The following is a 144179-nucleotide window of genomic DNA, read 5'->3' on the forward strand; positions in this document are numbered from 1 at the left end:
CTTTATGATAACACCGTAACTTTTTTTTTTTTTTTGACCACTAACTCCCTGACTTCATGTGATAAGATTCAGACTCCATATCTACTGTCTTGTGTTTTTTTTTTTGTTTTTTTTTGTTTGTTTGTTTGTTTTATTTATTTAGTTATGGCTGTGTTGGGTCTTCGTTTCCGCGCGAGGGCTTTCTCCAGTTGCGGCAAGTGGGGGCCACTCCTCATGGCGGTGCTCGGGCCTCTCATTATCGCGGCCTCTCTTGTTGCAGAGCACAGGCTCCAGACGCGCAGGCTCAGTAACTGTGGCTCACGGGCCCAGCCGCTCCACGGCATGTGGGATCTTCCCAGACCAGGGCTCGAACCCATGTCCCCTGCATTGGCAGGCAGACTCTCAACCACTGCGCCACCAGGGAAGCCCCAACACCGTAACTTTTAGCTACCATCTAAACAAAGAAGACATTTACAGAATCATAGGAGAAATTTTGAATAAAAAGTGATAAACTATTTATATAGAGGATGCAATATATCATGATAATGATGTTAATTCTTCCCAAATTGTTCTACAAATTCAAAGGAAACGATAAAAAATTTCAGCTACTGTTTTTAGAAAGTTGATAAAATGCCTTTTAATGTTAATATATAATAATAATGATCTATATGTAATTATGTCAGTTTTGAAAAAAGAGAACCAAGGCTGGATTAGGTTGAATTACTTCACCACTTATTAAGATATGTTACATGATTATAATAAGACAAACAGTATTGTGCAGGAACAAAAATGTAAATGAAACAGAATGTATAGCTTATAAATAGACCTATTTATACAAAGAAATTTATGTCATGCAAAGAAATGTGTGATAAAGATGGTGCTTCAAAGCAAAGGGGACAAGATAAATTGTTTAATACATGGTGTTGGGAAAATAGTCACCTTCTATAGAGAAAAACTAGATATAGTTCTTTACCTTATGCAAAACTCAAGATCATACTCCATAAAGATTATAAAAACAATTGAGGTAGTACCATTAAGTTATCAGAAGAAAATGTTCATGAATATCTTTGGAAATATTTCTCAACTTAGTAAAGATGAGAAAAACATCTTAAGAATTTTTCTAGTAAGAGACAATGTAAACAAAGTTAACAGACATATAAAGAGACTGGAGAAAGGTATGCGAAATATCTAAAATAAACACACCATTACTATCTTTAATATACAAAGAACTCCTCCTTTTAATGAAAGACAGAAATACAAATGTTTTAAAGGTAAAAAATATTAAAATAGGCAATTCACAAAAGAGGAAGTTCAAATACTAATTATGAAAAGAGAGAACCAAACTCATTAGGAAGTTATCAGATAAATTCATATTATAATGAATAATCATGTTACTTTATAGTCATTCAAATTGCAAAACTTAGTAAGTGTTGGTAAGGGGTGTAGAGACACACTGTCAGGTGCAGAAACCAGAACAGCCAATCTGGAAAGCAGTCTGTGAATACTTAACGAAGTAAACTGAGCACATACCCTTTGACCTGCAGCCCCCCCTATTCCTTCCCAGAGGTCTGTAGAAGTTCAGCTATATAGATATTCCTTATGGCATCATTTGAGGTCATGAATTGGGAGACACAGCTAGGGAAGTGAACATCAAACTGTCAAGGAAGCATGCTACGGGATACTACGTATTGGAAGCAATAAACAGACATCTTTGTCAATTATTTTGCCATTATTTTGTGTTTAGGTTAAAATTACATCTGTATATCTGCTGGGGCAAAATCAAATGAAATGGTAAGTGTCTTATTATCAAATCTCACAGATTGTCAAATGTCAGCCTGAGTCTGGAGGGTCAAGTTGTAGGAGTAGAAAATATTTTTAAGCCTTTATCTTTTACACTTGATTTTCATGTTTTTTTTTTTTTTAAAGTGCAAACTACTTAATGCCTCTTGACCAGGATTTCCCCATTTGTGGATTGCAGACTCTCAAATGGATCTTAAATTAAGATTCTTTCTGGGGCCAAAATATGTCATGCTAAACAAAGCCAAGTGACAAGGTGTCTGTTGTCACTTTAACTAAATACCAGCAGCCCACATACAGAAGTTCCTTGCATGTGCCAGTTTCCCCTGAATTAGCTAGTTTTCTTAAAAGCAGGACGTCTAGTGAGAGAGGTTGCTCTCTAATTTCTAGCACAATATTTGAGATTCAAGATTCAGGAAGCCCAGATAAAGCCCTTATCTTTCAGATAAGGTTCAGATAAAGATCCAAACATTTGGATGCATTTGAACCTCTTAAATTCATCCCCTTCATCTAAAGTAGGAGTTGGGTATTTGTGAATAAATACAGAAATTGCCAGTGCAGATGGAGTATACAGATAAACATCAAGTTTAATGGCAAGTGATGTCTTTTAGCAATTTTTTTTTAGCAATTTTTATAAATAAAAATACAAATAACATCATCATTATTTTGCTTGGGGACAGCTAGAAAATTATAAACAAACTTGTTATGTGGCCAGGAAAATTAAAGGCAGAGAATGCCAAAAGTAGCTTATACTGACTAACGAATCATCTCAGATGGTAAGTAACTTGAAAAAATGTAGTACAAATGCAGAAAGACACACGCGTGCCAGGCTCAAATGCTTACACATGACAGACAGTTCAATGCAGACAACCAAATGTAATTATTACTTTGATGAGTCTTCATGTCACAAAACAACTCTGTAAGAAATAAAATATGAGATTTTTTTTCCTAAAGGATAAAAAAAAAAAATCCCTGGAGACAAATCACTATGTATCATTAATGAAAGAGAAACAGAAAGAAAAAGATAAATCAATGTAGTTAACAACTCTTAATGGCTCAATTGTATATTCGCTTCACCAAATCTGAACACTTGAGAGAACAGAAAACAAAAGACAACTTTTGCATAACAAAATCCTAGATAATGAGAAAGGTCTGGGTAACCTTTGAATGGGGAGAATCCATTCTGCATCCACTCAGGTTTGACTGATAAATCTAAAACTAGAAAATAATGATGCTCACAAGATTTCCCAAATGACAGAATGTTTAGAACGTCTTATTTCCTTCTTTTTTTTTTTTTTTTTAACATTTTTCCTTTTTTTTTTTTCCCCTTGTCAACTACAATCAAACCCTCAAGGGACAAACAAGAACAATTCAATTAAGTTGAATTCAGTGGCTATTTGGTGGGCATGAGACAAAGACTAGTAAATGCAAAAGTTTGATCTAGAACAGTGGTTCCTAACCTTAGGTAATTTTGCCACCCAGGAGACATTTTTGATGGCCAAGGCTTCGGGGAGGGTATGGGTACTATTGGCATCTTGTGGGTAGAGGCCAAGATGGTGATAAACATCATACAATGCACATGACAAAGAGTCATCCAGTCCAAAATGTCAATAGCACCAAGGCTGAGAAACTCTGGACTAATACTTTATAGAAGTTTCTGTCTACGTACAAGGAGCAAAACAGGTGGAAAAGGATATTCTGAGTACAGTGGGAACATATCTGAGGGAATTTTCTTTAGGATATGGAGAAGGTAAAAGAGGTATTTCCCACCAATAGTGATCTCTGAGCTATACTTTAAATAAGAATTTGGGATGACAGAGATAAAGAAAAAGGCTACTCCAGGCTGAGGGAATGAATTAATCCAAAGCAGAGAGACATAAACATGAATGAGAATATCAGGGATTGCTGAATGACAATCAGGAAGACTGGGGATTGAGGAGAGGCAGATTCATTCAAAAGGTGCCTTCTGGGCTTCCCTGGTGGCGCAGTGGTTGAGAATCTGCCTGCCAATGCAGGGGACACGGGTTCGAGCCCTGGTCTGGGAAGATCCCACATGCCGCGGAGCAACTAAGCCCATGAGTCACAACTACTGAGCCTGCGCGTCTGGAGCCTGTGCTCCGCAACAAGAGAGGCCACGATAGTGAGAGGCCCGTGCACCGCAATGAAGAGTGGCCCCCACTTGCCGCAACTAGAGAAAACCTTCACACAGAAACGAAGACCCAACACAGCCATAAATAAATAAATAATTTTAAAAAAAAGATTGTTTAAAAAAAAAAAAAAGGTGCCTTCTATGTGCAAAGAAATACTCTCTGTCTTGCCACTAAAACTGATAAAGATAAATTGCAAAGGAAGCCTCAGGCTTTGAACACAGTAGTCAAGAGCTTGGATTTATTTTATAGCTAAAGTGAAACCATTTAGGGTTTTTGAAATCAGGGATGATATGATTAAACACATAATTTTAGAAAGATAATTTCAGTGGCAGAAAATAAGATAGCTTGAAGGTAGAAGTTTTAGTGAAGAAGTTGACCAAGTAATTGGAGCATTTGCAAAAACGTGTTCCCGGACTTGTTAAAAAGTGTCATTGGATAAAAGTTGTCCATGGCCAGATAAGTTTGGGAAATGCTTGTTTAAACTACATCAGACAGGGTTCTCTACTATAGCACTTAGAATCTTAGTGATTACACAACATTGCTCTTCACAAGGGCTATTGTATGTAGCATTTTCCAGGTATATTTGCCTAAGGAATATTTTTCATGGCACATGCAACAGGTATCATATTCCAAAGAACACTTCATAAGAAATGTAAGGTACTATTCAGAAAAAAAAAATTAATGACAATAGATTCATCTAAATATTATCTATATTTCAATAATAGAACTAAGTTTTAGACTTCCAGCTTAAGACACTGAGCAGAGAATGATACCTTAACTCTTAGGAATCAAGACGTTCTTACACAAATCAAGAAAGGCCTGGAGCTAGGAAGTAAAGAACTCTAAGAAAGGGCTAGATCAGGGGTGATGGTGCTTTGGTTTAAACTAATGTGCCAACACTGACCAACTATTGTAGCTGTCTGAAATGCTAGGTTGAGAAAGATTCTGAGGCTCCTCAGGAATCAATGAGGATGACATGAATTTAGTGATAACTTCCATGGAAGGAAGCGACATAATAAGCAGTCCTTGTGTCATGTTTGTCACACATGAATCGGAAAGTAGCTGACTCAATGTGATTTGTGTGATGGTTTTAAAAATTTTTTAGCTTGTGAAAATCTTCTTCAAAAGAAACCTCACCTAGAAATGTAAATAAACAGAATAGGTAAAATCAAAACTGTCTAAGGAATGCCTAGAAACTCCACCCACTCTATTCTCCCTCTTGACCTTCCTCTCCATTGAGATCACTACCCACGATAGTTTCTAGAGCTAATTAACCTAGAATAAGAGAAGACCAGCAGATGCTAAAGGAAGCTAGCTACAGTAGACACAAATACTTCTCTCTTATCAAGGGAAATACTTCTCTTTTTCTTTTATTCTCTACATTTAGCTCCTATGTGTTCTCTATTAATATTCAGTAAAGATTTGAGAACTTCCAGAGTAATTCAGTTTTACCAATAGATGATCAAAAGGAGGGACTTTTGGTTTACTTGGGGACATTATGGTAAAAGGTTAGAGTTCACAGCTGAGGGACCCAGTGGGAGTTAGGGAGTAAATTGGTAGCAGTAATTGAAAGTAGGAAAACCCAAGAGATAGCTATATCTCTGGTAGGCACCGTTGGCTCCTCTCTCCCTGACAATTACCCTTGTTGAAACTTAGATGTTTTCAGACTTACTAAATTACTAGGGAATGATTTCTTTGTAGCTTCAACTGTTAACTTAATGGTTTGTCTTATAAACTCACAGTGAAGTACAAAGCACAAGAACAACAAATTTTAAAAGCATATTTTGTTTTGGGATCAACAGAAAAGTGCTACGAGAATAATGTGTCACTTTGACAAGCTTTAGATAGCTAATGAAATTAAGAGATACCTGTTTTAAAAAAGGTTAGATCTAGAACAAAAGCCAACTGATAATTTGGAGTTGGACATTCATTGATGGGCTTTATCTGATATTTAACATACGATTCTTGTCAACTAAAGCAACTTAATGTTCTCTCTTCCAGTTTCAACCAAACTCTGAAGCATCACAGCTAGGAGAGCTTCCTATTCAGCTTTGCATCTCCAGCACCAATCGTAGATGTCTGGCACATGCATAGTAAATTCTCAGCTATTATTTGCTGAGGTAAAGTTACTGCTTTATGAGTATCTAGATCATGTGCAATAGCAATAGGTATGTTACATCTGAGAGACTTGAACAGGAAGGAGACTGAAAAGCTCTGCTCTTCTTTTTGGAGACATTGTAGATATCTCTAAGGGCACAAGATCTATGTTCAAGTAGATGCAAAGTCTGGGACGCACGCAGACTATGCTTTCTGATGGCTTTTGAGCGATGGGGCTAGAGATTGCTAGGAGTGCTTTCCATTTATAGATTGATATAATTAGCAAAGTTGACATGGTTGGGGTGATTTTTGCTACATTAAAATTTTCAACTACTGTAATATCGATTAATACGCATATTTTAAGGAGTGAATCTCTGAACATTGTCCAATGACTTGGGTAGTATCTTCCTGAGACATAACTTTAAAAAAAAACTTTTTAAGCATTGATTTTGCATATTGAATTGTCTAAAATGTATTCCATGCACTGTGGCTACGAACTTTTGAAGAGTTACAATCTTGATCACCTATTGTGGATTTGTTTCAGCCAAAGGTAATAAGTTTTTACAACTAATTGTAAATATCACCTTTCAGTGGCTTTAATGAACCTAATAAAGAAATATGGTAATTTGCCTGCTCTCTGCAGACACTTAGCTGTGAGAAAATTAAATTAGGATTAAGCCACATTAACTCTCATTACTTAGAGCAATGGATATTTTAGTATAACTTAAGACAATAAAACAATGTTATATATGAATCTTCAGAAATTTTCAACTCAACATATATGATATTCTTTATAGCTATATTTTAGATATGATAGAATGGAAATATTCTTTACACTTTGAATGCAATGAACAATCTTCGGGGAACTTGGAGTTAAAACTGGATAGAATCAGCCTCATTCTAACAATATACTTGGTAGAAAGCTGGCACTTTTCTTCCTTTAAAAAAAAAACAAACTATTCTCTATTTTATTAAAACGAATCATATCATTAAAGAGAAGCAAGGATGTGTTGTGAGACCTGTGTACTTGTTTCCACATGACAGTATAGCTGGGAAGATCTTTTGACGTTGATGAAAATTTTTTAAAAAGTAAGCATTAGGATCTGCTTTTTGGAACATAGAGAATCCATGCATTTTTCTTTATTTTTTGGACAATGGATTTTTCCCTCTGGAGATGTAAACTATATATATATACACACACACACACATATACCTATACACATGTATATGTCTATATATACATATACATACATATAGGCTCTAAATAAACAGCCTTCAGTTGTAATCCTCCAAGTTCTTTTTCCGGGCAAGTTAAACGAAACTTTATCCGCAGACATCTGGACATACTCAGGGCTTGTCATGTTGGAATTAAGAACTTGGGATGGCATCAACCCTGCTGTCACTGGTTTTTGACATTTGTATCAATGCCCTCCTTTAAAATTGTGGCGTTTAGACAGTTCTGGGAGGGGTTCTCAAGATCTAAAGCACATTGACGTGCCTCAGTGTACATGAAAAGGAAATGTTTCATTGCTTGGTGGTGGTTTCCACGCCAAAAGTTTCCAGACGCTGAAGACACTGACACCAAGTTTCCAGAGAATGGGGATTGGTGAACTGGCAAGGAGGAGGGGTACAGGCAGGATATCTGGATTTGGGATGCTAAAACCAATGAAAGGTTGAAGTACCAAGTTATATTTGCCAAGAATTTAAAAGCTACATCTTCTCCCATTGATGGTCTAACTGTGATTGCCCAAGAGAAGCATGCCAAAAAGGAGGGGTGAAAGGATTTCCTTTACCCATAATATATAATATTTCCCAAATGTCTTGCAGAAACCAGCAATTAGGAGTTGCCAAAATATTTTAACGTCATATTATGGTGCAACCTCACCGACTTCATGTTCATCTGAAGAACACGAAGGATGCAAGCAAAAATGGAGATGGAGAGGGTAAGAAAAAAAAATGGCGTGAGAATCCTAGGTCTTTAAAGTGACAGCAGTGACATTATATGGGATATTGGTAAAATTCCAATCTTGAAGATAAATTACAGATGAAACCACTCCCAAGAGGAAATAAATGGAATACAAAATAACTTTTTAAGGAGAAAAGGCAGATTCTTCACTCGTCTTATCTCTTAAGAATGAGATATTGCACCATCTGTTCCCCAAACACTTATTTCAGCTGACTCTGGATTTCTCCTTGGTCTCCTCGCTACGTTTCTTCGAATTTTCAGATTGGCTCTCTTCCTGTGAGCCACGTCGTTTCTTTAACTGTTTCCATATTTATTCCCCTCTCTGCAGCTTATGTGTGACTCTTTGTTAAGCTTTTCAAAATATTACGTTACTGCGTCATAATACTTTGCCTGTATCTAGCACCTTTTATTCTTAGAACTCACTGGCATTCAAATACTGTCTTCCTAACTCCTATGTTTAAAAAATGATTATTCATTTTACAGGTATAAACTTGTATCACAATTTTTTAAAAAGATAGAATTACTAGCTTACACTCTGATTCTACAGTGCTTAATCTAACTCATGATTTTATGGCCATTTAAAGATACCCTCCAAATTGTAATCACTTCTCTTACTGTGTCCTTGCTTTCTTCTACAATATTCTACGTGATATATAATTACATTTGCTTGTAATGAGTTTTAGGGTCATCCATTGGTAGTTTTCTCTCACACATTGACTGAGCCAAAAACTTGGCATCTCCTTTTCCCTTATTTCTAGCCAGTGACCAAACCCTTGCAATTTTACATCAGCAGCAGCTCTCTAATTTTGCAGACTGTGGCCTGTGGGTCAATTCCTGCCAGCTGCCTTGTTTTGTAAATAAAGCTTTATAGAAACACACACGTTCATTTGTTTGCATATTGTCTACAGCAGAGTTGAGTAGCAAAACCACAAATTGGATCTTATGACATTTAAAAACCTTCAACGACTCCCTGCTTCCTTCAGTATAAAGCTCAACTTTTTAAACATGAGTTGCGACATTACATGAAATTTCTAAAAATCTTATATGTTCTGGTATAATGTTATAAGTCATAATCCTAGTTATTACTTTAAAATGTATATCTCAGAAATAACTAATTTTCTTGAAAAAAACATAAAATAAAATAAACATGAGTTGCAAGCCCTGCTACTAATTCTGTCTCTTCTCTTTTTCCTCTCCTAGACAATAGATATTCCAAGCAAAGTGAACAACTTTACATTTCTGTCATATTTCATATCCTACCAGAAAGGACACTTGACTCCCAAAGACTGAGTTAGGTGTCTCTCCTATGCTCTTCCACAGAACTTTGTTTCCCCAATCTAGCACTCACCACAATTGCACTATAATTTCACTTACTTGTCTGAATCCTCTGCAATAATTTACTTCTTGCTGCCAACTTTGCCAGCATCAAATACAGTGCCTGGCACACAATAGGGTTTCAGAAGTATTTAATAACGTAAGCAATAAAACAAGGATACCATGCACATGCTTCGTATGAAGTTTGTAAAAGTACAAACAGAACAACCAAATTTAGAGAGATGTAGACAAGGCCCAAGAATGGTGGAAAGAATATAAATTTTTTTTCTTTGGAAATTAGCTAAATTTGCATAGGTAGGATGCTATAACGATGAGAAATTATGATGGAACAACTAGACATATTTACTGGATTATAATATGCAAGGACCAGAAGAAAATTCCATAGCTGTAATTCACAATGCTCAGTTCATTATTCTAAGCATGTTAACATTATCACATCCATTTATCTTGTTATTAATGATTCTAACTTACCCACTGCAATTTTTCAGTATACATTTTGATTAATTATTATTATTCTTAGTAATTATTTAGTTTGAGTCTCACTACTTGGAAATAATGCAGAGTATTAGTATGAAAGGAAAAAACATTTAGAAGATAGAGAATGAGAGATAGTAGGATCACTGACGAATTTGAAGAAAATCACTGTTATGGGTATAGGAAATACATGATTCTTTTTTTTTTTTATTTCTGAGATATACATTTTAAAGTAATAACTAGAATTTTGACTTATAACATTATACCAGAACATATAAGATTTTTAGAAATTTCATGTAATGTCTGAAACATTTATATTAACATATTTCCATACAAATAACCCAATGAAAGTTTAGTATTAGTTGTTTTGTTTGTTTGTTTTTTTATACTCATGATTCATTTTTCATAAACATTATATTAATTATGACCTATTGTAGAAATGTCTTCTATCTTGAGCTGTGGTTATGGATTATCTTAGATCAAGCAAAGAGCTCTTTTCTTGTGAAAAATGTCATCCTACTGTGAGACTCATATAAAGTTTTCCATGTTATCTATAAAGAGGGATGATAGCTTGCTTATTATATAAACTCCAACATTTACCTTATTAGACCAATGTCTAACCACCATAGCCTGGCTTTTCCTGGGGTGTAAAAGAATGGAGGGGGTCAAAAGCAAGAAAATAAGCCAAGAAGTGAATGTTTTTACTCAATTTACTGTATCTGGGCCTCCCAAAACAACTTGGAAACTGGGACTTAACATACCCCTCTTCAACTAAGTTGTAAATTTAATAGTATTAAAGTATGCATTGACATGTTTCTGTACCAATTTCACACACTGAGCTATTTAAATGGCCTTGTTTGCATTAATTCTGTTGGGATCTGTAGCTAAAAAGAACTACATTCCAATTGATAGATGTGCCTGAAAACATTTCCATGAAGGAAATTATTAATAAAATATTAATGTATAAATAAATAATAAAATCTTGTAAAAACAAACAAGAGGATTTTAGAGACTTTGGAACCTAAGTGTAACCAAAATATAACAAGGAACTTTGAGCAGATGAGTCCTAGTACATACCCAGTGTTCTCTGATTCATAGTCCCAAAGGTGGCCTGACTTTCTATATTGTTTCATAGTAGCTCATTCATTTGAGAAAAGACTTTGCCAATAGACTTTATAAATCTGTAAGAAATAACACTTGCCTTTTAATCTTACCCAAAATATCCATGAGAAGGATTGTCAGCATTCTTTTTCTAACTATAACTTTATGGCATGAGTTTCCAAAGACAAAAATAATGTGGAATATTATGGGATTCATATAAATGATTCGACTTATCCTGAGAAAGGAAACCCTCCTACTGTTCTTAATGACGATGTGACTAGGACAAGCCATGTTTGTACTGTTTGAATACATATCCCCTTACTCCTGCCTGGTGGGATTCATAGTCACCCACTAGGCAGGGTTAACTAATGACTGAAACGAAATCCAGTCATTTGAGGAAATCTCAAAGGCTTCCTGGAGTTAGGTTGGAAAGATGTCACTAATGACGGGCTGTGCTTTATACTTTTGCAATGTTTACAGAACCTATAACACAATGGAGCGTGATTAATGAGGCTCTCCAAACTCTAGGCCAAGCATAGGACTTTGTACTTGTCACTTCTAAAGATCAGCCCTTTATCCCCTTTATAACATAAGAAACGTAAACCAGAAACTGACCATTTCCTAGAGGATTTACCCTGGCTTTCATCCTCAAGCAAACTAAGAGGGTAAAGAGGAAACATTCTCATTTTTAATAAGAATGACACCTTTGCTTAGGGAAATGCTTTTCTCTTAGATACTCTTACATTTATCATTTTATTCTATGCTTACAAAATGATGTAAAGCAAGTTTGCCAGAAATTATTATCACCTCTGAGATGAGACATCTGGGGCCTATGAAAACTGAGTGGCTTTCCTAAATACTCAGCTAGTTGGGAACATATTTGATACCAGAACTCAGCCTGATTCTATTCCAAATAGACTGCAACCTGCTCTTATACTTAAACACCTCCTATAATGCATTGGCAAAGAACTTAGCCAATTAAGAAATTTTCTCAGTACCTTCAAAACCTAGTCTTTTTCTAAAGCCTGAGAGTACATGATGTGAAAAATGAAAAATAAATGTGGTTTATATCTATGATAAAATCTTTTAAATATTTTTCATTGCATCAATTCAAGAAGTTGATCTCAAAGCCTTCAGACTTGTGTTTTTCTGTCCCTTCAGAGCTCACACCTCATTAAATGTACTCATCCTCATCTCTCTTCCATCTGGGATACTGTTGTGAATAGGTGATGGATGACCTACAGGTCCTGCAAATCTAGTCACAGTTGTAACCTCCTTCACTCTATCAACAGTTACCCAAGGCCTGAAAAACAAGGTCTTCCTGGCTGTAAAAAGGCCATTAGAGAGCACACAAACTCGATTTCACCACATCTAGTGGGCAAACTCCTGTTTGAGAAAAATGAATGCAGAATACCAATCAGGGCCCATTTTCAAGTGAGAGCAACTATGTCAGTTGTCCTGAAGCTCCTCATGTGAAGATTACAAATCTGTCCTTTAGATCCTTTTATATTATTGAGGATAGATTATTCTTCCTGAACACGTTCATCAACAGTACCCAGAAAAGCATGATGACAGTTTATCCCAGTGTAATAGACGTGCCGTGCCCCTATTCAATTTTCTTCTTTTTTTCTTTGTGTGCTACAGCTAATTTTTTTTTTCAGGTAATCCTCCTAGTAAAATGACATGTTCATCTATTCCAGACATTTCAGTGGAAATCATGGAGAAACACCTTCAGTGGTTTTGCTTATTTATTTTCTGGTTGCTCACAGGTCTGGAGCTGTTATCGTTTGAGAAAAGAAAGACTCTTGATCTGAGCTACTTGATGGACAAGATGCTGTCTTTATTTTTTTTTTCCTTTGGCAACTGATACTGTGTCTGACTTTCTTCTTAACCCATCTGTCTTATGCTTTCTTGTTTTGCCAGAAAAAAGAAAAAATTGACATCCTCACAAAATGTTATTTATATTGCCATAACTGGACAGAGAGAAAGAAGGTTCCTGATTGATGAATATCTGAAGGAAGAAAACTGTTAAAGGGATATGTTATAATAATTGGTAATTCTACTATGAAAGATAGATTTTTATTAATAAAGCATCCTGTTTCCTTGAGCCATAGTAAACAAATGTACTATGGGTTGTAAAACCAGAAGAACTTTTTTTTTTTTTTTCAGAAGAACCTTTTGACAGAGGAGTCAGGTAAGCAGAGAACTTAACACAAAAGTCGAAAATTTGTTTTCCCTTAGTGATTCATAGACATTTTTTTTTTAGTTTATTTATTTATTTTTGGCTGCGTTGGGTCTTCGTTGCTGTGTACGGGCTTTCTCTAGTTGTGGCGAGCAGGGGCTACTCTGTTGCGGTGTGCAGGCTTCTCATTGTTGTGGCTTCTCTTGTTGTGGAGCACGGGCTCTAGGCATGCAGGCTTCAGTAGTTGCAGCACACGGGCTCAGTAGTTGTGGCTCGCGGCCTCTAGAGCACAAGCTCAGTAGTTGTGGCGCACGGGCTTAGTTGCTCCATGGAATGTGGGATCTTCCTGAACCAGGGATGGAACCCATGTGCCCTGCGTTGGCAGGCGGATTCTTAAACACTGTGCCACCAGGGAAGTCCCACAGACATTTTTAAAATGTTACTTTTTTTTTCAGAGGAGGGAGTGGAAAGGATATATCACTCTGTATTTTGTTTATTTTACTTCTGAATTTTATGGATCACATTGGGTGGATTTACTCAGATTGTAAATGACTTGCTGTTTTGAAGAAGTAGGGAGAAAGACCTGTTGAAACTTGTATATTTGTTTACTATTTCTAATACTCTCATGTTCTTTATTTATCACTCTTGAGATAATTCAAGTCCTATTTATTGGTGATGTACGAGGATCTAACAAGAATATTTATAAGATTAAATATTCATTGATGTTGACATCAACCCTCTTAGCTTTTAAAAAATAATTTTATTGAGACATATTTGCATACCACATAATTCACTCTTTTCAAGTGTATGATTCAATGATTATTTTTAGTAAATTTACCAAGTTATGCATCCTTTCACCATGAATCAGTTTTAGAATATTTTCATCACTGCATTATGATCTCTCATGTACATTCACTGTCAATCCCCATTTCTTCTTCTTTTTTAAAAAAATCTTAATTTAATTTAATTTATTTATTGGCCACGCTGTGTGGCATGTGGGGTCTTAGTTCCCCAACCAGGGATTGAAACAATGCCCCCTGCAGTGGAAGTACAGAGTCTTAACCACTGGACCACCAGGGAAGTCCCTCATTTCTTCTTCCCTCCTCCAGTTCCTTGTCATCCTGGCAGCCACTAATCTGCTCTCTGTCTTCATAAACGTTTCCTTTTCTTTAATTTCTATAAATTAAATCATAGAATAGGAGGTATCTTGAGTCTGACTTATTTCACTGAGCAAAATGTTTTTGAGGTTCATCCAAGCCTTAGCAGGTATCCCTACTTTGTTCCTTTTTATTGCCAAATCGTGTTCCATTGCATGAATATGCCACAATTTTCCTAACCATTCACCAGTTGATGGACATTTAGGTTGTTTCAAATTTGGAGTTATTACAAATAATGCTGCTAAGGTCATTCATGTGAAAGTATTTCGTGAATATATGTTTATATTTCTCTTGGGTAGATATAACTAAGAGTAGAATTTCTGGGTCATATGGTAAATTTATATTTAGCTTTTTAAGAAAACTTCACACCAAACTGTTCTCCAAAGTGGTTGTTCTATTTTACATTCCCATCAGCAATGCATGAAGCTTCCAAATTATCTACTTTCTCACCAATGCTGGTAATTGTGGGGCTTTGAGGGGGGGGGGTTTGCTTTTTTTTGCCATTTTAGTGGGAGTGAAGAGGTATCTCACTGTGGTTTTGATTTGCATTTCCCTAATGATCTTGAGGCTCCTTTAGCTTTTATAAGCTTACTTCTGCAATTTTTAAGCCTGTCTGCTTCAGACAGACATGTGAGGAATACACTGTGTCTTTTAAGGAATCTTTAATTTTTTTAAAAAATTGTTTTTAATTCATAGGCATTTAGGAAAAAAATTAAGTAAACTTTGGTTTTATCCAAAGTGACAAGAAAAAAATTCCCTGCTGATGAGAGAATAAAATGTACAGCAGGGCTGTGGGCTAAACTCTGTACAGTCTTCTCAAGACCTGGCATGCAGTACTAGCTGCTTCACTGGTTCTGTGACCTGGGACGTGTGTGTGAAGGCAGCAGCTCTCAGATAAAATAATTAATTTAGAAATGCTGTGAGGGATAAAGGCTCAAGAAATGAAGGTATTCTTTATGTTGACTGCTTGACTTTCTACCAACGCTGATCTATAATCCATATTCTTGTATCTGCTGCACTTAGGAATCTAACACTATACCATTTATAAAGCATTAAAGTGAAAAGGAGAGGAAACCCCACTATATAAACATGAAAATATAGCAGAATCCTTAAAAATAAAAATTAATACATAATCCAATAACAGAACAATTTACTTCTTTCTGTTGTTTGACATTGTGTTTGGGATTCACTAGACATCTCTTCAAAATGCCAAGGAATGGGAAGACCTTTCAAACTCAAGGTCTTAATGACTTCTTTAGAGAAATGAGCCCCATTGCCATTGTTAATCTACAAAACAGACTGGTGAGCCACAATGGCTCTTCAGTTTTTCGGAAGCAGAATTTAACTTCTGCCCCTGTACTACTGGTAAAGAGTGAAAACCAAATGCTAATTTCATGACATATGATTTTTTTTAGCTTTATCTGTGAGGTAAAATTGTTAATTTTACCTTTCAAAAGTGTTTCAAGTGGAAAAGGGGAAACATGAAATCCAAGTTGTTCCAACTGAGTAAGCAAATGAGATGACTAAATCCAGAAAACTCAAGCACTGAAATAACCCAACCATAAGATGAATGAACAAAACAAAACAAAACAAAAAACAAACAAAAAAACTAAACAAATAAAAGAATCACTTGAAAAACTTTAGTTCACCTCTATTAGCTAAGTGGAGGAACTTTGGAAGAAAATTGGCCAACAGAATTTTATAGAAATTTTTTTAATGATACAGTGAGAAGATAAACTAAGAACTCCCTAGGCTGAGATTGTTCATTTTTTGAGTAGTTCAAAGCTTAGTAGCAAACAGTGGTACCAGAAAATATTGTTCAGAGACACTTTGCAGAAACTTAGCAGCTCTGTACGTTGAAGCTCTGAGATAAGGTTACCAGAAAAGCAAAACCTACAACACAAGTAAAACCCATGGCTTAATGTTATACAGAGCAAAATATATTTCACATTAAATTAAACTATGTCCTGGAAAACACTATAATTCTATAAATAATGAGAATTTATTCTTACTGTGGAGCTTTGAAATAACTCACCTCATTTATTCTTTATATATCTACTCTGGAAGATAGTTTTGGTTATACTTATTTGATAGAAGAGAAACTGAGTTTTCATGCAGTTAAGTGATTTCCCTAATAACGTGGCAGCAGCTTAAAGTATAATACGATCTTCCAAATCCAAGTTCACGGCTGTTGAAACTACACACAACTTAACTGACAGTATATTTGTTCTCATAAAGAGAGTCAGTCTAGAAAACTGTCTCTGACCTTTTAAAGAATGCAATTTTATTTTTCTAATATATTAATAGACAGTGGGAAGTATACAAATATGTGTGCATATATATATATATATAGTGCATTGAGAAGTTATATACATATATATACATATAAATGTAAATGTATACAAATATATATTCCAATTCAGAATCTCATAAACTCATTCAATTGACTTTGTTTCCTCAGATTAAAATAGCACCTCTGTCTTCATCAGTACTACAGTCAGATATGGAAGGCTCAGTAACATTTTCTACAATAGTTTTGACCAGGTTTGAATAAATCCCTGGGTAGATCTTTCATCTCTTCTTAAAAAGGCTTAGATCTTTACATCACTCCTATACCCTTGTTAAAAAAGCATTTCCCTGACTTATTCTTTCCCAGTGCTGTTGGAGAGTGTTTGCTTCAGGTTTTTTACCAGCTTCCTTTTGGAACAGAGAGCAACTGCTTAACAAATGGCAGGTTTATGTAAGGGGAAATCTCCATGGTTTAACATGCTTTTGTTTCCTGTCAGTATGTACCTTCTGTTTTTGTTCACGCATAATCATCTTGTAACTTTCATGGAAAGTCAAAGAAACCAAGGCTTGGAGAAATGGATATTCAAGAAATTACTTCCACACTGATTTCCCATTTCTGGGCCCAAAGAGCTTCCCAGGAGACGAGGGACTCTAGCTGGTACCTGGGGTTGCCGCATGCACAAGGCTGGATATAAAATAAAGCTGCAAAGTCCCCTCTAAAATCAATACCTTGTCAAAAGAGCCTCCTCATCCCTTGGATGAGGTCTTCCCTCTAGAGAGAATCTGTTTCAGGGCACTGAAGTATTTTGCATACACCTAAATTGTTATATTTACCTAATGAGTATATAATTATTTGTCTATGTGTCTCCACCAGACTGAGCGTTTTGACAGGATTGGAACTGAGTCTATTCAGTATATGCCTGCTACTTGTTTTGTGTTTTCTACAAATGTCTGTTGGATGAATGGATGAACCACATACTGTAAAATGGTGTTTCAAAATCAGAAGGGTGTTCATTTCAGTGTCACCGAATCACATGAACCAAGCTGCACTCACAAAAAGGGTGTCACACATTAGGAGTATTTTATACTCATGAGAAAAATGAAAAGCCACTTCTCCCCAGTATGTTAATCATGGATTTCCTTATGATGGTTCTCATCGTAGGAGAAAGAATGCATTTCTCTCTACCTGCTGGAGGAGCTAACTCATGAAGTCAACACATGTATTTTGAGTATTTACCAGGAAAACAGAAAAGTAAGACCAACTCAATTCTTTGAGACACTTAGATCTAGTCCAGAGACAAATATGAAGATAGCTACTGTGGCTTTGAGGGAGAATGAAATGAACACCATACTATCAGAAAACCATGAAAAAAAGAGAGGAGTAAGAAGTCATGAATGTCGTCTTTCCATATGGAAGCTGGAATTCTGAACCAACCACATGTGGCATTGGTTTGGATTGGAAAGGAAAGGGACGTTAGAAAAGAACAGGATTTGGAGAATGACTAGGTTTGGGGACTGTAAAGTATGGAGTAAAGATGGGTTAAAAATACATACCCAAGAGGAGACCGTTGGACTTTTCTAAGGACATATAATACAGGAGGAATTTCCTGGGAGATTATTCCTGGATGAATTTGATATTTCGGGTGTTTATGAGCTGCCCTAAACACTTACCTTGCTCCTTTAAAAATTCTAAATTCATGAGTGTGGGCAGGAACTAGTAACTCATTTCCAAACAATAGAGTATGGAAATGGGCAAATACTTCTACCGTGGAGAAACCTTGCACACAATACCTTAAGGAGTGATGACTTTTTCATAAGTGATGTCATGCTGATATCTTGTACCACCTGATATGATGTGATGAGAATGACATTCCACCTCCATGGCATTCTTTCCCAAACCCATAATTAAGAGTCTAATCTGGGGTCTAGTCATGAGAAAACATCAAACAAACCCAAACCGAGAGACAAAATACCTGACCATTACTCATTCAAAACTCTCAGGGTCATGAAAAACAGTGAAAGACTCAGAAACTGTCACAGAGCACAGGAGATACGATGGCTAAGGGCAATGTGGTACCCTAGATGAGATCCTGAAACAGAAAAAGGACATTAGTGGAAAAACTAACGAAATAGGAATGAAGTCTGGAGTTTAGTTAGTAGCAATATAACAGTGTTGGTTTCTTCCTTTTGATAAACGTGCCAAGGTAATGTAAGATGATGTTAGGGGAAACTATGTTTAGACTGATGTCATTTTCCTATGTTTTGAAGGCTGGGACTGTGTGATGTAATGATAATACTGTTAGCAATAACAACAACTAAAATTTCTAAAGCACTTTCACACACACTGACTCACGACCTGACGGTATATAAAGCTGGTAGAACGAGTATTTTTATGTCCATTTCATATACAAGTAAACAGTGGCTTGAAGCTGACTTACCCGGGATCAAAATTTTTAGTTCCTTGGGCTTAAACCATGATCTTGTGAATCCAAATCTTATGTTATTTTTACTTTCACCAAGTCAATGTTCATGTGCAAATGGGGAAGGGTACAAGAAACATGGAGAGGGGGGCTAAAGGATTTGAGATGACAATCAAAGTTCAATTGAAAACTCCACTGAAGATTGAAGTCCTAAGCGTAACTAAGCTGACTTTCTGGTTTTTGAAGCTCACAGATTTGCTTTTTGTTTCTCTCCTTCTCTACCCTTCTACATTAGTGATAGTTTCCCTATAAAAATAAAGTAACCTAATTATCACAGTTTTGTGAGTCTGCAAAATTATTATACCCTGGAGACCCTGAACCACATTCTTCTGCTTCCTCTGGCCCCGCCATCATGCATTTCTAGAGCTGACTCATGGGTCATATGCCTAAGAAATTTGTAACAGTGATTCTGTTCATACATTTGGTGTGATATTTTCCATACTTCATTTTCCTTGTCCTGATTAAATAACTGCACCAATCGTCTTTAATAGGGAGTATTCTCATATGACATTCTCTTCTTATACTTCAGAAACAGCAATAATCTAACATACAAATTCTGTAGATCTGCACCACCCCCTCTCCCTTTCTCAGTCTTATTCATTTCCCCGAAGCATAAAACAGAAAGCACAACCTCAACAGGGTTCCGTTTGCCTTTAAACAAAAATGTATTCTTAAAGATGAAATAGTAATACCGTTATCTCACATCAAGGTTTCAAAGGAAGAACCTCGTGTAGATACTTATGTACACTTACACACACTAAGTTGGATGTTTAAAAAGCAGGTAGATGAATATTTGTTCTAAAATGTGGTCACCCGTGTTGATTCTGCGGCTTGAGGAGCTATCCCTATGTTTTGCTGCCACCTTGGCAAACTAGAAGGATTTACAACGGAATTCTGCACCCGGCTGGCTGGAAACAGCGTCCCCATTGACTCGGCGGGCTGGCCTGGCTCAGAGAGGCATTTGAAATGGCTATTATGTAGCAGAGAGAAATTAGAACATTTATCCCGTGGATTTTCTCTATTTAAACATTTTCCCTATTTAAAATACCTCAGGTTCTGCAAGATTCAAGTGTTACTCTCTGAATGATTTTTAAAGGCTCGTTCTTTCTTTAGTTCGAAACGCAGATGGAGAAAGAAGGAATCGGTTGAAGACGTCTGAGTTTGCGCTCTGGGCGACGTTCTGGCTCTTTGGGATATGACGGTGGCAGCAGAGGCGTTCTGCCCTCAGTTTTCTCTTGTCTAAGCTTCCATTCTGCGTCCATGAGATGACTCGCCTCCAACTCCAGTTAACTTCTTGGGAGTCCAGAGCAAGTAGTCGAAGATGTTTACAAAATGCAAAGCATCTGGGTGGCCAAGGCGGAGGAGGCTCATATTCATATTTTCTCCCTCTCTCTCTCTCTCTCTCTCTCTCTCTCTCTCTCTCTCTCTCGCTCTTTCTCTCTCTCTCAGGAACTGGGGAAATAATGTTTATTAAAATCCAGGCTCTTAAAGTTAACCTGCTGCTTTCAAAGTTGGGACTCAGATATATTTTCTGCATCGTCATTCTTGTTTGTGTTTCCCGTTTTTTCCATTCTGAGGATTTCTCTCTCTCCCCCTCCCCCCAGCCCGCACCTATTTCCCCATTCACATCTCAAAAATCCCTCACCTCCCCGCCCCCCCGCCCCCCATCTTCTGGTCTCTTAATCTTATTTGAATATAAGATTATTATATTTGGCTTCTGCAGACACTGGGTGGTGGGCGACTGGGAGGCAACTTTCCTTGCGGTTTCATTTAAATTTGGCGTGAGTGGCTGGGTGCCTTCAACAATTCGTCTCGCACTCGCAAAACAGTTAAAAGCTAGAGCTAGAAGGAGCAGAGAGTCCCACAACTTCAAAAGCATCGTCTAGGAAAGGAAGTAATCCGGGGGTCCGGAGGGTGGGGGCGGGGAATAAAGGAATAAAACCCAACTTCGCTGGCAACTCTAATAAATCTGGTAACTGTAGGCAAAAAATAGATTCCGAGGGCTGGGTCTGGTCCGGATGAAACGCTAGGGCTCCTTCCCATGCCGAAGTCTGGCGCTGGAAACCGGCCACTGGTGTCTTGCTACGCGAGTGTCCCCAGACAGCAACACACCCACTGGAATCGCACATGAACAAAGCTCTCTCCCCGGGAACCGCCGCCTGCGGTTTCCTGGTCGATTACAGCTTCTCCGGGGAGTGTAGGGCGCACACAGGGTTAAGTCAGTTCCCTCCCTGGTAGGAGGGAGAGGCGGGGGAGGGGAAAAACAGCTTACAGTCTCAGGCTGGGTACCTTGTAGTTAGTTGTACGTTCGAAACCTGTGGCCGTCACTTGCGAGTTTGGCATCTTCCACTGTCACCGAAGAGGAGGGGGCTCGGAGATGATACCAGTGGCCGCAGTCTGCGAGCCAGGCGCTGCGCGGCTCCCGCCCCGGGGGCGTCTCTGACCCTCGGTCCCGTGCGTCAGGGAGCTGCGAGGCTGCAGCTCCGCGCCCGCCGCCGTGTCCACCCAGCCCGGGGAGCAGGTTGGCAGTTCTCAACGATGGGCAGGAGGGACCTTGGCGGCGACCCCTAAAATAATACCATGCCCCGGGAGCCCCGCTGCTGCCGAGCCAGCTTCTTGCCTTTCCACCTCCCCGACCCTGTCGGATTCGGATGAGCCCACTGAGAGAAGCCGCGGCCTCCAGGTAAAGGGACTGAGGCGCCAGGTGGACTTTCCAGTAACCGACCTGGCTGCTGCTCAGCGAGCACCACGAGGTTTCTTAAGGGGGATTAGAAATCAGCTGGGGGTGGTCATCGGGGTGGGATGTTTTAGGCTTTATCTTTCATCCATAGAAAGAACAGACTGCTTAACTCGCCCCTGATTTTAGGGAAGAGAAGTCTAATTGCAGGTCGAATCTACCTCCTCTAAGGAGTTTCCTAACTGAGCTCTGGGTCAAAACACAAATTAGCTAGCCAGCTGGAGCATCGATCCTAAATTGGGATTTCTAGATCCACTAAGCTTGCCTGAATCCAACCTCTCATTTCCCCTGAATGAATGCTAACTTCCAAGAGTATCAATCCCCTAGTCCCCCACCCCTGCGCCCACTCCATCTGCTGTTAATGTCACCAGCGTTATTATCCAGCGGTTGCGTCTAAAACCACCAGCCCGCCCCCTGCCCGCAATCGGGGATCCATTAGTGGCTAAGAAGATGCGGAGGGTGCTGGTTCGTTTTCCTTCGAGTTGGGGAAGGGGTTACTTTTCCCCAAACAAAGTCTTTCTCCAGCCCTACTGGTCTTCAGTAGCCTGGCACTGAGCTCCGGCCTGCGTGTCTTGTAGGCGCGCCAGTGGTGACGGTGAAGGCGGGAGGAGCCCACCAGGCTGAACTGGGATTGCGTTCCCGGCTCCGCGTGCGTGGGGCGCGGGGAGGGGGTGGATAACGCCTCCCAACGCTGGGTTTAGGGGCGAGGCGACAGCAAGGAGCGCGGGAGTGGAGCCTTGCCAGCTGCCACGGAGTCCCAGGGAGGGGTGGGAGCCGCCTGGAAAGATCCCTCCGCCACGCAGACCAGTCCCGGGCTCGTCCTCGCGCTTTCAGCGCTGTCTCGGTCGGTTCTCATTTGTAATCAGGCCCAAGATCAAGGCTGCTAGTTGAGGTGCGGGCACTAACCAGGGAAAGGAAGTATCCGGAAAGAGGGTGACTGGGGCGGGCTGGACCCACACGTGATGCCCGGTAAACTCCTGGAGCGCTTGGGGCTCCGGAAGGCGGCAGCTGCTGGTGGAGGCAGAGGCCACCGTTGCTGTCGTCCCTGGAGCTTTACTCCTGGAACCTCCCAGCAAGATGGCACTCACTCTCAGTCCTGGTTCAATTAACTCCCTCAGCCTCTCCCCCCACCCGATATTTATTAGTCACATAATGAGTTTGGGGAGAAGAGCGGCTTTGCATCTGTAAGTCAAAGCATTTTCCTAGACACCTTCTCAGGATGCAACAGGAGGAGCGACCCGCGGGCACGACCCCGGGTCGTGTGTGCGTGTGTGTGCGCGCGTGTGCCAGCGTGCGTCTCGGGCGTGCGTCTGGGTGGATCCGTGCGTGGTTTGTGTTTGAGAGGCAAATCAAGCGTTTCTCCAAGGCCGCTTAACGCGATTTAGGCGCTCAAAAAACGTGAAGGCGGTAGACACAACGGGGATGCGAAGGAAATAAAAACAATTAGGAAAGTGGTGCCAAGTGACTCAGACTTTGAACTGAGGACGGAGAACTCATCCCGAGCTGGTTGTGGCCACCGCCCCTGCCTAACACTTCTGCCGCGATAACCGAGAGGATCCCTAGGGAGCTGGTCCTAAGCCAGTTTCAAGCTCGCTGGTTGCTTCTCGCCTGGCCCCACCGACGGCGCGTCTCAGCGCAGTGCAGCGCTTGGCGCGAACTCGCTCTCCCTCTTCTGTTCAGATTTAGCCTCTCTCCAGACTTGTTAAAACATGACAGCAACTTACTGGAGGCAGGATGAGCGGCAATGAAATGAGAGGAGAAAACCAGAAGCTTTTTTTTTTTTTTTAACCTTTTTCAAGAGAGACGTGCACCTAGTTCTCCTTACATTACTCTTTAACCTTTGCAAAAGATTGCGAAGTGGAGACATAGCCTGTATGCAAATCAGGCTTTTTTTTTTTTTTTTCCGCTGTCAAACCTGTTTTCTAAATCTCTGAGGCTGAATTTGGTTGTTCGTTGTAATCTATGGGGCAAGTGAACAACGCTCTTTCCACCGGCCAGGGTGAAGGAAGAAAATGGGTGGCTTAAAATAATTATATGAAACTTCGAATTATTTTCCCTATTGAGTTATTTAAGAAGATCCGGGATCAGGGAACTAGTGATGGGGCGGGGGGCAAATCACCAAGGTTGCCTGCATTTTAAATTACGCCATCTTGGTTGAGAGACTTGTGATATATTTCTACCCTCTAATGTGACGTTTCGATCGTTTCTCAGTGTCTAAGTAATAGATCCTCTGGCTTAGATGTACAACCCCGGGCGGGCAGGGGGAAATCAACTTTTGGCGCTCAGATGGTGGCACTATCCTTCAGAGCTGGGGGTGGGAGGGTGCAGGGTAGAGAGAGAGAGGGGAAGGCGTGCACGGTCTGGGTAGCATCCGCGTTGTTAGCCTTGGCGCTCGCGCTGCAACTCTCTTCAGGGAGGACAGGGTTAAAAGCCGAGGCTGACTTTGCCTCTTGGAAAGCTTTGAGTTGCAGCCGCGCCTCCCAAGCATTCTTTAAACCAGAAATGTGGGAGGGGCTCCGAGAGGGAGGGAGTAGGGGAGGGAGGGAGAGAAAGAAGACTCGACGAGGGGAGCGCGCCAGAGCGCGAGGGACCGAGGCAGAGGAGGAGTGCGGGAGCGGCGGAGGCGATCCCGCGCCTTCATTACTGTAAACACCTCCCGGGGGTGTCAGACGGGGTGGGGGTGGGGGTCGCGGCGCCTACATTAGCCGGGCCGGGTTGGGTCGAGGCGGCAGTAAGGTCGGAGCAGCCTCCGCACCCACGCCGAGCTGCGCAGCCCTCGGAGTGAGCCCCGCGGCCGCCCCCGCGCACCCCGCGCAGCGCCCCACGCCGGGCTCCGCGCGGTCTGCGCACAGGCGTCTGTGGCGCGCGCGCCCGCCCGGCTCTCCGGCTGCCCCCCGGGGTCCTCCGTGTCCGAGGAGCCTCGGGGCTGCGGGGCAGCTTTCCGCCGCCTTGCCGGCTCCCCCGCCTTCTTTCGGGACTCGTGGGCTCTGCCGAGGCAGAGAGGGGGGAGGCAGAGGAGAAGAGGAGGCGGGGGCCGCGGCGGCCGGAGCCGAGAGAAAGTGGCATGGTCGAGCCCTGGAGGCGGAGGTGTTGGAGGACGGGGGAAGACGATGCCGCGGCTCCGTAGGGGAGGAAGGCGAGAGCGAGCGAGGCGAGCGGGGCGCCCGGGCGCCGGCCGGCTGCGGGGAGGCGCGCGCCGCTCTGAGGTTCCGGCCTTCGCATCCCGGCGCCCCGACGCTGCGGGCGACAGGGCCGGGCTCCGGCAGCCGCCTCCGTCGCCGCCGCCACCACCCGGAGGACCGAGCAAAAGTTTGGATCTGGGGGAGGACGCGACGCTGAGCGGGATTACTACCAGGGCTGGAAGGAGACCTCAAGAAGCTTCGCAGGTAACGCACACCCCCAACCCTCTCCTTCCCTGCCTGCCCGCTGGGCTCCTGCTCCCTCCTAGCGCCTTTCCAGATCTGGCTGAAAGTAAGAGGGAGGCGAAGTTGAAGATCCCAGGAATGGGCAGCTAGCACGGGGAGATCTACTGGAACGTTATAGCGGGATCGAGGCGCTTCTCTGCGCAGAGTGGGCAGCTGTGCAGGGAGGCGAATCTCGCCTGGGAATGGATGGGAGCCCTCGGCCCCAGCTGGTGCCTCATCGTGTAGCTCGGAGGAAATTTAGAATGTTTAGTCAGTGGCTTTTAGTATTCTTCAATCCAGAGAGATGATGCGTAGATTTCACTCACTCCACCTTCACCCTCCCACTCTCTCACCCTTATTTAGTATCTTTTAAAAAATGATACGAACCCACTCTCGTTCGCCTGCCCGGTTTAGCTGGTGCAGGAAAGAAAATGGGGGGGGGGTGAGTGGGAAAATTTCAAGCAAAGGGGAAAATTTATCCTTCCCCTTTTTAACATCCTAAGAGCCCTCCCTCCCTCCTTGCATTCATCTCTGGCTTCATAAAATAGGAACTTTCGAAGTCACATTTTGATTGAAGGGTGAGATGAAACACGTTAACCATTGGTGGTGTGAATCTGCAGTGATCGTCAGCCTGTGTAAGTGTGTTTAGGGGGTTAGTGGTGTTGCTGAGAGGCCGGTTTTCCTCGGTGGCCTGATGCACCGGGGCTTGGGGGGAGTGAGTGGTCGCGTTTGTGCACTAAGGCGGGGGCAGCGGAGAGAAAACAGTCACGTTTCCTGGGCAGCAGCCTTCCTTAACGCTAATAAAATAGCTCCTGCGTTTCACTCTGAGAGCAAAAAGGTTTCAGCCTCAACTCCCCGACGTCCCCTTTCCCCCAGTCGAGTTTGAGTTTCGAAGCAGCTAAATGTTTGCTGCTCTGTCTTCTTTATTATGATCATTATTTATTCACCTGGAAACTCATCGTGGCGTCTCTCGTAAATGGAAATCAGTCTCCAAGAGCTTCTGATTAATTTTAGTGGAGGAAATCTTTTGTAAAGCTTACAGTAAGCTAATCAAGTGCAAGGCACAAATCTGTGTAAATGCTCGCGCAGGAGTGCAAGGTGCTGATTAGATTTCTTTACATGCTGCATTTGCTGTGCAAAGCCTCTTCTAAATGGGAGCTATTGCTCCCCGCTCAGCTGGGAGACTCTTTAATCACCCAGGGTCAGGGAGCTTTGGGGCATGTCCACTCGCTCACAGGCTTATTGCTAAATTTATTATGTCTAACTTCTCCCAGGCAAAAGGTAATATGAAGGCTACCTTCCATATCGGGACCGATATTGTCTGTGGACTTAGCGGTGTGACTTTATTACATCTCCAAAGAAAGGATCCCCCAGATATTTTGAGGTAAATAGAATGCAGGTTGGCATTTGTCCAGGCATGTATTTGGTTTTTGCAGTATAAATCAGTGTGAATGTAAAATTTTAGATCAGTATCTGAAGTGTTAGAACTGGACTTTTTTTTTTTTTTTTAAATCACTGAGCAACATGCGCCAGATACATAAGATCGACAGGCCACCATGTTAGATGAGAATCAATCTTTGGGTAATCAATCTTTCATGCATAGCATGAAAAGTTGCTTATTTTCCCACAGTGTCACTAGTCCGCGAAATACAACTTTTCTTCCTCGCCTCATCAGAAACCTCAAAACCATTTATGGATTTTTAATAATCACAGGTGACAGTGCAACACCATACTGTCATGTTGAGCTGCAAATATCTGTGACTGGAGGAGGCTGGAAGATGAAATTTCAAACATTAGTCCATACCTCTGGCAGCAGGTACAAGAAATTGTAAAAAGACTTGAGCTAGCTGTACTGTAGCAGACCTATTACAAACCTAGCATGGAAGGAATGCTGGTTTTTTAAAAAATGCCTGTGTCTTAACACTTCAGTAGTTTCATTGCAGTTTTAGAAATTCCAGGGGATGCTTTTTACAGAAGAAGTAGATTCCCAAATGACACCATGCTGGGCTGCCTTGGGTTTCCCAAAGCAGGCATGGTTTTTCCTGTATGCTAGGTTTCAGATGATGTGCTCTTATCCGAGTTTGAGTTTGACTTTGACCGCCTGGATCTAATTTGAACCTCCTCTGATACCCGTTACGTTTATATTCTGGCCTGCTGGAGAGTTTGATTTAGGATTTAGACATATCTCCCCAAAGCAATCCTATATCTTCCCAGTTTGAAGCTGTGGTTTCAAGAAAGGCTCAAGTATGTACAAGTGCAGAAGCCTTATTCTGTAGAGAACCAGTGTGAGCATCTGATCTGTCTGACTCTTCAGCTTTGTACTCACTCTACAAGGAAGAACTGCCACTTCTGCGGTCCCTAGTGTCTGAAGGTAAAAACCAGCAAGGGTGCCGGGTGGCTCTCGGTTTTGCTCTACTTAGAAGATTCGAAAAAGGTCAAGGTGATGTAATCTTATTTCCATTCCAGTTAGACCTTTCTGGATAACCATCTTTTGGTATCTTTCATTTCAATTCAAGTTCATTTTTCACTAGATTACTAACTTTGTGGTTTCTGCCACAGTGATTCAAATTCAGGCCATTAGTGACCTCTGTCTGTGAGAAGTGAGCACTCATTGTTTTTCTTCTCATCAGACTCGACAGATTATGTGTGTGTGTGCGGGGGAGAACCCAACAGCTCTGTAGTTCTCTCTGAGTATTTAGATTTTCGGACTTGATATTTCTAATACAGAGTTCAGAATGGGTAATGATATTTAACAACGGTAATAAAAATGTTACAGGCTAATAGGCTACTAAATGGTTATTCCATACAGCATTGACAATGTGATCAACATAAATAAAACACCAGTGCTGTCCACTGCCAATAAAAGGATAGTACAGTCAGGTAGACTAATGTTTCGAGACTCACAATACTGCTGGATGTAAGTGAAATTTTATTGCCCTGAAGTGCTTATGTAACAAGGGAAACTTGAGACAAGCCCAGAGCATACATGTGGGATCTAGACTTCACAGTAGCAGTGCATGTATGTCTTTTTAAGTTCAGCTGTGCTTCTACTGTGAATTTATGGTCCAGATCAAGGGCGAGGTGCGGTGTGAGACGGGTGTCTATAAACAGATGATCTTTTAAGGAGACTTTTTAAAATCTGATTCCTAATCCAGCTTTGTCTTCTGAGCGTTTTCAAATTAAAATTTCCATTTGAGTTGATTATCCTAAATGGTAATTGAAGACAAAGTTTGCTGGCTTTCTTAGGTGGGCGGATACCATTATCTGGCATTTTCCAGATGGTTTTTGATTGCGTGGTATTTGGGAATATAGAATTTTTAGGAGGCTTTCTCTTCCCTTGGGCAGGTTTTATGACAGAGACATTTAAAAAGACCAATTATTATTATTATTATTATTACTAAACTTAAACAACTATTATAACACCCCAACTTTCTTACTTTTCCCTACCCTCCACAAATTGCTTTGCTTTTTTTTAAGTTACATTTTTCTTCTAAAACATGTTGGGGCTAGGAGTAAGGCTATCAGTATCTTTTTACTCCTTTCAGCAATATGACCTCCAACTAAATACTTGTTTATAGTAAAACATACACAGGTAAACATCAAGGACCATTTTAAGACAGAGATTCTTTTCAAGGTTTGAAATATGTTTCTTTTTAAAGGACTATGACACAAATATTGTAATAAAAATATCCTGTGTTCCAATGAATACAGAGACTTATTTCAGTCGCATGGAACAGTAAAACACTGTATTGGCAAAATAATCATCAGTATTTTCAGTACATGGTCAAAATCTGTTAGAACCTTCATGGGTTTTTTTTTTTTTTTTCCCCTTGGTGAATTTCGCATCTACTGGTCTTTTTGGTTTTCTTTGATTCTTTCTAATGTGGCTCTTTGAAGTGATTCAAAATTAAACAGTAGCTACTTTTCTCGGGAAATTCATCATGTTATGTTCAGGATTCCAGAGGAGTTAATGATGCAGAAAAAGTCCTGTAAAACGTCTTTCTAAAAGAAGTCCTTCTCTTGCAGGCTTCCCACTTACTGGCCTCCTGTACCATTTGCAGTGAATTGGAACTCTGTTATTTATTTATTTTTCAAATACCACCTCTAACTTAATTTAATGTGGGATGTGTTTCTGCAGAAGCGTACAGCACCATGTGCTGTCCGAACAAAGCAGTGTCATTTACGGATCTGTCATAGGAAAGGTCAAAGAAAATATCCTTGTATAATTTGGGAGGTCAAAAGGCCACATTCATGATTCTTAAATACCGATCAATTGTTCTGCGGATACTCAATAAGGGCACACATTTTTCTGGCAGTTTAGTTGTTGAAGACCTCAGCCGTTTTTTTGAGGCATTCACAAAATAAATCTCAGATGCTCTTACCCATTCAGCGCTCATTAGAACTGGGCAGTTTTTCTCATTTTCTTCCCAGGTTGCTTTTAAGGGAATGTGCGAGAAACTTGGCAAAAAGTCCTCTGTTCCCCTCAGTTCACAGGTCGTGTGCTGTATTTCAGTTCTCTTTATTAGAGCTTTCAACACACAGATAAAAGAATCTTCCAGCTGAACCTTTTAAGAACCTGAGGGCTTTTGGATTTAAACCCATCGAAAAATATCAGGTCTCCAAGTTCATCGATACTATTAGGCCTCAGAACACTGAAAGCTCCTTCCACAGGGGGTGAAAGAACAGTGGCTTCTAAAATTGGTTCACAAATATATGGTCCATTGAAGTCAACAGAGGTCACAGGGCTGAATGGAAAACATTAGAGTTATATCAGTCTCGAAATAGGCCCACGTGCTGGTGTCACTCTTAGCCCCAGCTGCCCGTGGGTGTCACTTTCATGAAAATCCAGTGTCAGAATAACCTCTATGGTAGTTTTCTCTCCCACTTTTCTCCAGAGCTTCGACTCGAATATTTTGAAGAAGGAAATCATGCAGGAACTTGTAATGTTCCTCATAGATATTAGATAAAGAAACGCTGAAGGTTAAGGGAGTAGATTGGATAAACATTTGACATAGTGGTTCCAGAAAGTTCTGTGTAGGCCCTGAGGGATGACATTGACTTTAAATCATATTCCTCTTGATCATTTACGCCCCCCTCCTCTGTTATGTTTTTCAGTTCTCACATACAGTATTTCATTTATTCCTCACAACTGCCTCTTCTGTGAGTTGGTCTGAGAAAGCCCCACTCGCCTGGCTTCTTATTGGGTAACAGGAGCCGGGAGGAAGTTGAAGGCTACCTAAGGCTGCACAGAGCCCTCCTTTAAACCATTTGACTTTGTACAAAATCATGAACGTTACATTTAATAACATAGATGCTGAATTATCTGATACAGTTTAGAAGTTTCCTTCTTTACGAACTCACCTAAAATGATCGGAGTTGGATTTCTTAAATTAAAACTGTAAAGAATCTTGCGCTTGTGTAAATATTTTCATTTTAAAATAACACTTCACTGTCTCTCCCCCATTATCCTAGAGGCATGTTGGCCTGTTAGGATGGGGGTAATTTTATGAGGTCGGCTTTGTGATTTGGGACTTTTACTGCGATGGGGAATGAGAAATAGGGAGGCTGTTTTGGAGGAAAGAGAAGATGTATTTATAGAAAGAAAACCTGCATTCTTATGTCAGCACACTCCTTTCTACACTGATGACCTTGGACAAATTACTTCATCTTCTGGAGACTTAATTTCCTCTCTACAGAGTTCAACAGCATTGTTATGGGGTCAGATAAGATTAATGTGTGTGAAAATACCTTGATAATAATTCAGTGTTATATTCTCATAAAGAGGCATTATTCAAATTGATAACATTTATCACTGCAGGACTGTCAGGTGCTAGGATAGTTCTAGGTTTTATGTAAATAGAAGGGTAACCAAGACAGAGTGCCCTGCCCTCCAGGAGCTTTTGTTTTTGTGAGTGTTCTGGATACCACCCAACCAGTAAAGAGTCTGGTGGTCCTCTACATCACTCCCTCCTTTCATTTAATGGTGCATGATCTTCTTCCGTGGTGAGTTGGGCACAAGGGCCAAACTTTCCTTCCTTGACAGCTTGGCTTGACATTGGAAACTGAATTTATCACATGATGGATTCCACTGGGGATCTTTTGGGAAGGAACCGTCAACATTCCCTGAAGTAAGGTTGCTTCTTTTTGGATGGCTTTATACTTTAGCCATCCAAATGAACCTTTTGCGAAAACACAGCCATTACTAGAATATATGATGATTTTTCAGACTTTTGTTTTGCAAAATAAGGCAGGCCAGTGCAAAAGACTGTCAGTAGTTTGGAAGCCTCCTGAGCCCATTACCAATAAATGGCCTCATTTATTAAGAAACAACACAGTCTCCAAAACTGGGCCTTATTTTGACTTGTGAGTGTCACAAAGCCCTTGTGGGACAGTTCTTCACAACTTATTTCTTCATATTTTGTTCAGTTGTATTTTTATAATTGTCAAACCGGAGACACTTTTAATTTTAAATGTTCCAAGAGTTGAGCATGTTTATATTACTTCCCTGATTTGTATACATGTAGGCCTCTGTAAAGGTTAAGGTTTAATTGTTTTAAAGTTACTTAACTGAAGCCTGCAGAAAACACACATATGCGAAGTGTGTATTTATAGAACGTATGATTAGGTCATGATTCTTGATCAGAAGAGAATATTCCTATCAGTGATTTGAATGTGTGACAGTCTGGATCTAACAGTGTTCCTTTTAGTTCTGGATTTTCTATTTGCCAGAGTTCTGATGCTTGCTTTTTTCTTTTTTAAGTTGATTAACATTTTAGTAGTACCTTGTAAAGGACCTGGCCACAGAACTATATTTGTACATGACAAATTATTTTCATAGTTTGAAAAAATTAGTCTGAATACCTTTTGTTCTGGCAGTGCCAAATGATATAATATTTGAAGAAAGAATGTTTGCTGCTACTCTGAAGAGTTCTGCTAACAACATGAGAAGAACCTGTGGGTACATATGGGGGAGGTAGTATATGTTTGTGTGCGTCTTTGAAATGCACAGACAAATCTAAGGCTTAGATACTGTGGGATGGGAGCACTACTTTACACTTATGCTAGGTGGTGCTAATTTAGCCCAGATGCCCCTAATATAATAGAGCAATGAGATAACCCAACTTATTTTTGGTTGGAGGTTTTCACTTCCAAATAGGTCCTAGGGAAACTCTAAATAGATAAACACACACGTTGTAACGAGGGACTATACTTTTGTGTGAATGGCGTGGTACTTATGAGGAGATATTATTCTTGTAGAGGCAGAAGGTATACATCCGACGATGAAGAAAGCTTTTTCATACATTCAGGAGATAATTTTTGCCACTTACCATGTACCAGGCATGGAGTAAGACTGGAGAGGCAAACATTGGTAATGCAGGATCCCTCCACGGAGGCAACCCAGGCTGGTGAGGAGAGAGGAAGACATAAAACCTATCTGCATGGCAGTTTCATCCATGATTGAAGACAGTGCCAGGAGCACAGAGTATTCATGAAAAGAGCTTTACATTTGGAGAGAGAGAGTCTCGGGTTCTAATGCTGCCTCTGTCCTTTGTTAATTATGTAAACTTGGGCACACCTTAAAAATATCTTTGAGTCTTTGTCTCCTCAAGTGGAAAAATGGAAGGAAATTCTTTCTAGTCGCAGAGCTGTTCTTCTGAGGATTGAGATAATTATGTAAAATGTCTGCCTGTCTGGCACACAGTAGAGGCTTAATAAATGCTGACTGCAGATCCTTCTTTCTCTGAAATGATAATGATTCCATTATGTTACTCTCCCCCTCTACACATACCTCTGCATTTCCCTGGAATCCCGAAGAAGGCTTTTGACGCTTTGAACCTGTTCATTAACAGGATACAGCTTCTGCAGAAGACAATTTCGTTATTTATGCACATAACAGAGCATGAGGGGACAGCAAAGGAAAGCGCTCTCCACATAGTGGCAGAATGGGCTCATGGCTAGTGGGATACAGTGTGGGCTGATGGTGTGAGAGGGCACAGAGGGAAGGGACGGAGGGCAGAAAAGAGGCCTCAGTTTGGGGAATCAAAAGGTGGTGTCAGCTGGGTCCTGCCTGACTTGCAATGTTTTTGGTCATTGAAAGCATAGCCTTTGGCACCCCGCCCCCCCCATTCACCTCCATGCCCCCTTCCAGGGTGACAGTACCTGCAGCTTGCAACAAGCCCCACGTCTAGACTGTGACCCTGGACACAGTGAGCCGAGGTTATGATTCCTCTGCCAGTCTACGGAGATTTTTCTATCAGAATGCATTTTAAACACTTGCTTCACACAATCCATCTCGCACATGACTCTTGGCAGAGTCAAGAAGATATTTTATTGTAGAAGATTAACATGTAAATCATTGCTCTGTTTATATAATGCTTATTCTGTGCTTACAGAATGATTATACCTTGCTTGTGTAATGGTAGAGGCTCGAATCAGAATGATGCTCTTGGGTTATCATTTCCATGTGGAAGGATTTCTTTCAGAAAGCCATTTTCAATTAATTTAAGTAAAGGAGCTTCTTACTGCTTCTGTGTGAGACACTCCTGAACAGCACTCAAAGGCACTGCTCAAATACACAATGCTGGGGTTATTTTTCAGTTATCATTATGATTACATGTATATATAGTATAATTTTTGCATTCTACTGAGCAGTTGAGACTTGGTTCTTTTTTTTTTTTTTTAGCACTATGAATCTGTAAATTGATGTAGGAAGGTTATATTTAAGAAGATGTTAGGAACCCCCAGCTTCCAAGTTTGGAAACACAGAAGGTTTTCCTGTTAAAATCACATCATATATATGCAACACATATACATATAATCAATCACATTGGAGAAGAGAAGCAGGCACTAGAGTGTATTCTGCAAGCTCTTCACTTCTTAGTAAGTAGCTTTAGAACCAACATTCCACCCCACATAAAACAATAAGACCTTGTTTTGCTTCTTTAGAACATGTAAGAGAGATTAAAATTCTTTGGGAAATGGTTTAAAATATATATATTTTTTTTACCCAAATAGGTAAGGAACCAGTCAAATAGTGCTGACAGCAATGGAATTTAAAGCTCAATTCTCATAATCTCTGAGTCCCAAAGGAATGCAAGGCAGACATCCATTCAAGTCACAAGCTTGTAACTGGGGATTTGACAAAGGTTGATTTTTTACCATGTGCCAGGCACCATGCTAAGTTTTGTTCTGAGCATTTGGGATACTCTTTCAAAGAAGACCTCATCCCTCCTCCCCAGGAAATCTAATGGATTGACCTAGAGTTGCCCTTTTCCAAACTAGACTCATCCATCTGAATGAACTGAAGGAGCTGGTTAAAAATCCATGTTTCTGGGCCCGAGGCCTGGAGATCCCGATATTTTAAGTCTGTGATGAAGCCTGGGAATGTGGATGTTCAAAAGTTCCTGGGATTGGAGATCACTCACTGATAATTTTTAGAATTTTTTCCGACCCAGAGACTCCGTGGTTTTATAGTTGTCTGGTTTAGAGTAACTTGTGAATTTCTGAAAGTATTTTTCCCATATATTTTGCCCCATAGGAACTATTGCTCCATTGAACCCAACTCTTCTAGGGGAACCTTCTGAGGGACCAGATGTCAGGGCTGGTTTCACTCTTGGTAGCCACTGTCTCCTGTGTGGTTTCTCCACCGTCTGTCTGTACCATTCTTGGTGACCCCGGAGTTAATCCCCTAAGAAAGCAAATCACATTACAATACTAGTCCTATGATTTGGATTTCCTGTCCCCCTGGATAAAGCCCATCCAAACTTGTTTTCATGACACGTGAGATCCGTGACAATCTGGGTCCCAAGCATCACTCAGACCTCATTCTCCAGCACCCATCCTCAGCACCCATGCTCCAAAGATGGCAAGACCTCTTGATAGTTAGCCTTCCCCATGCTGTTTACCCTTTACATAGACTATTACCTACTCACTCTCCATTTGGCAAACTCTTTTCCTTTAAGACACACAGGAATGACACGTTCCCTCCCAGTCAAAATTAGTCATTACTTTCTCTGGGCTTCTAGAGCATTTTGTTTGTCACCTTATTAGTTCCCTGTTGGTGTTGTATTGTAACGTGTCTGTCTCTCCCAGTAGACCCAAAAACCTTGGCTCATTCATCCCATCTCCCTGGTACTAACAATAGTGCTCAATGCCCCAGGTTCTGCATACATGTAATTGAATGAATAAGTACATAAGTGTGCTGGACAATTCTGGAAAACAAGAAGATTCATAATCTAGTGATAGGGGCTGCTTCCTCAGAAGTGCTTTCCATGCCTATAGATTGGTGGCTCAATGGGGAAAAAATAACAACCATCACCATTCTGCCTTACTGTAAGAAGGTTTGTCAGGCAAAAGGCTTTTAGTTAACCCAACCCTGATCAACATCAAGCTCTCCAAACCTCACATGAGGCAGTTTCAAATGCCACACTCAAAGGTCTGTTTAAAGAAGGAATAATTTTGCTTGATGAAGTATCTCTCTTGGCACCGAGTAAAACCATCAGTTAAGTAGATGTTCACGCAGATGTGGTTTCCATAAAATGAGAAATTTAACTTACAGTGTTAACTTTGTGTCTCTTTCCTGGCAGAATTAAAGAGAGCAAAGCAAAGAACTTGTGACAGTGCTGTGTGTTTGCCCTCTTTTTCATGTTGTTGCTCTTCGTTTTTGTTTTGTTTATTTTATCTTAGGCACATTATTTCCTGATGGCGATATCTGAGGAATGAGGGCCCTCCAGAGAGGAGAAAAGAAGACTAGGAATCATAGATCGTTAGTCACTCTGTCTCCACAAAGCAGGATCCACCCTAGTCCTCATGATTTGCACATTGAATGCAGCAAAGTGCATGCGAAGGTTGCAACAGATTCTAAACTTGCATGGTTTAATGTGATCACGGTAGTGACAGAAGTTGGACTTCAAGTCCTTGTTGGCCAAGAGACAATTCGAACACCTTGTTGCATTTATGGTAGACTATCGATTGACGGACAGAGAGGACTTGCTTGCAGGTGGGGGTGGTGTATGCACATATAAACACACTCTGGTCCCTCTTCCCCCTTTTTTAGCAAAATTTTCAGTGGCTAAGAGTAGAAGATAGTGGAGCACATTTTGATATGCCCACACCTTAACCCTTGGTCCCTTCTGGGCTGTCTATATACTGGCAACAATTTCCATGCCAATAGGCGACCCATGGATGACCTGAGATGACTTTTTTTTTTTAATTAATTAATTAATTAATTAATTTTTTTTGGCTGTGTTGGGTCTTCGTTTCTGTGCAAGGGTTTTCTCTAGTTGTGGCAAGCGGGGGCCACTCTTCATCACTGTGCGCGGGCCTCTCACTATCGCGGCCTCTCTTGTTGGGAGCACAGGCTCCAGACACGCAGGCTCAGTAGTTGTGGCTCACGGGCCTAGTTGCTCCGCGACATGTGGGATCCTCCCAGACCAGGGCTCGAACCCGTGTCCCCTGTATTGGCAGGCAGATTCTCAACCACTGCGCCACCAGGGAAACCCCTGAGATGACTTTTGATAAAGCACTCTGCTTGAGTTCTAGGGGCTAAGCACAACCCCCCCCCAAGGATCCTACAGGGTTAATTTATGGGGCTGTTTAGAAACAATACGCTTTCCTGATTCTTGAATCATGCTGGGTATCAGTAAGGCCACACTCTCATCTAGGGAGATTAATAATAATAATAATAGTAGTAGTAATAATAATTAACAGGGGTAATTGTATTGATTATACAATTAATTTAGGATGCTGCTTATGCAGTTCATGTATATTATCATGTTTAAATATTCACAAAAACCCTGTATAAGATGTTCTGTTTAGAAATACTGCTAATAACCCCAGTTTACACACAGGGCAACTGAAGTAGAGCGAATTGCGTCAGATTGCTTATCTTATTTTGTAACTGCAGTTAATTAGTTTTATAGGATAGGTGAGCACTAGGTAATTTCCAAAATCCACTCTGAATTTATTTTTCCAGGCCTTAAAATCAAATTCCGGGATGATTGCTCACTGTGCCCTAGGCAACATGTGGTCCAGCTTTCCATATTTGACTTTTTAATAGGTAACTATCTAAGAAGTCATTATTTGCTCTTTGCCATTTTTGAGTGAAAGCAGTTCTTGGGTCTGTCCGTGCATTTCTATAAAATGGGAAGAGAGAAGAGTCATTAATTAGAAAATAAAGTGTGACAACTTCTAGCATATTTTCAGTACTAATGAAAGTCTGTGGTAAGTACCTAGTGATTAAGGAGTCGGTTATCGGAGAGCAGGCTCTCTATTTCTTGTCTTTACCCTTTTACCAGCACTACTAATAAATAGTTAGATGGACTGATTTGAGATGCACCTCTTTTTCCCTGTGGAGGTGATAATGGACAATGGAATGGCCAAAGGGCAGATAATAACATAGAGCGAGAGGTTTCTGAGAGAGCCTGGAAATGACTGACAATTGACTGTGCTATAAATAGATCAGATTCTCTCCTTTTCTAAATCTATGTGATTGCTCAGGTGGTAGACCCTGTTGGGTGAAAAAATGACCCAGAGATGGTCTGGGAAAGGCTGTTGCATGTTGATAATTTGGACATAAGCCCAGCGCTTACAAGTCGTCACCCAGTTGAATTTGATTTTTGACCCTCCCTCTTTTTTCACCCTTTCTGCTGATGCCCTCATCTCTGCATGTATTCTCGTTGCATTTTATGAATTTGCAATTATTTGTCCTTCCTAGTTCTGTATAAATATTCTTAATTCTGTCTAAATTAAGTGATCCATTGCTTAATTCTTTCATTTCCCTGTAGGCAGCTAGACCATGGCTGCTGTTGTTTCTATGTTCTTTTGTCACCACATGCCCATCATCTGTCATGAGACTTCTGTGGATGGGGTGGCATAAGATGATTTCTGAGTTGGGTCAGTTTGGATGGGCTTGTGGATGGGGTGATTTATGAAAGCACGCTCTGCCCAGGTGTGGCAGCGGTTTGATAAGCGGCTCCCCAGCTCCAGGGCCACATGCAAACACCAGCTCTGTTTGGCCCTCCGGTGAATTCTGTGTTATTTCTGTCTATGGCAGAAATTTTACCTAATGCTTTGTGTCCACTATCTGTGAGCTCACTTAAGGTGAAGGCCTTGCCCAACAAATGTTTGAGGAGCTAAATTGAACCAAAGCATTTGCTCTCTGCAGTTTGCAGCTGAGAAGTGATCAGGCCACGTGGAAGAAACTGAAACATACCAGTGTCGGTCTTGCTGGAAATGGCTGCCTGGTCTCTTTGGACCATGCGCAGACCTATAAAGGATCAGCCTGTGACCCAGGGTCACTCTTCCCTCTCCACTCGGAGTGGTGAACTCACTTGGATTTTGTTGGAATTCAATGTCAGTATGTCATTTTAAACAAAGTCTCACTCTGTTTAATTCATATGTCTTTATTAAACATGATCCGCTGTCTAGAACCACTGCTTTGAGTCATCTTTGATTACTCCCTTTCACTCACTTTCAACTGTTCTGTCACTAGTTTTATGCATCTTTCAAAAATTCTGTCCTTCTTGCCCTTTCAGTTAAACCCAGGTATGTCTTTCCTCCCCTGACTTGCACACCACAGCTGCTCTTCCTCATTTTCAGGCAGATGCTACCGCTTTCCATTATTCACAGGGTCAAGGCTAAACTTTTAAGCTTGACACTCAAGGCCATTCTTTCCTTCCGTGGCTTTCTTTTATCTTCCCAAAGAAAGTTAATCTTCTCCTCTGCACTAAATGTAGGGTGAGCCCTCACTTTTATCTTTATAATAGTCTCGTTGTGGTGTAAAATTTTACCTGGCGCTTTGTGTCCACTGTCTGTGAGCTCCTTTAGGGAGAAGGCCATGCCCAGTAGATGTTTGAGGAGCTCCACTGAACTCAGGTATCTGACTCCAACCTACCTCTGAAACTTACAGCACAAGTCTCTTTCTCCATCAACATATACTACTTCCCATCATTTTCAATACTGAGCAAATTAATATTAACAAAAGTTTGCAGAAATAGCTCATGCATTTGAATTTCAAAGTTATCTAATAGAAGCTTTCCTTGTTCCCTCTGTGGAACACTTTGTCAAAGCAGTGCACTCTTGCTTTGAAAACAGGAAGGTAGAACATTCCAACAGCACCATGAACCCTCTGTTTATATTTGTAAAATCTGTAGTCTTTCCAGACCTCTAAGCAAGAGCAAATAGAAATAATCAGAGGCATTTAGACTTGATTATGTTGAGCTGGATTCTTATAACTGAGGCTGGATAGCCAAAATTAGCGATGTGCTGGTTTATACTAAAGAGATGCTTGCAATATTGCAGAACCACAGACTGCAGCTTGCTGGAATCTTTGAAGACATCTGGATGTTTTGAAAAATGCAACAATCACATGCTTTTTATTATCTCCATAATTGTATTATTTCAAAAAGGGATCTGCGTAATGACAGAGGATGGGTGTAGTAGGAAGGCCACGGAGTTTGCATTCACATGGATGGCTTTGAATCTGGTTCTGCCGCAACCTGCTAGGATAACTTGAGCATGTTTCTTCGTCTTGGGTCTACTTCCTCCATTTTTAAATGGCGGAAAAATAATATGCATCTCACAGGATCACTGTGACAAATAGATTAGGTGATGCCTGACACACATAAAGTACTAGTAAGCCTTGGCTCTCCTTCCTTTTGCACTCCAACTTGGAATAATATGAGTGCTGTGGTTTATAAATGGCTATTTTTTTCCTGCATAGATAAGGCAGTTCTGTAATACTGTGTCACTGTTTCCCTAAAGGATCTCTCTGTGGGACAACACTGCCTCTTGCCCAATTTCTCCATAACAGTATTTATGTCTGGGGTCCAGAAGAGGAAACGGTATCTTAGAAATAGTTATCACTCTGTCTCAATTAGGACACTCACTGTTGAAGAACTCTTAAAAACACTTTGCTTCTGGGAAAAAAAGAAATCTCTCCAGCAGTCTTATCGCCTCAAAAACAGTGGGTATCATGGATTATTAGAAAAGAATTACTCAAAGAGAGTGCTCTTAAAAACAACTGCCCGCCGAGGAGTCTGGCTTATCAACAGGCAAAAAAAGATTTTTTCTACTAAATTTTAGCTTGTCACTATAAACATGAAAATGGCAACGCTCGTAATATATTCTGTGGGGAGGATGCAGGGAGTGTTTCCACTAGGTGAAATTCTCAAGGAAGAGCTTCTAAGAATGAACATTAACTCTTCAAGAACCCCAGGGAATGACTATTAGGAAACAGGTAAACAACAAAATGAAAGCTATTACAAAGAGGGAAGCAAAACAGGCAAATCAAGTAAATAATTTTATTGTGGACCACATTGTGGAAAATATGATGGGATGTGAGGCACATTTCATTTAGCATGAATGACCAATGTGATTATAATTGGCTAATGCATATGTTTTCTTTATCAGCGTAATATTAGTGTCATCCAGAGTTATGAAGGTGTTTTTCATATCAAAACCCCACAGCCATGAGAAAGTATATTCTTAGACTTATTTTCTGGTAAAAAGTCCATGTTGTTTCAGCTTCACTTAGATTTCAGTTTAAAGGCTTGTCTGCAATCTGAAAATACATGTTAGCAGATACAGAAGGATCTATACAACATGACTTTTTTTTTTTACCCTTAAAAACCAGTATTAGAGCTTATCCTTGATTGTATTTTTCTTTGTGTGGAAATCTTGATCTTCTTGTATAAAATACTTTGGAAGTTTGGAAGGGATCTCATGGGAGAATTGTAGCATTTCCTTCATTAGCGATTTTTCAGATAACATGAATAATTATCCTGATGGTTTAGCTTAAATTTGGTCTCCGATGACAGGCGTGCAAACAAGCTGGCTTGTCACTGCCCACTCCCGTTTCATGATTCTTTATTTCTAGATCATTAATGGGATTTCTATGAAAATATATAGCAAATAGATTCCTGAAGAAATGAGTATTCAGTTGATTATTTGTCCTTAAGTGACAGAGAGACTTGTAAATAATGGAATGTCGAGAGAAATCTCTAACTTTATTTAATGGTAGCTTGGCTGTGATAGTGACTCCACCTTTTTACCAGAACTCCTAACAAGAAGATGAAAGGATTGCAACTTCAAGTCCCATATTTCTTTTGCTTTTCAAGATTTAGAGCACGTTGCTGATGGAAGAGTGCTAGTTGGTATCTGTGAAACGTGCTGAACAGGACCATTAGGCCATAATTGAAGTGATATAAGGAACGGGATTGTTTGGAAAAATTAGGAAATGGAGGTAGACTGGAAGCTTAAGAGGAGCGCGGACATGCCGCTGGTAGAGATAACCTTCTAGAATCTCCTTTTCTGCCTACAGTAGCTCTTAGCCTTCTCCAATGGAGAGTAATTGAGAATTCATTAAAAAATGCAGTGTTTGCTTTTTCTTCATATCACTCTACGATTTAACTCTCTAGAGCCCAAGTGACAGCGGTGGGTGCTCCCGTGTCGCCTCTGCTTGTCCTGTTTAACGGGAGAGGTTGGGAGGGGTAGTACCTTGTGGTCATCGGCACATCCAAACATGACTCCAGGTAGAGGGAATGTCAAGGACAGCACGGTTGCTCAGTGTTAGAATTAGGTGGGCTTGAGTTTGCATACCAGCTCTATTACTATCTAACTGTGACACTTTGGGCAAATTATAAATTTTATCTCAACCTCTTGTATAAAATGAAGACATTAATATTTTATAGAGTTCTTATAAAGATTAAGTGAAATAAGCTATGCAAAATATTATGCCTAGTAGGATCTTAGCATATTGTTAGTTTTCGGTGTGTTTGGCTAATTACCACTGTATCTTAAGTTCTTGAATGAATGGATGGATGAGTGCATGCATGGATGGATTTAGATGTATGTTCTGCCTTGAAATCCCTAAAGGATTCATTTTATTTAGGATTGCAGTGGACCCTAATGGAATAACTAAAGATTTAATTTAATTATTGCCGGAGAGAAAGCATGGCATGAAATGGAAACATGAAGATGGGAACTGTTTTTCGTAATCCTTTCCATTTTTGTAATTCCTATTTCTTTTATTTCTTAAAGCTTTCAGTTTGGTTATATCATTTTACTTTCCTATCTCCTGTAGTAGGTGGGGTGTGTACAATTATCACTATCTCAAAGATTCCCAGAGAGGAAGATGAAATGGGGAAGGTCATGTCCATTTCTGTTTCGTGTAGCTATTTACCAAATAGTCATCTTATCAACAATTGGTGCCGTGAACTGGACTGGACAAGCAGTGTGCGATCATCAAAAGATCAATAGGCTAGTGGGCAGATGTTCTAATTCTAGTTTTTGTGCTGTCTCTAAAAAAAAATCTTTGATTTCTGTCAAATTTCTCAACTGTCTTGAGCCTCGGTTTCTTCATTTGTTTAAGACTGGACAGTTCCAGTAATGCTTTAATTCTCAGAATCTAGGGAGCCAGCATTAGTGGTTAGAAGCTAAGCTCTGGATCTTGTCTGCTTGGGCTTGTAGCTGCCTTCACTACTTCACAGCTCTGGCACCCTGGCAAGGTACTTAATCTCTATAAGCCTCACCTTTCTCATCTGTGCAGTGGGGACAGCAAAATTAAAACCTCCTTTAAAAAGTTGCCATGAGGATAAACAACAAGGTCCTACTGTATAGCACAGGGAACAATATTCAATATCCCATGATAAACCATAATGGAAAAGAATACGAAAAAGAATGTATGTATAACTGAATCACTTAGCTGCACAGCGGAAATTAACAGAACATTGTAAATCAACTATATTTCAATAAAATAAATTTTAAAAAAAGAAAAAAAAAAAAAAAACCCCAAAACCAAAAATAAACCAAAGAAAAATCATGTTAATAAAAAAATGAAAATAAATATATAAGTAATCAAAATAAATGTGAGTAGATTTAATTCACACATTAGTTAGAGATTCTCAGATTTGATAAAGGAAATAAATGGGTATTATGCTATTTATAAGAGACATCTCACCCCTATTAAAAAACTATACCTGAAGTTCAAAAATAAAAGAATGGAAGATTATACCACACAAAGAGAAATTAAGCAAAGCAAACAAATAAACAACAAAAACTCCACCATCAACAACAACAGTAAAACAGAAAGATGCCAAAGAAAAAGAAATTGATATAGCAGTATCAACATCCAATAACTAGAAAACAAACTAAACACTTAAGAATTATAGAAAGGAAAATATAAATCATGTATAATGCCAAATACTGGTAATGATCATCACTATTATTATTTCCATATGTTTTTCCATATTTGGAATTCTATTAAATACGTTTTTATTTTTAAAAAAACAAGTTGCCATGAGGATTAAATGCATGCCGAGCATTTAGCATAGTATCCGGTGCAGTTATATGCTCAATAAATATTAACAAGTCTTCCAACATGGCTTATTCAAAAAAAGGTAAGGCAAGCATCACTGATGTTTTGGAAAAGCAATAGACATTAATGTGTCCCTGTATAACTGACCCAACAGCCCAAGTCATGCCCTTCGAAGCTACCAAGGGCAGATGATCACAGAAGAACATCCCACAGGCCTCTTCAGTGAGAGGTGTGGTCCCCCTCGTTCCCTCTAGGAGCTCAGCCAGTGTTTCATGAAGATACTGTTGATGATTCTGCCACAGCATGGAATTTCCTGGTGTAGACAGGTAAGACACGGAGACCTTTTGGTTTATGGAGTGATTTAGAAGGCTGATCGTGAAACCTTTGATGTGAAGGAATGATTCCAGAAATCCTTCCAAGAGACCTGCACTGCTGTAACTAATGAGTCTTGTTGCTCATGTATCTGATGCTTCTGCCACTGCATTATTTCTCTGAAAATTTTACCAGCCTAACCTCTAGGTCTAGTTTTAGAAGAGTGTGGAGGAATGGCATTTCTGGATGCAGTGCTCAGGCTAGAACTCTCACATTAAATTTTAACTAGCGGATTTTTTTAAATGAAATACTTTCAGACACAATAGATGGTGAATAAGGCAGGGGACACTGAGAGAACAGCCACCTTCCACCTGTTAGCTCTTTTCTTTTGATTCAAGTAAGATTTTACAGGTATCTGCATTGGTCTTTGTTATGAAATGCACACCTGTTCTCCTTTGCAGCATTGAGACAAAGCAAAAGGATGCAGTGGATATTGCAGTGATAAAGGTTTATTGGCCACAAAACATAAAATCAGGATGAGATGTGATGATACAATCTTCTTAAGGATGCAAACAGGGTATTTTGTAGTGGCCGACTTTCAAACACTTGCCCCCAATCATCCACTTGCTTTCTCTTCCTCTCCCTCAGTGGGCTCTGCCACTGGGACCATCTAAGGGTCCTTTCACCTTGTTGAAACCCTTGGGATGATGGCTGTCTGAATTACACTTTTATCCTCAGATTCCAGCACAGATCAGGGATATAGTAGGGTTTCAACGAATATTTGTGGTGGAAAGGAGTGAGAGAAGGGAGGGGGAAGGAAGGAAAGATTGAGGGAGAAGGTAAAAAGAAAGATGATTTCAGGACTTCCCTGGTGGTCCAGTGGTTAAGAATCCACCTTCCAATACAGGGGATGCAGATTTGATCTCTGGTCGGGGAACTAAGGTCCCACATGCCGCGGGGCAACTAAGCCCGCACGCCACGACTACTGAGCCCCTGCACTCTAGAGCCTGCATGCCACAACTAGAGAGAAGCCCATGTGCCGCAACGAAGAGCCCGTACATCGTAACAAAAGATCCCGTGTGCCTCAACGAAGATCCCGCATGCTGCAACCAAGACCCGACACATCCTAATTAATTAATTAATTTTAAAAAAAAGAAAGATGATCTCATGTTACCTCCCTAGATGAGTATAAGTTTTGGTGGTTGTTCTGCATTGTAATTTTGAAAAAGGATAGAGCCTTTTTGTCCTACTGAAGACACGGCATAACAGAGGACCTTTGGAGTGCATTAAAACACAGCTCTGCCTATGTGCTTGACACAGTTATCCAAAAAACAGCATAGATTCAGTTTTATATTCATCAGCTTATAAGGTAGGGCAGATATTTTCAAATGTGATTTTGAGGGTTTCAATTGAAAGGAAAATCTCATCAGTAACAGAAAGCCAAGCCTCCCTTCTTGTTTTCATTCTCATGTAGAAGAAAGGGGGAAACATTTTATTGTTTTCTTTTTCAAAGAGCTGAACTTATTAGAGGGCTTCATTACCCTCTGCAAGACACCACCTATTTTTAGGTAAAAAAAGATTCATGATTGAGCCAGCGGTCAACAAGTACTTATTGAAGTCCCAAATACCAGAAAGTTCTAAGTGCTAGTTTAGTGTTCTTCCTGCAGGATTTAATAAACTATCATCTTGCAAAAAAGACATTGTAGAAGATAAACATTTGTCAGTGAGCGATCACAGGGTGCAGACGCCTTTCCTGCAGAGTGGAAGTATTATGTGCTTCATTTCCTGATATATTAGTGTACCTAAGAAATACAGTCCAGGATGTACTACATTTTCATTTTTTTTTCAAAGCTTGCCAGTGGCATACAGATGACTCTGAGGTTTTATCAGACCACGTCTGTGTGGTTTGAATATCTATTTTGAGTCCTCCAACCCTTTTCCTTAACTGAATCCTGACATTCTAGTTAGAGCTGACAATGAATTCAACTCACCTAATCGGGCCGAGACTCTTTCCCTCTTAAAACTGTGATATTTCTACTTGATCCATTATTTGTAAAATTTAGTTCATTAACTTTGACCAAACAATTAGGATTGTGAATATGAGTGTGGTGTTTAACTTATCTGAGGAATGGTTATGTTTGCCATTCCTTTCTGAATTTAAAAATAGAGAGATGCTGCTATGAATTTCAGTTGACTCGGCCCAGTTAAGAGAACGATTCTACATCACTACTGGATGCCTGCTAAGGTCTGATTCTGAGGTCCTTTTTCCCTGAAGGTGGTTTGCTGTCCTGCAGTCAGAGGTGGTGCTTTATACCCATGCCCTCAGCTTCCCATGCCCTCACCCACTGGGTATAGATCACACCTGCAGAACACACTGATGTGGATTAAAGACCTATAACATCATCTAATAATGCCTTTCTAATGGAGACAGGCATCATTCTGGTAATGCAGTTGTGGTCCTTAGAGACTACTTGATATGCTAGTTTACTCTGTGTAAAAGCTATCTTTATTGAAAGGAAGGGAGGGAAAATCTAAGAGTGACGAGGTACTGAAGTCTTTTCACGTCACATTTCACAGTAGATTCAGATCTTGAGCTAAGGGGCCAAAGGAGGTTAGCAGCCCTAATAATTTTGCTGTACCTTCAGAAATGAAGTAGTTAGTATGTCAGAATATGCCTAAATTCCTATGAGATGCTACAGGTCAGCAACATAACTAATTCTTCCCTATCTAAAATCTTAAAATGAATCTGGTAAGGAGAGAAGAAAATGGGAAGAACTCCAACTATTAAAAATTAGAAAAGTGATGACTAAAAACACTTTTAATAATTAGCAGGAGAAAGGGACTTCCCTGGTGGTGCAGTGGTTAAGAATCCACCTGCCAGTGCAGGGGACATGGTTCTAAGCCCTGGTCCGGGAAGATACCACATGCCGCAGAGCAACTAAGCCCATGCGCCACAACTACTGAGCCTGCGCTCTAGAGCCCGAGATCCACAACTACTGAGCCCACATGCCGCAACTACTGAAGCCCATGCACCTAGAGCCCATGCTCCGCAACAAAGAGAAGCCAGCGCAATGAGAAGCCTGTACACCGCAACGGAGAGTAGCCCCCACTGGCCGCAACTAGAGAAAAGCCTGCACTTAGCAACAAAGACCCAACACGGCCAAAAATAAATAAATAAATGAATAAATAAATAAATAAATTAAAAAATAATTAGCAGAAGAAATAAGCATAAAGATGTATGCATGTTTCTATTTTCTAGCAGTGAGATGTTAATACAATATAGATAGAAGGCATATAGTTAAGAAATTCACTATTAAGTTGATAAATTCAGTCTTGTGAATATAGAAGATTTGTACTTTCGTAAGACTAAAAATATACAGTGAATTCTCTTAAAATTAAAGCAGTAATAAGCAGTGCTGTCTGGACGTTCATAATTTTTTTAAAGTTTCATATCCTAGAGACAACCACATGGATTTCATCTGCAGAGTTCGCCGTTCTAAAAGAATGCCCACTGGGTGGTTGAAAATTAGGTGTATATGGGTGTGTGCAGGGCACACTAATTTTATTGGTAAGAGCTTAATTTCAGATATTTAACTTACCTTTTGACAAGCTCTAGCCTACATCCCAAATACCCTGCTTTCTTTCCCTAAATTCACCTACAAGTAGTGCTCTATTAATTTTAAAAAGTTAGTGATAAAATTCTATTGCTAAAAATATTGTAGCTTTAAAAATGGAATCATAGACTGAGCTTGGTCTGAGGACCACACATGTCCCTTGGAGAAAATCCATTTTCGACCCGGTAAATTGCGTATGTTCTATACTGCAGGGGCGCGCCAAGGCTTAGAGGCAGTTGTAGGAAAAGATTAAGCTAGCGCTGGAGGCGGGCTCCGGAGGGCTCAGATCCCTCCTCGTCATTGTACTTGGTTGCCTTAGGTAAGTTACTTGTCTCTCTGGGCCTTAGTTTTCTCAACTAGAGCATGGAGATAATGTCTACCGCATAAAGGTGTTGGGAGGATTAAATGAATTAATACTGTGTGCTCGGAACAGTGCCTGGCATGTAGTACATGCATATTAAAGTAATAACTATGACTATTACTTATAAATAACGCCTTACTAGCACAATTTCTTTACCTTTTAAAATTGATCTAGTAAAAGACTTTGTGAACTCTTCCTGTTTTCTAAGTGATAAACCCCTTCAAAAAACACAGACCCTCTTACTTGATGGGAAGCTTAAATTCATAACTAATTTAGAGTGTTCTTTTTTAAAGCATTTTTATGAGGTAGCTCTGTTATTAGTTTGCTGATTCTTTGAGAGCAAGGTTCATATCATATTTATCTTGAAATACCTCCACAGCTCCGGAGTATTGAAAGAAGTGATGAATAAATTTGCTTAAATGGTTTCTTCCGTAAGTTTACTGCATTATGACTATGAGGTATTATTAGTAGGGTACCTGGATTTTCAAAAAGGAGATGGGCTAGTTAACATCCCTACACAAACCCAGAAAGTATAAAAATAAAAGCAAAACATAAAAGACACTTCTAGAACTAACTTGTGTATAGCACAAGCTCATCTTAGAAGGAAAATGGTGATTATAGAAATAGTGAACCTGGAATCCTTCTTAGGAAATAAAGCACATGATGGAATTTTGTAGACAGTATCTCTTACTGTGTTCTAAGTACAGACCATAAGAATAATGAAGCCGCCGTGTAGTCTGTTTTGCTCTTGGAACGTGTATGTCCTCTGCGTGTGTGTGTATGTTTTCAGTTGGGTTATGATTTTGTCATTTTGTAAGCAGAACAAGAGGCAAGGGGCTCTCCTTTGCCCCCAGAGTTATATTCAGGTCTTTTAGGGAATTAGTGTGTTCACCCTGAAACATATATCCTTGCTTCAAAAATTAATTTAAAAAGTAAGTAAATGAGAACAAACAGAGAAAACAAACTGGGTGGATGGAGGGAGGGGATTGGAGTCATGGGAATGGGCAGGTGCTTAGCTGATTTAAAATGAGAAGTAAAGCAACGGCTGACGTTCCTGGGTAAATGTCGATATGCATTATTAAATGAAACAGTGGTAAAATATAGACTGTCAGAAGCATTTGTCTTCTAGAGACATGGGGAGAATTGAAATGCACTTTTGAAGGAGAAGTCTTTTTCAGTGCTTCTTCAATCATTTTCTGCTTGAAGCTTTAATTACAGTGCTCCTTGCTACCTAATGCTTTCAGTTTAAAATCAAATCACAAAAGAAAGGGGAAGATGCAGTTGCTCAGATGAACAGCAGCTGTAGCATCAGTGTCAAGGTGTTTATTCGCCGGGGAGTTCCCGCTACATAAATCCCTTCCAGATCAACATTTTGTTTTTCAAATGCTTTTGCATCATGCATATTGGATGGTGTTTCTTTAGAGTGATCGCGAGATGCTGTTATTGCCAGAGGAGTTAATAACCTTTAGGGAATAAGGTAATCTGAAGTAAAGGAACTAGTTATTCCCATCACTTTCTCTGGATCTGGTAATGTGGGTGGCTAGTGGCTTCCTAAGAGTTTAGTGTCCTCATCAAAGAAAACTGCGTTTAAAATATATTTATGAGGCCAGATAAATACACGTAAAAGCACATGTATACACATAGATATGTACACGTGAATATGCATCTGCATATATAGACATATATAACTGTCGTAGTTACTCCTGCTGAAGAATCTGTTATTCAGCTCAGCTGACACATACTTTTTGAACACGTGCTCAGCCTAGCAGTACGGAGATGCGGCGACTCAGCCCCTGTCTCATGCTGTTCACGGTCTGGTGGTAGATGGATAGGAGGGCAAGCTGGGGTTGGGGGGGGGGCTCATTTCTACTCTGGGAGTCTGGGAAGGCTCCACAAGGAAGTAACCTTTTAGCTGATCCTTGCTGAAGGAACAAGAATTAGCTAAGCCTATAAGCAGTGTGAGATCTACCAGGCAAAGGAAGTAATCACTTTGGGGCTAAACTTACAGCAAAATGAATATGAGTTCTTTTGTTTCTAAATAGTTCAGCTGTCCTCTAGGTAGAGGAAAGGGAGCCTGGGAGCTAAACCATAGTTGCATATGGTAAAGATGATATGCACTATGTAATATATGTGTATACATACATATATGTGTAATGTATGTACATATGAGTACATGTAATATAGATGTTGTTGTTTATAAAGTCTTTTTACACTTTTTTTTTTTCTTTTTACCTCTTAGCAGCTCAACGAATTAGAGGAATAGGATCACTGTTTTTCAGGTAAGGGAAGGGAGGCTTACAGAAGTGCCGTCACTTGCACAAGATCATGTGGCTTGGTTTCCCTCCAGGGAAGTTCTTGGGACTCAGCACTCTTCCCCAGGTCTGTGCCGTCCATTGCCATCCACAGGTTAGATGTCAGGTTACAGGTTAGACCCCAGACCCTGGGCTTCCCCTGGCATCAGCAGCTTTTAGTGGCTTTCCTGTCTCCTTCACTCTCGCTTCATGTCGGATGGACGGGGCTTTTTATCTGTCTCAAGAAGCCCATAGGATTTGAGCAAAAATGTTGACTTTCTTGCATCTCTGCCAGAGTTACTCCCTTCTCCCCCCAGAAATTTCAACAAATCTCTTCATGCTGCTTCCTCATTTCCGTACTTCAAAGTGTTTCTGCCAGACAGACAGACCTTGTCTGTCCCAGCTCCGACTCTTCAGGGATGGGTAGGTTTATTTCTTTCTTTCTAGAGTTTTACTTGTCTACTGTATGTGGATCTGTACCCACCTGGGTGAAACAATTCTATTTTTCCTCATTTTTATAGGTGAGACAGTGTGAACATACAATTACTCGAAACTTAAGTCCAGAATCAGGAAGCACGAAGGAAAAAAACATCTTAACCTATCAGATTTAGAAATGATATCACACACACCAGAAACTGACTCCTAATAAAGACAGTCTTCACACATAAAATCCATGCTATGTGACAAGTAATTTGTAACAGCTAAAAAAAAAGTGGTTCAAGGGAAGAAAATTGAAAGGTGCTAGGTGCAGTGTGACGAGTCTGCCTGCTCTTGGGTTCTGAGATAGACGCTTGTGAGAAATTTTAAAAAGTAAATGAAGAATGTTCTTTTCTCTCCTTTTTTTTTTTTATACAATTAGATCTTTTTGACTACAAAAAAAATGCAGAAGAGCAATTACTCTGCTACTTTAATTACTCTCCTAATTATAACGATAACCTTGTCACATTATCGTAATTCCCAAAACAGAAAATGCAAGCTCCAAATTGCACCGATATTTGGTCATTTTACCTTGTTAATAGCTCAGCGTCAGTGCGTGGAACACTAGATTTTTTTTCCTCATTACCTTTCTGTTGCACAGTGGATATTTCTTTGCCTCCAAAGCTGATATTACATTCTGTCTAACATGCTTCTACTCCACCACCCTGATTTCAGTGCAGCTTTTTAACATCTCCTCACTATTTCAGAAGCTGTCTCCTGAGCAGTGTGTAATTCTCCCCTGGCTGTTGGGTGGTAATGGGAGCTGTATGTGTCTGGAGAGGGAAGCGCACAGACTGGGGTGAGAAAGTAGCTGTTTATCAAGGTATCTCACGATCTCAGTTTATGTTGCTGTAAAACGTTACCGTGCATATGTTCTGCGAGATTACATCCGCCAGAAATTTGTCAGCCATTGTCGACATACTGTAAGGAGTAAGGACCCGTTTTCTTCTAGTCAACGGAATTGTATTCTGCATTTCTTTGCCCTCATTTTCAAAGCGACTGACTTACCGGGGATACTTGCTTAATGGTGCTATCTGTTAGATTATGAATTGGGCAGAATGAGTGCTGGAAATACACTAGAACACTCACAGAACCCCGGCAGGTAGAAAACAAGGCATCCTAATACATGGCTTTTGCCTTCATGGAAATTCTCCTCCCATTATTACAGCAGGTGGTATTGTTGACACCAGTATAATTGCAGAAAAGCTGCCTAGTATACAGTGATAAAGTAGGAGTGAGATCACATAGAATCACACCAGAAACCTTTCCAAATAGAATGGTAAATTTCCCTTATTTTAAAATGTATAATAACGGAGCCTTGAAAATCACTAGTTCTTTAAGACAGCCCCAAGCCTTGGGTAAAATTACAAAATTGTTTTGGTTGTGGCTCTTGTTGTCTTTGTATTTTGTTTCTGTTGTTTGGCTTTAGTGCCCCTACCAGTTCCAGAGCTCCCCATCCTCTCTTCTGTGGGACACTTCTGTCACCATGTTTCTTTTCTGTCCTCAAGCTCTCTTACCAATACAACTGGTCTCAAGATAAGTTGGAACTCATTGCCACTACAGTGAATATGACTGACACCAATGCTCAATGTTTGTTTTCTGAAAGTATTTACATTTTAAAACTATAAGTAAGGCCTTGGACTAAATGCAGATAGTTTCTGAAATGGAATGCTTAGAGCAGCTTCTGAACAACTGGGGGAGAGCATTCGTGGGAGGAAAGGCTTCATTTCCTTCTGAAAGTTACTGCACACCTGGTCACCTTCTCGAGTCCATCTGATTCAGGTTTCCAAAGGGACACTTCATTTCGCGTAGACATGGATATTTCTGAAATTCAAACCCAAAGTAATCGGAATGTAATGTAGACAATGTAAAGTTTTGATATTATTCCTGGATTCTCCATAGAGGATATATGGCAGTTGGCATCAAGAAGACCAAGTCTGAGTGCAGTCTCTACCCTTTTTTTGGCTGTGAGGCAGGTTATTTGACTTTCTGGAAATATAGTCTCCTCCTCTGTAAACTGAGGTAATAATACTAACTCATGGCCTTGTTCTGAGAATCAAATGAGTATAAATATCAGAGAGGGGGAGAGAGTAGATGGGTATATAATGTCAGCTACTTGAGGCTATTTCCCAACTCTCAACCCTCCTCCACATTTTTTTTTCTTTAATCAAAATGCAAGATCTCTAATTTACTTCATAATTGTCTTAAAGATTGTGATGCTTATGGGCATCAATTATTTTCCTGTTCTTTAGGACATTCTTTAGGCAACGACAGTTCAATAACAAGAAAGAATGCCATCACATGATTGCATCATGTTCTTCAAAATGAAATCTGTTGAAGGTTGAACAGTATAAACAACAAGGAACATAATCGGTCAGAGTGACCCAGGGGAAAATGGCCCAATGAAATTAAACAAAGGAAATTTTATACTGTGAGGAAAAAATCAATGGATTGTAACAGAACCTGGTAAGAAGAGACAAAGCTCTTGAGTCCCAGAGACCCAGAGGTGATTGAGAAGCTGTGTGAACTGGAACCTGGGCTTCTTGTTTTGCTTTTTGAAGGCTGTTTCCACTGTGTTAAATATAAAGATAAATAATAAAGACATGTATTTTTAACTTTGTTTTTTCTTAAGTAAAGTTAGATAGCTAGAAGCATCAATAGGACATCTAGTTCTTAAAAGAAACACCATTTTTTGAGAATTATGGCCTTCTGGACACTGTTGCCTTACTCAGTGTAACCATTACAGAAGTCTTATGAAATAAGAATTATTTCATAATTACAATTACACTCAAGTAATATCACAACAGTTACCTCTGTCACCAGGGCCACACAACCAGAAAATGATGAGATTGGAATGGGACCAGCTCTATGTGACTCCAAAGTCTATGCTATTTAACAAATGCCAGATTCATTGAATGCTTCCCAAGGATACTTCTGTTGTGACTGACATCATTCAGATTTTCTGTTACCTCCAAACCCCAGTACTTTATATGGTCTTGGGAAAGAAAAACAAAAACAGAGAGAGTTGGACTTCTCTCTCAAAAAACATGAAATATTACATATATTTCCTCCTAGGTAGAGGATGTGTCTGATATTTGTATATAACTTCATAGATGACAGTTCACTCTAAATCTCAATGAAGACATAGAGTGAAAAAGAAGAGCGTTGACACAGGTAGAAGTCCGAGCATGAAAAGGACCTTAAAAAAAGGTACTCCTATATTTGATGCGTGAATGGACAGCTGGACGTCAGGGCATTGATCCCTTTCCTTCAGTTGATCATAAGATGATGTTATCAAGGGAAGTGTAGGGCAGGCAGGGGGGTTCACACTTCAGTGCACTGTTTTCAGTATTAACATGGTGGAAAACCAAAGTGACACTCGGCAACCCGTTCTTCTCTGCCAGTATATGGAGAACGTTATAGCCAAATAACTTTTTTTTTTCATGTCTCATGGATTGATTTGGCTGGTGACTATGTATTGCTTGAGTTGGATGGATAGGTTTAGAAGATTTAGTGATTTTTTTTTTTTTTAACCCTTTGGTGAGGACCAATTTGGGAGTGTTAAAAGGGACACTGGTTTCCCTCATTTTAGTATAAATTGATTATCTTAAAGGGATGCAGGATAATCAAAAATTCAACAAACAAAAACTAACAACTGAGTTAGAAACATATTTAGGTAATTAAGAGCCTAAATCATTACATGTCCGTTGTTCCAACCAAGACCATTCGAAATGTATTCATGGAAGATCTATGTGAAGACATTTTGACTTTGGCAAAAAGGGCTAGCTTTCTGAGTGTTCCATTAGACTCATAGATAGCATGAAAAAAAGTATTTGTAAGTAAGGTCCTGTAACGTGAACCATTTTCTGTGTCTTTCGTAGGCATGGTTAACACTATTGCAGAAAAATAGTACTGTACCTATCATGATTGAAACAAATGATATGTAATTTAATGTAATAGTTCTTAAACTGTGCAGCTCTGCAAATCAACTTCTTCATCTATATGATGAGCATTATAATAGTGCTGATCTCAAAGGTTTTTGTGGTAAACAGTTGTGAGATCCTATCTAAAAGTGATTTGCAAGTTGAAGACTATTATTCATGTGTAAGTCCTAGTGGTGATTATTATTCTGATTCTATGGGGTAGTTCATACATTAAGACACATTTCATGTAGATCACTTTGTCCTGTCTTAAGTTTGTACAGTAATACCCATTTAAATTTATCTCCTTTTGTTTCACGAAATTGTTCTCCTCATATTTCCTGTATAGCCATGAATTAGTTCTCAGCTGCATCCCTGGTTCTTACCAGAAAGCAAACAATTTAATTTTATGGTTCAACCAAGTCTTTGGGATTGTAAAATATTGCTTCCTCAATATAAAAGAGAATTCAAACTCCTGAATTGTTGGGTTCCAATGAATTTGTATGATATCGAAAGGGAAATTTTGAATGTACACTGATTGTTTCATAGTAAGAAGGAGGTAGAATATTTATCATACGATCTCTGGTTGTATCTTGTTTCTTTCTCACCATTTCTATGACAGCAGGAAAAAAGTTGTAGAGTTATGAACTATACCAGTCTTAGGAACAGAATTTATAAGATATTTTACAGAACATTCAAGATGCAAAGCCACAGAAATCCTAAAGTCTTATTTTAAACTAGACCCATTTCTGTCATTTCCATTTCTTTCAGGGATCTTAAGAAAAAGGAAATGAAATACCCTACTTTAAAAACAGTTTTGTTTCTGTTTTTATCAGGACGAGGATAGCGAAATTCTTCCTGACCAAAATGGCATGCAGTCTGCAGTGTCATATATTGTTTTTGCATAAGAGAAGTGATATTAATATTACCAGGATGTATGGAGTCATAAAAATAGCTTTTGTCATAATGTCACTTGTGTGCTATTATTTTTCTCATTAGAAATCTGTCACATCCATTTTCAGTTAAAATGTGGATATGAGACAAGGGGATTCTGCAATTGGTTTAATGGGCTGGGTGTAAAAATAATGACTTTGATGGAGCTATTTGGAGTGTTATACAGCCTCTGGAACCCCGATAGTTTCTTAATCTGATTAATGGGAATATCACCATTGCTCCAGTACATGCATGGCTAGTGACCAAATTTATTTACTTTTTAAATTTTCAAATGATTTCAGAATACAGAGAATATATAAGATGTACATGCTTGAGGGTCCTTGTGCTCAGGTTATTGGTTTTAAAATACAGGTTGTTAGCTTTAAAAAAGGGTTGCTATTTTGGATTGTCATGCTTAAAAGATACTTGGAAATAGCATAAAAAGACTCCTAGATTAAAAGAGCTGTTACAAATCATGAGGGAAAATGTACTTGACGTGAGACACTGATGTACTCCTACCTGTTGAATCCATGGGGCCTTGGGAAGGTTTAGAACCTGTAATGGAGTTTATTACAAAATGCCTACCGACAGGCCGTTATCTTAAGGGAGAAAAGCCATTGCTTTGTTAGTCCTCCAGACAGAGACTTTACTGCTTTCAATAGAGGATGGATAAGCAAAACGAATCAACTTTTGTAAGATTCTCCCATACCCCCAGTCATTAGAATGAGAAGGATGGGTCTCTGCTTTCTGCCAGATCTAGGCCATGCTGACAGATAAACCAGTATAGGAAAATGACAAGTTTAGGGAAATTTGCAAATGCTACTGTGCCAGCAGTAGTTTTCTCATGAATTATCCTGATGACTCATAGAATGGAGATTAGAAGACAAAGTTGATGTACCTGGACAGAGAACCACTTTCCTGTTGGCACTTGCCCAGTTCACTCTGGTTGAGGACCCTAAAGCGTGTACATGAGTCAACAAACAATAGTCTCTACAGGTATTAAAGGGAAAAACGTCAAAGTATTGTTGTGGGCTTGAGTACGCTGATGAGCCACTCACTCATGGGTCAGGGAAGAAGGTATTCACTGAATGAATACCACACATTATTACTACGTTCAAGACTGAAGTTGGGGCAGTTCTTCAAGAATGAAATGGCTTTGTAAAGGAATCCAGAGGATCATTTTGATTTTTCAGCCCATAAGGTAACACTTGGTAAATTCTCAAGTCTAATCCTAAAAGAACCATCCTCACCACTCCCATGATTTTGTGTGTATGTGTGTGTGTGTGTGTAAGATGATTTCTGCTGCTATTTTGGTGAAAGCATTTGGGAAAATGCAATATTCAGTATTGTTCAGTAGCTGATCCAAATACGTGTGGTATACTCTTCAAGGTTTATATTCCTGGCCTAGTTGCAGGGAGAAAAAATGTCATCTGGCGGCTGAAAAACAGTTGCAGTATCGCATCCTATCAAATCTTCGGCATGACTGAAAAGGAACAGACCTCTTCAGTGTATCAGCTTCCCAGAATGAAGCAAGCGTAAATATTTTTCAGTTTGGTCGTTTGTGAATTAGTCATGATGAAAAAAAGTCCGTTTCTGCCAGATGAAGGGTAATACGGTGCAGAACTTTCAACAATATTAATATTTGTGTTGGGACTAGAAAGTAATGAAAATAGTTTCCACAGGTCACCAAAATTTCTCATGATTCAGCCAGTGTCGTTGAAAGTTGGAGGAAGGACACATCTATTGGAACCTATTTAAAATGAAAAATGTGTTGATGCCTGGCTCAGTGGTAATCTTTTTCAAAGGAGCTAGAGGAGGTGTGTGCAAACGCATCCATCAATTGGGAGCAGGATATTGGATTTGAACTTTGCAGAAGTGCTTGCAACCAGCCCGGGTCAGCTGCCATGTTTGACACGTCCCCTCAGAACCCCATGGGCATCTGGGCAGTGTCTTGAACATCATGGTATTCCCATCATACCATGGTGCCTGCACATAATAGAAACTCCAAAGGTCGTTTGGACCTCCTTGTACACACTTCCTCTGTTAGACCAGAAGGGAACTTTCTAGGAAGACATACTCTGTGTACGTGTCATATGCATGTCTGCCTTATTGCCATACTATATGGATTAAGAGCATGGATTCCAAACACAGACTCACCACCTGGGCTCATACCTTGGCTTTGTCACTTATTTACCTAGGAGCTCGGACAAGGTCTTTATCACTCTGCCTCAGTATCTTTCTCTGCATAATGCAGACAATCACAGTACCTACTCATAGGGTTGTTGTGAGAATTTAATGACTTAATATCTGTAAAGCACTTAGAATGGGGTCTAGCATAGGGCAAAGGACTTATGAGTAAATTTCATTTTCCTATAGAGATCAGGGGAACATTCAGCTTGGTTAGGTTCTACGACAGCATGGCTTACCCTCCTCCCAGCAGGTGGGTTGCCGAAGACTTGCGCAGTTCCTCTGTAGAGCAAGGAGTCTTACTGCTTATTTGGAGATTAGCCATCTCTATCTTCCTCATGGTGGGTTCTTTGAGAATTTGCCCCTTATCCTGTTTCATCAGGGGACAAATAAAGACAAGGAAGTGAGAAGGCAGCAAACACTGTCTCTATTCGTAGAACCTCGCTGACTTGGGGAAGGAGGGTGCTGGGGGAGGAACGTGGGTCTTTGAGACAGAAAACATGGTTTTTGTTCCAAGTCTGCCCTAGGCTGGTCACTCAGTTTCCTGCTGAAAGAGTTTCTTTGCCCTGCTTGGACAATGGAAAGGGTTATTGTAAGGAGGATGAATGCTGAAATTAAAAGATGATTGGAAAACCTTAACAACCATGTGTGAGGGAGGCATTAGGACCGAGACAGTGGTCATTGCTAGGTGTATTTCCAACTGAATTTAATTTTCCTCCTTTATATAATATAGATGGGGATTTTCCTTAAAAATGTACTCGTGCTCAGGACGCTGGGAGCAACTCTGAATCAAATGGCACAAAAGATGGTGATTGAGCTTCACATTTAGTTTACCTGTCGTTTCTTTTGTCTCTTCTGTTTCCATGAACTTCCTCAGGGATGCAGTGTCCTGATCCTGCCCTCCCCTCCAATTAATGAGGACACTCACTGTGGAGCCCTGCCTTGGGGGCTCCCTCCTCCTATTCTTAGGCTGTTTACCTTTCTCCTTTTAGTTACTCAACCTTTTGAAATCCATTTTCATTGTCTGTAAAATGGAGAAGCCTAGAGGTTAATGGACATGGTATGCATGTCTAGCCCAGTGCCTGGTATATATTAACCATTTCTCTCTGCTTCTCATTCTTTCCATCCCCTCTCATCCCCTCTTATCCTAATGTCTTAAGGATTTGCAGGTCAGCCTTTATCTTAGAAATTCCAGCTCTGATACTAATTAATGAGTAAACCCTATCATGATCAGTAGTAACATTGTGACAGTAATTTCTTAGCAACCGCAACCCTTCACGGAAAAAAAGGAATATATTCATGGTGGACCTTTTGGACACTGTGACAAACTACTGAGGGCTCTGTGGGACCAAAGGAAGGCACTTTAGCCAGTAGAGGTGGTTATCATTTTGTTCTTGGGCACTGTTCTTGGTTTCCTCTAGAAAGAAAAGAGGAGATGTGTCTGCCCAAAGCAGCTCTCTGTCATTACCCCACATCCTTGACAGCTGACCAGCTGTTGTTAAGGAGACCTGTGTCAATGCAGGTTTCTAGCCTAGGATGGAGAGAAGGGCAAAACTGAGCCCCTCTGGTTCCCTGAGCTGACCAGGAAATGACACCAGGGGCAAGGAGGAGGGTGAACCTAGCCCTCCGTGCTGGGACTGTGGACCAGAGCAGCGCAAGAGCAACAGGAGGAAGAGATCGTTTCCTACAGTGAACACCACCCTGGATGCATTTAACTTGGTCCTTAGAGATAAACCTTAGAGACAAGGAACCAGTAGGAACCAGGACAATTGTGAGTGCGCTACAGAGTTCTCATAAAGCTCTGCAGACAGTCACACAAAGGAGTGTGTTTTAAGAATTTCAGATGAGGTTTATTTTGTCACTGGGCCCTTTGGTTACCAGTTTGTTATGGTTTTATCAGAGCTACTAAAAAATACATTTATCTTGCTGAACACCAGTGAGACAATGGCAGGATACCAATCCTGAAATAATGTTATTAAAGCTTTTTTTTTTTCTGTGCCTTTGGAAGGATTTCGCATTAGCGATAAAATCATCACAAGTGCTGCCATTACCAAGATGTTTTCTTATACAGGTTTTGACCAGTTCAATTTTGGGAGCATGCTAATTAAATGTGACAGAGAGTCAGTCTTAATGGTATTGATAGGATGTTGGTATGTCCATTTCATCTACTACCATGTTCTTTAAACAGGCTTTCTCCAGATGGATATATCATTTTCAACCTTAGTAAAAAATCAGGAACAGAAAGTGACAAGCTTTCACACCACATAAGACTGTGTATCGCCACCATCACCATTCTCTAGCTTCCGGTATTGACAGCCATCACCCAGGAGAGTAGAGTTGTCATTTTTGTCCCAAATTATACCTTGGCTCCTTCAAAGATGTTCTCTTGTTCCAATGCCAAGTTTGTGTTGAATATTGAAGATGAAAGCCCTTGGTTTTCGTAGGTTTCAAATTCCAACTCCAGGTTAGAATCTATGTGAGGATATTGTAAATAACTGAGTAGATACATACAAAATTGAACATGTAATAACTGAACTCTTTTCACTTTAGGCATTAGGATTCATAGTTGTACTTTTTTACCTCAACCTGACCACAGTATTGGAAGCAGCTAAATGAATTCACATTTAGAGTTTTGTTTTTTTTTTTTTTTAAACATTGCATAGATGTGCTCTAATTTATACAATTACTGAAAGAGCAAAGAGTGAAGTGCATGGTTTTAAGGAATTCTTTATGCTTGTGTTTTCCCTTAAATTTTCATTATTTCCTGAGAACAGCTCTGGTGTCTTAATATGTTCCTTATATTTATTTTCATTGTAGTCTGCCATGAATCAAGAGTTTAGATTTTAAAGCATTTGTTGCTTCAAGTGTTTGTAAGACTTCTCTCTTTAGAAAGTATCTGTTTATGGTTCTCAGTGATACTGGCTTTGGGGGGTGTAAGGTGATTACAGTGTATCTTGGGCCCTGGTGACATCCTAAGGATTTGGAACCCAGGGCTTTTCTTCATCTGATTTGCTCAAGGCTGAAGTTGTTTAAAATGGATATACTTTTATTTTTATCACAGGATGCTATCTGCTAAGGTTTTTCTCAGAAGCGTGCATGATTTTAAGAATCAACATGATGTTAGCTTAGGGTCGGCTATAATGTGTTTATATTTGGATCTGCTATAACATTTTTATATTCTAGAATTTCTTTTAAAATGGAAATTATCACCCTCTTATACATTAGTTTCAGAAACTTTAACAAACTATAAATATAAAGAACTTTGTGGAGTAAGGAGGATATTGAAATATTAGATGGCCAAATAGTACCTATTGTGACATTTTAATTCAGTGGTCCATAATTGTCAGTTTAAAAAGTATAACCTAATGGATGGGGTGGTGGATGTGGCCATAAGAAAGGAGAAATGGTTTATCTAATCTCTGGGCTCTTCCCTTCCACTGACATGTGTAAAAGCTGTATCAAAGATTGATTCCAAAAATGAGAATCAAAGGTAATCATTATTCATCTGGTGTTGAATATTTCTTTGACTTTCTTCCCATGGTGGAGTGGGAGGCATTGTAACAAGGTGGGCTGGGGGAGGCCACTGGAGCAGAGCCACAGAGGGACTCTCCTTCTCTGACTCAGTGCACTTGATGTTTGAAGAACACAGAGAGCACCTTCTTTCCTTATCAAGTGTCTCTTGATTTGGCTTGCTAACGCTCTTAGAGGCTCTTGTCCCAAGGCAGCCATGTAAACCATGTGTCAAGAGACTATTGTTTTGCAGTCAGTGAAATTGTGTGTGTGTGTGTGTGTGTGTGTGTGTTTGGAGCTGGGGGGGATGCTAGTGCCAGTTTACTAGGACTTTATATAATCTACAATCAGTCTTATTTATGCAACCCCAAATACTTTTGAGTGGAGCCTTGAGAATGATCACTGTTATTATCTGACAGCTGTATAGTGGTGAGACAAACAATAAAATGTTGAGAACCACCGGCCTAAATAGCAATGGTCCAACTTTTGTGCCTGGCATTCAGTGCTGCAAACAGCACGGCTAATGTACTGTGTATCTCTAAGTCATCACTTAGCCCTGTGTTTTCTCATTTCTGTGACTTTCTTGTATCATAAATCTAGGATTTCCTCTTCTCTGCTTATCTAAATCCTACTCTTCTTTCAAGTCCAGTCTCAAGTGGCTTATCTTCCATGAAGAATTCCCCGACTGCTTTAACTCATGGCAGTTCCCTTTTTCTCTGAGCTCATGGATGGGGTTATCAGTTATACCACTTGTCTGACTGCTCATCAGTGATTCATCTACTGCCCTTTGTACTTTTATGTTGTCCTTTTGTTGTTATTCAACCATCATTTTCATTAACTTCTCCAGCATGTGTGTGTCATTTCCTCAACCAAGACATGGGGGCAGGGCTATGTGTCTTACAATGTTTTGCATTATCAACATCAGTTAATCAGGTCCCACGTTCATGGCAGGGGTTGCTATTAAGCATATATTGGTACATGAATTATAAGACAGTTATATGCAGACAGTAAGTAGGCTTTGATATTCTTTTATTGCTCATTCGTCCTGTATGTAGCTAGGTACAGAGTCTGTGCCTAAGTACTGGCAAATACATGGTGATGGGTTGACCACTGGGCCCACAGAAATGTGCATTCTTGCTTCTCATTATTCCCATTTAGCGAGCATGTACCATGCGCTGTGGTAGGTACTTCACACACACTAATTTATTTAATCCTCACCGGAGCTCTTTGAGTTTGCTGCTGTTGCTTATATTTTCCAGAGGGCTAAGGGGCACAGAGAGTTTGAGTAACCTGCCCAAGATCTCAGGGCCAGTCAAGATGGAATTCAGATTTGAACACAAGTCTGAGTAACTCTCAAGAGAGAACTCTAATGCCTGCTTTCCACTCTCCTGAATTCCTGCTGCATACAGACCCATGCTTCAGTTCTAGCTTTCCAGTTCTTGGCCATTCTAATGACTGATTAGCCACAGTTTCTGTGTTAACATCTTTCTTTGGCTGGGTCATCCTCTTGGTCATTTGTATCTCGTAGTTAGCAACCCAGGGTTGTCAAACATAGCCTCCCTGGGAGGGAAGTTTTTATCTATTGTAAATGCAAGGGTGTGTGTGGAGCTATTGTCAACGGCAATTATGCCCCAGAGAAGAAATTCTGCTGATGGTAAGAGAAGGAAACACTCCCTCCTCCATCATTCCTGCCCATTTATAGGCAACACACACACACACACGCACGCACACACACACACACAGCATGTCCTTGGAAGCAAAAAGTCATTGAGCTTTATTTTCCATGAAGAAAAATTCGATTTTTCTTTACTCACTTTTAATGCTATGTTAGCATTTACTGATACAATGAAGACCCAGCTCACATCTGTTGAGATAATTCCTGATTCAAATGTGGATGTCGTTATGTTATACTGTGATTGGACGGTTACATGGTGGCAAAGGAGTTCGCTCATTAGCTAAGGGTAGAAGAATGTCTCAGCTCCTTCTGTTGGGTGTGCCAACTCTCTCAGCTGTTCAAGAAACAGGATGTAAGGAGGAATTGTTTAGAAATGACAACATGGGGTGAATTCTGGCATCAGGTGTCATTCTATTCTTGGTTGTGCTTCTGGGTTACTAATTTAGAATGAGTGGTTCTCCCTCAGTGTCCTCATGTGGGTAATGAAGAAGTGGTCCATGACAATATTTTCTTAACCAGTATTTGGGTTGACGTTATCTCCTTTTGACATTCTCAAGTTAACACTACCTTAAGATTTAGGGCATCTGAGTCACCTCTAAAGGCCTAATGGAGTGATTTGAGCCATCAAAGAAATCCGGCATATTGTGTCTTCCACATTTATTTTTATTAGTCTGGGTTAAAACAGTCATTCTCAAATATGTGTGCATCAAGATTCACCTGGGAACTTGTAAACACAGTGATGTTTGGCCCATAGGAGAACTAATCTCTAGGGGAAGGTCCCAGGAGTCTGCATTTTCAAAGAGCTTCCCAGGAAAACATGAAGCACAATAGTGGTTAAGGACCTCTGGTTGCACCATTAACCAGCCCAAAAATAGTTCATTCAAAATTTGCTCATGACTGCTTGATTGTTCTATTAGAGGGTTAATAGATATAATAAATAAAAATATAGGATGCCTGGTTAAATTTGATTTTCTGATAAACAGTGAATATTTTTTTGCATGCATAGGTCCCATGCCTTATTTGTATTATGTTTTTTTCACCTGGCAACCTTTCATGCTATAGAAAGCCAGTACAGTCCCGGTTCTTTTACAAATGTTAATACCAAGGGGTCAAAAAGGATCTCTAGACAAAGAGAGGTTTGTGGAAGCTGTGGTATTGCCTGTTAACTTGTGTCTTTAACCTTTGGAAGATCATTGTATTAGAAAGAAATTTGAAGATGCCTTTTTTAAATCTTTCACTCGTTTTCTTCCCTTTATGCTGCATTTTGCCAGAGCTGCATTCACTTTTATTCCTGAAATAAATTAAAGGGTTTTTTTTTTTAGAGTGCAAAGGAATCTAGCCACACTGCTCCTATTAAGCCATCACTTCATGTGGAAAACTGTTCCAATGTCTCTCACGTGGGTACAACTACCGTCTCCTAAATTTCAGAACTTTATTTTGATGAGACTTGTGAGGCACCTAAGACCTCCCCGTTGACCAATGTGTTGTCTTTCCAAATAGTATTTATTCCAAATGGAATATTTTTCCACTGTTTGTGAATTGCATCTCTTTAGTCTACTTTGGAAAAAATTTACCCAAGACATGCTGAGTAAGGTAGGAAACAAAGGCCTTGGGCCATTTTTTAAGAGCAGACCAGGTCATGGCCAACACCACCAGGATTCATTTTCACTGAAATTGATCTCTGGGTACCACCCACGCTTAGTGATACTTAGTCTTACTGACTCACTATCTCTGGGTACCACTCACACTTAGTCTTACTGACTCAGCGGAAAAGACTTATGGTCATTAGGTCAGCAAATATTTTCACTTTGGCTTTTATTTAGTAAGTTTTCAGATACACTTAATGGGCACACTTGTGAATATGGCCATACTGGCACAGAGCCTGTAATAGGTGGTTGTGATTGCCAAGGAAATAGTTCAGCAGCCTGGACCCAACCTTCATCATCTGAAGGTTGTTTATTCACAGGCTTTGCTCCTGGGCTTTTACCATCTCACTGAGATCTTGAAACCTGGACCCAGATGATCCTATACAGTCCTTATGCCTAAAACAGGCTGAAGGTAAATTTTGAACATCTACCTCTGATACCTCTGGGTACCTCGGAGCAGAGTGTGTGTGGGTAGAGGACTCTGACTTACAACCCTGTTTCCCATTTTCTGGAGCTGAAGACAATTTGTTCTTATTGAAATATTTCTTCAAACTCAACAAATATCTACCGCTACCTCTGGTTCCCCCTCAAAACATTATTTTAGAATGGATCAAGTGGTTCTTCAGCTCAAGAAAAGATAGCTCACCTTTTTCATAAGTATGTGTAAGTTAAGTTGGAAATGGGGAAATGAAAGTTCTCTGCTCTGGGATGGGCACATCGCGCCCCACAACGAGAATCCCCTGCCAAGCATAGCTAAATGGAGTAAGGAGACATGAACGGTTTGGACCCCTGAGGCTCCAAACAAAGTGGTTTACAGCAAGTAGTGAAAACCCTGCCCCAGACTGTGCTTCTTCCCATGGGGCAGATGGGCTAATGAATGAACAACCTGCAGCAGCAATTTCAAGCCTCTTTAAGAGATGCGGGGCTTCCCTGGTGGTGCAGTGGTTAAGAATCCGCCTGCCAATGCAGGGCACATGGGTTCGATCCCTGGTCCGGGAAGATCCCATATGCCATGGAGCAACTAATCCCTTGCGCCACAACTACTGAGCCTGCGCTCTAGAGCCCGCGAACCACAACTACTGAGCCTGCGTGCCACAACTACTGAAGCCTGCGCGCCTAGAGCCCATGCTCCGCAACAAGAGAAGCCACCGCAATGAGAGGCCCGCGCACCGCAATGAAGAGTAGCCCCCGCTCGCCGCAACTAGAGAAAGCCCGCGCGCAGCAACAAAGACCCAATGCAGCCAAAAATAAATAAATAAATAAATAAATAAATAAATAAATAAATAAATAAAATAAATTAAAAAAAAAAAAAAGAGATGCAGAGAGCGAGAGGGTGCAGGAGGGAAGACAGAATGGGGGGCCCCCTTTGTTCCAGGAGAGCCACCTGCCAGCCATAGTTCCATTGCTAAGCGCCTTCACTTCTGAGTGTCAAATTGTTCATCTGTAAAGAAGCGATAATACTACCTCTTTGGCTGGGCTATCCAGAAGATTAAAGCGAGGAATATATGTTAAGTGCTTAACACAATGTCTGGGAGGGACAGGGCTTTTTTAAGGAGTTCGGTAAACCTTCATTCTCTCTTGCCTGTAAACTTCTATTTGTGAGGACATATTCTAGAATTGGGAAGGATGCTTATTGCACTAAGCCTTTAAGAGATCATTCACGACCTCGTATGTTTATGTTCTGCACTTCCTCCGATTAATAATCTGCCATTGAGTTCACCAGTGACCAATCTTGAGATGAAATGATCTTTCTTTACTTGCAATCTGTGCTATATTTGAAACTCTGTCAGAGGCAGTCTCAGAAACTCATGACCAAACCCTCAGTTATTTGTATTTCTTTCAGGTTTGCTGCTATTTTAATTATATGTGCTTTCTTATTTTCCTTTTGGGATAAGAGTTCTGTATTTTCATCACCATAGTTATCTTTTGATGCCTCAAAGTATTTGGCTGTTTTCCTCTATTTGGGCATAGAGACAGGGATGTTATAATTTGTCTAAAAATATTTGCTGTCTCCAAGCAGTAGAGAGAGTGCCTTACGTTTATAAAGTGCCAAAACATTATCATTGTCTTGTGTTTGGTGCTTGCAAACTCAGAATTTTACGTGTTATGAAAAGCTTTCAACACCTTCTTTTCCTACTTTGAAAAATTTGCCTAGCATTCTTTCAAGGAAAGCCAAAGACTGTGTTTTCCAACTTCTGAAAATCTAATTCCTAAAGCAATAGCAGTACAAACTGCTTGTACCTTTTGCGAGGAGGCTAACAAGTCATTTGTCGATTTTGTTTTCAAATGCATTTCAGATTTGCAGTTTTTCATATTAAAACTAATTGCTTGCTTGATGGTAGAAATATTCTATTGCGTCAGAGAAAAGGCATTATAGACACCCCTCGAAAGCGCTCCAGATATCCTTCCAAGAGCATTGACCCACTGTGCCCAGAGAGGAGCAGGAATTCTGATGGCCAATTCAGATCCTTGACATGAAGTTCCCACAATGCCCACATGTTCTGTATTTCTGTTTAGAAAAAGTGAAAAACCAATTCTGTCCATGTGTGCTCCTGATCTTACATACAGTTATTCCTCTAAATACAGCTCAGAACATTTGTCAGCGAACTGTGAAGCTCTTGTTAAAAATAAAATGGAAATTCAAATCTCAAAATAAATAAGGAGCGATTTGTAATGCATTGCCTGTTTTTCATTTTGGGTTGGTGAATCTGAGGCCCATGGAATGCCGTTGTGGGTGACCCCATTTAAATAATTATTCAGAGGCCATCGAATCTTATAATTCTGATGCCTCCTTTTGCTGTAGAAAACTACAAAGCCGAATCGATTTTTTTAAATGTATTTTTATATTTTGTCAATATGTATAAAAATGGAGGAGAGGAAGTGAAATGATTCATTTTAAATGACGTATGAATCCATTTTCTCCTGCAATGCTGTCACAGAACTCCCGTCCACACTAAGGGGAGTTGAGTGCATGCATGAAGAGGTGAATTCTAGTCACAGCCCACTGCTGCTGCCTTTAAAAAAAGATGTACGGATTTTTTTATTAATTCCCTGCAGCCGTGCTCTCCTTCAAGATTCTGCTTTCTAGCCAGTATACTATTTTTCAGTTTATTGGCCTCTGAGGACCATGCCCTGCCTTCAGTGTGCCTGTTCTACTTCCCCTACTGTCAACAGGACTTGAGTGAGATCGTCAAGGACAGCAAACGGCAATCACTGCCCTTAGAGAGTTTGCCACACTGAGTTGAGGAGGAAAGGGCCAGATATTTCTAATGTTGCATATGGTGTTACCTATTTTGTTGTCATCTATGCACAAAAGTACACCCAGTTTGCTGTTTAAAAAATATGTATATTGGCACCTGTTTTTTTTTTCCCCAGTCCTACGTGTAACCGTTCAGAAAGCTACTAAACATTCCATTGCAGCAGCTTTTTTGACTTGTGCCAGAACAAAAATCACAGGCATGCTATGTTAGCTAGGCAGTGTAGAAGCATATTGCATACATTATTATCAGATGAGAACATCTTTATAAGTCCATAATCATTCTGAATAATAATGGCAGCAGTAACAATGATAACGGATGGATGATAAACCAAGAATAGACGGCTAAGTGTCTGTCTCTAAGAAGTCACCTTGTAAATCAGAGGCAGAGCAGAAGGGAAGGATGCACTGGCTTGACTTCCAGGCAGGGCCTCCAACCCCCATCGTGGACAAAAAAAATAGACGCTGCAGCAAGTGGGGGGAAAATGGGGGCTGAGGAATGTTACAAACCATTTTAAGGAACTTTTTGGTTATTTCACATCTTTAGTTTATATAGCTCAATTCAGGAGCATTCTTGTAAAAGAGTATTGCTTCAAATTATAGACATGCTCAGGGTCACAGACAGCTTTATGGGTGGGTGAAATACTGCTGCCTTGTCATGGTGGGGATAAACTGAGTCTACTTGACATGTGGATGGCCACCCCTGCTCCTCAAATCCAGCCAGGCACTCAGAAATCTGGGATCACCCTGCAAACCTGGGATCTGAGCAGCAGAAACTCATCCCTCCCAGTTGGGACCTCATACCTTCTGATCTGCCCTGGCGGTCCTGATAGAAATCAGCTTTTGGAAACACTTTGAATTCTTTTCTTTGAGCTGACCGACCTCTGTAGTGAATCTCCACTCGTCCTCCACCCTTCCCTAGGGATATGGTCCCCCTTCCAGCTGGCCCTCATGGACCTCGTGCTCCTCTTTGAAGTCAGAGGGGGCTGTGCAGTGGCCGATGGGAGCGGGGAGGTGGGTGGAGGGGAGGAGTGGGGGCCGGCTGAAATCCATGTTGTTCGATGGGATTACAGGTTTCTCCTTTGCCTCCTTTTAAAAACATATATTTACCTTTTATTTTGAAATGCGTGTCTTCTCTTGGCTAAAGTAAAGACAGAATTATTCTGGTTTTAAAGAACGCCACTAGAGCCAGCCTGTTTATGCAAAGTTGACTGTAACAAGCAGCTGCCACCAAAGCCACTAGTGCCAGGACTCGGAAATTGGACATACACCCATCCCATTTAGGCTTAGGCTATTTTGGGAGTGGAGGAAGGCTGGGAGGTGTCAGAAAATTTATAAATGAATCCTGATGCTCTCTCTTCTTTAGTGTCTCATTTTCCAGCTACCTGGAGAAAATTACCTCTCAGAACCTCAATTTTCCTTATCTGTAAAATGGAAATAAAACTCTTAGCTCATGGGGGTGTTCTGAAGATTAAAGGACGTAGTATTCTTAAGCACTTTATATAGTTGCTGGTTCATCTGAACTGCTTAAGAACCTTTGTCATTATCAGGATCATACTTATGGTACAACAAACTTCTATTGAATGTGTACAGGGCTCTAGTGGGCAGAAATTGACAGAGTCCTCTTCGAAAGCAACACCCCTGGAGTAATAACAAATCTTTTCGTGGCTATATGCACCAGTAGTGATAGTCCAGATTCATTGAGGCTATTGGGATTTCTTAAAATCAGTAGTTATCAAAAGGGGAGGCCTGAATCATTTGCAGATTTGTTCTTCATCATCTACCAGTCTGGTTTGAGTTGTCGCAGTTTTGTCACTCAGATTTGCATCTTGTCTTTCTTTCTGTTTTTAGTTGTTTGGATTTCTCCCAAAGTATTTGTGGCTAAAATTCCTTTTGGACTCTGAGCTGCCTTTTTTACATAAGCTTTGGATTGGAATCAATAGAATGTCAAGATGCCAGGCACATTCAGCCTAATAGCAGGTGGGTGTCTGCTGGACAGTGTGTCTGATTTGCCTGATAGTCGCAAATTTAGGCCAGAATTAATGATCCAGGGAAGATGCTGTTGATGTTGCAGGATTTTTGCAGAGTTTTCACAAGTAGTTTTGTTTTCTCCTTCTAATGGGATTGTGTTTGCTCAAGAAATACGTGTTCATGTACGTATGTGTGTGTTTATTATGACATAGAGCCTATTTATTCTTGGTAACTAACATTCGCACACACCTCAAAATCTGGCTCATAAACCTAAATAGAGTTTAGTTTAAGTAACAGTTTTTCTCTGGCTGATTAATCTTCAAGGAGAAGAAAACATTCAAATGCTGAGTGAATCGCTGAAGTTTTTGTTTACATTTACTAGGATACTTTTCTGTGGTATTTTGGGCTAATGTCAGAAAACAAGGGGTCAGCAGAAGGGAGGTGAGTTGGGGTGGCGGGTGAAGGAATGGGGTTACAGCCAGACACTACTACGTTTGAATCTTGTTTCTACTGTTTAGAGGATGTTTAACATTGAGAAAACCTCCTGCCTTTTGATTTTCTTTTTCCTCTGGACTTTCCTTGTATATCAGGGAGTAAAAAACGATTAAATGTGGAAATGCAAGTAAAGTACTTGGTGTCATCTTAGGCGCCCGTGAATGGTGACTTGCTAGCTCATCGGTAGAAATGCAAGACCTCAGCAATGGTTTCTGGTTTCTGCCACGTTTATACTGTAACTGGTCTTTTTGTTTTTTCATACTCTGTATCTTGCAGCAGGCTTTCTCTTGTTTCTGCTTTTAATTTCAAATATAAGCCCAACTCTGGAACCCAGACCTTCTCATGATTGACCACAAATGGCCTTAAATTCACGAGACCTCCCACAGCGGGGATGATATTAAACATTCTGATCTAGATTTGGGCAGGGGATGAATAAAATGCAAATGAGGTTTATGCAAATCAGCTTCCCATTTGTTTGGAGATGGTCCGGAGGCAGCAGCAGTCAAGGGGTGTTCCAGGATTCTAGAACAGAGCAAGCAGTGCTCTGAATGACAAGCCGGTGGCTTCACATGGCTCATTACAGGATGCCACTGACCCCCAGAGAAGACCGGCCTCTATATTTTGTGGTCAAAGAAAGGAAAACAATAGTTTGACAGTACCATTGAGTCCTAGTTCAAACGGTTTAGAAAATTCTACCACGTCTCCACTTCTTGGAACAAAATGGCGGTCATTCCCTTCCTTTGGTTCAAAGCCCCAGTCGGTCCTCATGGGCATTCATAGTCACGAGCCCAGTAACGTTAGCATTGAAAATTGACCCCAGGATGAAGACTTCCATTTTCTTCTGGAGTGAAAGGTTAAAAATTCTCCCTATGCAGTGGTGACATTACATATATTTTATAAAGTTTGTTTTGTAGTATCCATTATTTTTAAATTTGTAGAACTAGATTTTAAATAATAACATTCTTTATTTTTATTCAGAAAAAAATGTGTATTTTTTTGCAGGGCCGGTTTGAGGGTGGTGTCCAAAAGGTCCTTTGCCACGTTTCACTTCAGTGAAAAAAGTCTAATATTTGGGGTCATGCTGCAGTGTTATTTCTCCATATTGTCTTGCCCACCATTAGGATGTGTGACAAATATGACAAATACCTATCATTTCATTTCAACTTGGGTCGTGGCCTTTGAAGGGATGAAGTCTTGGCTATGAATGACAACTATACCTGTGAACACAGATGCAAGTTTGGCTTCCACTTTGGTGTTTCCCTGCAGTGAGGGGCGGGCTTTTCTTTTCATGGAGTGCATCATTTGCACTAGCCGTTTTCTTCCTTGGGGATGGTGGCAAGTGGGGAGCATTACTAATACAGTATGTTAGTGGACAGAGCACCAGCACTGGAGAAGGAGCGAGTCTTAAATATTTGTGTGATCATTATTTTTATGCATCTGAGTCATCCTGTCTTTAAATTGTACAAAAGAAGTCTTTCTGCCATGTTCTTATGAAGCTTAAGGAAGAAGCTATTTATAGGAAGCAGTAACTCTAACAATGGAAGATATTTACTTAATAACAGCTACCATCCCATTGTCTGTATGATTTGCTTGGTTTAAGGTGTACTTAGGTCCTGCTCTTAGGTCTACAGGCTGGTGGTAAGGCAAAACAAATGGAGTTTTGATAGTCTATTCAACAGCAAGATGAGCATTATTTTGATACATATGCCTTATGACTCTATGATGTGTGTGTGTTTGTGTGTGTGTGTAATGGGTAATCATAGTTTGTGTTGATTTAGGAAGCTCAATGAAAGTGGCAGAAAGCTTGAGTTGGGGACCTAAGGAGGAGATAGAAACTATTTGCTCAAGACTCGTAGAGGTCTTCCTCAACCCCACTCACTGATTTTCATTGTACTTCGTGTTTGTTTGAGGCAGTAGAGCAAAGTGGTTAAGAAGTCAAGAAAGAGTTCAGTCTGGGTTGAAATGCTGACACTTATTAGTGTTGATCTTAGTTAGTTACTTAACCTCTGTGGGCTCTGTTTCTTCATCGGTACAATGGGAGAAGCTAGAGAGCCAGGTTCATAATGCTACTGCACAGATTAAATGAAGATAACTTAAGTAAGGTGTCTAGCACGTAGTTAGGCACTGAGTAGATAAATCATAGCTCTTGTTATTATCATTACTATGATATGTATAATGGGGGATAATAGATAGTCTTATCTTAAGCAGTCACTGTGGAGATTACATGCAATAATTATGCATAAATTTGTCCTGCAAAGAGAGTGCTAAATAAAGTCTAGCTGTTTTTATTACTAACTTGGGATGAAAGCACCTAATTTTGAGAGATGTTAAATAGTAGCTATGAAAAAGGGCATCCTTTTGTAGGGTTCTGTGTATGTTAGATCAATTTTATTGTTTTACTATATATTTCCATAATATTCTGCATATTTTTTTGAGAATAACATTTGCACATTGTTTCACTGCACAACTTTGGAGGTTAAAGCTAAGCTTCCTCCCTACTCCCCTCTCTTGGCCCTTATCTAAAGTAGAAAACCATCTGAAAAAATAGTACCTAGAGAAAATTCCCATGTGAGGAATAAAATTGTGCTTGTGAAGGGTTAGGACTCTAGGAACTGTGTGCGGAAAATCATTGAAAGATAATCTCTGTAAGATTCTGAAAGTTACTGGGACGGATCAGCTCTGAAGGTTAGAATGTCCCAATCCTTCCCGTAGTAAATACTTCAGGGACATTTATTTATTTTAAATTAATTTTGATTCATTTAATTTTTTATGCTATGTCATACTAGCTAAAGAAGCAGAGGTAATGAGAAAGGATAGATAAGGTTCATCCATTTTGTTAGACCAAAACTTAAGGAAACACTTTTAACCCATTTGAAATCCATGCTGCTGGTAAACTGGAGTGGGCAAAGTTCCCCAATAGTAACAATCAAGGAGTTAATCCAGGGAGCAACTGAGGGGCACTCTGTCCCATGAACAGAATTCAAATGTGGGTTAAAGCAATGAATTTTGGGAGCAGAACACTCCCATTTTGGCAATAGTGGCTTGAAGCCCTAGGTACACACAGAATCAGGCAGTAGATGTCATGGGGAGAGCCTCCAAGCACATCCCAGGGTTCCTACAGGATAAAGGCAAGATCAGAGCTCGTGGCTCGCTTAAAGAATGTTTCCTCAAGGCATTGTGCAAGGAAGAAAATATGTCTTACTTTATATGTGTGCTGCATGTTGATTGTACTGATCTGTACCTCCTGAAAATCAGTGAGAAGGAAGAGAAAAATGGGCCTTAAGCTAATCAGAATCTGACAATGTGTATATGGATGTTTTAAGAATAGGAGGTGATTGGCACTAGTTTTTTGTTATTGATGGGCTCCTGTGGCTCCCGGGACTGTCTTTATCCCTGCGATAGGATTTATTTATTTTTCCTTCAGGGAATATGGGCTCCCCTTTATCTTACCTACAAGCTTTCAGTCTTAGGAAGGCTCCACAATTATATTGCTCTGTTGTCCTAACCTCTCTTTTTAAGCACTGGAGAACTAGGGCTTCTTAGCTACTTGCCTCACAAAATGCAAGGGTTGATTAATATGTGCACAGGACTAGGAAATGCCTTTTAAGAATGGCATGAGCATGTACCAGGCCTTATAGTATTGCACTCATTATAGTGCAGTACTATAAGTATAGCATGTATACTTAAAGTATAGTATACTGTAGTATACTTATAGTATAGCATGTACCAGGCCTTATAGCATTGCACTCATTTCCTTCTTTAAATAATTAGCAGGAGAAATTACATGAAAAAATATATGCTGAAAGGTATAAATGAAAAAAATAGTGGGGGCCAATTAAAGCCATGAAAGGCATTTTTTAAATGATGTCTTAATTCTGTATTTCTGTCAAGCAGTAGACATTCCATGCCTAGGTTGGGTGACTGGATACAGTCAGACTTGGAGGTTCTTCCTTAGACATTTCTGCAGCTCTTTCTCCCCTTCCTATCTTTTGGGACATGACAATATGCCCTCCAGAGCCGCGGAGGACAGACATTCTTCCCTGGGGTCCCATGCAGTCCTGCCTGGGTTCAGTAGAGAATCACTTACCCTGTGGGAGCTGGCCTCCACCGCAGATGCCTGCTGACACAGGGTTCTAAGTGGCGCTGAAAGCTGCTTTATGAGCTTTGCAGAATCGGTGTGCATGCCTGCAGCTGCACGTCTGTGAGAATACTGGTGGGTTCAGGCATTGCTGTCTCTACCTTAGTCAGGCTTTCTGTGTGGGAGCTATATGAGGCTTTTGTACTCCTACTGACTTTTCATTGCAAATGGGACTGCATCCAAAAAGCAGGGAAGAGGGTGGGCTTGAAGAGGGAGCATGGTAGGGGCAATGAATAAATATATGAGAGGGCTGAGGAAAGGCAAGAGGCAGACGAGGGCCTCTGTGGCATCATGAAAGGATATGTAACTTAGAACTGGGAAATGTGGCTGGTGTTCTACCATGGCTGCTGACCTTGAACCCTGGTTTCCATATTTGTAAAATCGTGGTCCAAATAGCTCTCTACAAGTTGCAGGTGAGATTGAGGGAGATCATGCTTGTTAAGTTATCTGTCATCAGGACTCAATGAGTGTCTCTAGCCCCTAAGCCTTTCCGAGCCACCACTCCTCAGGTTTGACTGAGGTGAGCATCTGTCCTCTGGGTTCAAAGAGCAAGACGTTACTCATATGTTTTATTTCTCTTACTGTTCTTTGTCCCACTGGGTTCATCGCAGATGATCATTTTTCAGGGCTTTTCCCTCTCAAAGGGGGCTCAATCGTGTTCAGTTATAATGAGAATTCCAAAATTATCTCCACTTGAAAACTGCGAACCTTTTTATTTCTGATTACACATGTAAGGTGAGCTTATTTGTAGATAATTTGGAAAATCCAAAGTTCAAGAGTAAAATAACCAGCAATTATAATCTCAGTACACAGAAAGAATCATTGCATGTGTGTGTATGTGTTTTACATGGGCATGAGAGTATATATGATGGGTATTTTATTAAGTATCATATTAATATGTTATTTAGAGTTCTGGATTCTGCAGCATAAGGTTTGTTGAGATCAAGGGTGGGTGAATTTTATTTTCTTCATTTTAGAATGAGAATATAAATGCATATACATTTTCCTTTCTTGTTGTTCTTCAGGAGTACCAATGCTTCAGCTTTGCTGATAGTCAGTGATAACGATTGCAAATATTTTTATGTTATTTATCTTCTTGGCATTGGTTCTACATGCCACACACACATACATAGTTAATACACGTATACCCACACATACATGTTATATGTTTTATATAACATATATATGTATTATTTTGATTTATATATATAAATATATACATTTTATATAACATATATAACACACACATATATATATAAAACATATAACACATATATATGATTTTTTAAATTCTATTTGCAGAAGAGGAAAATGAGGCACAGGGGAGGTTAAGTAACTTGCCCACACGTCACACAGCCTGTAACAGTGGAGCCTGGCTTCAGTCCCTGTGGACCATGAGCTTTTATCTATTCTGCTTACTGCATTGATTATGCTGGTGTAAGAAATGATGATCAATCAAGGAGCCTGAAGTTTCAGTTATGCAAGATGAATAAGTTCCAGCGATCTGTTATACAATATTGTGCCTGTATGAACAATTCTGTAGTATACACTTAAAAACTGAGAGTTTGTTGAGGGTAATCTTGCTAAGTGTTCTGACCACAATAAAATGAAATTTTTTTAAAATAAATGAAATAATGCCCCCAATCGGAATTTTATAATCCTGGTAAAATTCACCAGGATTATGTGCCAATCCTTCCACAGTTCGGGAATTGAAAATATGGTATTTCATTATATATATATATATATCTCCAAGTAAAAAGGGGTCTTTGTTTAAATTTTTTTTAAACAGTTGAAACCAGAACACCAGTCAGGCAAATTCTCATGGGCATAGTAGACATGGAACCAGTTTAGTAATGATCCCATCACTTGTACAATGGGGCCGTGATATTTCTCAAAGTCAGAAGAAAAATGTTCTAATCCAAAAGATCAACACAGGAAGGTAAGCTGGTTCTCATGAAGTTGAGTTGAATCAAAGAAATTTCCAGGTAGCATGTGAATGTTAAAAATAGTAGAGGTTTTTGTTTTTGTTTTTGTTTTTGAGTTGGCTTCCCTTTATAGATCAGTATTCTCCAGTTTGACTATATGGAAATCTGCACTATTTTATATAAAGAATATCTTACTTGATATTTGGCCCTTGGTTATGTGTTAGAAAAGGTGTATTTCCAGTTTTACCATCAAATGAGGAAGCTCAGTTTTACTTTATTTTCAAAATGATATTCGAAAAAAAACCACACTTACTTTCTGTCAGCATTTCAGGACATGGGCACAAGTAGATTTTAGCCTTGAAACTGCTTTGTCATCTAGTTTGTAGCTGGCTAAGGAATGAAAAAAAAAAAAAAAGAAAACAGAGCTTATCTTGGTCACTCTAATTGTCACTGACAGCAGACACCAGTTTGCCCACAGTTCCAGAGAATTCCCAAGGAAGGGCTACTTCTGCTGTCCGAGGTTTTCCAGATTTGTTCGGTTTGCTCACTTGATATATAATCTTGTGGTTTATACCACCTAAAGCAGAAAAACATATTCGATTCTTAGGTCATTTGAACTAGAACTTGCTCAAGTTCTAACTATTTCAACAAATTAAAGGACTTGACTGTGGAATTTTTTTTTTTTTTTGAAGTGAACACTTTGCTATTACTCAAGCTCTAACCACAGGTTCAACAGACAAATGCAAACTGTCTCTTTAGATGTGGTCACAGTTGACAGCTCAAAAGAGTGAAATCAGGACCCTTAAGACTTGAAATAAAAAATCACTCTTGGAGTAAAAACTCGTATTTCAAAGGTGATACTAAAATGATAATAATTTTAAACATCCCCTTTTAGCATTAACTTCTCCTGATTAAATACTACCCACAAACCTGTAAGGCTGTATTGTCTTAATCATCCTTTTAGGGAAATCTCTGGAACTCTCACAGGGTAAATGATGAGGAATGTTCTGGAAGATTGCTTTTATTTTAGCTTTCCTTTTTATTGGTGGGGATGGGATCAGGTTAAAATATTCTAGGCTGAACAAAATGTGACTGTTTGATTCTGAATTTTATTTTTTAATACTATCGTAAGCTCAAAATGCGTCTTTATTCTGATGCCCTCTTATATATTTTCCTTTCTTCATGTGCTGTTCAATGGAAGACATGGGCTTTATTATGAATACAAATAATAAAAATACTTCCAGTTTTATAAGCATTCCAGTAACAGGATGAAGTACTTTGCTTGAATTATCTCTTGCAGTACCTCACCCATCCTTCAAGGTAGGGACTGCTGTATTATTAATAGCATTATACAGATAAGGAGGCTTGCATTTCCAGAAGTTCAATAACTTTTCAATGTCGTATCACTAATTCAGGGTTTCTCCACTACAGCACTATCAGCAGTTTGAACGGAATAGCTCCTTGTTGTGGGAGCTGCATTCTGCCTTCTAGGACATTGGGCAACATCCATAGGTCTCATCCACGGTCTCTTCCCACTAAATGCCAGTAGCACCCCCAGCCATGACTAATAAAAAGTCTCCAGTATTGCCAAATGTCCCCTGGGGAGAGGGGTAAAATTGCCCCACTGAGAACCGCTGTACTAGTTACGTAGCAGAGCTTGGGAATGTCTTAGACTAATTCCCTTCCTCTTTACTCTCTTTACTGTAATTCCGCTCCCTGTTCATATAGCACATAGCTACAGCTATCAGCTTTTCTTGTCTCTTTCTCTTCCTCTCTCTCTTTCTTTCTTCTGAACACAGAGATTTAGCCCTTAGTAAGTGATCGTTAATGTCTGCTTGTTCATCTTGATGATGGGCTAAGTGCACTGACAAACACCTTTCTATTTTCTTTGTGGGTGTAGTCAGTTAAAAATGGTTTGGGCTCTGCGCCTTGTGAAGACGATATCATACGCACAGCAGAGTGCATGAAGAACCACACAGCAGCTGTTCAATTGCTCATCCCTCTTCGCTCGCTTCCTGAATGTGTGTTTGAGATACACAGTCGTCATGTGTTCACTGAGTCAGACTTCTATCACTGTTTCCTCTGAGTCAGACTTCTATCACCGTTTCCTCTGAATGGCTGAGTGGCCTTGAGCAAGTCACTGAATCATTTGTGTTTCCTCTTTTTTCTTTTTGAAAAAATGAGAACCATCCTTCTATCACAAGTCCTCTTACCTTTCACTTTGGAGAGTGGTGTATAAATGGCGAAACACTTTGAAAGGAATTCTAAGACATCCAGTTCATTGAAAAGTATAATTTTTGAAAAATAGAAGTATCATTCACGGCGATAACTTTCAAGATGAAATAGTCCATTGGTCAGCCATTAATGCATAAAATACTATCAGAAGAAAGCCACATATACCTTTTGCAAGCCATCGTTAGTTTTAGCTTTCTCAGGCCTTCTAGTAGCTGAGGATTTGGGTTAATACAAAACCATTTTGGGAAAAGGTAGTAAAAGCACATATAAGTGGTGTCTTGATGTTGTCATCTGTTCATTTCACAGAAGCTGAGGACACATCTTGCCCTCTTCCAGTGTCGGTGCATTTGAAGTGCGTTGTGCTGTGGGAATTTATTCTCTAGGTTAGAAAGTCTGCAATGGAAAAGTGCTTGGGCTCTGAGGATCTAAAGATGCACAGGCAGGGGACAGACCACAGCCCTGCCCCTTACTTGGGGAATTTATGGGGCAGGTTCCAAGTGTTCCTAAAAGGTAACCTAGGTGAACGCTTAGGTGATTAGAAATCCTATCACCTCAGGCCTCCAAAATAGCCATCAAATTATTTTTGCCAGTTAGTACATAAAATAGTTAGCTGAGAATAAAACAAATCTGTATAAATCTAGGTTAGCAGGCAACTAAATGCAATTCTTTTTTAATTGCTTTTGATTTACTGAGTGACAGGTGTACAAGGGTACCTAATTTATAAATGAGGTGGAGTTTTGTTTGCTGAATATATAGCATTTTTATTGCTTAATAAATATTTCATGAGCTAAGCCCCGACTCTTATGGATGTGGAAAATAAAAGGGCATTATACTTACATAGAATGCTATATAAATTTAATATGCATTTATCTTAGTGTTTTAAACACATGTAACAGTCAAGAAATGAATGACTCACTCCAGTAAATGGAAATAACGAAGTAAATTGCAAATTGATTTTTAAAGTGTCAAATTAAATATTTCTCTACGTAGTAGTTGATTTCACCCTGTCTGAGATGGGTCATTCAAAACAGATGCGACAAGAAGAGAACAAAAATCTTTTATGACTATTTTTTAACAGCAACAACAAAAAGTGATAGGATAAAGACGACTTTATCTCTTAGTGTTAATCAATATATTCTGTGATGACGGAAGACAAAATAGAAAAGGAAGGAGAGAACTCTAGAGAAGGACAGAGGTAGCGCCTCCTTTTTTTCTGCTTTTTACACCCCTATAGTCACATCCCTGGTTTCTCACCCAATCAGATAGCAATTGGGCTGCAAATTGTGGGACACACAGTAAATGGAGACCTTCTCCTTCCCTTCCTTCTTTATCAGGTAAGAAGAACTGGTACATCCTTTTCCCGTGGTGATAAAAGTGCATCAACTCTGAAAATAAATGGAATCTGGTATATACAAAGAAGTATTGGCATTACTTGCTCAATCAAAAATTGTAACCACGTTAATTCTGCACCTGTTTGTCCAGGATGCTGTGCAGAGTGCCGTGGAGGATCCAGACGTGCAGAACATGCGGCATCAGCTGTCCCGGGAGCACAGGGCTTTCTTTGTAGTCATTCCGTGCTCTTTTCCAATTACATAAATGTTTCACATAATATTTGCAAATCAGTGGGCGGAAAATACACAAAATACATCTTCATCTACTCTACACTAAATCTCAATACACATCTGGATATGGGTAACATTTTCTTTTCATCTTATGCTATATAATTGCCACTGGGTTATATACCGTGTCCCTTTAAGAACATTTAGAAGAAATGTTTCTTCAGAAGAAAGGAGAAAAGAGTACTTGACCAGATGTCTATATACAATCTGTAGATTAACTTTTCACTTCTTCGAGTGCGGCTTTCAAATGCTTAATCAATGAGTTATTAGACTTTTCCTAAAATTTCTAGATTTTTTCTGTGATGTCTGTGTGCCCCTATTCTGTGCTGCTTTTGACATTACATGAGGCTCGTGGCTGTTTCTTCCTCATGATATTCAAGCTCTTTTTCTGTACCTCATCTCCTGGCTGCGGAGCCAGTAGGTTAATTTAAGGCTTGGTCATACCTTTCATATAATTTCTTTTTAAGTACAATTGTGAAATCCTGTTGATTTGATAAGATTAAAAATGTGTTCCGTCAAAATCAGTAGGTGCCAGTAGGACTTTTGATATGTCATATACTTTCTGGGGATTGGAACCGAGGGATATTGTTGGGTCTTTATACTCTACCTGGGAACCAATTAATAATGTTTTATAGACTGTGAACTCTTTACATCATTGCTGACCCTTAACTGTTTCTTTTGGTTGTTTAGCATTGTTTACAGGGCTCTTAGTTACCTGTGTTTCTTGTTTTTGTTTTTGTTTTTCTTGAATTGAAATGATTTTATGCCTGGTTCTGAGCATTAAAAAGTCTCAACATCTGATTTTTAAAAATAAGATTTTAAAGATTTCTATTCGCCTTATATACTGTGGATCCTATCATTTGCCTGCTTATTTAGAACATTCCAGTCACAAGTCTCTGTTAATAATTTGTTTTCAAACTCGTCTAAAGACAATATTTAATATTAAGTATTTACTACTTAAATATGATTATTTAAAACACATTAAGCAAACTAGTAATGAAACTTTTATCAGTGAGTGAATGACCACAATTGTTTTTTACCTAAAATAATTTATCTAAGCTAAAATTTAGATTTTCAGCCATAATGAGGTTTTCAGTCCGCTCCAACTGTGGTCTTCTGAATATTTTAATGAACCAACACTAGATTTAAGCTCCTCAATACAGTTTCTCTAGAAAATTCAAATTGCAGTTGGTAGACCTGGGTAATTCAGCAGCCACATGAAAAAGACCAGGCTCTGTGTCATGTGACCAACGTGAGCCTCTTTCTGTGGTTGAGAACATGAAGCGTGGGCTGGTGGCGGGAGACATAGCAGGCTGGACGCCCTGCCCCAAACACCAGCCCCTCTGTTTCCCATCAGCATGGCTTCCTTCCCTTGGATCCCCAGGGCTTTTCTTCAGATAAGAAAGCATTTTACGGGGCTTCCCTGGTGGCGCAGTGGTTGAGAATCTGCCTGCTAATGCAGGGGACACGGGTTCGAGCCCTGGTCTGGGAAGATCCCACATGCCACGGAGCAGCTGGGCCCGTGAGCCACAATTGCTGAGCCTGCGCGTCTGGAGCCTGTGCCCCGCGACGGGAGGGGCCGCGATAGAGAAAGGCCCGCGCACCGCGATGAAGAGCGGTCCCCGCACCGCGATGAAGAGTGGCCCCCGCTTGCCGCAACTGGAGAAAGCCCTCGCACGAACCGAAGACCCAATACAGACAAAAATAAATAATAAATAAATAAATAAAATCAAGTAAAAAAAAACTTTAAAAAAAAAAAAAAAAAAAAAAAAAAAGAAAGCATTTTACAATAAAAGTTTATCTTGATTGGAAGCGGTCTCCTAATACTAATAAGCCCTACAAATGGGATGATATTGATTTCTAACTTAGAGTAAGCCCAGAGGAGGTATCTTTGGAAAGGAGAAGACAGAGGAAACAAACCATCTGACTGGAGGAGACAGCCAAGGAATAATAGGAGAAAAAATTCCACAAACACACCCTATGTATGTCAAGAGGAGAGTACACGTCTGTACCAGGAAGTGACACTTTTTGCAGGAGATTGGGAATGCAGGTCGTGGTGGAGTGACTACACATGGCTGCAAGGGTTTTGTTCAGGTTCTATCTGTATTTCAAGTTTGTCCTCAGTGGAGGGAGAGGAGGAGCAGTGGGGGCCACGATCACTACTCTGGGGAGCATTGGGGATCTGTTGAGTATGGTATGGAATGTGTGTGAATGGGTGTCTTTGGAGTATGGCCACGTGTGCGTCAGCAGAGCTGCCCTGAATCTCTTCCTCCGGGTATCCATGTGCCCAGCTCCTTCCCTCCTGCAAGTCTCAGCTCAAATGCCTTATTTAAAATTGCACTCACTCAGCCCTTCACCACACACCCAAATAAATCCCTCTTACCTTATTAGGTGCTCAATAAACATTTGGGAATGTTCTCCCTGAGCTCTGAAAGAACTTGGACCTTAAGAGTTGTCCCCAGAACTTCCCTGAGGGTCCAGGGGTTAAGACTTGGACCTTAAGAGTTGTCCCCAGAACTTCCCTGAGGGTCCAGGGGTTAATACTTGGACCTTAAGAGTTGTCCCCAGAACTTCCCTGAGGGTCCAGGGGTTAAGACTCCATGCTTCCACTGCAAGAGGGCACGGGTTCAATCCCTGGTCAGTCAGGAAACCAAGATCCCACATGCCACGGGGCATGGCCAAATAAATAAATAAATAAAGATAAAAAATAATTTGCTTCTGGTATAGGTATTGTACTGAATTTGTACCAATTTAAAAAAAAAAAACAAAGAGTTGTCCCCATCTCAGTCATTTTCAGTCGATAAACATACAGGAGGCTTTTATCTTTTAGCGCATTGGAGTCTAAGTCCTCCCATTCAGTTTTCATATAATCCTGATAAGAACTAAAGTTTTCTCCATAGTTCCACACACAGCCCCAGTCATTACCTAACAGGGGATACCTGTGATATGTCAGAATGACCCTGGGATTTGGTACTCACATCATCCTAGGTTCGAGAGCTGATGTTTATAATCTGTGTGAATTTGAGCAAATTATTTCACTTTACTTAAATTTAGATTTTTAAAAAGCTCAATAATGAGTTACAAATAATGGCCTGCATGGGTTTTGTGAGGATTAGTGATAAGATGTAAAGAAATGCCGGAGAAAGTGCTTGGCCTGGAGAATGTGTGCATAGTTGGTAGACACATTTTGAATGTATATTCATGCTTGTTTATTTCTGTACGTGTATATGCACAGAGCTAGGAGAACTCATGGATTCTTTCAAAGATAAGGAAGAAAGAATCTTTTGAAGTCTATATGAAAAGAGCTTCGGAATTAATGTCCTGCTGTTATCCAAGATATAAGTGCCTACCATATTCAAATAGCATCAATAGGATTAATATTCCTAATTTTCTTTGAAGTCCTAATACAGAAAGGCCTGGAAGCAAAACCCATAGCTATTTCTAAAGGGGGTAAGTTCTCAATACCAAGTAACAGGCCCAGTGGGACAGCTGGGCCATATCTGTGTTTTCCTGTCTTCACATATGTATTCTCTTGGTGCCTTAGAACGGTTCAGTTGACTGGCAAGAGGTAAACCTGTTCCTTGCTTGGTCTGTCGCTTGGAGTTAACTTCTGTAAGTCTCCTGGGGAGGATTTGGAGGGCTTGGAGATTTCTGCTGTCGGGACTGGACTTTCTTTTCATTCATCTTCGGACAGGCTTGTGGCGGCCTCTCAGGAAATTACAGTTCATTTTGTGACTGTTCAGGAAGGGCCTTTTTAAATACTGGCATCCAACAAACAAACAGTCTTTCCCTGCACAGGTCAGCGAGGCCGCATCTCACCCAGGGGCCAGGAAACAGACTCCTGTGAACTTTCCCCGTGGTTTGTTTTCACACGTTATCTTCTCTTCCAGATCTGGAGACTGACATAGAACCTGTCTTCACGGATTTAGGTGAGGTCAGTTAAATGACCACCAGCAGCCCTCATCTTCACAAGAATCCTCAAATGAATCAGACATTTCTGCAAATATTAAAGCAGTTGGACACACAGTTTTCATGTAGTTTTTTTTTTTTTTTTCTTTTTTGAGACACTGCAGCACATTTGTTTGCTATGTCATATTTATGCCTTGTAGAACCATGGACCGAACTAGAGATTAGATGGGAACACAAGACAGGTTTTTTTTGAAGTAACTTTTTTTTTAAGTGAAAAAGGACTTTAATGTGAGAATTTATTTAATGGATTTCTCCAATGCTCAAGTAGATAAAAGAACTTCAGATTTAGAAATTCTAAAGTAACTGAGCCCGTCATCTTTTGGAAGATTTTTCTGTTTGTTTTTCTTTGAAACATTTTCACTGTGTAAGCTCTTTCTGCTTCTCACCATGGTACCTGCAAGAATTCGGATGTTTCATAGGTGAGCAGTTAGCATGCAGCTGCACAGATCAGAACATGTTAGCTGGGCCTTGTTATGTGACGTGTTGACTTTCAATTGATTTTAAGCACACTTTAAATGGTAATGAGAATGCCAGGCCGGGAGATAGCATATGGCTTTAACGATTTGATTCTCAGAAAGCAAGCAAACATTTTAAAATTTTGATAAAGTTTTACTAGTGGGAAACTCAAGGTGAAATCAGTGTTTGAATGACAGAAACTATTTCTTCCCTCTTTATTATTATTAACTATGTTTTATTATATTGTATTGTGTGGATAGGAAAAAAAGAGGAAAACCAGAATTTGCTATCGAAGTTTGGATCAAATTAAATATGGCATAAGGCTTTGCTCAAAAGGTATGACGCCTGGTGTTTTTGAACTCAAATCATCCTTTCCAGCAAAATTTAATATGAAAAGTCAATTAAAATATAATAAGGAAAAATGTAGTTCAAGGAGCTGGAAAATGAGAGAAAATGTGTCAGGGCATGAAAGAAAGATGAAGAGAAATATTAGCTATTTAGGCATGAACTACATTAATATATATAGAGTACTCAGTACATAGTCTCCTATTAACCAAGAGAAAAATGTGAGTAAATGAGGTGAGTCATTTGGAGATATTTGATTTCTTTATGGGGAAAGATTTGGAGGCGCTGTTGAATGTTTGTTTTCCCTATTTGTTCTATCAGATTTTGCCGGCTGCCATTCCCAGCTAAATGACAAAAGCCTATGGGGTTATTTTTTCTTAAATTACACTGTTTTCATAGTTAAAACTGAATTCTGGAGATACCAAAATGCAGTCAACTTTAGGATATTTAGGGGTTTAAACAACTTGTGAGAAGTACGATCTGTTCACGAAGAAACCATGCTTCTCTATACTTCAGTCACTTCTGCACAGATTTAAAGGCATTGGTGAATTACACAGTAAGATGTGTGGTTTAAAATTATATACTGATAGGATGTCACCGCTGAGTGGGACTACAGAGATAAAATGCTCTGGAGGCATTTTTTTTTTTTATACCAGCAAAATGGATTTATTTACAGTCAAAAACATAATTGTCTACAGTTGGAAAATAAACCTTTGATCGCCTGAGTTTTAGACTCTCTTTAATGGCTTCTCTACACTTGTCACTATTTCAGTTTAGTTGTTTCATTCAAAACTGTTAATTTAGTTACTTCATATAGACACAGTCTAAGTCGAATGATGAAAATAATGATTACCATTTACTGAGCACTTACTCTATTCAGGCCATTTACTAAGTAAAAGCTTTGCATAAATGCCCTCATTTAATTTTTACAACCATGTTGTAAGGAAATTTTGGATTAGAGAAGTTAAACGATTTACTGAATTTTTGCCTGCAGCACATTAATGGCAGAGAAAGTGTTTGGACGCACACACACACTGGGGACAAGGAGATACGAGGAAAGTTCAGTTTAGCTTATTTATGAGGTTAGCAGTAAATATCTCAAGAGGCAGTTTTAAAGTAAGACTTGACCTTACCAGTGACTCATTTGGGTGGTAAGTTAGGAGGAAGTAGGAGGCAGTGGTGACCTTTTCACTGTGAGTAACAAAGAGGATGCTGCTGCCATTGGTCAAAATGAAGAAGTCAGAAGAAGATCCTGAGAGAGTTGGTTTGAAGTTCCAGATAGACGTAATGCTGTTAACATCCACGCGTATGGAAATGTAGGACTGAATTTCTGATCAGGTGTTGGAACTGGGTTGAAGATTTGGGATCCAGCTTTATACGATTAAAGCCGTAACATTTCATCGTGAATCGAATAGAAGGTAAATGAGGACAGAACTGTAAGGACCGTCCACATTTAGGGGTTGGGAAGAAACAAATGGGGTCAGAAAAGTAAGAGGAAGACTGATGGGATATCAGAGAAACTGATGAAGGGGAGAGCTTAGGGAAAGGGAGAGTTGTCAGGAGTATCATTCCTTGCAGAGAAGTCAGGGTGAAGGAAGATCAAAAGAGACTATTCGATTTTATATTATGAAATCCTAATGTGGACTTTTTAGAGAGCAGTTTCAAAAATATTTCAGGATAGTTTAAGCCAAATTATAAAGATCCAGAGGGTAAGAAATAGAGATAATATAATTTACAAGAATGCCAGGAGAAAGATGGAGTGGGAGTTTGGTGGACTCCCAGCGCTGGGAAGGAGTTTTTGGAATAGTGGAGACCTGATCATATTTGCCATCAGAGAAGACCTAGTTTGAGGTCAAGTCTCTGACTTATACATCATTCTGTACGTTGCCTCATCCACGTACGTGCTTAGTAGAAGTTTGTTGAATGACTGATTTAGCCTTTTACCAAACCAGAAAGATAGATATTACCTTAATTTTATAAATTTAAAAAAGCATGTTCTCAAATAAACAAATAGAAACCATGTCCTATGGTCGGCGGGAGGGTGGGGAGGAGGTTGGATGAAGGACATAGGTTAACATCAGAAAGGAGAAGGTCCAGCTGATGGTCAGGCAGGGCTAAGGCTCAGGAAGGCGGTGAGGATGCAGGGACAGAGGCAGAAGTGCTGGAGGGAGAACAGCATGAGATTGGAGGGAAGTAAAATACGCAAGAGACCCACTGACAGGATGTGGCCCAGGGCAGGCCGCAAACTGGCAGCCCAGACCGATGAGGGCTGGGTTGAACTTGCGTGAACTCAGAGACCATTGCTGAGCCATTTTGTCCGCCTTGCTTACAAGCCCTATTGAACTTTAAATGACATGGCGTGATCATAATAAAGCGGTCCTGGAGCACAGCCAGGCTTCCAGGACTAAAGTTCTGCCCCACATCACCAATTCCCCGGAGAGACTGCAGGTCTCTGCATAATAGAAAGCAGCAGGCTGCTCTAGCACCTGGGGAATAACAGGCTGCAATGGATTAATGGCCTGGGGAGAAAAGCCCTGAAGCTCTTCTCACCCCAAAGGAAAGAGCACAACTCTGGAATCAGAACACTTGAACTTAAACTCCAGCCTTGCTTCCCACTACCTAGATAACCTTGAGCAAATCTTTGAAACTGTCTGAGCCTCAGTTCTGTCATTTACAAACTGGGACCAGTGACAGACTTGTCTTACAGAGATGTTGTGAAGATCAAATGAGATACATGGGAGAGTACTTTGTAAATTTTACATTCCACGCAAATATTAGTTTTTTGACCATTATCATTATTGTTGGTAAAGCCACAGCGATGTGAATGGCTAAGAAACAGTGCTAGCAGAAGGGTTGCCATGTATCTGGCATACAGGACTCAGAAATGGAAGGTGTGTCCTTGAGTCCATCATGGAGTGTTCTGAATACCAGGCTGTACAGATGGGAGTTCAGGTAGAAGAGTTCATTGTCTGTGACAAACAGTACTTCTTGGTCTGTATGGAGGAAGGCCCTTTCTGCAATAGACACTTTTTTGTAAAACCATATCGGAAATTTGTCATGAAATACTTATTTATAGTAAAGGATAGTGCAGTGATTTTGTAGGTATAAATGTTTTTTGTGTATATATACATACACGTACTCATCCTGTAAATGCATATAAACATTTACATGTATGTTACATGAGAATACATACATAACTACCTTATTTTCTTTGCTCTCTCCTACATAGCTGTCTTTTCAAATAGTGATACAACTATTCCAGTTTCTCGAAGTTAACCACCTTGCTAAAACAACCTTGCAATAGTCTCTGGGCTCAGATTTGGAGTTACCATTGCAGAATCATTCCTGGTCCGCTCCTGGCTCTTCTTCCTTCCCACCTTCTCCACTGAAAGGGAGATGGCGTTTCCGATTTCATTACCACGCCCCGTGGCTCAGGAAGCAAATTGAAGACATCAGGATTGATTGTTTTCTGTGCTCTCTTTGTCTTCGTCAGGGTTTGTTCAAAAGCCAAGTTAGAGTTTTCAGAGTGAGAGTAGCTTAATGGAGCTCTCCATTCAGTACAGAAAACTGTGATTTGGCTAAAGCTCCAATTATTACAGAGAGTGAAATAGAAAGGGTGGGTGTGATTGTGCTTTAGGAACCTTACCTTCACATCATGTTATTTGCCCTGTAGCTGAACATATCTGGCAAATTATTTATTAGGAAACAAGTTGCTAGAATGTCATTAAGTGGATGGCATATCCTTTGATGCATGTAAATTCTGTGTGTGCCCTTCATTCCTGTTTAAAATAAAACTAATGACCATTTTAAAGATATATTGCAGAGAAAAATTGGTCATAACCCCAGATTAATGATTATCTCTGTGCTCAGGTTTATTTGGGGGGGGGGTTGGGGGTTGTGAGGTGCTTCTCTTGTTTACAACTCAATGGGCAGTTAGAAATGGAGCTAATCTCAAATGCCACTTTTTTTTTCAAGTCTTTCAGATATTCCCCATCAAATATTCCCTTTCTTTTCTGCCTGGATATAATTTTGTTGATACCTCTAGTTATGGCATTTATGAGCTTCTGCCTTCAATTATTCATTTATCCATCTTCCTTGTCTTCCTGTCTGCTAAGTAACACGCAGGCAAGGACTTGGGCTGATTCATTCTGAATTCCCTGAAGACACTTAGTATGGAGTCCTTCACCTAGTACGTGCTCGCTTGGTAACTGCTCCTGTTGCTGCAACGAGGTAGACTCCAGAGAAGAGTAGATGGAGGTCCCTTTGCTTGTATCAATAAGGAAGAGGAAAGTTGAGGTTCTGGGCACTGATTATTAAGGAGGAAAAAAAAGACTTGTGTCAGTTCTTTCTACAATAACGGCAGTGTCTGAATAACTGATAAGCTCAAAACCAGCATATTAAAAAATGCCCCTGTCTTATTGTTCCTTGATGAGTGATGCTGTCTGCTAAGGACAAGATAAGGACAGATAAATAACTTCTGATAGAAGATGAAGGGGTTCCCTCTTTATTTTTTCTTCTCTTTTCTTTTTTGTCAAATCTTGGCAGGTAATTGGGACCTGAACAAAGAATGGAGAAGGGATCAGAGATTAAAATTGTACAGATTTCTGGGTAACAAAAGGTGACTTTTCACTGTGTCTTGATGGGACCATTTTAATAACGTTAAAACGTACTGCTCTGGTTGAAATACATATCTATTGCTTTCTTTAATATATTTCTATGAACTCAAGAACTTCAAAGCCTATCCTACCTAAATTAATCCTACCCTGTCTTATTAGTTTTTAAAAACATTTCTGTGGAGTTTTTTGTTGATTTTGGGTAGGTGGAATGGGCTGGAAGAAAAGAGCTTAGATGTAATGGAGTCCATCCTTTTCCATAAAGATGCATGACAGGATGCCCAGGGAAGTTAAGTGACATGCCTGTATTAGTGGAATGTTCAGGAGTAAAGTCATGATCTCCTAGCTCTTACCCGGATCATCTTTCACTTATATCTTATTTCATGTATATTTCACATGTTTACCTGCTGCCTGATAATCTTCTCTAATGTGTGTATTTTCTTTATGCAACTATAGTGTACATTTTTCAAGGACTCAGATCATATCTTTGACTTCTTTTGACCTCTCACAACCAAGCCCAAGTCTTTGAACATTATTATTCACAGTAGGTCACCGTTTAAGGATTAATGATTGCTGTGGGCAGCATTTGTTTGCACAAATTACTGTGGGTGAAGAAGTTGAGTGAGAGATGGAAAGCTCCACCAAAAAAGAAAAAAAAAAAATCAGAAGCAAGATAAATAAGCCTAAGGACTGTTTTTAAAACTGAGAAGAGTTTTTTTTGTTCTTGCTGTTTTTGAAATTGAACTAATGGTAGAGGGAATAAAAGGATGCAGATAAACTAAATTGCTCTAAATAGCGGCAGTTCAGAGCAGTCCTAGAGAAATACCTTCAAAGAGGGCTTAGAAAACGGGAAGAAATTAGTCATTCCTGCTGTGTCTGTGCAGAGGGGTGGGATGGGGGTGGTTAGGAAAGAAAATGGGAAGACCACAGTGGCCCCCGCAGCCTCCTCTGGCTGTCAGTGCCCGCTAGCGAAGACGTGACTCTGACACGGAAGGTTCAGAATCATCACAGGTCACAAAGAAGACACCACTAAGAATTCATAGCCCTTTTGGGGCCTAACTACAGTGCACCTGATAAATAATTCAGGTAGTCAGAAGTGCCTGCGTATGGAAGACTTTAACTGTTCTTTTTCATCTTTTCCTTTAATATTATCCCTGGCCTCCTTTCCATCTGATGAAAATCTCAATCTCTCTGTCTCTGTCTCTCCCTGTCTCTCTGACTCTCTCTCTGCCTGCTCCCCTCTCTCTTTCTCTCTGTCACATCTCTGTCTCTGTCACTATATGGCTGTGTCTGTCTCTAGCTCTCTTTTGTCAAGAAGGATCATTTAGGAAGCCCCTTGTTTTCTCTCAGCTATGTTATTCTTTCAGTAACTTGCAAATATAGTTGGAAATAGGGAGCATCATTTATTTTGGTCACGGTAACTCTCTCCATTGGATGGAGCTCAGCACTTTTGCTTACATTTTTGGCTCAATAATAAGTCACAGATTTTCCAGGTTTTAGGGCTAATAGAACCATGTTATACATTTGAAAATGTATACAGTGTACAAGTTATCTATTATCAGACATAATTGGGACAGTAATTTCAGTTAAATTAAGAAGTCATAAAAATATTTAATGAGTGATACACATACACACAAAACCATCTAAACGGACACTAACTTGGCAATCTTTTGATGTAGGGTCCAAGTTATTGCCTGCATGTGGATCCACTGATTGAGTTAATATTGTTTCCCTTCCCCAAATGCATCAACTCTGATTTCCAGTTTGCTTTCTTATATTGGAATAAAAACATTTAGGCACTTGGAGAGTAATTTGAGTGTAGAATCATTCAAGATTTTTAAGATTCTGCCCTCTCCTTACCCACATGTCCCCTGATTTGCCAGAAACTTTAACTGACTTGTCCTTCTTGAATGTTTCTAAGCCATTCAAGTAGATTTTCATACAATGAGTAACTCCTTTTTTGTTCCCCTATTTTATTGCATTATAAAATATTTATTCTTATATAATCACAATACAAAAGTATAGTTGGCATAATTGCTAATTATTAGAGAAATGCAAATCAAAATTTCAATGAGGTATTACCTCACTCCAGTCAGAATGGTGGTCATCAAAATGTCTACAAATAATAAATGCTGGAGAGGGTGTGGAGAAAAAGGGACCCTCCTACACTGTTGGTGGAAATGTAAATTGGTGCAACCACTATGGAGAACAGTGTGGAGGGTTCTTAAAAAAACTAAAAATAGAGCTACCATATGATTCAGCAACCCCACTCCTGGACATATATCTGAAAGAGACGAAGACTCTAATTCGAAAAGGTACATGTACCCCAATGTTCATAGCAGCACTATTTATAATAACCAAGATGTGGAGGCAACCTAAATGTCCACCAACAGATGAATGGATAAAGAAGATGTGGTATAAATATACAATGGAATATTACTCGGCCATAAAAATAATAAAATAATGCCATTTGCAGCAACGTGGATGGACCTAGAGATTATCATACTAAGTGAAGTAAGTCAGACAGAGAAAGACAAATATCATATGATATTGCTTATATGTGGAATCTGAAAAAAAATACAAACAAACTTATTAACAAAACAGAAATAGACCCACAGACTTATCATTACCAAAGGGGAAGTGGGGGAGGGATAAATTAGGAGGTTGGGATTAACATATACACACTACTATACATAAAATAGATAACCCACAAGGGAACTATACTCATTATTTTTTAATAAACTATAAGGGAAAAGAATGTGAAAAAATACATATATATAAAGAATTCTTTTTCCAGTAATTTTTTTTTAAAGTATAGTTGGCATAATATGATTTGGTAAGAGCTTGACAGTCAAGAGTACATGTGTGGAGGTGCCAGAAGATTACCTGAGCAGCCGCTAACGCCCAGTATGTGCTGGGTGGTGGTCAGTGCATTTCATGAGGACATGAGACCACAGAACTATCTGGTATATTGATTAAGTGGAATATTGGGCAGAAACTTTCTGCCACATATATCCCAGCTATCATATATTTCAGCTGTGTAATCTTGGGAAAATGACTTAAACACTTATGCCTCAGTTTCTATGTCACTTAAAATAGTAATATAATAATAATACTTTTCTCACAGGCTTGCCAGAAAAATTTAATGAGCTGGCAAATCTCAAACACTTGGCACTGTGCATTTCAGTTGCAGGTGGCACTGAGTACATGTTAGCTATTACTATTCTTATTTCCTTGTTTGGTTCTATGACTGTGCCTCTCAAACTTTTTGTCCTTATTGTCCCCCTAAGGAGATTGCTTAAATTTTTTTTCCTAAAGATCTCTTTCCCTCAACATTTTTTTTTTTTGGCTGTGTTGGGTCTTCGTTTCTGTGCGAGGGCTTTCTCTAGTTGCGGCGAGTGAGGGACACTCTTCATCGCGGTGCGCGGGCCTCTCACTGTCGCGGCCTCTCCTGTTGCAGAGCACAGGCTCCAGACGCGCAGGCTCAGTAGTTGTGGCTCACGGGCCTAGTTGCTCCACGGCATGTGGGATCTTCCCAGACCAGGGCTCGAACCCGTGTCCCCTGCATTGGCAGGCAGATTCTCAACCACGGCGCCACCAGGGAAGCCCCCCCTCATAACATTTTAATACCATAGATATGCAGTGTATCTGCTTATGTACTGTGGCCACGTGGAGGGTCATAAACTATCATAATATCTAAGGTTTTCTTCTCCTTTCCCTAAGAAAAATTTTCTTACCCTCTGGGGTCAGCATTGCCCTGGTTGGGAACGCATGGTCTACTGTATTTTCAGATGACCGTGCTCGCCTCCAACCCAAGGCATCAGGGTACTATGTTTGTTAGAGCGGGGTTGACTCTTTATAATATGGGATTGAGCAAGTTTTGACCTGGGAGTGATGCTCCCTTATCCTGTGGATATTTCCCTTCTTAGATAGGTACTTTGTTAATGGCTTGTCATTGGAGATATGGAGTATTATTTGTTGGCCTGAAAAGTGGGAAGTGGGTGGATTCTTGGAACTGCTGGGTGTACGACCAAGGCACCTGGGAAAAGAACGTTTTCAGTTCCAAGAATGAGAAATCCTGATGGGGAGGCCTGGAAGTTGAAATTAGGTTTAGAGTGGACTTCTAGAAGAAAAACCTTCCTTTGGTTTACAAACAAGTCTGCTTTCAGTCTTGCTCTGAGAGTTGGATGTAAGTGAGCTGTTCTTAATCACCTGGTCTTACAATTAGTTGTGGCATGCCTTTCTTTTCCTCTGTATTATGAGTTATTGAACTGTGCATATCTCTGTATTAGCTTGCTGGGGCTGCCATAACAAAAAGTACCAAATACTGGGTGGCTTAAACCAGAGAAATTTATTTTTTCATAGTTCTGGAGGTTAGAAGTCCAAAATCAATATGTCAGTGGGGTTCTGAGACCTCCCTTCCTGGCTTATAGGTGGTGGTTTTCTCCTTGTGTCATCAGATGGTCTGCCTACTGTGTGTGTCTGTGTCTTATAATCTCCTCTTCTTACAAGGATACCAGTCATATTGGATTAGGGCCCACCCTAATGACCTCATTTTACCTTAATACCTCTTTAAAGACCCTGTGTCCAAATATGGTCACATTCTGAGGTCCTGGGAATTAGGACTTCAACATGTGAGTTTTAGGAAACACAATTCAGTTCATAACAATCCATTACCTGTTGGGTAGTGGGCATTCAATAATAAGTGAATGAATGAATGAATGGGTTTTTATTTATATTTTTGCTCTTTGCAGAATTAGCAATTCTAGCAATTCTTGTGAGTTATTAATAAGTTTCTCAAAATCTTTATATTTCTTTCACCCTAAAGATATGCTTAGGAGATAAAATTCCAAGGTCATGTTCATATTTATTCAGCAACTGTGCACCACTCTTCTCTTCATGAAGGAAGGTCCTCTCATCATGTTAAGAGCTTCTGCCATCAGCAGGTATAACCCAAACATTAGCAGACCCCTGAGCAGCGGTTAGAGAGAAGCCAGCCACAGAGCTAATCTTTCAAAAGTTATCCATCTTATTAACAGATTGTTTATAAAATGCGTACAATCCTCCTACCATGACTGATCTGCATTTCAGAATGTCCTGGAAGGCCAGGCAGGTTTGACTTTAGAAGTCTGACTCCACCAGTGCTGCCTGGAAAGTAGCAACACGAGAGAGCTGATCCCAAGCCTCTTCTCTTCCAGACAGGGGTCCCATCCTGAACCACAAGGGGCTTGGCCCACGCACACCAGCTCTGCACTCTCCTCCCCCAGATAAACAGCTGACATCTAGAGATGTCAGAACCTCGGGAGGACAGACGCAGCAGAGAAGCCCACCCAGGCCCTGGGAGAAGGTTTGGGGCAGGAAATTGAGGACCTTGGCTGCAAAGAACATAGCTTAGAAGAGGCTGTACAGTCTTCAGACAGTCATACTCTTTGGCCCTGTCCACCCCTTGCCCTGATGGGAGGGTGCGGGTCTTGGTCTGAGGGTGATGCTGCAGTCAGTTTCAACTCCTTCAGGACCTTTGCACTAGTTTTGAGATTATCCCCATACTCTGACTTCCTTGAAGAGTGAGCAAGAGAGTCAGGGGGACAGAACCTTCTGAGAAAACACCAGGATCAGGGGTTAGCCACGTTCAAAGGGAGCTGTTGGCAGTGGCTTTTTCACCTGGGAATTCACCTCCTTAAGTTCTGACGCCAAATACCCCCAGTTTCTCCACGCGTGAGTCCCCGCAAAGCCCAACTCACTCCTTGTGAGGAGATGCAGCTGTAGAAACGTACGAGCAGATCTCGGGTAAAAGCAGAAACTGCACGGGCTCCCCTGGAGAGGTGCCCACCTCACCTGCAGTGAGCCAGGGCATCGATGTCACCCCTGCACTCAGGTGAGACAGCCCGGCCTCTCATGAATGTTACAGCCCTGCCAAACCCTGGACAGCACTGGCCACTTTTGTGTCACTAGGGTCACGAAAATCCGCTTTTTCAAAATTATCTGTGGTGGTTTGCCAGGCTGTGCTCATAACTTCAGGAAAAATAGCCAGTGTTCTTCTTCACGACACAGAATAATTTACAGGTAGGGACCAATCTACTTGCTGAGGAACAGCGGGTGGTCTGTGCCTTTCCCAGTGGAAGGGACATTATGCTAAGCAGGGTGACAGTCTTCAGTGTTCACCATAGAAGCAGGGAGAGCTTTCTCATCAATTACATGGCTGTCTTTATGCAGTATCGGTACCTTACTTTGTCCTCAAGATTCTTTAGGCAAAGCCGTATTTCTTTTATTTATTTATTATTTATACAACATCTATTTTCAAAGAGAGTTTAAGACAGATGAGAAAATGGGAGCAGGGACAGTATTTGGAAGGCTCTCTGAAACAGGACATTTGAAGAGACAATTCAGACAGAAGTTTGGAGGTGCTTGTCCTCTTCTTGATAAAATTTCCTGTTTTTACTTCATCCTTACTTCTCCTCTCCCCAGACCTCCTTCCACTCTATGCTGTACAGATTCAGGGGATCCCTTTTCATCTTTACCATCCTTCTCTATACCCTCCCTGCTCTAGTACATTTAATTGCCGGCTTCCAGTTGTCCTTAGAATAAAATTCAAGTGGTTTACCAAAGCCTCAAGGCCTTGTGTACCCAGGCCCATCGGAACCCTTGGTCCTTCCACTCACCCCATTCCTCACAAAACATCCCCAGTCACGTTGATCTTTCAGTTCCCGGAAAAGATCAGACTCTTCTTCCCTACTAACTTTGTGCCTGCTCTTACTAAGACCTGTACTGCTGTGTTGGCCTCTCTCCTCCCATGCACTGCCCTCCTTTGTCCCAGCTCCCCCATGGGTATCAAATGCTCATCCTTTGGGAATCCCATTCTCCAAGACGTCATCCATGGCCGCCATATTTAAACCCACACTCACAGCCTCCCAATATTCTCTATCATACTTCTCTATGTCCTTCATGACATCGCTCATAATTTTATTATTTTCAGTCTCAAGTTTGTAGTTGTTATTTGATATTTCTTTTCTGTCTTGCTTTCAAACCAGATAACCTTCCCGACTGCAGGGACTTTATCTGTCTTGTTCATCTTTGTATCCCAAGGGCCTCACACTGTGTCTGGTACAGAGTAGCCACTCAACACTTGTTTGACAAATGAATGAAGGAATGAGAAATACTAGCTTTAGGATAAAGTCTGATACACTTCACTTGATTTAGAATGTCTGCCAAGGATATTTGGATTTCTAGAGAGGGTAACATTCTAGTCCAAAGAAATTGGTTTACAATTATGAAATTGTAAGTGTCAGGGAACTGGTGTAAAAAGGTTTTTGTGGAAACAGGGGTCCGTTGGGAAACCGTGTCACATTAAGCAGCTGCCCACCCACGAGTCTTTTTCCTTGATCTGTTTCTTGAGTGTTTTGTCTAAGAGACCAGGCCTGCCATTTAGATGTGATACTTTAGAAGTTAAACCTTGTTAGACCCACCGCGGTACTCCCAAGGACCAGGGGGCCCTGCATTTCAGTGAAGTGTGAAAATGTAGCTAAGGAAGGAAAGAGTAATCCAATCTGATTTCAAACGTATGATGTCCCCTCATTAATCTCAATCTTTAAAATCTGCTTTATCATCCCAAACTTCGCATTACTCTCTAATACTTGAGTTTTTAGTTTTATTTACAAGTGAAGATAGGAACTCTTTTCTGAACAACCATAAAGTAGCTGAGACAAAGATGAAAAAACAGTCGAAACTTTCTTTTCATGTGATGGGGGTGTGTGTGTGTGTGTGTGTGTGTGTGTGTATTACTGGGATCATCTTACAGCTGTGTTGCCTCCCTCTGGCTGCCAGCTATGTGCACATGGGCCTGGGTGACATGGACTAAGTCAGCCTGTAGCTTGCTTTCTTTAAAAAAAAAAAAGAAAAGAAAAGAAAAAGAAAAAATGTTATTGTGTTCTCCTGATTTTTTAAAAGCTTTTTAGTGGAAGCTCTTTTTTTTTGTTTGTTTTAACAAAGACTTAAGTGGTTGAAATTGATTGGCAGCATATATTCAATACTTAAGAGAATACAAGCTTTTTGCATGTGGGGTAAAGTTGGGAACCTGCAGTGTTCATAAATGAAAGCAGGGCTCTGACTGCGTATAAACCTATAAAAGGATCTTCTCATATGTTTAAATTGCTCAGTATTGGGGGAACATATTTCAAAATTCATTCAGATGAGAAAGGCCACCAGTATAGAATTTTTAAAGGTAGCTTTTAAAATCTGTTGTGGGTGTGTGTTTTTATTATTTTCCTTTGAATTGTTCCTTATCTGAACTGTGTAGCTACACTGGATATGGTACTGATGGCTCTCATCTGAGGTTTTATTTTATGTCTTAGAAATCACTTGATTTAATTTTAACCCATATCTGGACATGTTCCAAGGTCAGGGCAGGGGAGAATTTCCTTGAGAGAAGGAGAGGGTCAAGGATAAGGAGTAATAATTTTTCTTCTGTTTCTTGTCCCTTCTCATCCTCCAGATCCAGAAATAGTCCCCTGAACATAGCCTGACACTTCTGGGTGACAGGTGTTCTGAAGATGAGAAGGTGCACGTAAAGCCTGTTTATTCAGTGAGGACATTTTATACCACTTACATTCAGAGCCATCACTACCATACTGAAATAGGCTTAAGCAGTGAATTTTTCGTTTTTTTAGACTCAAAACCAGATAACCCACATGGAAATACACACTATGTAATTTCATTTCACGCACCTAATCAATATCACTGCCTGAAATCTGTATTCTCCTTGTGAAGGAGACACAAGATTTTCTGTTTCATTATGTCTATTACATATAGGGTGCAGTATTTTGGTGGGAAAAATAGGCCATGTTTATATTTTTAGATTCAGTTTGTTTTTTTTCATAAGCGTTTTTATAGCTCTCAAAGTTACTGGCCTATTTTGTGTTGATTCCAACTATATGGAGTGGTAAAGTGATGTGCAATTAAAACGCAGTTAAACTGTCACACTGAATGTATGTAAATATTTATAAGCTGTTGGTATATATAAGCAGAACACATATTTGCTGTAGACCATAAAGACTTACCTGAATTCAGGTCATCACCATTTTAAAACTGAGGTGTTAGGTATCTAGCATGATCAGATGTGTCTTTCATCAAACAGAGTTTGTAGTAATAGATCAGACTGATCTTATGTGAGCAGTACTCTTGCTGAAGAAGACCACAGAATTTGATGTTATTTTGTAAAAGAAGTACAGTGCTATAGTAATGACAGTTATTTTCCACTTGCGTGTTCTGTGTCTTTTCCTAAGGTCATCTAGTTCCTTTGTGTTTGGGGACTATTTATCCATCAATCTCTCCAGCTAGGTTAGTGTAGCGTAAAACCCTTGAAGCCTGTTCTGAAATATTATCTCAGTGATTCCTTATGGGACCTCAGATTGAAGATGCTGAAGAGTTTTCACAAACTGCCTCTTCAAACAAAGTAATCATCTGAAGGTCGTTCTTTGATTCGTCCATTTATTCTACAAACACTTTGTGAATGCCTGCCACGTGCTGCTCCCGGCCCTGGGGAGGGACCAGCCTGTGAATGTGTGGAGTTTACAGAGAGACAGAACACAGGATAGGAGCAAGGCCCTGCAGATCATGCCTGAGTTCAAGTCCATACGTGTCACTTCTCTGCTCATCCACCTTGGAGAAGCTACTTAACTTGGAGCCTCCATTCCCTCTATAGGATAATAACAGTATAAAATGCATAGTTTTATTATGAGTCCATGTATGTAAGCTTCTTATAAAGTATCTAAAACTGTAAATGCTATGTTGGAAGTGCTCTTAAAACACTGAAGTAAGTCAGGTGGGTGTTTGGGTGTACAGATAAGCAGCTGAGAGGACAGTCTTGGATGGAGACTGAAGTTTCTGATTGTATATATGATCATTTTTTAAAACTTTTTTTGGAGTTTAGTTGATTTACAATGTTGTGTTAGTTTCAGGTGTAAGGTGATTCAGTTATACATACACATATATTCATTCTATTTTGGATTCTTTTCTCATGTAGGTTATCACGGAATATTGAGTGGCGTTCCCTGTGCTATACAGTAGTTGGTTATCTTCTTGTATATAGTAGTGTGTGTTTGTTAATCCCATCCTCCTGATTCATCCCTCCCCCACCCCGCCATGTTTCCCCTTTGGTAACCATAAGTTTGTTTTTGATGTCTGTAAGTCTGTTTCTGTTTTGTAAATAAGTTCATTTGTATCATGTTTTTAAATTAGATTCCACATTTTTTATAATTAATTAATTTATTTATTTATTTATTTATGGCTGTGTTGGGTCTTTGTTTCTGTGCCAGGGCTTTCTCTAGTTGTGGCAAGCGGGGGCCACTCTTCATCGCGGTGCGCGGACCTCTCACTGTCGTGACCTCTCTTGTTGCGGAGCACAGGCTCCAGATGCGCAGGCTCAGTAGTTGTGGCTCACGGGCCTAGTTGCTCCACGGCATGTGGGATCTTCCCAGACCAGGGCTCGAACCCGTGTCCCCTGCATTGGCAGGCAGACTCTCAATCACTGCGCCATCAGGGAAGCCCCTCCACATATTTTTAAATATCATATGATATCATATGATATTTGTTTTTCTCTGTTTGACTTACTTCACTTAGTGTGATAATCTCTAGGTCCATCCACGTTGCTGTAAATGGCATTATTTCATTCTTTTAATGGCTGAGTAACATTCCATTGTATATCTGTACCACATCTTCTTTATCCATTCCTCTATTGATGGACATTTAGGTTGCTTCCATGTCCTAACTATTGTAAATAATGCTGCAAAGAACATTGGGGTGCATGTATCTTTTCAAATTATGGTTTTCTTGGGGTGTATGTCCAGGAGTAGAGTTGCTGGGTCATATGGTATTTCTATTTTTAGTTTTTCAAGGAACATCCATACTGTTCTCCATAGTGGCTGCACCAATTTACATTCCCACCAACAGTGTAGGAGGGCTCCCTTCCCTCCACACCCTCTCAAGCATCATTTGTATATATGATCATTTAAGCTTAGGGCTTGGATACCATTTCTTACAAAGGGAAGAAAAGGAGAGTGTCTGGACCCAAACTTATTGGACTAACACTGAATGGCTACACTGAAGAGGGAGAACCTACAACATAGGAAATAACAAGAGAAATAGGAAGAAAACCAGCAGCTGTCATAGCAACCAAGGAATGAGGATGTTTCAGTAAGGGCATGCACAAGTCTAAATGATGCTGTGAGATTAAGTGGGAAGAAGACAGTCAAAGGAAAGCCCTTTGGATTTGCCAACCTGGGGCTGACTGTTAACATCTCCTAATGTAAACATTAGGAGAGAAGCTTGTGGGAGAGAAGGGGCGGGAACCAGCATGGAATGTGTTGGTGTGAGATGGATGGGAGGTGAGAAAACATAGATATTGATGATGGACTGTTCTTTCCAGGAATTTAGCTAAAAGGAGAGAAATGTGGGAATAGCTGGAGGGGAACTTGGGGGTCAAGGGGATTTTTTTAGTGGAATATATTGGGGAATGTTTAAACATGGATCCAGTTTGAGAGGGAGAGATTGTGCACACAGGGAAGGAAGAGATAGTTATCTTCCAGAGAGGCCTGTAGGGCGAGGGCTCCAAGGAATGGATGATGTGATCAACATTTAAGGAAAAGAAAGTGGGTGCACATAAAGGTAAACTCGTATGTTTGGAAACAGAAAGAGGTGGGAGATCCTGTCTGATGCCTTCTGCTATCTTCAGATTAAAGTCAGGTTGTCTACTGAGAGTGAGGGGAAAAATGTTCGGAGGGCTAAGGAGAGTGAAGTTTAACGCCATCTTTGAGGAGAATGGGAGAGGGTGATTTCCAGAGAAGTGCAGTAAAATTGCTAGATGGGGTGAGGTCTCACTTTAGGTTGGGGATTTCTTATTTAAGGTAGAACTAGTCTGTGCTGTTAGGTGACTTCCTCTAGTGGGAATCTGAAACTCAGGTGGGCACAGGGGAGGTTGGGCTTGTGATTGGGTGGGAAGCATTCGCTTGATTGGTGTAATGAAAGAATAGAGGACAAAGAGAACCTGGGGTGTTAGCAGAAGAATTTTTGAAATGAGAGACTGTATACCCTAAACTGATAAGGAGAGAAATGTGGTGTAGTGGGAAGAGCACTGATTGTTTTTTAGCCAGGAAAATTGAGTTGCAGTTCTATTTCTAGGATATGCTACTATTTGAACTGGTGGAAGTCACAGATTTCTCCAAGCTAGTTTCCTCATTTGTAAATTAGGAATAATAATGACTTATTTCTCATAGCTGTGTAGTCATCTCACAAGACTAGTAGTGACTAGCTCTCAATAGGTATTTGAATATTTAGCTGAATCTGAACTCCAGTTGGAAATGTACAAGAGCCTAGTGGTGAATAATGTGAGTATAGTTATTTGCTTATTTCTTCTCTTGAATTATCAAAAACTGTTTAAACATCTTTTGTTCTAGCCCTGCACAGCCTGCCTTTCGAAAAAGAAACAGAGGGAAGGGGTGAGGAAAAGAGGACGAATTCTCATTTGGGACACACATATTCAGAGTGAGCCCTGCGTGTTTGAGTTACAGAGTGGAAGAGGGAAAAGAAAACCTATTAGACTTCCTGGTGTCAAATGCTATTATAGGATTGCCTGAACAAAGTCTCTTGTAGAGAAAAAGCAGATGTAGAAAGATTTTTCCCTAAAATTACTGTTTGGTAGCTTACTGATCCCACTTTCTACAGATTTTTTTTCACTTGGAATTCAAGGAACTCACAACACTTAACAACATTTCATTTAATTAGTATACAAAAGGTGGCCGTATGTAGGACAGTTGGCAGTTAGTTTTATCCCTTAAATGGCTTTTCCGACAGTGACCCCCACATAAAGACCTTCCCAAGCTGTAGAACGTGGTGGCAGCAAACTTGGGACTCTTGGCTATGAAGGAGGCAAGGAGACTTTGTTGTCCGTCTTGCTACCAACTTATCAGTAGCCGTCTAGAGTCCTTTAGACGCCTCCAGTTTTTGGCATCTTGCTGCTGCCCATCAGCTGGGGAGCCCTTGATTTCACATTCCTGCTGAGTCTTGGAGTCACGTGGGCAGAGCAGATAATGGGCCCCCTGGTGTAATTACCTTTTACTTACACATCAGGCCAGCTTGGAAGTGTTACCCACTTTAAATGCCAGGCTGCTGCTAGTTTTGAAAATTTGAGCAGTGGTGAGGGGCTTTAGTTTTTTCAGGGAAGTGGATGTTGGTTTTAATACCACTGTAACTAACACCATTCATAAAATTATACCTGAAGCTTGCATTTTCATACGGAAGATTTATAATACTATCCTCTGTCCATACCGTCTATGTGGCTTCAGGCAAATTATTTCATCTCTGTGGACTTCATTTGAGGTTGATATAAATATCTCCTATGGGTTGTTGTGGGATTAGATGAAATGAAACATATTAAAAGTCTTCGGAATTATAAAGAGCTTTATACAAAAAGTTACTTGATATAACATGAACCTTTTCTCAATACCAAGGGCCATGTCATAGGTATCTTTCTAGTTACCAGCTCCATGCCTGGCAGGGCATGGGCATTCCCCGAGTATTTGCTGAGCTGTACTTGGTGCTGGGAGACCTCATGAGTCTTATTTTCCATTCTGGGCAACACATGTCAAGAAAGGCATTGCCAGTGAAGGCATCAACATTGCTAAGATTCTGGAGCAAATGAAAGAAAAGGGACATTTACACAGGAAAGGAAGAGATCTCAGAGACCCAATAAATGTCTCCACATATTTGCAGGTTTATGGATGGAAAGGTGTATATGTGTATCTCCAAAGGAAAGAACTATGATAAAAATAGAGAATGAAAGTCAGAGGAAAATAAAATTTGATGAATTAAACAGAATGACTTGTCTACTAAATTAGGGACAAAAGCTTCCTAGAATAGCGGGCTTTTTGTTATTTTTTTTTAATGCTAGAAATAGGAATGACACAATGAATGTATGTTCTCCATGTGTTAGATGATATTCTAAGTGATTTATAGTCCTGCAACAACTATAAGAGAGTAATACTATCATTTTCCCCATTTTGCATATGAGTTAACTGGGGCATACGGAGATGAAGTAATGTTCCCAAATTAGCACAGCTAGTAAGTGGGAAAGCTGTCCAGGTCAACTGTCCCCAGACCCAGCTTTTTCTTATTATACAATCTCTATCTCTCCTAAGTCACAGTTTATTGAGTGCCTAGTTGGTGCTTTTTGTTACTTTACATTCATTATATCTAGTCTTCCCAACATGAGCATGGCTTATTATCCCCTCTTGAGATGAAAAAAGGTGATGTACAGAGAGGTTAAGTGTCCATTGTCATGCCGTTTGAGTGGCTACACTGATGTCAAGCTAAATTCTGACTCCAAACCCTTTGCTCTTTCCATGCCCCTCATGCCACTTGTTGATTTGATCCAGAAGCAGGAAGGACCAGTTGTCTCGATGCCCTGAAAGCAGTTCCTGATTAGTGAGTGCCTGGGTAGTAAGACCCTAAAGTGGCTGATCATCAAACCCATCTGGGGAAAGTTGACAAAATGTACCTACCCAGCCTTCTTTGAAGACCAGTCAAACCAGAATCTGCAGGGGTGGGACCCAGAAAGTTTAATGGTTCATCACCTTCCCTAAGTGTTTTTGATGGCCCTTGGGGATGGAGAATCACTGGATCAGATGATGGGAAAAATCTCTCCCAAAGTTGAGTCTAAGAAATCAGCTATTTTCTATGCCCGAACCACGAGGTGCTCAGTATCTGAGCAAGTGAATGAATGTATGAATGACTGAACTACCTCCCTTTGAAATGGGTTGAAGAGTGTATAGATATGAGCTGTAGGGAATTCCATCCTTTATGGACCATATAGTTTTTTCTTTTTTTAATCCTGTTGGCGCTGTCTCAATAAAATTCTTCTCTAATAGTGTCTGTTCACCACTGGGCTTTATTAAATACCGCGAAGACTCAGTCTTGCAGTCCTAGATTATACAGATTTATATGAACCCAGGGGATGGTCAGTGGGAGCTCCCTAGTGGATTGAGAGAAGCCTTTGGCAGTAATGAAGGTGTCCTCAAAGTTTATGCAGTTGAGTTTCTAACATTGCAACTTGTTCTAAACTTAGCCCTATTATTCAAACCAACTGCATTGGAAACCATGTGAGAACAACCCTTCAAATGTGTTAGAGAATTTTATGCTTGTCAGGAGAATCGTTTTTCTTCTCTTTTTTTTTTTTTTTGGTCCAATTTTAATGTTTTCCATTCTAGACTGACTGGAGCCAGAAAATTGTCAACTGTTTAAATAAAGTGTTTCCTTTCTTTCCTTCCCTCCTTCCCTCCTTTTCTCCCTCTTCCTTTCTTTCTCTCCCTTTGTTTTGGCAAAGAAAAATATTTGTCTAATGAGAAAAACTTCAAGGAGCTTGACTGAGCTTCAGTGAATGAGATGGAAAAATGGTTTCAAGTTAGGGGGTAGCTATTGTTATATTTTCCTCCACATTCCTATGCTAATCTCCACATCTTGGCCAGCTAACTACAGAACTCTCCTGATTGCTGTAGGAACAGTATTTATAACCTATCTTGAGGAATGTGGAAATGTGCACAAGATCTATAAATTGCTTTAGTGTTTCCAGATTATAACAAAGACATTTGCAGTATAGTTGGGCCTATGGATTCTGCACCTGTGTGTGTCGATTTTAAGCACAAACTTAACTCCAGAAGCTCTAAGTCTGATGTATCCAGGGAAACTTTTCTAGGAGGATCCCTCATCAATGTAGCTTTTTCACTTGCATCGCTCCAGGCAGTGTGCTGTCTTGGCACAATCCAGCCAATGCCGAAACCATTAAGATTTTTATTAGGTTTGTCCTGGTGTCATTATACTATGCAATCGGCAGTGCTTATAGATAATGCCTATTTTCTGTACTATGACTTTTATAGTCTGAGTTTATTAAGAGCCCCTGGAATGCAAGCTCCTGGAATTAATTTTAAAAACTTTTTAGACAACATGAGGAGAGAAACACTTTGCAGAAAGCTCTTCCATGATTTATGTCTTTTGAGTCTCAGTTCCTATGAAAAGAGTTAAAATATAGCCTGGCATAACTGCTGCCGTTACTGTCATCTTTAACAGACAGGCAGGGCCAGGGTCTTGCTGTCTCCAAAGAGCCTTTGTTGAATGTTGTTTTACACTCAGGCTTTTGAAACTGTTTTCTGCTTTAAATGAAAATTTCTGTTTTTACCTAACACCTTCCATTAAACCATTCTTCACATTCTCTCATTTCCTGGAGGGGAGACATATTCAGTGCACTATTCAAATAGGAAAGAAAGAAGAAAAACCCCACAACTTTTGCTCTCAATATTTGAAATCCATCTTGTAAAGCAAAATCTTTTTATTATCAACCTTTAGAGACTTATAAATGAAATGACTAATGATTTTGAAACATGGGTTTGTTTATTAACTTCTAGAAACAGGACTATCTCTGTGGGAAGCAAAGTCAAAGTTTTGTTCCTTCTCTGAGCTGGGCTGGGTTTCACCTCTTGATCTACATTACAACCATCCATGTGCAGAACTTTTGGAATCTCTTCCCTGGCTTGCACCTTGCTATCCTTCAGATCCTCATGTAGACAATCTTTCCTCTGCTGTGTTTTTCCTGATACCCCATGGACTAGATTAGAGCTTTTTACATGGTACCGTAATTTCCTGATGCCCTGAGGTTGGAGATCTTTACACAGTACCGTAATTCCCTGCTTATTCATTTCTCTCCCCTCATTATACTTTTAAGACTCACAAAGTCAAAAACCATATCAGCTCTGCATGATGGTATCCTCATTCCAGTGCCCAATAAATATTGGCTGAATAAATGAATGAAAAACATATTGCACTTTCATGCTTTTCTGGTGGCCATGGCACGAAGCATTTATGGGCTCTGTTTATTAGAAACTTATCATCACCTTCCTCTATAAAATCAGGATAAAAATACTAACCCTTTAAGGTACTTGTAAGACGGTGTGTGTGGGTCAGTCGTTCTTAACTGGGGGCATTTTGCCTCACCAGGGGACATACCTATGGCAATGTCTGGAGACATCTTTGTATGCTCACAGCAGCTCCACAAGGAAAGAATTATCTGCCTCAAAATTTGAATAGTGCTGATGTTGAGAAATCCTGGAGGAGGTGTCAGGACAGAGAACTTGGTTGGTCAAAGGTGATTTTATTTTACTCTACATTTTGGAGTTCACCTTTTTGGATATCATTAATCATAACAAGTACGCAGAGAATAACAATTTTATTTATTATGTTCTTGCCATGTGTCAGGCACCATATAACTTTTCACAAATATTATCCTATTTAATCCTCTCAACAGTGCTGTTGAGTTAGGAACTATTTTATACCCATTTTTCAGATAGGGAGACTAAGACTTAAAAGTTTAACTAATTTATCTAGCTCCTAAGTGCCAGAGGTGAGATGAGAACTCAGGGGCTATGCTTTCGACCATTATACTATACTACTTTCTCTATAAATACAGTCTCCATTTTAAGGTTTAAAAGGATTTCTCCCCTTAGTATTTAGTAGGAATTACAGTGGAGAATATGGGGATTTTAGCCTTACTTAAGTTTAAAAAAAATCATTATTGCCTAGGTGGTTGCAGTTTTACACTTGCACTAATTTGAACAAAGATACAGTCTACTGGCTGATATAATATGTAGGCAGTTGTTGATCCAGGAATTAGGACAAGTCTACTATGCACAGTTATTTTATGGAATTCCCAAGAAGCACAAAGAAAACCTTGAAAGTTTGTTTTCTTTCAACACTGAACTTGCCATAGCTGATCAACACAGTGCGGTCTAGATGGGACTTTTCTCCTACTGAGGTGGATAAACAGTGACAATTTGCCCCATGTAATCCCATTAGGAGCTTTCTTCAGGACCACATCCTCTTCTTATGTAATTATACAAGAACCACTCATAAGTAAAGTCCACCTGCCAAGAGAGCAAGGCCTGGGGCAAAGGGTTGGCTGATAGGGCTTTTTCTCGCCTTACAGAGGACACAGCTGAAGCAAGTGGAAGAGTTGCAATTTGGATGCACAGTGATGGTCTCCAGTGATCCCTGAGTACTTTGTTAGCTCCCAATCATTATTGCCTTGAGGCTCTTCACTGATAAAGTTTCTAAACAAATTCTACCATCTTCAAGCACTGGTTGGTTGTTTCTAGGGCCTTAAAACTTGGCTTGTAAATGCAGTTAAGAAGCATGGATTCTTTTTACAAAGGAATTTAAAAACCCTGGGGCAGCTGTGTTTTCTCCCTTGGAAAATTCTGTTCATTGTGTGATTCCCATGGAATACTCAAAAATGTTAGATTCTATTCTTTTAGTCTCACTCTCCTACCTTTTTTGAAGAGTAAATGCTAATAGCACCAAACAGACTTTTGTTCTTAAATAAATCATGCTTTATGAAAGTAGGCCCCCTCTGATTACAAATAGCTCTTTAAGCTCCTACTGGGTATTAGTGCTTGTCATTCAGACATACATTTTCAAGGGTCTGTTGAAGCCAAGTGATATATTTAGTCATTGCACTACTCTACCTGTAAGATGTCATTTACATATAAGATGCAATTTGAGACCATCTCCTGGGGACGAAAGTGATTAGTATGCCTTATGCTTTTACTCTTCACAAATGAATCATTTGACATGCTCTTGCATTTATTTTACATTTAAAAAATTAAAACATTTGAAAAATTAAAGAAGACGGCACTGTGTTTAGGGCGGTGTTTCTCAAATTTTAACGTGTATGCCCTAGGCTCTTGCTAATGTGCAGATTCTGTTTCCAGCAACTTCCCAGGTCAGGCTCATGCTGTTGGACCAGGGATCACACTTGAGTAGCAGGCTATTAAGGAACATTGAGATGGTTTGAGAATTTGAAACCTGAGCTAGGGATGGCATCAAGGTGATGGCATTAAATTTGCTTTTCCTGCACTACCCTTAGTTGTATTATAAATTATTCTTTAAGCGTATAGGGAGATTTGGGGCAGAGAGGATGACTCCTGTTCCATGTGATAAAACATATATTTGTAATTTTTAACAAATTAAATAATGCTTAATTTTTAATAAAGTATCACATCCATCTGTTTTGCCTGGAAAGAGACTCCCTATACCCCCTCTTTTTTTTTTTTTTAAGTTTTCTGAACAATAAAAAAATGACTATTACCGTTTCTGGTCATCAAAGGCATTTTTTAGATGGCTCACAATCTTTCAAATTGTAGAACAAATTTACAATAGTCTGGACACTTAAATAGCAGTTACAATGTTTTTGTTTTTGTTTTTCTTTTTTAATTACCTTTCTAAAGATAGCTAAGGGAACAATTTCAAATAGTTCCTCTGTGCTTTAGATATAAGTTGTTTCAATTGCTGTGTATTGGTAAGAATTAAGAGACTTCCGGCTTGCCATGTCCTGTCAAGTTAGCTTCTTTTGTAGGGAAATCAAATCTGGCACCTTTCAATTAACTTCTTTACCTCTCTAATCTAAAAATAGATGGAACAGTTCTGGAGGAGGAAGGTCTGATTACTATCTGTAGATTGCCTTTACTTCCCCAACTGTGTCTTCTAACATTTCAAAGTTTACTGAAAGTCCTTTTCTAAAAGCAGGAAAACACACACAGATGGGAGGAAGGTTGAGTTGTTGGCAAATAATTTTATTCCCAGTCATGAGCTTGTCACCTCTCAAAGGAATCACAATGGTGTATCTCATCTGAACCTGGAGGTCTCAAAAGAGGGGATAAGTGGAAATGTGTCATGGACTGGAGTTTGGTCATTCTAGTTGGTAACTCAAGTGTGGGCTATTTGGGAGGCAGAGAGAGATGAGAGGAGGCGGGGAGTGGGGAAGAAAAGAGCAGTCTTCTCTCTGACTTGACATCACCTCTGTTTCTGTGCATCACCTTTAAACTGCTTCATCACAGTGTCAGATTAAAAGGATGCATCTTTCTAAATAACTTTATCAGTCCCCATTTTGCATTTGTTTATAACTGGAAAGGGTTTCACATTTTTTTTTTCCCTTAAATTGTATTCGTTGCTCAGTCACTCATTTCATCTTGAAATATGACTGTGGCCAGTTGCATTTGTAGATGGTCATCATTGATTCAGTGGATTCAGCCCTGGGCCTCTTGTGCCTGTCTGTTTGGATATGCAAATAGATCTCTGAGAGAAGATACTGACTGTGATGTGAAATTCACAATATGATCATTGATAGTGAGAGGTAACAATATGGTTTCCGTTTTGTTGATAAAGATAATTGAATCGTTTTCATTTCCTGAATACCTTTTCAACTGAATTATTATTATTTAGCATGGCACTTAATGCCAACTCCCTGCCTCTGGGCATTTAGTCCCAATCACAGTGATCATTTTTTTTTTTTTTTTTAACATCTTTGTTGGAGTATAATTGCTTTACAATGTTGTATTAGTTTCTGCTATATAAGAAAGTGAATCAGCTATATGTATACATACATCCCCATATCCCCTCTCTCTTGAGTCTCCCGCCCACCCTCCTTATCCCACCCCTCTAGGTGGTTGCAAAGCACCGAGCTGATCTCCCTGTGCTATGCAGCTGCTTCCCACTAGCTATGTATTTTACATTTGGTAGTGTATATATGTCCATGCCACTCTCTCACTTCGTCCTAGCTTACCCTTCCCCCTCCCTGTGTCCTCAAGTCCATTCTATACGTCTGCGTCTTTATTCCTGTCCTGCCCCTAGGTTCTTCAGAACCATTTTTTTTTTTTTTTTTTAGATTCCATATATATGTGTTAGCATACGGTATTTGTTTTTCTCTTTCTGACCTACTTCACTCTGTATGACAGACTCTAGGTCTATCCACCTCACTACAAATAACTCAATTTCATTTCTTTTTATGGCTGAGTAATATTCCATTGTATATATGTGCCACATTTTCTTTATCCATTCATCTGACAATGGACACTTAGGTTGCCTCCGTGTCCTGGCTATTGTAAATAGTGCTGCAATGAACATTGAATCACAGCATTCTTGAAAAGCCACAGTCAGATCAGCACTTAATCCACTCACTACCCTTAACTGACTCTTTTCTCTCTACTTTCCTACAACAGATTGCAGACTGAACTTAACCAAGTTCATAGGCTGATCCACACTGACCTGACCGACCACAGAAGAAGGGATTCTGCCTACCCAGCTGGGCCCCTTTTGACCGCTGATACTTGACTTCACTTGTTGCCTGGGTGGAAAGTTCTCCTTATTGAAATTTTTTTGCACATGGAGGACAATAGCAAAGAGGGCAACATAGGCTGATAAGACCAGAGACCACAGGAAGATTCTTTGACCTTAGCCTTCGGGACTTTTCCTCTAGCTGGAGTTCTGGACTTTAACAGAACTGCGTTCAATCATTTTGGTTTTGCTATCTGTTTGTTTTTGTTTTTTTCCTTTTTCTTTTCACTACCACATTGTATTTTATTTCTGTACTTCAGAAATGGGCCTACAGACTACACAGGGGCCCAGCCAGGGGGCTTTTTTCCTGAAATCTTGGCTTCTCATTTCCCTGGGGCTCTACTCACAAGTGTCAAAACTCCTGGCGTGCCCTAGCGTGTGTCGCTGCGACAGGAACTTTGTCTACTGTAACGAGCGAAGCTTGACCTCAGTGCCTCTTGGGATCCCGGAGGGTGTCACTGTACTCTACCTCCACAACAACCAAATTAATAATGCTGGGTTTCCTGCAGAGCTGCACAACGTACAGTCTGTGCACACCGTGTACCTTTATGGGAACCAACTGGATGAATTCCCCATGAACCTTCCCAAGAACGTCCGAGTTCTCCATCTGCAGGAAAACAATATTCAGACCATTTCACGGGCCGCCCTGGCCCAGCTCTTGAAGCTTGAAGAGCTCCACCTGGATGACAACTCAATATCCACGGTGGGGGTGGAAGATGGGGCCTTCCGGGAGGCCATTAGCCTCAAATTGTTGTTTCTATCCAAGAATCACCTGAGCAGCGTGCCTGTGGGGCTTCCCGTGGACCTGCAAGAGCTGAGAGTGGATGAGAATCGAATTGCCGTCATATCAGACATGGCCTTTCAGAACCTCACGAGCTTGGAGCGTCTGATCGTGGATGGAAACCTCCTGACCAACAAGGGCATCGCCGAGGGCACCTTCAGCCACCTCACCAAGCTCAAGGAATTTTCCATTGTCCGGAATTCGCTCTCCCATCCCCCCTCTGATCTCCCAGGTACGCACCTGATCAGGCTCTATCTGCAGGACAACCAGATCAACCACATCCCTTTGACAGCCTTCTCGAATCTCCGGAAGCTGGAACGGCTGGATATATCCAACAACCAGCTGCGCGTGTTGACTCAAGGGGTCTTCGATAACCTCTCCAACCTGAAGCAGCTCACTGCTCGGAATAATCCTTGGTTCTGTGACTGCAGTATTAAATGGGTCACGGAATGGCTCAAACACATACCCTCATCTCTCAACGTGCGAGGTTTCATGTGCCAGGGTCCTGAACAAGTCCGGGGGATGGCAGTCCGGGAGTTGAATATGAATCTGTTGTCCTGTCCCACCACCACCCCCGGCCTGCCTCTCTTCACCCCAGCCCCAAGTTCAGCTTTGCCCACGACTCAGCCTCCCACACTCTCTGTCCCGACCCCTAGCAGAAGCTATATGCCTCTAACTCCTATGGCATCGAAACTCCCCACGATTCCCGACTGGGATGGCAGAGAAAGAGTGACCCCGCCTCTTTCTGAACGGATTCAGCTCTCTATCCATTTTGTGAATGACACTTCCATTCAAGTCAGCTGGCTCTCTCTCTTTACTGTGATGGCATACAAACTCACATGGGTGAAAATGGGCCACAGTTTGGTGGGGGGCATTGTTCAGGAACGCATTGTCAGTGGTGAGAAGCAGCATCTGAGTCTGGTCAATTTAGAGCCCAGATCCACTTATCGGATTTGCTTAGTGCCACTGGATGCATTTAACTACCGAGCTGTAGAAGACACCGTTTGTTCTGAGGCCACCACGCATGCCTCCTATGTGAACAATGGCAGCAACACGGCTTCCAGCCACGAGCAGACGACTTCCCACAGCATGGGCTCCCCTTTCCTGCTGGCGGGACTCATCGGGGGCGCGGTGATATTTGTGCTCGTGGTCCTGCTCAGTGTCTTTTGCTGGCATATGCACAAAAAGGGGCGCTACACCTCCCAGAAGTGGAAATACAACCGAGGCCGGCGGAAAGATGACTATTGCGAGGCAGGCACCAAAAAGGACAATTCCATCCTGGAGATGACAGAAACCAGCTTTCAGATCGTCTCCTTAAATAACGATCAGCTCCTTAAAGGAGATTTCAGACTGCAGCCCATTTACACCCCAAATGGGGGCATTAATTACACAGACTGCCATATCCCCAACAACATGCGATACTGCAACAGCAGTGTGCCAGACTTGGAGCACTGCCATACGTGACAGCCAGAGGTCCAGCATTACAAACGCAGACAGTAAGACTCTCGAGAACACACTCGTGTGTGCACATAAAGACACGCGAATTACATTTGATAAATGTTACACAGATGCATTTGTGCATTTGAATACTCTGTAATTTATACGGTGTACTATATAATGGGATTTAAAAAAAGTGCTATCTTTTCTATTCCAAGTTAATTACAAACAGTTTTGTAGCTCTTTGCTTTTTAAATCTTAAAAAAAAAACAAAAAAAAAAATAGTTGCTGAAGTACTGTACAGGGTTGTACAATGAGAACCCAATGCCAAGGTAAAAGAACGAGTGATTCTTCCTCCTGATGCAATTCACCACTTTGCTGTTGAAGCTTCAGAACAAATTCCTTTCCTAGAATTGGTGGTCAGATGAAAGGGCAGGTTAAAATGGACTCATCAGGGTAGGATAAATAATAGGCATAAAACCAGAAATGACCCCAGATATCGTCACGCTATTTGTATACTTCCTGGTCTGGAAGAAAAGTGAAAACTTCTAGAGTATAAGAAAGGAGGTAGTCACCCTGATTTGACCCAAAGGAGGAAATGCAGAAAACATCTCTTGAGGAAGTCAGTTCCTGTGAGATAAGTTAACCCACCCTGGCAGAATCAAGAAAATGAGATAAGATTTGAAAAGACAGTCAAACCCAGGGATTGGCTTTCTGATTGGGAACTTGAAAATCACTCTTCAGGCTTCCCTGGCCCTATGTGAAACAGTGAGAGACCTGAGTCTGATTTCAGTCATCTTCGGGGGCAGGTAGGATGTCCCAGCGAGAAAATGCCCTTTAAAAGTGTTACTGTTCAAATCATATGTCAGGTTGAATCACATTCAACAGAGATATATTCTAGAATACTTTTTTTAGAAGAGGCTAATAAAATAATGGGAAGAATTATATTGAATGGAATTATTTTTGATAATGAGAACTATTTGGGTAGATTCACTGCAGCTATGTCAACATGATATTTAGACCAACAAGGGATCAATGTTTGGAATATATTAAACTTGTTATGTAAAAATTATTGATACCATTTAGACAAAAGCAAGTGATCAGTGGTTCTGTTATACTATATCAACTAACTTTGTTAGTATCATGTTGAAATAGCTTGAATTAATACCTTTATCCCCTCGGAAATTCGTGTCTTCCAACCACCTCACGTATATTTTCGTAATTAGCTGTAGAGGCAACATTTGTCGTTCCCCCTCTGCTCAAAATTCAAAAGAAAATCATGGATGCCAGTCTTGGTTGCACAAAATATCCATATACACTTTAAAATGTATAGTAATTCTCCTTGCTAATAATTCTGTAAGGACACATCAAAGCTGGCGAAATAACGTATTTGTTTAAAAAGCAATACCAAGTTTCTGCCTTGAACTGACTTTGACCTTCTTCCATTTTTTAAATTTCATTTATTCCTTTTCAGTCGTGGATGTTCTTCTTCTTTGGGAATTGTGGAGGGATACTCAATCTTATATTAACAGCATAACAGATGAAAAAAATGATCAAGTCTGAGAGGGGAGACTTGTTCCCCTAATCTTGGCAAAGCAGGGCATAGAACAGAGGGCATAGAGAAGAGAAGGATGTCCAGACTTAATTCTAGATATTTTTTGAAGCAAAGTCCATCTTCAGAAAGCATGTATAATGTACTCCTTTCCATCCCTTAGTTGTAGAAGGGCTATCGATCACATACATATATTATCTAAAAAATACACTCTTGGAAAATGCTTTTTAAAATCAAATTTAGGCATTTCAGTCTGTGTTGCATGTTTCCTTGATCACCGGCCATTATTTTAGGAACCTATGAAGTTAACGTCACAATCATTTTCTTTCTCTTTCTCTATCCCTCTTACTTTTAACAAAATAGAGCTGTGATGTGTCTATTTTGTAAGAGTTTAGGTATAAAATGCTATGCAAGTTTTTCTTTATAGTAAGAGCTTTATTTTCTTTAATAATATATCCCCAACTCATATGTTTTAATTTCCCTTGTCCCTCAGAATAAGCAGAAAATATAACTGAAGTTATAATATTATAGACACAAGAATCGAAACTGTGCAGTCAGTTGAGCTGAAATTAACTACTAATTAATTTGAATTAATTTTAAAGTGACTTCGGTTTCCATTTTAGTTTATTAGCTAGCTCATTTTGGCTGTTGCTTTTTTAAAGCTTGATCCACACACTGAAGGGATAAGACAATCTGTGAAAGTGATCAGTGTAGCAGTTAGCCATCTGAAATGCAGGACCATGACATGGGGTTTTGTGTATTTAACTGGATAATTCCCTTCCACTGTCCCTTTCTCCTTGGCTGTGTAGATAAAACTATGTGTTCAAATGATGGTACTTTGATTTTTGAGGTTTTTTTTTTTTCCTTTTATCCACAAAATAATTATTCTCATTTATTTGTATTGTGTGTATAACCTCCAGCTGGATATTTCGCTGCTGAAGCAAATGTTTTTGCTTTGAGCCAAGAAGACCAAGGTTAGAGAGGCTTCTATAATGTCTTATGGGATTCACAGAATTATTTGGGGCTTAAGTCCTACGACGGAGACCTGGTCATGTGAAATGATTAGGATGATCTGAAATGGTTCCTTTGCTAGAAGACATTTCTGAAGAGATAGAATCTAGTTATAGGCTTAATTCTGAGCTTGTGCACAACATGACAGAGACTGTTAAAATTGAGATCAGTCTCCCACTTATAATAGTGTACCTGAGGCTCTCACCTACACCAGGATAGAAAGCACATCATGGAATTTGTAACAACCATCAGTGGTGGATGATGCTTTGAATGGTGTTTTTCTTATGAGAATGTTTTACTGATCCATCAACTCTGTATTTTGGACCTCTCTTGCACTCATACATTATTATGCATTTTGAGATTAGTCAAGAGTCACAGTTCAAGGTGCAGGACAAGACCATGAGCCGGTACCAAGCCATACGTACCGGCTTGTAAAGAGCTCGATGCTGTCTACCAAATCGAATGATTTCAGATACTATGTGTCCACTTTCAGAGCTAGGTAACTGTCACTGTGCAGAAGAAATTCCAAAAGGAAAAGGCATAGCCATGAGCACATAGGTATTACTGACCATTATTCGTACCCAGGGTTGTCATGAATACCTACTTGTTTGGGGAGATATATTTGAATAGCAAGAGGCTCTTAGCTTCCCTCAAACTGTCAAATGCATTAACAACCTATCACATGGGACAATCAAAAGCAGAGACACAAAGGGTGTCCTCCTGCCTATTTTTCTGATGTGAGAAGTGGAAAACATTCTACCCTGTGAGAAATCATGCAATTTCTAGTTATCTGGATGTTTGTTGAAAATATATTACATGTTTTCCTGGAGATTAAAAAAAAAAAAGTATAATGTGACTGGTAAAAAGGATGAATGAAATAGCTAATGTCATGACTCCATTTCCTACTAGATCATAATTGTCCTAGTCATTCCACAGGGGTTAGAACTTCCTTCCTCACTGAGGAGAACAAGCTCTCCATGTTGTGAACACAGCATCCATTCCAGACACAAGACGATACAGTTGCCGTCCACAGGGAGCAGATAGCTTGGTCAGCTTACCTCACTTGCAGAATCCATTACAACTTTCAACAGTGAAGTGATCAATTTCCATTACTTCTTAGCTTCTAGCATCTTTCTCTAACCCTATAACAAGGAGACATTGTTTCACTTTAGAATATGAGAAGAATAGTTTTGCTCATGACTTACCTTTCCAACTTCATGGGAAAGCAGAGCAGAAAATGGAGCCCCAAAGAGAAAGAGATAAATACATAAAACAAACCAAAAAACTCCCTTCATTATTAGTTTTGTCCAACCTTGCCGGCTGCTTTTTTTTTTTTTTTTAAGTCAAAATACTAATGTAGGAAGCAGTAGTTTACACCCCTCTCTAATTTCTTCAGTGGGGTCGAAAGACAATTGCTGACAATGGGGGATGCTTGTCCCTGATTGTGGGGAGAAAGTTTTGTACATGTTGTTATAACATGTACTGTTACACTGTTATTCTGAGGATACTGTTACAACAAAAAAATCACATTCTTTTTGCTACAGTTTAAGTTTTTTTCTTTTTCTAGCAGCACACCCACCAGAAGAGCACAAAGCAAGGCCATCACAACAGCCATTTTTTAACTAGTATAAAACACACACTTGTGTACACACACACACCACACACAGGCGTATTCGTAAAGACATCCATGGGATGTAAGATTTTTAACCTTTCTGAGGCAAGATGAAGGCGTCGCCACTGTGTGTCCCTCATGGGAACAGTATATATTCGCTGAAAGTTAATCCTGATGATTTGTTATTGTTTGAGCCGTATGTTGATTTGCTTCTGGTTTCTGTGTAGTGTGTTCTCGCTGACAAGGGACTGCAAGGGGCTGGAAGATTCTGCATCACACATCCCCTGAGACCCACTGTGTCGCACACTTTGTTAACTACAAACTTCACTCTACACTATACAGTACCTTGTTGATATACTCAGTAAAGGCTTATTTTAAAAAGAAACCACATTGTGTTTATCTGAGTAAGTTCATTGGGATACTACCCTTCCTTGCTTGGTTCATGTCAAAGAGAAATGAGGGACACTTCCTGATACAGGACCATGGATGGAATGAAGGAGGTAGTAGGGTTTTTCATTTTCTCTTACCTTGAAGACAACTTCTGTGTTTTAAGGCCACTTGACTCTTTTTGTGTGAGGGGTTTATATGAAATCTTCACATTCTTTTCTATTTCCTGACTAAATTGTGTGTTCCTATGAATATCTTTTGAATATACACACATACATGGAGCATATTATTTTGTGTTTGTGAAATCTGTGTTGTTTAGAATATAGATAAATGCCAATGTAGTTATCTCATCAGAATAGTCTTTTTCCCTATTTCATAATATACACTGTCCATTTTAAATGTCACTTTTCCTTAAGAATCCTCATGGTACTTTCTACTTCAGAATTGTTTATAGCTCATCCACCCATACTTTCAATAAGCACTCATGAAAATGTATGTATTCATATGCTCAAGTTCAATTTGGGATTAATCTCCTGATTGTCCAGAAGCCCTTTCTCTAACGCCTCTTGGCCATTTTACTAATAGTGTATTTGACAGAGACTGAATCAGGAAATAACATGATGACACTCAGTTACTACTATTAATGACTTGCAGAATCTCTGTTGGAGAATTAACTATGAAAGACGGTTGTAACAGGTGATTCATATTACATCTGGGAGATTTTATGCAAAATAACGTCTATGTGTTCTTGGTTACTTTTGCCAAGAGTTACAGACTTTACTCTGTGGAGACCAGACCCTTAGTCAAGGAATACCTTTCATTCAAAAGAGTTTATGAAACAACTTTTACTATGTCCCGGACACTGGTCTGAGTTCAGAGGTTTCATAGAAGAATAAAATACAGTCTTAACCAAACCAAGTGTATTTCCGACTCCACCATGTTCCTAAAAATGTTTGTTCATCCAATATGTTTACTTTTCATCTACTTTTTACAGAGTACTTTATTAGGTTCTACTGGGGATTCAGAGAAAAATATGACTCTGCTGCTAGGAAGCCCACAGATCGTGTAATAAACTTGTTTTCTAACACATTCCAGTGTCTCAGAGCCCATGTAATAACTTTACGTTCTCTCATTAAACTCAATGGAATATCTAAGATAACAAAAGAGACATATATACCTGTTGGTAAATTTGATAATGCATCAAATTTATATATTAGATATCTAGAGAGAAAGAGGTTAGATGATCTTGGTGTTTAATAGATGAAACAAAGAGAGTGCTTTGATAAGATCAGAATTCAATTGAATTAAATTTTCAAATTTACACCGAGTAATTGAAAATTTCGGAATTGTATTTGGTAATTACAAAGGCAACCTCTTAAATTCCCATTGAGCACCAGAATGGAAATCAATCCAAAATAATAATCATAATAATGGTACCTGGCTCCGTGGACTCTTCTTAACTGTTTTCTTGCCTCTTAATCAATTGACTAGCCTTAAGACTGACTAGCCTTCAGGACAAATTCTTAGTGTTTAAGATTTTCAGTGATGGAGATACCACAACTTCACCCAGTGGATTCATCCATGATTGTTTGTGACCCATCAAGGGAGTATTTTTACAAACCTCAAAATATCTATGTCTTTGAACTCCCTTGGTCATCCATTCCTATATTTTAATAGTAATTCTGATTTTGTGATCATTTGATACCTGCACATGGATTTGATTTGAAAGCTTCAGACGGAATCAAGCAAGCTCTGTGTATATCCATGGGGTGAGCTGAGAGAGGTATTCAAAAAACTTGAGTCAGGTTATTTTTAGTAATGAATTTGTTTCATACTTGGGAGGTTGCTCTAAATATTTTGTAAATCCTACTGAAGATGCTCATACATCAGAATCTATTAGGTTGTTAACAAACTGGCTTCTGGTTATACCTGTATTTCATAGCACAAATATAGAATGTGTGCTTTAGAGGATATTATACAAGCTTTATCTCATTCGTTATACAGAAAGTTAAGGATAAAGAATTTTTAATGTTAAAAACTCCAAACTGGACGTCACTGTAGGACACACACCAGCTGATGACCCCGTCTGCCCAGGTTCTTGGTATGAAGTCTAAACTAGATGAACATTTCAATATACCCTTAGGGGGATTCTTATCATTTGATATAATAAACCTCCGTAATGGGTCCATCTTTTTCTAATCAAATATAAAAATGTGATGGATCAGAGGGTCTGTTAAACTCCCTGGTTTAGGTAATTTAGTTTTGTTTTCATTCAGCAAATATTAGCTAAGGCCTGGTAAGTTTTGGCACTGAGTAAGACAGTTTTCCAGGAGACTTAACTTTGCATCATCAAAAATCTTTCCTGGAAGCCGCTGGTATTCAACTCACAGCCTAGGCTATTCCCCACACTCTTTGACTTCTTGGAGCGCTCATGCACCTATATTTAAATAATCAGCTAACAATACTAGTTCTGGCACTTACACACGCTCTCAAATGTGTTTTCTTCTCTCAGCTTCCTAACCCTGACATGGTTAAGACCCTTCCTTCAGTCTGTTCCCACTTTAGCCTTGCGTACACATTGCAGGACAAAGGATAATCTATAAAGAATGCTTGGTGTGACACTGTCTCAGTTTCAAAATATCCCATTATCATTACTTTAAGAGAGAAGTCAAACTCCTTGTGTGACATACGCGTCCTATTACACATTGCTGCCTGGTATTCCTTACCAGTATTTCCTCCTCATTCATTATGTGCTCTAGGTTAGATATATATTTTAAATTAAAAAACGAATGAAAATCTTTCAATCTATCTATAAGAGATCTCAAGCTCCTTGTCTGGTTGACTATTCAAGATGCAATTCAAATGCACACCCACCCCCAACACTTGGAAAGCTTCTTGAATCATACCTGTTAATGATCTGACCTCTCTGTGCAGTTAATCTAACTTTGAAATACTTTTATTTGTGGCACCTATGCATTGTAAATTTTCATGGGTCTGTTTCCTGACTATACTCCAGGAGAGACAGAACACATATTCTGTCAATTGTATCTCATCCAGTGTTGAGTATGGTGTCCAGCCCCTGGCAGCTGCCCTGTATGTGCTTTTGGAGAAAGTGTGATTGGAGCACAGGGGGCCCCATGGTGACATCAGTCTCCCTGTGGGATCAGCTCTCCACACACAGCGTCACCTCAAATAACAGCTACCCTGTCAATCTCTTGCGGCTGGATAATTTTGTTTTCAAAGCCTCAGAAAGAGCTATAGAATTGTGAATTATGCACAATAAGCTTTGCTCAAAGCAAATCATATATTTTCTTTAACATGTCTTGGTTACCCATTACTATTTTTTACAGAAATTTTGTTTTTATGATTATATGATAGCCACACATTTATCTGATTTGGAAGCTTGAGATGGACTCAGGATATGTTTACACCCACAGGGAAGGCTAAGAGAACTTTTAAAATGATTTGAAGAATATCCTTTTTTCTATTTACACACAACCTCAAAACTGAGCCAGCTTGCAAAAGGCATATAAAGAACTATCTTAAAAAAATCGTCTTGCAACAAAATGTCACCATCATGAAAAGTACACAAAGTATGGGGAGACACAAAGTCAAACTGAGGAAAACATTTTGACCGTTTGCTAGTCAAAATGAATTCTTCACATGTAAAAAGCAGAGGTAGATTTTTTTTGGTTGTTTCCATCAGCAGTATCAAAAGGGACAGTCATTATTCACTGTGTCATACCCTATATCAAAAATATGGCATATATCATTTGAACGTTCACATTGTATTATCTTGGTTGTTACCATGAGAATAAATAGTCTCTCCTAGAAATGATGTTCCCGTAAAGAAGGATGCAGTAGAGAGTAGTGGTTATTGAAACTTGAATGAGGCTGACTTATTTCGGAAACCTGCCTTTGCCATTGACCTGCCAATTGACCTTGTTAATAACTTACACTTTAGGGTCATCAGTTTCTTTTACCTTAAACGGAGACAGTGAAGACTAACATATATGGTGGCTGTCAGAACTGAAAGCAGGTATAGAATTTAACACATTATCTGGGGTGAATAAATGACATCAAGCACCATGTATTATTCAGGCAAACCCAATTCACAAGCACGGGGTGACGTATCGCCAACTTTATATGATGAAACCAAGCTTCTTGAGGATTAAGATCAGAATTATATGCAGGAATTATTTATTTAAAGGTAATTAGCATCCAAAATTCCACATCACATTGTACAACCATTTTCAACACAAGTTTGACAGGGAGCTTTTCATTTTCCCTATTCTTTTTTTCTGGAACAGTTGGGGAAAGTGAGATCCCACAGGGTAACACAAAACAATACCAGGTACTTTGTCTCATGGTGAGTGGGATCCGTTGAACAGCACAGTTGAACGGAAAGAGAATAGACTTCTTTGTAGTGGAGCTATTTCCTCTCTGATCTGCAGAGGACATGTAGGCATGGTTATTGCTGAAAATTAAATCAGGAAATGTATCAAATGGGTGAGTATCAGAATGAGTGTTCAGAAGACACTGGGAAATTGAACCATTAAAAAGATCAAGGTAATAACTTTCTGTTTCAAAAATCTGTAATGTTAAATGACATAGTTTTTTTTCATTCTACTATCCCACAAACCGTGGCATCTACATCCACACTTGATTGGTAGTGGGGAAGGTAGCAACCAAATTAAAGAGTTCTTTAATGGCTCTGCAATGCAGATGTGATAGTTTACCAGCTGTCACAGAGTTCCTTTTTGCAATCAATACCATTCTTGATTTCATAATCTAGCTGTAATTAAGAAACATGCATCCTCTTCAGCTGGGTTGTGTTTTTTTTTTTTTCCTTCTGTACACTTTCTCTTCATGGTAGTTAAAATAGTCTCAGAGCAGCTCACTCACTGGGGTCTATATTAGCATTATTTTCCTTTTAACCCCGCATTTCCTTGATCAATAAATACAGAAGATCAGATATCCGGATGCTAAGGGAAAAAAAATACTTTATATTCCAGTCCTTGACTGCAGAGTTTAATTGGTTTCAGGGCAATTATTTGGTGGGTGTAAGTCAGTACTACCAATCCCATGGTCTATAGCCAATTTCTATTCTGTTTGGGCCAGTATCTGTTTTGATAGATTGGCCCACAGCTCTTTCTATTGTTAAATATTTTACATAGCGTCCCTGGTTAGTTGGAATACAGGATGCTCCTCTAGTATATCTGAAGTAAGGGAAAACCAGTTGCTTTGTAATGGAGGCCAATCACATCTGCTAGAGACCAGCAGTTTCTGTACAGCCTATTGGGTGAGGAGCTCAACTGCTGAAAGGTGGTGAATCCCTTTCAGTCTGAGTTCAAAGCTATCTAGAGCTAGATTCATCCTTGCTGCAACCCATACTAATCTTGGGCCCTGGACATGTTTATGCTTCAATTTCCTCATCTGCCCAAAGGGTAATTACAAAACTTACCTCAGCAACAATAGTACACTGCCATGCTTGACACATACCAAGTGCTCAATAAATGTCACTTACTTTCGGAAAATATGTGGAATTAATGTCCAAAAGTTGGGCTACATAGCTCAGGTCTCTCTTGCATCTTGGGTAAGACCATTAATCGCTCTGGCTTGTTTCTTATATTTGAAAGCATCAGAGTTTGGTGGATTTCTTAAGATCTTTAAACTCTAAATTCAGTTTCCTCCTTGTTAATTTTCCGTGAAGTTTAGCTCTATTTAATTGGGCTGCTTTATGTCCTATGTTCTTATAAATTTTAGAAAGATGTGTATGGACTAGAAAACAGGGAGCTTCACTCAGTTTCATTAACTTTATCACAAAGACTGACGTGACCCTCATTAGCTATAACGAGAGTAAACTCAATATGTTTCGGAAGCAACATGCACAATCATTAAAAGTAGGAGTTGTGGGATCATAGGAACTCCTAGTTTGTATCTGTGTGATATTATTTAATGCCCCTGAGTCTCAGTTTCCTCATATGTGAAATGGGGTGCTAAAACTTATGAGGAGCCAATGAGGTAATTTATTTCCAGTGTTCAGTGCAGTGACAGGGATTCATTCATAACCATTATTGCTGAAAAATGACAAATGAATGGAAAGGGAAGAAAGTGGAACAAAACTCATTCTTATTAATTCAATTACCCTTCCTTCAAAACAGAGGAATTCAAGCACTATTACTAAGTAGACACACTTATAAAATACTTAATTTCAATACAAAGTATCAAAGATAGATTTCCCTACAGTAACAATCGTATAAAGCAAGATTGTTTCTTAAAATATTGAGTGCATCTTATGTCTTTGCAGGCCTTTTATGTAATAGCTATTAAACTTTAAATATTCAACAGAAAGTTAATTATGAGAAGAATACCTAGGAAAACAATGATTGATAAATGTGGTTTATTTTAGATGAAATAGAACAGATTCTAGTACTGACTCTGCCACTTCTTATCTTTAAACCTTGAAAAACTATACACTTATGGTCTAAAAAAATTAAAGGACAAGGCATTTAGGATAATTAGGAATTACTTCTTTTCAGGACCTTCAATATATTTATAAAACGACTGCTTCACAGGTAATAATGGGATATTAATTTCAAAATGTTTAACCTTGAGTGGTTGCCTAAAAATCCCTGCCAGTAAACAATACCTTTATTTGATTACACCATACACCTGAATTGAATAATGATATATTGTTTTATTAAAGATGTTACATAATGCCGACTTTCCAATTTATAAGACTAATGATTGATATTTTAAATGAATGACTTTTTAATTTTTATTGGAGTATAATTGATTTACAAAGTGTTAATTTCAGGTGTACAGCAAAGTGAATCAGTTATATATATACAAATATTCACTCTTTTTTTAGATTCTTTTCCCAAAAAGACAAATATCATATGATATCACTTGTATATGGAATTTAAATGAATGACTTTTCATTGTATAGTTGGAAAGTCATCCTTGGGGCTCAGATTGAGGTACCTCTACGTGTTTACCTTTTTTACAAGCTGTTATTTATGATTCTCATTCATTAGCTCTTTGTTATGAAATTTTAAAAGTCCATTAATTCTAGAAAGGGAATTTAATAAAATGAAACCAAATTAGTAAAATAATTATTTTTTGATGTTAGTTAAGTAGTACTTACCTTTATAAAGGACCAAAATAGCATTTTAAAAAGGATTTATCAAAGTAAATATTATAAAATTATATAATAGTATTTTTTTCAAACATTAAAATTCTACCTAGCAGTTCAGAAACATCCCTAATACTGCTTAAATATAAATAAATCAAAGATGAAGTCACCTCAAGGAAAAGCACATTCTTATTAATCTTAACTAATTTTCCATAGTGAGTGAAATTCAAAACTTCAGAGACAAGTTTTTGAAATCATTTATTTTAATAAAGATAGATTTTACTAATGAAAGAATTACTATAAAGTGAGTCTGTTTTAAAAAGCTAATGTAACCTGAAAAGTGAAAACAAAAACAAAAACAAAAACAAAACAGCATAAGGAAGAGAGAAAGACATAAAATGTTTATGCAACATTACTAATATTTTAACAGGCAAAAACATACACACACAAATAAAAAATATAAACACATATATTTTACAGAGGAGCGATCAAAGTACAGGCAAGGAAACTGTGGTGTGACATACTTTTTTTGTTTGTTTTTAGGGAAAAAGAAGTAACATGTTTTATGGACATAGAAATAAACACATTTAAACATATAAATCATTTGTGGCATGGGTACAAGTTAAAATAATCAGGGTTAGTTTAGAAAATATGAGAAAATTTACATCTCGACCAGGAAGTTATTAAAAGCATTAACAAGTAGTTTAAAATATTAACCCTCCAAATACTAGAAAGTTGAACTGCTGTTATTAAAAGTTGTTCAGAATCCCCATGACATATGAGTATGAGATGGTGGAAATAACACTGGCTTTGGAGTTCAAATGTTGGTTTATTCACTTACCAGCTGTGTTCCCTAGCCAAATAACTAATTTCTTTAACATTTGGTTTCTTATCTTTAAAAGGTATCATAAAAACATCTACCATAGTGTTGGTATGAGAATTCATTTAAAGTTACCAGCAGAGTGCCTAGTTCATAGTAGTCGCTTAGCTGCATTAACTACATCCAGCATCTTCCTGTCATTTCTCGCCTCTTTCCTTTCCTTTGCTGGCACTTCTTGTAGAACTAAGTGCTTTCCTGTACTCCTGTAATGAGTACTCACAGTCTGCCCTCCCCTGAGATCCTCAGATATAGATGCTGTCTCACGTGTCCAGGAGTCATGTAGCTTTCAGCAAGGATCCACCAATCCTGCCATACTCTGGGTATGCTCATCTATTGCTTGAATTAAATTAAGATTTAAAACATAGTCATTTCCTCTGGCATTTCTGTGGGTGTCTCCGGGAGAGCTGGTGAGACACTTGTGCAAATTTTTTCATGATGTAATCTCCCAACAGTATAACAGAAAGGTTAACTATACGCTCCCCTATAGTTATCTCATTTAAAAGAAGTTCAAATTCCCTGTTGTTCTTACTCTTTGTTCTGTAATGCTTCACCCTGCTTGGAGTTCCCACCAGTGTCTTCATTCCCTTGATTCCAGGCATCGTTACCAAAATGAGTACATGTTACCAAGATTTTCAAGAAGTGACGCGTCTACTAGCCGTTATGAAAGGGTGTTGGGAATATATGTCTTATCCCAACATAACGATTAATGGTAGAGAATGGGACGAGACAATTGAATTGGAGAGAGGAGAAATGGAAGAGTTTGGAGCAGAGGCCTCTAAGAAGGACAGCCGCCAAGTGGGATCCCAAATTTGGGAGCAACGCTAAGGAGAGCAAGATATGCCTTTGTGGTTAGCACTCCAGGAAGCGCTCTAGTGCTACTGGTAGAAAGCTTGAGTCTGAAGAGAGGGTATTCACCTCTGTGTTCTTCTCCAGATCACCCTTACCTGATGACTGGTAGCCACGGGGGTATGAAGGTCTGGGTATCTTACTGCAACTTGGATCAGCTCTGTAAGGCGCTGCTTACAAATGGGCTGCAGCCTCAGTTTAGGCTTCATGTAAGATTTTATAATGGCTTCACTTCTGCCTCTATCCTGTCCTTCCTTCTTTTTCATCTGTTTCACTGTCGATTGCAAGAGCCCTTGCAAATAAGCCTCTTGCATGTTAGTCTTGCACGCTTCTCTGGAAACCCTACCCGCCATAGCCTACTTCACATTTCTGCTCAAAGTTTAAATTTCACCGCAGATAGGACTATCATTTTAGGAAGGTGTGAGACTGAGCTTAAAAGCGTTCCTTACTTGTTAAACAATGTGGAGTAAACTTAACTTCATGTTATAACCTCTGACTGTTTAATTCTATGCATATAAATGATGTACATGAACATATACGAGGCCCAAATTTTGCTGCATGTTTACGGCAAACCTATTTTGATTAATCAGTATTTGACTTTTTCCCTTCTGCGATGACTATCAAATTTCTAAGTAAATAGCCCTAATGTACCCTAAAAGTGAAAATTTAAAAACACAGAGTATAAAAACCAAAAATAGTTAACATTCAATTCTTTGAAGCCAAGTGAAACCAAGTTTATCAATTCTATATCAAAATAAAAATGTCTGAGAAAAAGACAATCAAAATGATCGTTGTGTTAAGACAAGTGTCTCCTGTGGATAGATAAAAACGGAAATGAAACCAAAAGAATTCCCAAAGTAGGCAGCCGCTACTCTGTAACAAATTTCTCTTATGATGCAATTATTTTAAGCATCCCTGCAGGATCCCCCAGATTTTCTCAATCATTGGCTGGAACCTGGGAAATGGTGCTTCTCATTCTCTGTTGTGCTGTTTCCTTCTTCCAATCCTAATACTCCTTGACAAATTCAGTTAACCAGATGGCAAGTTGTTTATGAGAATGCCTTCTCGTTAAGTTGACAAAATCTTGACAGGAGTAAGAGCAAAGTGAATTCTCTTTCTGAAGTGGTTTATACTTTTAAAATAAGCAGCTCTTCTTGAAAGCAGTTTACCTACATGGGCAAAAAGAAAACGAGTATTAAAGCCCATCAGGTATTCAAGGTACCACATTTACTTTCTGTAACACAAGTAAGTAGAAGAAGGGTCCCCACCAGTAATTCAGAGACTTATGATTCACTTTCAGCTACTTACCTTTTAATATGCCCAAAGAAAGGTAGCAGTGAATGGTTTGTCTCAACCCTATTGGAGAGCTTCTGAGTTTTCTTATCATTGATTTTAGCTAGAATTAGCATGTGCATTGAGAATTCATATTTATGGACTTTTGCTATCATCAAGTGCATCACTTATTTTAAAGATGAGATAACTGAAGCCCATTGTAAGGGGCTTGTGGTGGACCATTCTGCAGATAAAGCCAAGGAAATCTAAAAATGACCAAACTGAGCATTTTATTTCCAAAACTATATATTTTAACAGGATAGCAAGGCACTCCGTGGATTAATGACCCAACCATCCTGCTGACTACATTTAGAATCATGCAATTATGAGTTTTTAATGCAGATCATGACCCAGATTCTCTTGGGAAGTAAAATTTAGTCACCAAAGTATTTATAGCAAGTACTAAATATCTTGAGATTTTGTTTTGTTTAATTCTTGGGAAAACCATGGAGAGCTTTCTCTCCAGAAGCAAATTAGAAGAGTCGGAGTTCATTAATAATAATAAAAATAAAGACTAAGTACTCTCATTGAGGTCTTTGCCATTACAGAACCATTGGCTGCCATAAATTGCATACTTTTTAATAAAAGTATGCAATTTATGCATACTTTTTGCAAGGCAAGTCTGTGCCTTGTGACTATTGCCTTTTTTTTTTGCAAGGCAAGTATGTGCCTTGTGACTATTGCTCCGTCTTTATACGTGTTCTGGATTTTCATTGGTCAGTCTGTCTCTCCTATTAGAGTCTAGAATCTCTGCAAAGAAATTTAAACCCCTTGATTAGAACATAGCAAACTACTTAACTGACCTGGCAAACACTTCATTAGAAGCTGCCTCCTATTCTCTCTCACAAATAGCTTGAGGGAATGTGTGAACATTTCTAAAGTATAGATCTCACCTTAGGCTTTTCTGCAGCACAGCTGAGTTGCCTGTGTGGAAATCCTGACCTGGCTTCTTACTAATCACTTGACCTTGGGCAAGTTGTTTAAACTGTAACCAAAATTTCCTGGTAGGTTTGGTGTAAGTGCTAAATGAGTTTAAATACACGTAAAGCACATACGACATCTAGTGCAGTTCTCCATAATGTGGGTCCCAATTGTACTCCTTCCCACAATGCATTTAGTCTATGATTTATTTCTGCTAAATCCCACTAACGTGAAAACTAAAAATAGAAAGGGCTTTTAAAAGACATAAAAACCTCAAAGGAGAAAAGAAGGGAATATAGTGCTTGATGCTGGGTGGCAAGCTGTGAGAATCAACTTTTTTAGACAAACCCCTAAATATGGCTGATTGCTTTGGTATTCATCATTCTCAATTTATTATACACCTTTCTCTCCAGAAGAGTCAACCACGTTTATTGGACTCCTTTGCATGTAGGGTTCTATCTGTGAATTAGGCTCTGCCAGTTATGTGCATGTGTACAAAATTTCAAGGCAGAAGTGAAGTCGAAACTATCTGACTTTTGATGTTTGGGCTTCGGTACAAGTCAGGCAAGGTAGCCATAATCAGCGTTCCAGTGTCTGGTCACTAACTTCACTGAGGTCACGAGACAGTAGCCGGAGAGCCCTGCTTTCTGGATAAAGGCTACAGCAGAATGTCCTTGGATATAACAGTTTAAGAAATGGCCCTGGATTTCTTCTCCCACCCCCCCATTCCCAGGCTCTTTCACTGATTTTGTACACACCTAATATTTGTATTAAATCCTCTCTTGCTTAAAATAACTAGAATCATTTCCATTTCTTACATTTTATCCTATTGGCTGAAGTATTTGATTCCAAAACTGGTTACAGATCTACTTATTCAAGGATATAAAGTTGGAATTGCCTAACCCAGTTGAGTATGAAAGAGGAGACAATCCTATTAGTGCATAATGACACATTGCTAATTCTTGGCTTGCAATTATTACCTGAGGTCACCTGGAATGAAGTACCTATGAAAGCCAAGGTTTTGTGATTTCTTCAATGGAATTTTATGACGGGAATATAAATATAATAATTGTAAGGTAGGCTGGCTCTCTCTGACTGGCCTGATTGTACAGAGAGAAAACAACAAACCCAGAGTTTTAAATACTTTTCTCAAGGCAAGTCAGGAGCCCAGGGAGCGTCCATGAATACCTCCTACTACAATCTTTTATATCTTGTAGCTGTAGGGCTGCTGATGGCCAAAAAAAAAAAAAAAAAAAAAAAAACACCTACACAGCGTCTGATCTTGTTTATTGCTAAGTTGTAATGTGGGCTGAATCTCAGCCTCACCAGGCCTCCTCTGTGAAAGTTACAGCATTGGTTGAGAAAGACTGAGAGCTCAGAGAATTTGAATGGGAACATTAGATGGATTTAGATTATTGTAACTATACTGAATGTCCAAATCCACTGAACCTTCCTTGCCAGTAGAGGACTCCTCTTCCCTGTTTCATTAGTTTGATTCTTCCTTTCTTGGAGAGCTAACTCACCTGCAGTAAGTAATGTGTAAGGAATGCCATTTCTCCTCACGGTCTGTCCTTACCACCTCACTGCCTCCAGACTTGTTAGAATTGGTTCCCAGTGTGTGAATAGAGGTCAAATGCAAAGTGTGAACCAGGAGGAAAAGCCGAAAACATTTAAAAATGGCAATAGTTTATTATTGTTTATCAGCAGAAACCTGAGGAATGTGTGTGGCAATATATTTGAAGGGAGCTGCACCAGATAGGAAAAATTATAAACATACTGGGCCAAATTAACCAATATGGCTGCACATATCAGAGTCTGCATCTAATGTGCTGGTCCAAGAAGCCAAGAGGGCTTATAACTGTTTGATGGGTTGGTTGACTGAAACCTGGAGTTAGAGATGGTTCCCACCAAATGAGGTTAAGATGCAAGAAATTCCTCAGCATATCTGTAGAATCTGAAACTTGGGGGGATAAGAACATTGGAATGATTTATCATGTGACTCACTTTAACTTCTAATTATATCACCTAAGCAAGTTCAGAGGGTATTTCTTTCACCAAGGCATTTAACAATACACTGACGTCCTCTCTTGGACAGAGATAAAGGTGTAGATGCTGCCCTTGAAAGGGGCTTTGTGTTTAGATAGGAATGATGGACTCCTGGAATGACAGATGTCAAATGACAATATTTGTTGCCAGGTATAGGGTGGGCATGATTATAATAGACATCAAGAAGATAGTAGTAGGGCTTCCCTGGTGGCGCAGTGGTTGAGAATCTGCCTGCCAATGCAGGGGACACGGGTTCGAGCCCCGGTCTGGGAAGATCCCATATGCCGCGGAGCAACTAGGCCCGTGAGCCACAATTACTGAGCCTGTGTGTCTGGAGCCTGTGCTCCGCAACAAGAGAGGCCGCGATAATGAGAGGCCTGCGCACCGCGATGAAGAGTGGCCCCTGCTCGCCGCAACTAGAGAAAGTCCTCGCACAGAAATGAAGACCCAACACACCCATAAATAATAAATAAATAAATTTTTAAAAAAAAGTAGAAGAATTTAAAAAAAAACAAAAATAAAGATAGTAGTAGAAAAATGGTTTAACCCATTTTCTAGGACTGGATAATTGCTCATCATAACTTTATGAATAAAATAGATGTTCAACTAACTTAACTTGTATTAATTTGTACAGCTGAAGAAATGACCCCGGTGTGACAAATGGAAGCCTAACTCTAATTATCACAGTGGAATGTCACAGCCACTTACCCAATTCCCAGACTTGAGGTGTAAGGGTAGTGATTTCTATGATATCCCCATTTAACTTGCTTCTTTCAGCCATGAAGAAGTTGGCTATGTTTTGGAAAATAGCAGATCAATGTAAGCTTAATCAGGTGGTGACTTCAGTTGCTACTGTTGTGGAAGATGTGGTCTCTCCTAGAACAAAATCAACTGGGCTGTGATATCTTGTAGCTATTAATCTAGAAATTTCTTTATTTTTATCTGAATAAGCAAAGAACATCAAAATGGCTTGCTTTCACCTTAATTAATTTTTCTCATGGCAATGGCGTGAATTACCCCAGGGCCCTTGATTATCTGACTATGCCAGAAGATATCACAGAGGTTTATTATTTAATGACATCAAGTAACTTTTCAGTCACTTGGAGATCTGGGAGTAAATTTTATTCTAGACAGCTCGGTAATTTGTATACATGTCAGAAAGTAGAGACACCTCCTTCCCCATGAAAATTCAGGGCCTGCCATCTTTTTCAAATTTCTGAGAGTTCAGTGGGGCATGTCTTTATATCTCTTCCAAAGAAACAGGCCCAGTTTTTGTGGGCTTCTTGGATGTTTGAAAGCAACATACACTATTTTTGGATGTGCTTCTTCAGTACTTTTACCGAGTAATCACTATGGCTGAGTCTTCAGTGTGTTGCAGAACAAGAATAGACTCTCCAGCTCATCCAGGCTGTGGTGCAAGCTCTTCTCTCTGCCACTTGGCCATAATGAGTCAGCAAATTCAGTAGTGCCTAAAGTGTTTGAGGCAGATGGCTATGAAGTTTGGAAAAATCTTGCAAATCTGATAGGAGATTAATAATGTAGACCTTTGGGGTTTCAAAACAAAATCATGTCTTCTTCCTGAAATTACTAATCTTCTTTTGAAGGAAAGATCCTTCCTTGCTAATAGATCCTGGGAAAGACTAAACACTTGACCATTGGACCCCCCAAGTGGTCATGCAACCATGATTATCATGTTTTTTGACCAACCCACCAGAAATTTGAGCTTGAGCAACAAACCACCTACAGCAAAAGGAAACAGAATATATAAGATTGGCTGAATGCTCAAATTTGTCACTCGAACAATTTTTTTACCCTTGAACAATTTTTTACCCTCTCAATGGACTTCATTTTGTTGCATTGCCACTTCAATCATCCTATTTCCCAGAAAAACTATAGAGAAGAGAAATCTTCTAAGTGCACAGATCTTTGAGTGGCACATCTGTTTGCTCACTTTGCTTGGAAAAAAAGGTTGCCAAAAGTATGGATGCAATTTGGAGGATTGATAACAAGGAGTTGTAGGGTAGAGGTATGTGGAAGGACCTTTCAGAACTGACAGAGCCTATGTGACTATTAATGTCCCAGGTGATTTCTCTTTAGAAGACATTCCTAGATGAGGAATCTCTCAAAGATTACATGAATACAATGACCCATTATATGAATGCCAAGGATTTTGTTTTTGTTTGTTTGTTTGTTTGTTTTTAAATGTCAATATATGCTATTTAAATTTTATTATTTATTTTTATTTTTTGGCTGTGTTGGGTCTTTTTTTCTGTGAGAGGGCTTTCTCTAGTTGCGGCAAGTGGGGGCCACTCTTCATCGTGGTGCGCGGGCTTCTCACTATCGCGGCCTCTCTTGTTGCGGAGCACAGGCTCCAGACGTACAGGCTCAGTAATTGTGACTCACGGGCCCAGCCGCTCCGCAGCATGTGGGATCCTCCCGGACCAGGGCTCGAACCCGTGTCCCCTGCATTGGCAGGCAGATTCTCAACCACTGCGCCACCAGGGAAGCCCCTGTTTTGTTTTTTTGTTTGTTTGTTTGTTTTACCAGCCACCTTCCCTTGCTTGCTCAATGGAGTCAAAAATAAAGAGTTCAAAATAGCAAGGATGTAAGTTAAACACATTTAACAGCATGGCTTATTCGGTGTGGCCAATACTGAGTACCCGAGCTGCCAGCCTCAGGGATAAATGCTGATACTCACATTACACCATTCAAAGGCCGACCAGTAATCTATCTGATGACAGATAATGACATGGGATTCTTTTCATTATGGAAAGGGCAACTTTTCATTTTAGGATAGACAATTATTCTGCATATGGATTTACCTTTTTTGTTACCATGCCTCTGCATCTGTTGATTTACTTAATGGTACATCATCATGGTGACACATACAACATTGTTTTTGAACAGTGGATTCATTTATAGGACACAAATTTGTTAAAATGGGCTCAAGTCAATAGGATTCACTTGTGTATCATATGCCACAAGCTGCTTGAAGCAACTGGCCTCTTAAGACAGTATAATGAACCAATGAAAACTCATTTATAGCACCACTTGGGAGAAGATTCACTTGGAGGTTGAAGGCACTGTCCTTCAATAATAGGATACATGATCAGAATTAGTGACCAATACATGGCACTTTTTTTTCTATATTTGAATGTCATGTGGGGAGTTACCTGAAGCTTCCCAGAGGTCATTGAACAATGTCATTGAACAGAGACTCACAGACCAAATTAAGATGCTCAAATCAGATGGCATATTCAATATAAAACAAATGATGAGAAGTAAAGGGAAAGGGCTGAGTTCAGTTAATGTTCTTCTTAGAATAGATGCCAGTGGGCTGAATGGATCCTAGTGTTTAATCTTCACTTGAATATATTTGTAGCTTCTGCCTCTTGAATGGATTAGCCTTCAGCCTTCCCATCTGATGGCATGGTAATGAGGACCAGAGTTGAGGTTTAAGGGAGGGTCCCTAAGATATGGAAGTTGTCCAGGGTCAACACACTCTACCTAGGATGCCAAGGGGCATGTGCACCTGGATAAAGCTGTAGCTTGCAAATTACTGGAGGAGCAGCTATGGATTCTTTTTGCATTTATGGTGCACAGGAAACATGGGTTTGGGATGATTATCACTAATGTTTGGTTGATCCACAACCTTGTAAACTTTGAGTGCCTCAGATGCTTTATGTACATTTAGTGTGTCAAGAACACTTGGTGCCTCAGGTGCCTCATATATTTACTATATTATGAATGTTAGGTGACTCTTGTTCTTCCCATCCCTTTATGTCTATGTTCAGTGCACACAAGATGTACTTGCTTTATCTATGTTTAATATGTCTCATAGGTTAAAAACTTACACATCTTATGAGTTTTTGTGTTTCTTACAGCAGAATTGAATATTGTCTAACAATATGACATATGCAAATCATACCAAAGTGTATATCTGGAAACCAAGAGATGGAACTGGGAGAGGAGATAATTATCTATCATCTAAAGATCATTCACAATATTTAGCTTTCCATCCACATGACTTTGGGCTGGGATGGTTTAAAGGTCTTAGTACTCAAAGGAGGAGTGCCTCCCCTCCAAAATGACACAACAGCGATTCCTTTGAACTCTAAGGTTACTGTTGGATAGTTTGGTGTTTCCATGACACTGAACCAATAGGCAATGAAGAAGTTAACTTCATTGGCTGGCACAATTGATCCTGTATCAAGGAGAAATAGAACTGTTTATACAAAGACAAGGAGAGGTACATGTGGAACCCAGGACATCCTCTAGGAGCACCTCTTACTACTTCCATATTTTTTGTCAAATGTTAAATAGGGAACAATAACAATCCAATACAGGCAGAACCACCAAGAGGAAAGAACCGTCAAGAATGAGGATTTGGGTCCCTTACTGAGCAAAGATCTCTAACTAGCCACAGTGCTGGTCAAAAGTCAATGGAATGGGAAGAGAATAAAAGGCATCGTAAACAACAATTGTGATCTTGTGACCAGTTACAGAGTAAGGAATTAATAACCACTCCTCTTTTCTTCCTTGCTCTGCTGTGTATGTCCTGTCTTTCCCTTTTACCTCTTTCCTTTCCCCCTACAATTTTATATCAATGGTGATGTTTGTAATTTGGCCCTCAAATTACAGACTGTCAGGTTAGAATTATGACTGGAGCTGAAGGATGTTGATAACTCAGCTACAGATGCAATGACTAATAAAATCTGGGGAGAGGAAAACCTACGTTTATTTGTATAAGGGGTAATTGCTATATGATAGGCAGGTGCATGTTGAAATTGCTAATTTTTTTTAAGTTTAAGATATGGTCTTGAGTAGCCAAAGTGTCTAGTCCATTGGCACTCAGTATTCATTCCCATATTCTTCTGGGTGCCATCCTGTACTAAAGATGCTGTAAGCCTAAAACTGCATTTCCATACCCCCTTGTTACTAGTCATCTAGATGGGAATTTGGTTCCACCATCAGATACACTCATACAGTTTGAAAGACAAAAATGAGACAGAGGCCATCCTTATGTTGCCATTTCAGTTAGAAAGTGCACTGAGACATGAGTGTCAAGGGCAGCTGTGATGGGGATAGTGCCTGGCAATACAAGAGTGTTTTTCTAATTCCCAGAGTGCAATCACTCGTTGCTCTCTTGAACTTAATACTTCCATTGGCAGTCCCCTTTCTCTGCTCCTTCAATTCTTCATACAGTTTTCTAAGTACCTAATTTCCCTTCTTGCCTAAATACTTAGAGTAGGTTTTATTTCTTGAATTGGACCTCGGACTAGTTACAGATAAGAAGTTCTGTCTGCATCCTTAACTGTCCCCAGTACTACAACAAGGATATCAACTGTAAGTGGTCATCTATCTCTGTGATTATATGTTCAATGCCTATCTCCCATTAAAGGATAAGATCCATGAAAGTAGGGACAACAGTTATTTTGATCAGAACTTAGCACAATATTTAGCACTGTCGAAGAGAACCAGAGCCAGACAGTAAAGTGGTAAAAATAGATTTTATTTGGAAACTATTGCATTAAGGGGAAAAGAGACCTCAGCATAAAACAGGGCTCAGTTGTAAATACAGCAAGGACAAGTGGGGACTTATAACTAAGGAGCAGAGTGAGGGGTTATTGATGGAAAATTAGTACAAGAAACATCCAGGGCAGGGAGATTCTTGCTAAATCGACCTAACAGGATTCTTCTTGTACACAGGCCAGGGCTGTCAGATATCAAGGCTGGGAGATTCTCACTAAACAGGTTAGCAGGATTCTTCCTACAAGTAGGATAGGTAGGCTTTAGGACAAGACCCAAGGATGAGACCTATTCAAAAATAGGGCTCAGGGGAGACAGTCTAAAATTTAACCAAGGAGAGATACTGTCATGAATAAGATCTAAATTTTAAAAAAATTGATTAAAATTTTTGAATGAAGAGATTTTAAGCCATGTGTAAACAGGTACAGAATTTGTATTTCTCTTTATAACTTACCCACTCCTTTGAACTCATAGCATCTTTGCAGTGTATTTTGCCCACAGACATTGCTCCATAACTGATGTGGACAGAAATCCCATATCTCTGGGGGAGAATTGATACTGTCCCTGTCAACATACCCATTACCTCAATGTGACTTGACTGCCCTGAAGTCTGGCTGCAGAATCATAAATGCAAAAGTATACATTTTAGACATGATATAAGAATCTGGAAATGCACTAATTATTAATTTTCTATTCTATAGTTTCCTCCATAAAGTCCCAATGTATTTATTTTGGGCAACAATTTACTTGAGCAGATATCACTTGACCCAAATTTTGATGATTTAATAGCTCATCGGAAGAACTAGCATGAAGCAGATGACAAAATCTGTCGCAGATGCTGTAACTCCTATTTGCAGCCTTTGGTCCTTTGGTTTATGTGCTTTAATAATTTGAAAAACAAGAAGATAATCATGAACCAAGACAGATATGTGTGTCTCGAGACAGAACTTAATTCAAAATTGTACAAAATGTTTTCTCAGATGAACTCCTTAACCACATTTATTATCAGTGGCACAGAATATTTTGGGTTAAGTGTTTGAATAACTTGCAAGAATGGTGTCAGATTGATCTTCCCAAGCAAAAAGCTCAGCCTCAAAAACAGAACCTTGTTTCTATCAGACTAGTTTTAAGCAAAAGATTTTAAGATGAATTCTTTCACAATGAAATTTCTCATATCGTCTATACTTTCCCTCATTATAAAATTTAATGAAATGTATTATTGTTGTGTGTCAACTTTGAGTTCTTCATTTATCTTTATTTAAACTGTGACAACAATTTCAAAGAGACCATGTTTTGGGCAGAGGCAATAATCCACTTATTTTAAAATATATACCTTATGCACATGTAGAATATTTTCTCATATTCTGAGGAAGAACGTAGTATTTCTGTTCTAGTTGATCATACAATTTGTTGCTTTATTTTATTATTTCTTTATTATTTTATTTTTTATTAGGAAATTATTCTTATTTCACCACATAGGAAAGTAAAGAGAGTGATAATAGGAACACTAATGTACTCATCAACTAGCTTTGATCTAAATAGTATTCTAAATTTGCTTCAGATCTTTTTTCATTAAAAAAGTTACAAATATAGTTGAAGCCCTTGTGCCCACCTGTCACACTAGCCTCTTTCCTTTCGCAAATATTTACTGTGTTCTTGTATATAATTTTGTTTTATGTTTTAAATTTATATATAAATGGTTTTATAATCTATGAATCATTCTGCATTTTGCTTTTTTGTACCCAACATCATATTTGTGGAAATCCCATGTTGTTTAATTCACTCATTTTCAGTACAGAATAGTATTTTACTATATAAATACAACATTTAACAAATACATAAGAATTTAGATTTTACTTTAGCATATTGATGAACATTTTAGCTGTTTTACATTTTTCAGTATCATAAAACCTCTTTCAGTGAACATTTTTTAATGTCTTGTATCATGTATGAGAATTCCTTAGGTATATATATGTAGGATTTGAATTGCTAGATTGAACATTTAATTTTCATTTTTAGCTTTAGTAGATACTACCAAATTGCTCTCCAAAGTGTTTATACAAATTTTAATTACCACCAGTAATATATAAGTTCTCATTTCCACATGCTTGGTATTTCCTAGTCTAAAACATTTAAATGTTTGTCTATCTTAGGAATGGAAATGGTGTCTCCTTTTGGTTTTAATTTGCATTTCCCTAATTCCTGTTGTGTTTGAGCTTCTTTTTATTTATGTATTATTTGTTCATGAATTTTGTTTATTTTTTTTTCTTATTGGTTCCTCTATATGATGAATAGTAAACATTAGCTTGCTCTAATCTCAGCAGTAACTTTTAAAGTTTTTTCTTAATATAAGGCTATATATTTCGCTCTAAGTACTAATTTAGCTGCTTCTCTGAACTTTTAGTATGTAATTTTAAATTAATATTCAGCTCTTACATTTTTCTAATTTGATTGATATATATTTTTGATCCATAAATTATTTAGAATGTCTCAATTTTTTTGTTTTATAGATATCTTTAATTACTTATTACTGATTTATTTTAATTTAAGTTGGAGAATATGGCCTAGAAAATATCAATTCTTTGGTATTTGTTGTGATTTGTTTTATGACTTAATAATTTGTCGATTGCTTGCAACGAGTGTTCTTTTCCTAATGTTGTCTACAGGATTCTATGTAACTACATTATACTGAGCCAATATTACCTCATTTTATCTCTTACCACTTTTGTTTTGCATGCTTGGTCTATCAATTATTGGGATAATGTATTAAAAGATTGTGCACTGTGTCATAATTTGACTATGTTATCCAATGCATAGATTTTAGAATAGTTATATAGTTGTAATTCCTTTTGTAAGTATGTATGACCCATTTAATTTCTCAGAGGGACATTTTGTATTATTGCCTTAAATTCTATTTTGATTATTATTAACATAATTATACCAGCTTTCTTTTGGTTGATATTTTCATATCATTTTTTCCTCTTATTTTTAATCTTTCTATGTCCTTATGCTTAAACTGTGTCTCTTATGAGGAAGGTTTTTTTTTTTCTTCCTCAACTGATTTGGAAGATACATGTTCTATTTCTATTTCTTGTAATGGTTTCCTGAAAATCTCAGCATGCATATTTGACTTAAAGTCTAAAATTAATCAATGCTTTCTTGTTTCTCCTAAATAATAAAAGAAATTTCAAATTTGTTGTTGTCCTTCATCACCTGCCAGCTTACATATACTTTCTCACTAGGGCTGGGAGCTCACATATATTACATCTTAAAAAAGATATCTGTATTAAATACAGGATTTAAAACAACACCAAGAACATAATCTAGATTAGATAGTTCTCATTAAAGAAGCTGTTTATAAGGAAAGCAATGAACAAAGAATACAGAGTATTCTTTAGACATAGGACAAAAATAATATTTTGTTTTGTATGTTTGGTGTTGCTGAAGATATCTTCATAAACATATTATTTAAAGTCAATTAGAATTCTGCTTAATAGCCTTATTAGCTCAGAAGATATTTCAGTGATTTGTACTAATGTATTATTTGGAGAATCTTTAAATAGCACTATTAGATGTTCTCATATTCAGAAATATTTATATTGGAGAGCAGCTTTTCTCTGATTATTTGGAAAGGAGTTCTATTTTCTGACATGCTTCCTTTCCATTGAAGAATATCCAAGATAGCAAGTTTTCTTTTAGAAGCAAAGTTCGTTTTCTACCTTGAAGTGGGTTTTAGTTTTTTGTTTGTTGCTGCAGAAAATATTTCCTGAGAACTTTCTTCTTGTAATGCTCTTCATCTGATTAAACAAACAAAGTCACCTTAATTTTTAGGCTATAAATCTAATAAAATATTATAAAACTTTTAGAAGATTGAAAAAGAAATCATGGCTTTTATTTTACAACTTAAATATAATCTTTGTCTATTACTGAGCCAGTTGTAAGATTTGAACATTTGACTTTTTGTTCATGTTAAATATGTCAAATTACACTATGTTGTACACCTGAAACTAATTTAATATTGTACCTCAACTATACTTCAATTAAAAATTTAAAAAGGCAAAAAAAAATGTCAAATTAGTTGCTCAAAGTGAATATGTAACTAAACTAATAAGCATAAAAATACATTTAGTGATTTACAAAAACCTAGAAATTAACAATGAATTTGATGTTTTTGTTATTTTGAACAGTTTTTCCTTTACAAGTCTCCCCAACTCTTTTTAACAAAGGAAAGAAATTGAGAATATTCTTTGGACATTAATCAACAGAACAACACCCTAAAATCACTTACCTCTGAAGCTGTGGAAATCTTAGCCCTTTGATTTGGCCTGTTTAAGGTATGTCATAGTGCATGCTGTGAATGGAAGTTGCCTTTAACTACATGAGAACAGTGAGGAGAAAGTCAAAGTTTTAACCTAAGGTGGCTGTTTTGCAATGGCTGTGATAACAGTCATTATCTACAAGAGAGAAAACAGCAAACGAGTTCCAGACATTTACAGTGATGCACCTAAACTCAAAACACAATTTAAAAAATAAACATTTTCAGTGGTGATCCACTTGAGGACTTGCATAGATAGGCTGGAGGTATTTTCTGAGTCACATATACAAGTGGAAGGTTTTAATCAAAGTTGGAAAAAAAAACCGCAATTCTACCCACAGAATAGTTTTGCTAGGGAACAGATGTAACTTGGAAAGCTACCAACTTGGTCATCCAAGTTGACAAATCTTCTGGTGGCATCAGTGGAGTGCCATTTGGCTAGTCATGCCGGGTGAGAATATCCAGAGATTCTATGACCCGTCACTGAGGATGATCCATTAAGCCATTTAAACAAAACTTCCTCGCAAGTGATGTCTAGAATCTCAATTTAACTGTATCCTTTGGTGATTTCAGGAAAACCTCTATCAAAGCTAAAAATGCTTCTGCTGGGGGGCCTATTAGTAATCTTCACAGTGCTACTCAAACTCACTGCCTTTTCTTAGAAGCACATGAAAGAAACTCAAATCCAAGTATGCTGTGTTCCCCTCACCAAAGCCACCTTGGAGAGAGCCCGCCCTGCGATATGGAGACCTGGGCTTTATTAAGAGTTCAGCCACACAGTAACTTTGATTGAGTCACTTAACCTCTGTGCTCTTCTAAGCACCTTCCCTGGCCTGTTTTGCAGGGACATTTTGAGAATAAGCCCATGTGTATGACTCCTTCTCTGTGTGTTGCTTTTAGAGAGACATGAGGATTGATCTGAGTAGCAGGCTTTCTAAAAAATGAATGAGGGAAACAGAAAATTAATGCCTATTTTTTTTCTAAATTAAAGAACAGAGAAACTGTACCCTTTAGTTGTTTTTCGTGAGACTGAGAGTATGATTCTAAAATTTCATCTCTCATCTCATATTAATGTTAATTTGGTATTAACTGATTGAGTGTCATTTATTGTCTGGTTTTTCAAAGTCATCTGATGAAAATCAGAATGATTTCACTTAATGCAAGAGACATTAAAATTAAAACTAGTAAAAAAAGTACCTTGACATTCATGTTTGTGCCAAATATTATCCTGATGAGTTTCTGATGGGATGGCTGCAATGAAGAGACCAGCTTTTTGGTTTGTGATCTTTCTATGAATAATAGCATAGATTTGAAACAGCTATGAAAATTTCATGGGATTAATTTGTAAATCACTTTTTCTCTGCATATAATTCTAACATATATTTTTTGTTGAAAACCTAAAGAGCACATAAAGTACAAAATAAAAATTACCCATGTCTCACCAGCCAAAGCTAATTAATGTCACCGTCTTCATATCTGTGAGTATATTCTTTAAAAAAATTAAGTTGGGATAATCCATTTAAACAGATTTGATTCCTACTTGAACAACTCATATTCATAAAATTCACTTTGTGAATGTAATATTCCATCTTATTGATGTACCAACATTTATTTAGTCAGTGGTCCGGTGAAGGATATTCAGATTAAATTTTTTTAAGTACGATGTATAAGGCAACATGTACATCTTTTTGCTTGTACACTTTGAATAATTGGGAAAGTTGGGAAAATGTATGAATAGCTTTAAATTTTATTTCATATTATCATATTCTTTCAACAGTTTGTACTAATTTACAGATTTACCTGCAGTGTAAGAATAGCCGGTTATACTCTGGCCGCATCAACACATTGTTAATGTAACAAGGCTGGAGATGTTGCTCATGTCTTCTTGGTAAAATCATAAAGCAGACTTCAACCAGATGTTGAAATAACACCTGGGTATTAACAACAGTTAAATAGAAGAAGTGTCTTTAAACTCAATCCTGAAAGCTCTTCCTCAACCTTTGAAAAGCTTCGGGCAACAGAAGAAGAAAGATGCGTTAATTTGAACCTAGGGGTCCATATGCTGTCTACAAATCAGACCCATTAGCTTTGCTCACCTTATGGTTTGACTATCACATGGAAACTGTCTTGACTGCCAAGGAGAGATAAAAGTGTACATTAAAAATACATTGCACCTTATCTCACGGAAGCAGGTGAAGAGGCTTTCATTCTTTAAGCAGGCGGACTCTACTTTTTTGTTGCATGTGTTTAATAGGGACTCAACACAAATGCTGGCCACATGCAATCTGAGCTCGCTGTTCCAGGAGCAGTGTCTGCCATCTGCTTGGGCTAAATGGAACTGCCCAGTCCTCGCCTCCCTGCCCTTGAAACTTGACTATTGGAATTTAATTACATGGTTATATGATTAAATCAACGAGATTGAAAGGTTAAAGCTAACTTTCCTAGAGGTGAAGCAGGCCTCAGGCTTCTGAAACAGCTGGCACTGGGGAACAAGGTCCCTCCTGGCATGTCAAGAGGAGGAAAGGTAATGAGCTCTTCTGGGGGTGACACTGATTTTGTTTTATTAGATGTGGTGCTGATTGGGAGAGAATAGGTCCAGAAAATGAATTTGAAAGCTTTTTATTTTTTTCTTAAGTCAAAGTGCTCAAACAATATTTTTTTCCCCCTGATTTAGCTCTTTGATTCCTTTTGCTTTTTTAGAGTAATTTTGAGAGTCTGGAATATATTCTATGAAAGTTAAGGAATTAGGGAGGCAAAAGGGAATCTGGGACTCATTTTTAATAGATGTGCTGTCTCTCTCTTACCTCCAACAGTTCAATGCAGTGCTGGTCTTTGCATCAAAACAGATATTTTCTGATGGACTGTGACCTTGACAGTGACATTCTTTTCAGAGGACCCATCAGAAATCAGCCAATGAAGACAGGTATCAGTTGCAAAGGATCTCCTGGATTTTACAGTTTAGTGCGGCACAGAGCATAACAAGAGGTGATAGAGCCCAGACTCAGGAGACTAGGATTTGTACTCCGGAGCAAAACCTGCGTCTACCATTTACTGGAGCTGGCAAATTACTTAACTTCTCCTTGACTCAGTTTTCTCATCTGAAAAATGGACTAATAATAGCACCCACATCATGGAATTGTTAATCAGGATTTAAATGGCTAGTTACTGCCAGGTGCTTAGAATGAGGTAATTGTAAATATGAGTTCTTATTGCTATCAGATCAAATGGGGGAAACTTATGATTTTCCATTTGATTCTTCACATACTTGCAAAATACTCCTTTCTGAGAGGTCTGTGTGGCACTACTATGGTCCTTTGACAAATTCTATTATCCATGCAGAGTATGCTATGAGAATTTGAATTATTGCATGGATTTGTGGCAGAACCATATGACCTCCTAGCCACAACTATGGAATTTTCAGCATCATTTTGGTGATGAAAAAATATTTTGGTCAGGAAAAGTGTATTAGAGGAGGAGGCTGTGTTACTCAGAATCCTTCCAAATTCTCAATAGCAAAGTTCACCCCTCATCCCTCCTTGTACCTCCCTCAGTTTAGTTTCATTGGGTCCTGTCACCTCGATGCATCCGGCATTTGTTACTTTTGTGTATAAAACACTTACTCATAAAAGTTAGGGCAATGTGCTTCTTGCACCTGGGAAGCAGTGTTTTTACCAAATCAACAGTTATTTGCAGAGATTTAGGAGGGGGGCGGTGACCAATGAGCTCTAGCTCTTGACTACTGAGATCAAAGGAAAGATAGACTTTAAATGCAGAAT

At 39.5% G+C, this 144179-nt stretch overlaps 1 protein-coding gene across 7 annotated transcripts; it reads left to right on the forward strand.

The window, feature by feature from the left end:
- Positions 1-21291: 21291 nt before the first annotated feature.
- Positions 21292-113056, forward strand: FLRT2 (fibronectin leucine rich transmembrane protein 2). 7 transcript variants are annotated; one of them, XM_057543341.1, is made up of 4 exons: positions 24313-25130; positions 25697-25783; positions 26423-26532; positions 110502-113056. In XM_057543341.1, exon 4 carries the CDS (start codon positions 110879-110881, stop codon positions 112859-112861), a length of 1983 nt encoding a protein of 660 aa, XP_057399324.1. In that variant the 5' UTR covers positions 24313-25130; positions 25697-25783; positions 26423-26532; positions 110502-110878; the 3' UTR covers positions 112862-113056. The 7 variants fall into 7 exon arrangements, with proteins under 7 accessions (XP_057399327.1, XP_007188774.2, XP_057399324.1 ...); XM_057543344.1 differs by lacking the exons at positions 24313-25130; positions 25697-25783; positions 26423-26532 and adding exons at positions 21292-21690; positions 69498-69626; XM_057543343.1 differs by lacking the exon at positions 25697-25783.
- Positions 113057-144179: the final 31123 nt, after the last annotated feature.

Source organism: Balaenoptera acutorostrata, chromosome 3 (genome assembly GCF_949987535.1).
Source record: "Balaenoptera acutorostrata chromosome 3, mBalAcu1.1, whole genome shotgun sequence".
Lineage (NCBI taxonomy): Eukaryota > Metazoa > Chordata > Mammalia > Artiodactyla > Balaenopteridae > Balaenoptera > Balaenoptera acutorostrata.

Excerpts from the sequence above, each read along its gene's own strand:
- FLRT2 (XM_057543344.1), top strand. The coding sequence starts at position 110,879 with ATGGGCCTACAGACTACACAGGGGCCCAGCCAGGGGGCTTTTTTCCTG.